The sequence below is a fragment of the Leopardus geoffroyi genome, chromosome B1 (genome assembly GCF_018350155.1).
Source record: "Leopardus geoffroyi isolate Oge1 chromosome B1, O.geoffroyi_Oge1_pat1.0, whole genome shotgun sequence".
NCBI lineage: Eukaryota > Metazoa > Chordata > Mammalia > Carnivora > Felidae > Leopardus > Leopardus geoffroyi.
In genome coordinates, this window is record NC_059327.1 from 151,192,225 (window position 1) to 151,336,403 (window position 144,179).

A 144,179-nucleotide genomic window follows, 5' to 3' on the forward strand; every position below is an offset into this window, starting at 1 on the left:
TCCCTTCCCACATCAACTTTATTAGGTTTTTCTCTGTGGCGGCTTGGTCATGATGTTTAAAGTTTTCTAGGGGATTCCCATGTAAACCAGGGTGGAGAACCACTGAAGTAGAGTTCTGTTAGAGAACATTATTTTTCTTAATCTTTAGTTATCCTCCCCAGAAGGATGATAGAACTAAAATTTAAATTCAAGCCCTTGAGAGAGAAGTACAATAAAGAGAAGGGTGATGGCATGCATGCTGGCACATATCTTCTACATTTGATAAAGCAGTCTGGTTGGTCTCGTTACGATACAAACCACTGGGGAAGAACACACCAGTGAGGACTCCTGAACCTTGGCTTCCTTGCTCTGTAAATCTGGGGTCTTGGAAAGACCAGAGTTAGTGCCATATAGAGAGGAGACTGAGAAGGAGCCAGAATGGAAACCAACACTGAGAGTGAGGGTATATTTTTGTTTGCTTGGTTTTCCTAATTCAGAAAGAATTAAACTTCAGGAAATAAAAAAAGAGTTTAAAGATATATGAGATTTTTTCTCTTTTTTCTTATCCTTGAAACTGACCCTGGGGCACCTGGGGGGCTCAGTTGGTTGAGTGTCTGACCTTGGTTCAGGTCATGATATCACAGTTGGTGGGTTTGAGCCTCACGATGGGCTTTGTGCTGACAGCGTGGAGCCTGCTTCGGATTCTCTGTCTTCTTCTCTCTCTGCCCCTCTCCCACTCATGCTCTTTCAAAAGTAAACATTACAAAATAAAAAATAAAAAAAAAAACTTACCCTGCAAGAGAAGCAAGCAATAGAAATTAATTATATCATTTATTAAGCATACATTCATGCATGTCATGAGTGAGATATAAATCAGATATACTTTTTCTTAGAGTATATAAAAAAATGCACATAAATAACTTTAATACTAGAAAGAAAATGCTGTTACAAAAGTATTATATTTTTCTATTTTCTCTCTAAATACTATTAATATTTTAATATTTCCCTAATGATCAGCAATTCTAGATCTGTCCTATCCATATTCTCCAACACTACTTTCAGACAAAAGTGAGGGCAGTAATAACTAATATTCTAAAAATAAATAACCAAAAAAAAAACTATCCCAATATTTTGATACCTAAGTCAAAAAAACAGAAGCATTTGGTTTCAAGTCCTTTGTGGAGTAACCACTACAAAAGTCTGAAAAAACATCAATAAGTAGGGATAGAGGGAACATATCTCAACATTGTAAAGGTCATATACAAAAAACCCACAGCTAATATCATCATCATCAATGGGGAAAAACTGAACTTTTCATCTACAGTCTGGAACAAAACAGGGATGTCAAGTCTTACCATTTTTATTTTTAAAAACTTGTTTTAATATTTATTTATTTTTGAGAGACAGAGAGTGTGAGTGGGGGAGGGACAGAGAGAGAGGGAGACACAGAATCCGAAGCAAACTCCAGGCTCTGAGTTGTCAGCACAGAGCCCCACGTGGGGCTCAAACTCATAAGCTGTGAGATCATGACCTGAGCTGAAGTCAGAAGCTTAACTGACTGAGCTACTCGGGAGCCCCAAGTCTCACCATTTGTATTTAACATAGTCCTGGAAATCCTAATCTCAGCAATCAGAAAACAAAAAGAAACAAAGGGCATCCAAATTGGCAAGGAAGAAATCAAACTTTCAGTAGTTGCCAATGACATGATAATATATGTAGATATGTACTTCTATACACCAACAATGAAGAAGGATAAAGAGAAATCAAGGGATCAGTCTTGTTTAGAATTGTACCGAAATCCATACGATACCTAGGAATAACCCTAACCAAAGTAAAAGATCTGTACTCTGAAAACTATAAAACAATTTCGAAAGAAATTGAAGATGACACAAAGAAATGGAAAAACATTCCATGCTCATGGATTGGAAAAGCAAATATTGTGAAAATGTCTATATTACCCAAAGCAATCTCCACATTTAATGCAATCACTATCAAAATACCAACATCGTTTTTACGTAACTAGAACAAAAAATCCCAGAATTTGTATGGAACCATAAAAGACCCCAAATAGCCAAAGCAATCTTGAAAAAGAAAAACAAAGCTGGACGCATCACAAACAGACTTCAAGTTATATTACAAATATAGATGAGTTTGTATTCTTAGAATCTTATGTGTATCAGTGTTCTCTCTCTCTCTCTCTCTCTCTCTCTCTCTCTCTCTCTCTCTCCCCGTAATCTGGCTTATTTTCAAGTAGAATAATGATTTTTAGATTTTTCCATATGGTTGCTTATTTATCCATTCACTGTTGATAGATATTTTGACTGCTCCCATTTATGGCTCTTACTAATAAACCTGCTATGACATTTGTGAAAGAAAAAACAACAAATAAGTAGTGATCAAGACAATAGGGCACTGGCACAAAAACAGACACATAGATCAATGGAACAGAAGAGAAAACCCAGAAATGGATCCACAACTATACGGTTAACTAATCTTTGACAAAAAAGGAAAGAATACACAATGGAAAAGTCTTTTTAACAAATGGTGTTGGAAAAACTGGACAGCATCCTGCAAAAGAATAAAACTGGACCAATTTCTTACATACAAAAGAAACTCAAAATGGATGAAAAACCTTAATGTGAGATAGGAAATCATCAAAATCCTGGAGGAGAACATAGGCAGTAACTTCCTTGACATCAGCCATAGCAACTTCTTATTAGAAATGTCTCCTTTAGTAAGGGAAACAAAAGAAAACATAAACTATTGGGGCTTCATCAAGATAAAAAGCTTCTGTAAAGGGAAGGAAATAATCAACAAAACTGAAAGGCAACTTATGGAATGGGAGAAAATACTTGCAAATGACATATCTGGTAAAAGGCTAGTATTCAAAATATATAAAGAACTTATAAAAGTCAACACCTCAAAAAACAAGCCATCCAATTAAAAAATGAACAGAAGACATGAATAAATAATTTTTCAAAAACATGAAGTTAGATGACAGACACATGAAAAGATGCTCAACATCACTATCAGGGAAATACAATTGAAGGCTACATTGCACTATCACTTCCCACCTGTCAGAATGGCTAAAACTAACAGCACAGGAAACAGGTGTTGGGGAGAATGCAGAGAAAGGGGAACCCTCTTACACTGTTGGTGGGAATGCAAACTGGTACAGCCACTCTGAAAAACAATATGAAAGTCCCTCAAAAAGTTAAAAATAGAACTACCCTGATTCAGCAATTGCACCTCTAGGTATTTACCCAAATGTTACAAAAATTCTGATTTGAAGGGTCACATGCACCCTGATGTTTATATCAGTGTTATTAATAATAGCCAAATCATGGAAAGAGCCCAAATGTCCACTGACTGATGAATGGATAAAGAAGATATGGTATTTATATAGAATGGAATATTACTCAACCATCAAAAAGAATTAAATCTTGCCATTTGCAATGACACGTGTGGGGCTAGAGAGTGTACAGCTAAGTGAAATAAATCTGTCAGAGAAAGGAAAATACCATATGATTTCACTCATGTAGAATTTAAGAAACAAAACAGACATAAGGGAAAAGTAAAAAGGTGGGGGGCAAACCAGATAACAGACACTGAACTACAGAGAGCACAGGGATTATTATCAGAGAGGAGGTGGGTGGGGGCATGGATTAAATGGGAGATGGGGATTAAGGAATTCACCTGTCATGATGAGCACAGGGTGATGTATGGAAGTGTTGAATTGCTATATTGCACACCTGAAATTAATATTACACTGTAGGTTAACAAACTGGAATTTACATAAAAACTTGAAGCTAAAAAGAAATTAAGATGTCCAATTTTAATATTCACTCAGCATTGTATATATAATATATACATAAAATAATATAAATATATATAACTATATATATAGGTCATATCAACAAAATTGTAATTTTCTAGAATTTTTAAACTCCAAAGAACTTAGAAATTATTTAGGAAATCTTTTTATTATTTATTTGTTTTATTCCACTCACATTGGAAAAGTATGACTTTTGTGATATTAATTTCTGGCGCTGAGTTAAAAACTCAGGGGTCTTAGCATTCAGTTTTGTCTTATTTTAATTATCTCATGATTGTTTTCTTTGAACTGTAAGAGAAAGATCAACTAGATTATTGTTTATTATCTCAACATAATTGTCAGAAACCTGTTTCAGACCTCAACATACAAATTGACGTATTCACAAAAGTAAACATAGTTAAGGGAAAATTCTAGAATATGAAAAATTTATCAAGTAAATATTTAAGAAAAGTTTACCCATTATAAACATTGAGATTCATGGATTTATTAGAAATTAGAGCTACATGAATACAAACGGTTTCAAATATTTTAACGAAAAGAACACAGCTGCATCAATAGATTAACAATACAGCATCACAGCTTATAAAAAATTTCATAGTAATAAATATAGCTAAAATAACTATTTTTCAAATAATTTAACATTTTCGTTACGTACTCTGGGAGGTTTTACAAGCAATTTTTAGAAAACAAGAAAAATAGTAGGTAGTATTGCCACATGGTACATTCAAGGAAATGATATCAGGAGACAAAATAGAAATCCCAAAAGATCATACACAGACCACATCAAACTCATGTAACAATATTGAGACTAAAACTATTTTGTTATGTAAAATTGATTAGTTTGAAATGTATATATTAAGTGTATTTTTATAGTTTGAAATTGCCTGGTTTCTGGAAGACAGAAGTTGGAAAATTTTTGGAAGGAGGTTCGAGAGAAAGCATGAGACGAAGCAAAATTATCATTGTTTTCCAAGTCTAGCAGATGATACATTAAAAATTATGTCCAAATTAACCTTTCCAGATTTATAGTAATTATAATATGCAGATTTTCATGTTTACCTGACTAAAATCTAGGGGAATTTGAGATTAACACAGACTCTAATATACATTATTTTTGTCAGCTGGGAAAGATATATGGACAAAGGGAAACTAATTCATAAAACAAAAAGACTTCTCTTTTTATATTTGTAAGTGAAATAAAGTAAATTTATGTTGTGTCAAGTCATTTTAGACAAAGTGAATTGGGAAAGAAGTGAAAGTAAACGATCACTTCACAGATGCCTGAAGTTCACATGAAGTACTAAGATTGTGTGAGAGCATACTGAAAATCACCCTGAGTTCTGTTAAATGTTTTTGCTAGCATATTAAAAATAAATAAAAACCTGTCAAGAATGTTTGTTAAGTGGAACTCTGATATTCATGATCTTCCCACTGAGTTTAAATATCACTCTCTATTTCTGAGGTGCTCAGTTATTATATAAGCAGCACATTAATAGAAAGACATTTCTTTAACCATTCAATTTTTGTGCCTGAAATCTTACATTTAAAAAAAAAAATCTTAAAGATAATGTTTTAGTAGTAAACACCACAGGTTTTTTCTAAATTAAGATAAATATATCTAATCTAAATAAACCATGGCCATGATGTTCTGTGTATAATAATAACATACAAAATAATGCCATGCAAATAGGTTTTTGAAAGCCCATGTTTCTTACTTCCCAGAAAAGAAAGATTAACATAATGTCATTTCTTAAAAAAAACTAAAAACAACAACCAACTAAACTGGAACTTAAAAAGAAATCCCGAATAAATCATAAATAATTACATCCATTGCTTACGGATTACCTTTATGAATTATCTTTTGTTCATCCAAATCTGAAAATGTTGAGTAACACTTGCCTAAGAATTTTATTTTTGTAAATGTTTATTTTTGAGAGCGAGAGAGAGACAGACAGACAGAGAGAGGAGCGCAGGCACAGAATCCAAAGCAGGCTCCAGGCTCCGAGCTATCAGCATAGAGACAGAAGTGGGGCTCAAACTCACGAACTGTGAGATCATAACCTGAGGCAGTCAGACACTTAACCGACTGAGTCACCCAGGGGCCCCTTTCCTGAGAATTTTAAAAGAAGTAGTTTCTTTAGTTTTTATTTTCGTTCTATTTAGTTAACTTACAGTGTTATGTTAGTTTCAGGTGTACAATATAGTGATCCAATGATTCCATACATTACTCAGTGTTCATCACAATAAGTGCTCTCCTTAATCCCTATTACGCTTTATCCCATCTGCCCACCTAACTTTCCTCTAGTAACCACCAAAGTGTTCTTTAGAGGTTACAACTCTGTTTTTGATTTGTTTCTTTCTCTCTCTTTTTTCCCTTTGCTCATTTGTTTTGTTTCTTAAATTCCACATATGAGTGAAAGCCCATGGTATTTGTCTTTCTCTAATTTATTTCGCTTAGCATTATACTCTCTAGGTCCATCCATGTCATTGCAAATGGCAAGGCTTCATTCTTTTATATGGCCAAATAATATTCTGTGTGTGTGTGTGTGTGTGTGTGTGTGTGTGTGTGTGTGTACCTAATTATACACACACACACACTCCTTCCTTATCCATTCATCAGCTGATGTATACTGGGGCTGCTTCCATATATTGGCTGTTGTATACAATCTGCTATAAATATAGGGGTGAATGTATCCCTTTGAATTAGTGTTTTTGCGTTCTTTAGGAAAATACCCAGTAGTGTGATTACTGGATCATAGGTAGTTCTATTTTTAACTTTTTGAGAAACCTCCATACTGTTTTCCAGAGTGGCTGCATCAATTTGTATTTCCACTAACAGTGCAAGAGGGTTTCCCTTTCTCTGCATCCTCGCCAATACTTGTCGATGCTTGTGTTGTTGATTTTACCCATTTTGACAGGTATGAGGTGATATCTCATTGTAGTTTTGATTTACATTTTCCTGATGGCTAGTGATGATGAACATCTTTTCATGTGTCTTTTGGTCATCTGTATATTTTCTTTGGAGAAATGTCTGTTCATATCCTCTGCCCATTTTTAATTGGATTATTTGGTTTTGGGGTGTTGAGTTGTATAAATTTTTTATATATTTTGGATACTAACTCTTTTTTGGATATGTCATTTGCAAATATCTTCTCCCATTCCATAGATTGCCCTTTAGTTTTGTTGGTTGTTTCCTTTGCCATGCAAAAGGTGTTTTTGTTTGTTTGTTTGTTTTCCTTTTTTTTCCTGATATAGTCCCAAGAGCTTATATTTGCTTTTGTTTCCCTGGCCTCAGGAGACATATCTACAAAAAAGTTACTTTGGCTGATGTCAAAGAAATTACTGCCTGTGTTCTCTTCTAAGATTTTATGGTTTATTTATTTATGGTTTCAGGTCTCACATTTAGGTCTTTCATCCATTTTGAGTGTACTTTTGCATATGGTATAAGAAAGTGTCCCAGTTTCTTTCTCTTTTTAGGCTGCTGTCCAGTTTTCCGATCACCATTTATTGAAGAGATTGTCTTTTTTCCGGTTAGATATTCTTTCCTGCTTTGCCAAAGTATAGTTGACCATATAGATTTGGGTTCATTTCTGAGTCTTCTCTTCTGTTCCATCGTTTTTGTGCAAGTTCCATACTCTCTTCATGACTATAGCTTTGTATTATAACTTGAAGTCTGGAATTGTGATGTCTCCAGCTTTGCTTTTCATTTTCAAGATTGCTTTGGCTATTCGGGGTCTTTTGTGGTCCCATACAAATTTTAGGATTCTTTGTTCTAGTTCTGTGAAAAAGGATGTTCATATTTTGTTAGGGATTGCAGTACATGTGTAGGTTGCTTTGGGTAGTATAAACGTTTTGACAATATTTGTTCTCCCAGTCCATGAGCATGGAATGTTTTTCTACTTTTTTGTGTCTTTAATTTCTTTCATCAATGTTTTCTAGTTTTCAGAGTATACCTCTTTCACCGCTTTGGTTAGGTTTATTCTGTGTATCTTATTTTTGGTACAATTGTAAATGGGATTTTTTCTTAATTTAACAGAACTAACTTTGAAGCTAGTCACAGGATTCTTTGTTTACAAAAATCTAATTTGACCTAAAAGCGTTTGTTCAGTCAATGATTTCAGCAATATTTTACTGGTTTATATTGCAGAAAAATTATTTTATGACAGTGTTTTTGAAATTTTTACATTAAACTTTAAAATCGCTTCAGTATTTCTAAGTATTAAATATTGAGTACTCTGAATTTCAAAGAATTCTTTTGTTATTTCTCTTGATTGTTCATCTGGAGTTTCTTACTCTTTCTTGTCATTCACGACATGGCTGTTTTTGAAGATACAAACCTTTCTTTAGATAGAAAAATGTAGTTTTCCTAAGAAAAATTATAGGTTTATCATATTTCAGACTCAATTTTAACATTATAAAATTTAAACTGGTTGGATCTTGATCTCATTCTTTTTTACTGAAATATTTGGTTTATAACATTAAGGTAAAACACAGTTGTGTTATTCTACACAATAAGTTTAAATTCGTAATATTGATTACACCCCAAATTTAAACTGCTAAATAATATTTACTATTTCTTTGTGCTTCTAATTTATTTCAAAGTCATTTAAAGTAATTTACTTCTGTATGTGGCTATCTCTCCACCTTGATATAAAGTTGAGTTTCTTTACTTTTTTCAATTTTTTTTTTGGTGAAGGGGGCTTTTGTAAATTAAAATTTTCTTTGTGAATATGTAAAATATTTATATATTTTCTAAACCAAAGCTACAGTAACAGGGTGTGTTTCGAAAAGGTACCCTTCCATCATTGCCTCTTCACCCTGTTCCTTTTCTTATCCATAGATAACAATTTTTATTAAATTACAAGTTCAGTGAAAGGTTTTTCTTTATCTCTTAGTTTCAATTTACTTATGTTTTTCTTGGGATTTTACAGAGGAATAAATTTAATATTAGCCTGAGTTGGTGAAGAAATTGTTAGGACTAAACAAGCCCCTTTTACTGAAGTTGAAAGTTTTCAGATGAAATGGTTTCCATATAGGCCAGTGTTTTTCTTTTTTTCTCCTCTCCCTGCTTGTCCATCAGGCCTTTCTAGATTAGATGAGTGGTTTTTTGCTTCTATTCTTCTTCATATATATTAGCTGTTGCTACTGGAAGGTGTTCACTTCATTTCTATTAGGGACAGAAATCCTTTCAACAGGAAACATGACTGAGAATAGCTGTGTGATTCCATTTACCATGTGAGTATAACCCCACAAGCTAGACTTCACCTTGCTATTCTCCTCACCATTGGTCATGATGGTACCTTGATCAACAAATTTCTCTTAGTTTGTGTATTAGAGTCCTCCAGAGAAATAAAGCCATAGTGGATTTATATAAAAAGATTGTAATAATTTAGCTCATGCTTTTATGGAGCCTGAGAAGTACCATGATCTGTTATCTTCAAGATGGAAACCCCACAAAGCCATTGGTGTAATCCCAGTCCTATTCTCAAGGCCTAAAAACCAGGGGAGCTGATGGTGCAAATCTCAGTTCAAGGGCAGGAGACTGATATCCTGGCTCAGGAAGGCATGAAGGAAGCAAAAAGGGGTGAAGTCCTCCTTCATAAACCTTTTTGTTCTATTGGAGCCCTCACAGATTGGATGATACTCACCCACATTAGGGAAGACTATCTATTTTAATGAGTCTACTCATTCAAATGGTAATCTTACTCAGAAATACTCAAAGTCACAACCAAGAATATTGTTTAATCTGGACATCCATTTCCCTTGTCAAAGTTTACACATAAAATTAACCATCACAATTTATCTGCTTCCTCACTCTAGACTCAGCTTTATAAATGCAGGGGCCATGTTTAATGTCTTCCTCATTCTGTTCCTTTTGTCATACAACAAGCTCTTTCACACTGAAATTCAAATACTTTCTTGGGAGTAAGCAGCTAATATTAAATATACAAACTCCTTATGAAGAAGTATGAAGATATAGGAGATGAACAATATAGCAAAAATATGATTTTTATGTTACTCTTATATGCATCATTTTACCTTAAGTATATATACCTGAGGCATACCCATATCCCTATACTTTTGGCAACAATCACACTTTCATAAAACTTATTTCTTTTCTAAAAATCTACTTCTTTCCCAGTTTTTGAAATTTTGCTTAATAGAATCATGAGTTTCTCAAGTTACAGAGTATCCCACATCCAGTTATTTACCAAGTGATACTGATTCTATTTTCAGATTATCTCTTCAATCATTTTTTTTCTTTATGTATGCCTGTTTCCCCTGACTTAGTTTGGATATCAATTCTCTTTCCAAATATTTTGTCCAATCTCCCTGTAGTGGCCTGTTTTGTTCTTCCATACACCATAATGAAGCTTGGATTTCTTTGTATAAAATATATCTTTCATATCACTCTTTGGTTAAAAAAAAGTATGCTTTTTAACACATAGGATTATGTCTAATATCTTTAAATTGGAAGTTAAATCTTTCAGATTTTGTCTCTATCTACTTGTTCAGTTATTTTCTATTTTGTAACCTATGTTCCAAGCTTTGTAAATCTCTATTAATTTCCTCTATATATGATGATCTTACCTGATTCTTTGCCTTTAAGTCTATACTTTCTTCTGTTTGAAAAACCCTATCTTGCTCTCTGCCTAAAAGATATCTACTTATTTTTCAAGAGCACAGATAAATTATTATATTCTACTTTGATGATGTCAGATCCTACAGAGAATTAGTTGCCTCATTTTCTCTAACAATGATATAAACAAGAATGATTAGACTTTTATGTGCCATTTTCTTTCCATCGTGTTTTTATCAAATTCTTAAAACCACTCTTTTTCAGGTGATAAAGCTGAGGTTCAGAACCATTACTTAATTCAGCCAAGAGAATATACTTACTCTTAATGAATACCTACTACTTAATGAACCTTTTAAAAAGCCCCTCAATGAGTGTATTTGTAAATAATTCTTCATATTTAGATACACATTAATTCTCACCATACTGTTCATTTAACTCTCTTGCTTCTCATCTATTTGCTTATCTCCCTGAGAAGACCTTCATCCTCATTACTTTTTTTTACTTTATTTCCACTCTAATTTCTCTGAGACAACCTGAAAAGGAACAGACCTTCTCCTTTTATCTATTTATTACTCTTAAGCATATCCAGCATGAGTTCTTTGTGTCCATAAGCAGTATATGTTTCCCAGTCTGTAGTTGTCATTAATTACCCTGTCCAATTCTTGGTCTTCTATTTTCCACCTACTCTTGGCTTCCAGGATCTGAGTTCTGATCTCTTGCTTAAGTTAGAGTTACATCCCTTCTGTCTCTCTTGATTTCTTATTTACTTTATATTAGTAAGTGTATAGGCTACCTACATATGGCTAAGGATGTAGTAAGAATGAGACCTAGACATCCTGGGTGACTCGGTTAAGCTTCTGACTTTGGCTCAGGTTATGATCTCGCAGTTCATGAGTTCAAGCCCTACTTTAGGCTCTCTGATGTTAGCACAGAGCCAAATGAACCCACTTTGGATCCTTTTCCCCCTCTCTCACTGTCCCTTCCCCGCTTGCATGCATGTGCGCTCTCTTTCTCTCTCTCTCAAAAATAAATAAACATTTTTAAAAATATCATTCAGTAACCAAGATCCTTTATAAATCTGCCCATACTCCAAGGTATTGTCCTGATCTGCACGGTCCAAGACAAAGTACTACCAGGTCTGTGTTCTAACATTTTTTTCCAGGGGAAATAGTGCAATACAATGATACATCAAAAGTTGCACATACCACCTCTGTTCATATGCCATTAGTGTGGACACAGTCATATGACCATATCAAACTGAAAGAGAGGTTGTAAAATACAGTCACCAGGTAGAGCGTCTGAAGGAGGAAAAGAGAATAGAAAGTTAAAATTGGTTACTAGTGTGCACTACATTTATCTATTATTTATTCTGAAACCGTGCTAATTTAACATATATATACGTTTATTTCATAGAAAATTCTACGCTTGAACTAGAAAGTCCTCAGTTTGAATCCTAGCACAACCATGAAACTCTTTGTACTTTGGAAATTACATTTTCTGCGCTATATTTTTTTATGACTGAAACTAGTTTGTAGAAATGTTATCCATGTACATTAAGTTAATCTTAATGTATTATCCACTGCATACTTCAGAAACATCATGCATGGTGACCAGAGAAACTACCCTTAACGTTATGTTCATTCATTTTCCCAACAACTCATTTTTATTAAAGAGACTATCCTTTATCGTTAAAAGGGAAAATGATTGAAAATAATAATGAGAAATATTTTCTTACTAAAAAGAAGAAAGAGAGAATGGATATTGCAATAATGTTTAAAGAAAAAAATCCAAAATTACCGCTATTCGCATGACTGTATAATCACTTCCATAGACTTGTTCTGTGATCTTGAGCTTTTTTGTCTGTCTCTCTTGGCCTCAGTTTTCTTACTTACGAAAACTTGATGATCTCCAAGTTTCTTTCATTTACTAATGTTGATGATTCTCTTTAGTTAAAAATATGTATTTATTAAACATTTTATTTATATGTGTAAGAGACTATATGGCATTTTTATTGCAAGGCAGTTTGATTATGATGATGAACTGTTGAATAAAACAGACCTATATTCCTCTGCTGAGAAGCTTACATTCTAATAAGATTGGTAATAAAAATTAAGGGAAAATAATGATGGGGTAATTAATATCAGAAGACATGAAAGCCAGGCTTAGAAGAAAGAAAATGGATATATTTTTACAAATCTATGGTTTTCAATAACATAAACTGTTATATACATAGTTTCTCATATAGTTATATATAGTTATGTATATAGTTTATTAGGTATATATTACCTTGGGATAATGTATAATTAAAACACAGCTTACATGTATCCCTAATGAATTTACTCAGCCTACTTTATCCCACTTCTACTCCTTCACCTACCTAAAAAACACATTACATAATTTACGTGGAGTAGTATAGAACTCAAACATAATCTCCTGCATCTTCTTTCTCTAGATGACATTCTATAAAAGTGCGCAATGACACCCAGACAGATATTACATTTAAGTTTATTTTTTTAATTTTTTTTCTTTTTTTTTACATTTAAGTTTATTAATGATGGTATTAAGCAGTCTTTTGATACTGAATGATACTAGAAATAAAATAATTATTCTCTATTGAGGCTACATTCTGCCTATAAAAATATTTCATCTATGAAAACACTTTGCCTCTATAGCATCATTGGAGGATATTAGTCATGTGTGCCAGTAAAAAGGTCATAGCACAATAAATTTTAAATACACATGTTAAGTATAATTTCACACGGTTCAATATCTTAAAATATGCATTTTGTTATATCTTTATTCCAAGGCACATCTCCAGCTTTGAATTACTAACTGAATAAGTGAAAAATTATTAACTACCATGTAGTCCTTTTCAATTAATCCACTTAACTTTCTAACCTTAACGTCCATTGAGAGGTACCCAGGTATACGTTTTCTGTTTGTCACTTAATCTTAGTATCTCATCTCTAAATTTGCTTATCATAATCACAAAAACTAATCTTTATGGAACTCCATGTGTGCGTGCTAGCTACAGTGATAAATTATTTTTTAATCCTCATCTAACTCGATGAGCTAGGTTGTTGTATTATAGTCACTTAATTATGACCAGAAAGTTAACCCAAATTAATGGTTATCATTATACAGAATAACTATTTCTAAGTCTATTTGACAATGCTAAAATGCAAGGTTTCTCTAAGAAGCATAGTGCTAACATTATTCTGGTTTTTTTTCTAAGTATAGAGGACCTTCTGTTAATTCAACAAGGCTGTTATATATTACCTTTCCCCCAATTCTGTTATATTCATGTATATATGAATATACACATAAAAGCATTCATTTAAAGTCAGTATACTACATCTATTACTTACATATAGAATATTTTCTAGTGATAAGTCCTAAGAAATTCTTAAGCACCCAAATAGCTTAGAGTTAAGACCACCAGCTTTTAGCAATAAAACACCAGTTGAGTGAATTCTGTCCAGTTTTATTTTTGGTTACTTTCTTCTTTTAAATGTTGACTTGTGTTATCTGTGTAGATATTCATTGTAGATTATTGGGAAAGTACAGAAAACTATTAGTTAAGACGTGGTCAATGCTCTTTGAGAACTGATAGTGGTGTCTTAAACAATGTAATAATCATACTCATCTTTTCTAAAAATTCTGAAATGCCAGATGAGTTGTAGGGAAAGAGGTATCTTCTATACTGTTAGGCTACCATCCCCTAGGTTGTTGCTGTCACCATGTCTCATCTAAATAAGACTGAATGTCAGAAAACATACTTGAATGGGTAGCATTTTATTTTCAGGAATTATTAGACAGTGACATTCACCATCTGCTGCTATCTTACTGGACAAAACATGGCAATTTTGAACTTACCAGAGTCTTGCTAATGTGGTCTTTAAGTAGATGGTCATGCATCCAGCTAAAATTATCAATGTTCTAGTATTAAAAAAAAGGAGAGTGGGTATTGGGATCAGTAACCACCAAAGAAAAGTATCTCTCTGAGATTTTTAATGTTAATTTTGGATTAGTGTGATTAATGATGAAATAAATGTATAGAACATTAATTATTCCACAGTGTGGAGATTTTAAGCTAGATCCCCAAAAATGCAAATTCTGCGTCAAAATATGGCAAACAAACCAAAAAAGTTAAAATCATGCCTAAATATGTCTCATAAAGATAGTACTAGTTTATGCTTAAACATAATTTATGCTTGAAAACTATGATATATTCCAGGATTTATTTATAACTTTGCAAATGTGATAGACAAAATACTTTAAAACTGCACATTAGTTTCACTTTTAAGCATGATATATTTCTAAGTGAGTCGGCCAATTTTGTTTGCTCTACGCATTGTCTCCTTATGCATCTTCTTATTTTATGTAGAATCTAATGTTTCTTACTTATGGAAACTTCATATATATCGCGGATAGTAACACTTCACTAATAATGTTATTTTTAAATATTTTCCTAGTTTGATCTTTACTTCTTGTTTATTAACTTACTGCTTTTCTATGTTTTAGAACTTTAAAAGCTATATGTTTTCAGTACTCAAATCCATCAATAGTATTTTTCAAGTGTCTTATCCTCAGTTATATTGAGATGTTAATTGACATATCACCACATAAGTAAAGTATACAGCATGATGATTTCACTTACCATTTCACATACCATGAAATGATTACTACAGTAAGTTAACTCTGATCACCTCATATAGATACAGGGAAAAAAAAAAGAAAATACATTTATTTTTCCTGGTGATGAGAACGTTGAGGATTTACTCTCAACAACTTTTATATATGCCGAACAACTTTTACATATGCCAAACAGCAGTGTTAACTATAGTCATCATGTTGTACATTACATCCCTAGTACTTGTAACTGAAAATTTGACCACCTTCCTCCATTTCCCCCTTCCCCACCCCTATTTCTGGTAATCACAGACCTGATGTTTTCTATGAATTTGTGTTATCTGTTTATCTATTTATTTATTTTTAAATTTCTAACACAGAAGTGAGAGCATACAGTATTGGTCCCATCCTCTCTCTCTCTCTCTCTTTCTTTTCTAGAAGTTTGTACCTCCTAGTCCCCTTCACATATTTTGCTCACCTTCAGCATCTCCCAGCTGTGGTAACCAACCAACACTTTGTTCTCTATAAGTTTGCTTTATTGTGTTTGTTTGTCTTGTTTAGATTCCGCATATAAGTATTTGTCTTTTTCAGATTTATTTCACTTAGCATAATACTCTGTAAGTCCATCCATGATGTCACAAATGGCAACATTTCTTTCTTCTTTAATGCTGAGTAATATTCTGAAGCACAGGAATCCCTTGAAGATGCTACAAGTTCAGTTCCAGACCACAGCAATAAAGTGATCTTTACAACAAATAATTTTTCTGGTTCCCAATACATATATGAAAGTTCTGTTTCTACTGTAGACTAGTAAGTGTGCAATATCATTATGTCAAAAAAAATGTACATACCTTAATGAAAAAATACTTTATTGCTAAAAAATGCTAACCATCATCTGAACTTTCAGCAAATCATAATCATTGATCTTAGATCACCATTACAAATATAATAACAATGAAAAAGTTTGAAATATTACAAGAATTATCAAAATATGACAGACATGGAGTGAGCAAATGCTGAGAGCAAAGTGGGACTGATAGACTTGCTCGAGAGTTGCCATAAATCTTCAATTCGTAGAGAAGGCAGTATCTACAAAGTGCAATAAAGTGAGTACAATAAAATGAAGTATGTCCAGTGAAGGAATGCATATATACATACATAAATACATACATACGTACATCATCTTTATTCACTTATCAATGGACACTTAGGTTACTTTTATGTCTTAGCTATTGTAAATAATGCTGCAATATATCTATCTATATCTATCTATCTATCTATCTATCTATCTATCTATCTATATATCTTTGAATTGATATTTTTGTTTTCTTCAGATAAATACCCAAAAGTAGAATTGCTTGAACAGATGATAGTTGGCTCAGGTCATTTCATGGCTTGTAAGTTCGAGCCCCACATTGGGCTCTGTGCTGAGAGCTCACAGCCAGGAGCCTCTTTCAGATTCTGTGTCTCCCTCACTCTCTGCCCCTCCCCCACTCACTCTCTTGTCTCTCTTTGTCTCTCTCTCAAATTTACTTTATTAATAAAATTTAAAAATTTGATTCACTAAAACAGCAGACCTTTGGAAATCTCTATTTACAAGTCATAGAGAGAAGAATCGAAATCCAATACAGTGTGTTAGCACAGGCTGCTATAACAAAATGCCATGGGCTAGGTGTCCTAAATAGCAGACATTTATTTCTTACAGTTCTGGATGTAAGTCTGACCTGAGATCAGAATGCCAACATCATTAAATTATGGTGAAGTCATCTGTCTTGCAGATGACTGCTTTCTTGGTGTATCCTCAAATGGTGCGGAAATAGAAGAGAGAAGAAAGAAAGTAGATTATCTGGTCTATTCTTATTAGGGCACTAATCTCATCCTGAGGACTGTATCCTCATGACCTCATCTAAACCTTATTACCTTCCAAAGGTCCCACCTCCAAATACTATCACATTGGGAGTTAAGACTTCACCATGTGAATTTTCGGGCAACACACTCAGTCATTAACTACCAGAAAATGTACTCAAAATATAATTCGTCCAAAGATTACATATCAGTTACTATGGCTAAAAATGTTAATGGCCTCAAGCCCAGGACCTGGACATGTTAGATTGCCAGGGTTTGAGCCCAGGCTGAGGGTGGCGGATACCTCAGGCCTGGGTAGTTCTGGATCAGTGCCTGCGGGGCTGGCTATAAATACACCCACCCGAGGGGGTCACCAAGACCCAGGAGGTTCAGGGAGCATTAGTGATCTATGTGTGTTTTTCCAAGGCACCTAATAAAAAACTTCTTCACAAAATGGTTAATATGATTAAGTGAAACAGAAAATGGCAAGCACGTGTCTCCTTGGCAACATTCTTATCATCCCTCAAGCCACCCTTGGTGGGAGAACAAAAGGCAGAAACATGCAGTATCACTCTAACTCTGGAAAAGCAGAAGGGTTAAAACTGTATCCGCAATTTGTGACTCTGTGTGAAAAGGAATTAGCTGCTAACAGCAAGACAGCTGAAGCCATGGTTGTGGCGGGAACAGGATACTTACCCGAACAAACGAGAGTTATAAAGCTGGATACCAGTGGACCATATACACACCTAGTTTAGTTTTGAAAAATTAAGTTAGCTTCTGCAATTGTTTTGTGGTATAAAATGATCTCAACTCTAATTATTTTCTTCGCCTTCTTTTTTTTTTAATGTTTATTTTTGAGAGAGTGAGAGAGAGTGTGAGAAGAGGAGGGGCAGAGAGCGAGGGAGACACAGAATCCGAAGCAGGCTCCAGGCTCTGAGCTGTCAGCACAGAGCCGGATGCAGAGCTTGAACTCACAAACCGCGAGATCATGACCTGAGCTGAAATCAGACGTTTAACCCACTAAGTGACCCAAGTGCCCTATTCTTCCTCTTCTTCTTGACTATGCTAACCTGCAGCAATTTTAGGTAAGAAAATCCTGGGGCCCATCCATAACTCTGTAACCTGCTAATTGGATGACCTTGTCAAGTTGCAAAACACTGTGTTAGTTAGACATGAGCAAGGAAGGATAAAGCAGGTGCTGGCCACACATTTGGAGCCACCCTGAAAGTTAACAGTCACACTTTCAAAGCTACCTCTAAGAGCTAACAGAACAGGAAAGGCCTTGCCACAGAGCTGGCTCAAAAGCCACAAGGGGACTTATAAGAGATGAGCATGTGCTCAAAATGTGCACCTTGCCCTTAAGTACTTTTAAGGTCACAACAAAAGCTCATAAGACACTCATAAATACACAATACATAAATAAATGCAAATAGAATGCATCATGGGTAGGTGCATGCTGAGAAGCCATAATGTCATATAACCACCAGGTGTCAATCAAAAATATCAATAAAGCCAAATTCACATGTACACAAAACAGGCTTAAAAGGTTGTAGGTAGAGCTTCTTGGAGCCATTGCCATCCTTCTTCTTCTGGCAGTGGTCTGCTTTTACTCTTACAAGTGTATTCTACTTACCTACTTGATAAACTCTATCTCCCCATTCTGATCTGGGGTCTCCAATTCTTTGGTACATCTGGGACAAGAACTGAGTGACCCAATGACAGCTGGATCTCAGTCACCTTTCGTCCTGCTTTCTCTACACTTTCATTTGATAATTTGAACACTGCTTTCTATTCACTTTACAGTCATTGTGGGAATATTCTTAGGTGTATTTAAGTATTTTGCAGTGAATAATTTTGTTCAGTCAAGAAAAAATATATTTCTTAGACCCTCAAGTGTGTGTAGTATATAATAAAAATAACTATTTGCCTTAAAATTAGGTAAAATCCTGCACAAACTGAAAAAAAAAATTCAACGGCCTTTGTTCTCACAAAATGCACAGACAATACTTTAGGTCTTGTGTAATACTGTAGAAGCATCTTTATTACTGCCTAAGTGATTTACAGTCTTGTGATATAACCACCACTGCTTCAGTAAACAAAAGAAAGCCATTTCAAATTCAATTATTAAAATGCTAACATTAGTTTGGGATGGAACCAAACAGAAAATCATTTGTGTCCATGGCTTAAAAGTAACATTATCCACAGTATGAAGTAACTTGAAACCAATATGGAGCCAAATGTAATGAAATTGAATAACTTTATTTTTCTTGATGGGTTCCAAGAGTTATATTTTACCGAATTCAAAACTGAACTAGTCCCACCTGAGACTTTTCTAGGAAGTCTCCCCTTATAAGCTCTTATTTTGGATAGAAATAGAAGGATGAACTATTCATTTCTACAGTTAATGAGTAAATGTTGTTGAGCGCCCCCTATGTACTATTCCAAACACATGTGTAGCTTGTCTTATACACAGTTCTTTCTCTTCCATCTTTTCCTCCTCTTCCTTTTATACAGTGAATTCAGTGTGCTTTAGTCTTTCATTTCTTAATTTCTTTCTCCCCATTACTGCACTCTTGGTATCCCTTTGAACACCAAGTTCAAAGACAACAAAAATTTCCACCAGTGTGTACTGCCTATATAGAAAAGAAAAAGTAGAGTAAAATAATTTTCCATTAAAAGTGATTAATAACTCATTTTCCATTAAAGAGGACCCAAGCAGGTCTAAAGTCTGAGGTCTACTTGTCATCTGTTTTTCTATCTACAGTTGATTTGTAGGGAAATGTTTTCTAGCCCAAGACTTGTCTACACATTGAGAACTCCTCAATTAAGTCATTAGTCTACATTTTTCCCCTGACATTTACATTTAAATATCTAACTACCTACCTAGTGTATCTATATGGATTCTAACAGATACCTCAAGTCTGCATGTCTGAAAGTTCAGTTTTTGGTATTCATACCTCTCCCCACAATAGAAACAAACAGTGTGCCCCTCCCATGGTGATTCCTATCCCCTTCATGGAATTCTGACTTCATCATTCTAAGTGAACAGGTAAAAGTCTTAGAGTCATTCTTGACTTTTCTTTATCTCTCACATAATCCATGAGCAGATCGTGTTAGCTCTCCCTTCAAAATGAATCCAGACCCCTGCTTCTGACAATGACTGAGATAAGGTGGTCTAGTCCTATACCAGTATGTAAAGCGTTGGAAAAGTGAACAAAATATGACATAACTATTTTCAGATATCAGAAAATAGGAATTATAGGAATGTATCCCTTATTGAAAAAGAAAAATGTATGAGACTTATGTTTGCTCAGGATGTTGGCCTAGAAGGGATTTCTATACAATATGGCAACAGAAAATACAAGCAGAACATATGAGTCTTACTGAGATGTGAAAACAAAGATAGGCTATTGGGGAGGCTGAGGAAGCTGAAATTATCAGTAAGATGTACTGGATAAGAGAAAGCTATTTAGGAAAAATTCTCCATACATCTGCGGAAGAGTACCTGGAGTCTTTGGCTGTATATGTATATAATATACAAGTACAGAAAAACATCAAGTACTGGGGAAATGTAATCTCAAAAACCTACAGAACTCAAACAGAACAGGGAGATGTTAGACTTCCATGAGCCAGAGTGGGGAGACCTCACTGAATATTCAGGGCAGTCAGTTGAGACCTAGAAAATTCCTGCTTTATATAGACAGCTAAATCTAGATACTCCGCAATATATCATTCACAATAGCTAGCATTCAGTAAAAATTGCTAGCGATATAAAAAGCAGAATACTATGGACAAAATATGTAAAATAGCTAAAGGTTAATGAAGTGAGGAAAACTTGATTGAACATGCTGGCTGCATGAAGTTGATGAAAACTGAAAATACCTGAATGCTACAAAAGTTAGAGTGCTATTTATATAGGTTTCTCTACCTTAATGTGGGAGGTAGGGTGGGGAGCAAAGGGTTAACTTTTTTTCTTCTTTTTAGTTAAATAAGTTGAGGGAAAAATCACCACTTAACAATCTCCCAAAACTTAAGAGATAGAAGCATTAAAAATCAAAGCCTACTAATATTACAAAGAAGGAAGACAACAATGTTTCCTATAGTCTGGCCAAAGGGACCTAACCTGAGTCCGAACCAGTCTATGGATCGAACTTCAAATTTTCAGGAAATACAGGGACAAAGGAACATAATAAACTTTACCATAAGTGTGCAATTAGCGAAGATCAGACTGTGGGAAATTTTACAGGGCAAGATCCCTTAACCCACAAGCTGTAAGTAAACAAAAGGGATGGAGGAGGAATCTAGAGATTATAGGAAACTTGAAAGATAAATTTTAAAATGTCTTAATATAAGACTAGAGTTGTGATATAATAAAAGAATATTCATTTGGTCTTTGCCCTGTTTCCTGGCACAGAGCTTTTAAGACCCTTGAAATCTCCTGAGTGCTGGAAGGGTCTTTAGTATGTTACTGAGATGATTCTTAGCTGAGAGGTCTATAGACAACTTTAGGATGGGGGCTGGTCGCCAGAGGAACCAGCCATGTAATCACCAGTGGATTGGAACTTTTGGCTCCACACCCCACCCCAACACACATTAACACACTCCACGGAAGACCAAAAAATGCTAGCAACTGATTTAATCACTAATGGCCAATGATTTAGGCAATCGTGCTTAAACCCTAAATTCTGCGGTTTGGAGAGCTTCTAGGTTGGTGAACATATACACATATGAGGAAACTGACATATCCCAAACTCCAAGGGGATGGAAGCTGCTATGCTTGAGAGACTCCCAGACCTTACACACTTTATGTCTTCATCTGGCTCTTTATCTTTATCATTCATATAAACAAGTAATAGTAAATTTAAAAACACCCATAGGACTCAAATATTTTTTAGATCTTAAGTTTATAGGTATTTTGTTTGCAAAATAGACTTTAGTTTTTCTCATAATTACCTTCAATGTTAGTATCCTCCAAATTGTTTTCACAATAAATAAGACCGTCAGACTTATTCACAAAAAATAAGACTATTAACAGCTTTTAGTTCAAAGACTTCCAGGCATACTTTGTCAAAACATTTTTAAGATGGAGCAGGAACATGGCTGTAAGCTAACACATGCCATCAGGAATATCCACACTACTTAAAAATGCCATGAGGCACCAACGTAGTTGTGTTGAATGGATACTGAGTAATTGATTGAATGGCGCAGTGTAAGCTTAGCAGAAGAACTGTGCAAAAGCCATAGAATCAACTCTTGTTCCTATACATACTTTCTGACCAAATTGGAATCAATTATATGTGGAATTGGCTGCCACCCATAGTCTTTCCTTCCCTGTGCTCTTTTCTCATAGTTATATTCTCCTCTCATGCACTTGAATTTATCACTACATAAATCTAATTTTGGTTTATGTGTGTATTCAACACGTACTTATGAATGCTTAATAGATAAGAACCATCGCATAGTTGCCTCTGTGCTCCTGGAGACTCGCACGTGAAATGAACTCATAAAAACTTCATGGAATGAACAAATCATAGGACTTCACAAGTAACTTGGCACTGTGTAAAAAGGGCCTTCCTTCCCTGATCTACTGGTTGATGGTAGAATTTCGATGTGCTCTTTAAGCTTTTATTCTAAAACCTAGACATCTGTTGAAATATAAAGACATTCAGATATGTTAATCTGAAGGTAGGACAAACAAAGCTAGAAACAGAATATATTAAATAAAATTTTGTATGGAGATTGTAGAGTCCCGTGCAGTTCTAAGAAAGAATATAGAAAGATCCCAAGTACAGTTTACCTCGTCTCCCCCGATGGTAACCTCTTCTAAAACCGTAACATGGTTTTTCTGTTGGTGTTTCACTGAAATAGTGCAGGTATTGACAGAAAGATGTTTCTGCTGTTAGGCTCTCTTGATCTGGTCTTTTGCTAGAGAAAACAGGCTTTTCTTGGAGCTTTATTGATCTGTGTGTGTCCAGTTTGGCAGTTCCTGCAGTCCTCATCTGGGGTATATGGAGTAAGAAGGAGACCCAGGGGACTCACTGCTACATGTGCCTCATGCCCTGTCTCTAGGCAGTCTGCCCACTTCTTTCCACCTTTTACAATTTACCTGTGCTTGTTTGTTCTGTTATGTCCGGGGTAATTATGACTGGAAGGAATGGAGTTATTGCATATTGGTGAACCAGAATATGCTTTTATTTTATTTCATTATTTAATGTCCTATTTATTTTTGAGAGAGAGAGAGCATGAGCAGGGGAGGGGCATGGAGAGGGGGACAGAGGATCCAAAGTGGGCTCTGTGCTGACAGCAGCGAGCCCAATGCAGGGCTCAAACTCACGAACTGCAAGACCATGACCTGAGCTGAAGTCAGGCGTTCAACCAAGAAAACCACCCAGGGGCCCCTTTATTTCATGTTTTTATTTATGAAAATGAGAGAGCGCAAGCAGGGGAGGGGCAGAGAGAGAGGGAGACAGAGAATCCAAAGCAGGCTCTGTGCTGTCAGCAGAGAGCTCAACGTGGGGCTCGAACTCATGAAACATGAGATGATGACCTCAGCTGAAGTCTGATGCCTAATTGACTGAGCCACCCAGATGCCCTAGACATATTTTTAATATGTGTCAGTAAAGTGGGTTTTGTAACCTATGGGAATGAAAAAGCTACAGATGGGATTAACCTGGGTTTGAGGAAAGAGAACATGTAGGCTATGCACCTATGAGTGTAGAAGAGAGATTACTTATGGGAAGCATACAGTATGAGGAATAAAGAAAAACAAAAGACAAATTTGGATCACCATGCACCTTTTCCCTGAGGGATAGGCACAAGATGCTAATATTTCTGAACACTCAGAGGTTCTTGGGAGCACTGAATATACAGACAGTAATTAAGAGACCTACTATAGGGACATAATTTAATCCAAATGAACTGAAGAAACATCATCTCTTTCTTCAAAATAGAAGTGAGATTATAATTTGGGTATCTATAAAAAACACTTAGCATTAAATGTATTTGTAGAATATAATGTGGAAAAGGAAGGGAGAAAAAGAAAGAAACATTTGTTAGAAATTTCTAAGTATTGAGTCCTGATATAAATAGGTTCTTGTCATTTTGAGAATACTGCATCGATATTTACTAAAAGCTTTTCTTAATCCTTTTTTTTGTTTGTTTTTTTTTGTAAAAAGTTACACTCAGGGGCCTTTTATTTAGGCATGCTGAGGCAATGTATCTCATTGCCTTGCCTACCAAAATATGCCTTCAATGACCTGAAAAATGATATCAATATTAACTGACACATCTTAAAAACTTGAAAGAGACATTGCCATTCATAACACACAGCGCTGTAATACTTTATTTATTTATTTCTAGAGAAAGAGAGAGAGCGTGCGAGGCAGGGAGGAGCAGGAGAGGGAGAAAGAGAGAATCTTAAGCAGGTTCCACACCCAGTGGGAGCCTGATCTCAGGACCCTGGGATCATGACCTGAGCAGAAATCAAGAGTCTGATGTTTAACTAACTGAGCCATCCAGGCACCTCACAGAGCAATACTTTTAAAGTGTATTTCTTATCCATTTTTCTGTTCCAAGCTGCACTGGTGACATTGTGGCATTGTTTCCTGTCCCTTCTCTATAACCCTGCAGTCAGGCTCAGTCTCTGCCAGATCTCACCTTTCTTCTCCAATTAGCTCATTACTCTCTCCATTTTTAAATCAATCAAGCCCATTCTTAGATGCTTTCAAATCCCAAACCCCCAACCCAAACCCATTATGTATTATCAGATAACTAACCTGAAATTTAGCTAAAGGAGGAGATTTATTTCTGGTTGTCAGACTGAGGGTCAACAATATGAAATAAATTTTGGGTTGTGTCTTTTCTTACCAAATTGGAAAATATATGCTGCTTTTCTTTTAGATTTTGTAAGAATTGGAAGATTGTTAGTCATGATGAGGTGTGAATGTGTAAATCAAATAGAAAAATGCATATTTGTTATTTGAGGCAATTAAACTGGCATGACTGCGGATATAATCAGATTGGCAAATCCACGTTAAGGAAGATCACTCATCTATCACAATCAGAGACTTAATTACTATTTTTTAAAAGTGCTAGGGCATCTCTGATGTTTTGAGGCTGCTTAGTGAACCGATGATCCTGACAATTTTTTCCCATTTTTAGAAAAAAAAATGTTTAAGCCTCTCTGCAATGCCTTTCCAGTCTCATCATCGGAGAAGTGTAAGACCTGACTTCTCCAGTGAGGACAGGGATGATTCAGTGTTTATGGGAGTTCAATCAAGTTGCTTTATATAGCAGTGGTAGAAAACTTGGATGAATTATGAACTGTGGCTGTCTAATCTGATTATTCCACACTCTAAAATTTTGTAATTGATGGGATGTTATGATTTTGTTTATAGGCAAGATTTTGATCTTTGATTCACAAAAGCTCTTGTGCTGTCATTTATAAAGGAAGTATTCATAAAAATAATAGCAGAACCAAACTTTAGTATTCTCAAAGGCATAGTATTTTAGTGAATAAACCATATTGAAAAAGGGAAGGAAAATAAATCAGTTTATATGTGATTTGGAATGGCTATTTTATTGAGATAAGTATAGATGGAAAAATAGTTTATTATAGCTATGTGGAAAAATTATCTTCTTCAAAATAGAATTTTTAAATATGAAAATAGTGATATAGCAAATGTTTATTGTGACTTTTCCAAGTAGTGGACAAATCTTGAAATTTGACATCAAAACAATATTTGTTTGAGGGTTGTCTTGCTTAATACTTCTTTCAGATTCAACATTTCGTATGTAAGATAAATATACTTAATTCACCCATTATTGTGGGAAATGAGATAATGGATGAAAAATTCCTGAAATAAAATACTTTTAATATATTTTTTGGGGCGCCTGGGTGGCGCAGTCGGTTAAGCGTCCGACTTCAGCCAGGTCACGATCTCGCGGTCCGTGAGATCCCCGAGGTTCGGGGCCTGGAGCCTGTTTCCGATTCTGTGTCTCCCTCTCTCTCTGCCCCTCCCCCGTTCATGCTCTGTCTCTCTCTGTCCCAAAAATAAAAATAAACGTTGAAAAGAAAAAAAAATTAAAAAAAAATATATATTTTAATAAGCTTTCCCCAGCATAAACTGTTCATGCACTAAATTTTCAATCCTTATTATGCCACCTGAAATTTTTTACCCTTAGTTTCTAAATCTCATGAGAAACTGAGATTCACAGATGAATAGTGATATTGCTAAGATCACAAATGGATGACAGAGGTGGGATTTGAAGTCCTGTCGTATGAGTTCTTGTCAAGAACTGATACCATTACTGGGGCGCCTGGGTGGCGCAGTCGGTTAAGTGTCCGACTTCAGCCAGGTCACGATCTCGCGGTCCGTGAGTTCGAGCCCCGCGTCGGGCTCTGGGCTGATGGCTCAGAGCCTGGAGCCTGTTTCCGATTCTGTGTCTCCCTCTCTCGCTGCCCCTCTCCCGTTCATGCTCTGTCTCTCTCTGTCCCAAAAAATAAAATAAACATTGAAAAAAAGAACTGATACCATTACTCAAAATCTGCTTCTAGTAAATTCAGGTCACGTCATCATCCTTGATGATGTTTCTCCTAAATACGGCTGCCACATGCTTTATCAATGGATCTTACCTCATAGCTTCTTTTACTTTTTAGCTTATCATTGTGCATCTTCTTAAACCTCTGAGTTTCCATGTTGAATCTGAAGTATAAAGCAAGATAACACTCAAATACTGTTTTTGTGCCACATTTCAAGATTTGTCTGCTATTTGTCTGTCTTTGAGTTTCTATCGGGATTGCTTTCTCTACCTCAGTATCGAGGCTGCAGCAGGCTGTACAGCCATACTTTGCACAATAGAAACTTACGCTGAATATTTACTAAATTGGACTGGATTTGATTTTTCAGGAAGCAATACGTACATTAGCTAAGAACCCAGGCTCTGTAGTCACATTTCCAGCTTTCAGGGCTTATCTCACTTTATCATATCTCTTGTATTACTAAAGATAAGTCACTTAACACCTTGGTGCCTCAGTTTCCCATCTGTGTTGTGATGATAATAATTATACAATAATATACCTAACTTGTAGACTTAATGGAGGATTTAAATGAGAGAATAGATGAAAAGAGCTTAGAACAATACCTGCCACATAAAAAGTGTTCCTTAATCTCTCTATTATTACAATTGTTTTTACTGCTTATCAACAGAAACCAAATGTTGTTAAGCATGCATGCCAACTTGTATAAGGAGTAGGAATAATATTTTCTCCTTTAGATGGAATTATAAGAGTGAAAGGAAAAACGTATACTTAGGAACTTAGGCACATGTCTAATGAATCAAATCGAAACAAATGCCCACTGCGTGTAGATGTTAAAGAGGGCATTGTGTTCCTCCTGAGACATTTAGCTCGTGCTCTGATGATGTCTCTGTTCTACTAACTACCCAAGAGTAGCATGGTTAAATAGCACAGTTGTCTTCATGAAATAAAGGGGTGGACACATACTTTTAAAAGTGACAAAGAAATCACTTGCAAATCACAGCTAAAACTCCAGAAGATTTGGAAAATACGAATTGTAGCTTAAAATTATCATAATGACTAAAACCAGCTTTTGTTGTATCCACAAAGTATTTCTTCCTCAAAGTTTTGCCACCTATATTTTTGAAATTCATGGACATTTGTTTCTAGAAAGAAAAAAAGAAAAAAAAAAAAAACATCACACAGTGTTCCCAACTGTAAAACTTTTGAAAATTGCAGTTATTTAAAAATTAGACTAATGACAACATAAAAATCAGATCTGAGTAGGAACATCTAAGTTTACCCTTTAAGATGATAATATAGTGTGAGAGAAAATAGATCTTATTTATTGAATATATTATGTAGTAAACAATAAGATCACTGAAGAATACATACAAAAAAGTTCAAAAATGAAGTATAAGCTTAATGGTATTCTCCTACAAACATTAAAATAAATTGTAGTAGTATACATTTAAGGGTTTTTTTTGTTTTCCTCTTTCTTGGTAGTAATTGAATATGTACTGTAGGTCGGTAATGTTTCCAAATGGATCATGACTATTTCCTGTTGGCCTTTTGGCTGAGATCAAGTGTTATATGTTGTCTCTAGGGACTCTAGCCTGCACAACCCAAGAAATAGACTGTTATTTAATAAGCATTTAGCATCTTTTAACTAAAATGATGGTAACCAATATTACACTAAGTGCTCGATTATTTATGAGGAATCTGCTCAGTAAAGATGCTCAAGGCATTAGCTTCGATGAATCTTCATCATTTCCAACTATGTCAGATAGTAATCACACTCTATTTCTTTTCATCCTTTTACCTCTTGATCATTTTGCTCCTTGACACCTGATTTGATAACAAAACCCAGCTAAATATAGCTTAAAGCCTAAGTCCTACTGGTTTGGAAATACTTCACTCTTTTTTCCTTTATGCTATCAAGATATTAATGGAACACCTATTGTATTCACTATAACACTTTTTACAGACTGCTTGGGAGAGAGGTAACTCTATAGTGCATAGTAAATGGATACATCAGCCATGTGTGTGTGTGTGTGGTGGTGGGGGGGCCCTACAGAGTGCCAGAGAAAACTGAGAGGATAATGAACTTTTAGGTTCCCATATTTCAGCAAATGATTTTCTTGCCCTCCTCCAACTATCAACACTCAGGTATATTCATTTAAGATCTACTCTTCTATGTGATGCAGAGACTGATAACTCCTTACCCATTGTTTATTATCCTTTCATTGCTAAGAGAAATCATATTGTTGGAAAGAGGAAATTGGCCCACAAAATGGAATATATCTGCTATCCTCCTATGTAGTTAAGATTACTATTTGACACTGTCTTCACCAAAGTGTTGTATATACCAAGCTGTTTCCTGGGGCTTCTGGGGAAGCACTTTAAAAGAGAATATAGCTGACCAACGCTGGCTATTGGCCACTCATAGTTCTGCTTCCTTCTGTTGGGAAGACAGCTGCCACACTCCTAGCTGTCAGAGTGTGATTGCTAGGATTTTCTCTGAGGATGGAAGAGCAGAAAAACAAAAGGAGTTTGGGTGTTTCTGGAATCATGGAGACCCCACTGGCCCAGGGTTATCTGTCTCCAGATTTACCATTACATGGCATATTCATCATCAATTTTGTTTAAGTCACTCCTTCAACCAAGAAATATCATTCTTTTTTTTTTTTTTTTTTTTTTTCAACGTTTATTTTTGGGACAGAGAGAGACAGAGCATGAACGGGGGAGGGGCAGAGAGAGGGAGACACAGAATCGGAAACAGGCTCCAGGCTCCGAGCCATCAGCCCAGAGCCTGACGCGGGGCTCGAACTCACGGACCGTGAGATCGTGACCTGGCTGAAGTCGGACGCTTAACCGACTGCGCCACCCAGGCGCCCCGAAATATCATTCTTAATATACACCTTCCTAAGAGATTTATATTTTAGAAAGCACTTTGGAAGAACATAACACATTAGTATCTAAAGAACTTGGTTAACCTAAACTTTAGATTTCAGGTTATGATATATGAAACTTAACGTATCTTGCAGTTCCACTAGTTGCCTTTATTAAACATATTTAAATACATGGAAAACCTTATCCTTGAAACATTGACTATTACTGTTTGAGGATTAATCAATTCCTGGATTACTAACCCTGACAAACTATATGATTCCATGAGAGTAGAATCCATTTCTATCTTGTCCAAAATATCCCTAGGGCCTATCAAACAAGTTAACACATAGAAGATTCTGAATAAATATTTTTTTTTAATTTTTTTTTCAACGTTTATTTATTATTTTTGGGACAGAGAGAGACAGAGCATGAATGGGGAGGGGCAGAGAGAGAGGGAGACACAGAATCGGAAACAGGCTCCAGGCTCTGAGCCATCAGCCCAGAGCCTGACGCGGGGCTCGAACTCACGGACCGCGAGATCGTGACCTGGCTGAAGTCGGACGCTTAACCGACTGCGCCACCCAGGCGCCCCTGAATAAATATTTTTAAATGGATGAATAAATTATTGAAAAAGTGAACAAATTCATATTGTTCCCAAACATGAACAACACTTATCAAACTTAAGTCATTCTTCTTTGATGTTAAATTTCGTGCATGATTTTCTGCTCTTTAACTAGTAAAGCCCTGCAGCAGTCATCCTCCAGATACAGACTTTTTGTTTTCTCAGGTGTCTTCCTCCCTTCTTGTCTCTCTTTTCTCACTTCTTTTTCTCCCTCTTACCACGTCTTCAATTTTTGTCTCTCTCCAGTTTATTTTGTTGATGTCCCTCACCAGCCCATTCGCTTAATGCTCCCAGCCTCTATCTTTTCAGCGAGCTCTGTAATCAAGATTCTGATTTTTTGAACCATGAAGATAGAGTGAATGTCGACGTGTATTGACTCTTTTCGTCAGAAAAATAAATCCACTGAATTGTTTCCCATGAAAAGTTGCCTACCTCCCCCCCATCTGAACGCTAGTTTTCTTTCCCACAAAAGCAGAATTAGTTTGCTGATTAGTTGGTGTAATCTAGCCCTCATATGAGCTTAGAGGCATAATCAAAGCATCTTTTCATACTAGAATATTGCATTTTAAACCCACTTAACACATAACAACATGCAAAGATATAAAAAATGATCTTACCATAGCCCCTTAAATATTAGATTGCACATCTCACTGAAATTGATTTTCAATACCTTTTAAGTTCATGAAAAGTGGATAAACTACTGTGGCCTGTTTAAAAAAAAAAGTCAGAAAAACTGACTAAATTCACTGATCCTAGGTAGATTAATTTGGACTATTCCTCTTTATATTTTTAGCTTGATCTTGAGTTTGATATATATGTATGTATGTGTATATATATATATATATATATATATATATATATACACCCCCTCCTTACTCTGGCCCTGGTCAACTAAATAAAGTACTGAATTAAAATTTTTATATAATTTTCTACTGCATTTATTAGGGTCTCTTAGATGGAAGTACTGTCCAGATAGGGAAATAAAAGACTTTCTGTTCTTTGGATTCACTGGAAATCTTTGCTCATATAAACATTTCTGAGATGCAGGTTATCACCTGACCTTAGTTAATCCTTGAGACATACCAACATCCTAACTGCAGAGTTTATGCAGAGAAGGGAGACCACCTGATTTTTTAAAAATGCGTTTCAAGTGTCAGCTTTTGGCTTAACAATATCTTTGAGTGACTCCCAGGTTAAAGGGACATTTCTGTATTTAGATTATGTATGGCATATGGGTTTGAGGAGATTGTTTAAAATTATATCCATCACATAACTCTCAGAAATTAACAAAGTGAAAAAAATTATAATGCGTTGGATGGCACCAACTGTGACCTTATCAACTATAACAACAAGGTAACCTTCTCTGAGAGGCCAAGTCCTAGAGAAACTGCCAGAGCCCAGGCCTAAGGATAAAGTGAGTACAAAGTATATTAATTGTGGAGGCATTTGATGTTTCCCCAAGCTTCTATAGGTGTTTAACAAAATGTGAATACCACCCTTCTGTTTTGATGTTTAAAATCTTCTTTCAAGTATCTAAATGCATAGTTTTATCTTTCTCATGAAGTAAATTAAAATTTGAATATTAACTATAAAATTCATTTTGGTGTTTTTATACATATAAACTACATAAAATGGAGGAATAAAAAATATTACAGAAAGTAAATTCAAGTGGAAAGAGTCTGATAGTAGTCAAGAAAGTTCCAGTGTTATGTGCTTTTTTGCACATTTTATTATATTGAGATCTATACATCTCTTTAAATTCAGTTTGAAAATAAAATATGATTATAATACAATTATGTCTCAGAACTAGAAGGGAGTTTAGAGATAATTTTTAGCATATCTGTGACAGAAAATTCCCATTTTTGATAGATAGCACTAGAGTTAAAACTAGAATTCAAACCATTATAGTAATAATTCTCTGCTTTAAAAATTTAAAAATTTCACATTCAGCCAATTACTATAAATCAAACTCTAGTTTACCACCATAAATAAAAAAGAAAACATTGTTGAAGAAAGATTTACTTTTAAAAGTCTTTAGGGGTCACATGATGGCTCAGTTGGCTAAGCAACCAACTCTTAATTTTGGCTCAGGTCATGATCTCAAAGTTTGTGGGATTGAGCCCTGCTTCCGGTTCTGTGCTGACAGCTTGAGATTCTCCCTCTCCCTGTCTCTCTGTCCTTCCCCTGCTCACACACACAAGCTCTCTTTCTCTCTCAAAATAAATAAACATTATAAAAAGGGATTTTAGTAAGTAAAAAACACAGCAACATGAGGATGGCTTAAATCTTTTATTATTTTGCTTTATTAATGGCAAATAGAAATAAAATGACTGTATTCTAACATTGCTCAAATTGTTTTCTCTTTATGATCTTTTTATCATTAAAATAGAGCTTTACATTTATATACCACTTTGCAGTTTATTAAAATAAGAATTTGCAAATCTTTTTCACATTGTTATTGTTTGTTAAATGAGATTATATATCTGACAAATACTAGTACAGTAAAACCTTGAACTGCAAGTAACTTGTTCATTTTGTGTTCCACAAGACAAGCAAACATTTCTAAAAAAATTTAATTTGATAAATGAGCAATGTCTTGTAACACGAGTAGTATGTGATACCCAATGTCATATGATCACAACTGAACCAATGGTTCTCTCTCTTTCTCTCTCTCTCTCTCTCTCTCTCTCTCACACACACACACACACACACACACACACACACACACACTGAAGAATTGTGGGTGATTGTTTCCCATGCTCGGATGCTCAGTCTCAGGCCTCAGTGTTTGGCAGAAATCAGTGATTTTTCAGAATTTTGGAAGGTGCCCACAACTGGAACTGGTGTATTTGTTGTCACTTGGAAGCACCTATGGACAGTCCTTTGCTTTTCCATACAAGGGGAAGCTTAGGAATGCTCTGCTTCATTCTAGGTCAGGCTGTCTGCAGATAGAGACCCTTTCCTCTGCTGTCTTATTGTCAGTTAGGTTAAATACGATATATGGCAAGAATTTATTAATACTGTACTGTAGTCAACATTTGTGTGAGCTCATACAATGGCCCCAATGGAGAAAAATATTCCATTGAGCCAATAGATAACAATGATTCCATTAGTGATAGTGAAAATCGTCCTACACAATAACCCTCCTCTCTCTTGTCTCTCTCACACCAGACATGAAGGTTTTCAAAGGTAAGTGTTGATTAATTTATTTTTCTTTATATTTTGTATTTTATTTGTTATTTTGTATTATATTACACTATTATAATCATATTTATATGAATATATTTTTCGGTGGTGGAATGAATCATCTGAGTTTCCATTATTACTTACGGGGAAATTTGCTTTGATATGCAAGTGCTTTGCATTACAAGCATGTTTCCACAATAAATTATGCTGACAAACCAAGGTTTTACTGTACTTACAATTATAGTTGAAATAGGGGTGCCTGGGTGGCTCAGTCGGTTGAGCGTCCGACTTTGGCTCAGGTCATGATCTCACACTCTGTGAGTTTGAGCCCTGCGTCAGGCTCTGTGCTGACATCTCAGAGCCTGGAGCCTGCTTCCAATTCTGTTTCTCCCTCTCTCTCACTGCCCCTCCCCACTCATGCTCTGTCTCTCTCTCTCTCTCTCTGTCAAAAATAAATAAACATTTAAAAAAATTATAGTTGAAATAGATAGAAATATGCATAGCAGATACTATGTATATGTGTGTGTATTTTTTTAATTTTTATATTGACTTTAGCTGTTAAAAAGAGAATCCAGGAAAATTTAACTGACAGGAGCAAATACTTGGGGCTTACAATTTATACATCTCCTAGAAATAATTTTCTCTAACTGTCCATAGAAAGATACAGGTGACCTTCTGCTGGCTGAGAAATACACGTCTAGTACCAGTAAATTTAAGAAACTTTTAGACTTTCAGAAATAAATTAGACTAAATAGAGGAGGAAAGAGATGCATAACTCAACCAACAAGTCAAGTAACAGCAGGAAATTAACAGAAAAGGGAATCTCTTTATGGAAACAGAAAAAAATATCTATATTTCTGACAAGAGAAGCTTCTGGTCCCATATTTATGACTACCCTGATTCTACACTATGCCTTTGGCTAATTATAGTAGAAAACACACACATACATATAAGGGAAATAGACACTGGAATTAAAATAAAAAACTTAACAAAGCTAAAAAAAAAAGATATAAGATTACTTAGGAGACTCACTCTCCCCAAAACAAGCATGTGAATTTTAAAAATCATTACATTTTTTAAAAAATGCTTTTTTGGAGGGAAAAAAAACAAAATGAAGAACTTTATTTTCTAGATTTATCCACTTCAAAAATATAAGCCACTTCAGAAAGAAATGTAATTATTTTTTTAAATTTTTTAAATGTTTATTTCTTTTTGAGAGACAGAGAGAGAGAGAGAGAGAGAGACAGAGTGTGAATGGGGGAGGAGCAGAGAGAGAGGGAGACACAGAATCTGAAGCAGGCTCCACGCTCTGAGCTGTCAGCACAGAGTCCAATGCAGGGCTTGAACCCACGAATTGTGAGATCATGACCTGAGCTGAAGTTGGATGCTTAACCGTCTGAGCCACCCAGGCATCCCAGAAATATAATTCTTATTAGGAGAAAGGGGTGGGGGCGGAAATCTTCAGAAATGTAGCTAACATGCAAGTCAGCTGGAAAGCTTAAAAAAAAAAAAGTTATTTTTACTTAACTATAGAAACACATCTTTGTTGCAAAATAATTATAATGTTAACTAATTTCTGAACTAAGCAAGGAGAAAACTGCAGGCAGAGCACCTGTTGGCAGATTTTACCGGGTGATTGACTCCTTTCTGCAATTTCAGAGCAATAAAACCTTTGCTACTAGATTTATTTCCAGAGTAGACTGGTTATTTCCTTAGTGGTACAATAATCAGTCCAGAGGAGCTCTGCTTTTAAGTTTTCAAGCAGGGAGTGTTGTGGAGAGCTGAGATTTTGCTGTGGGGTCTGTGTGTGCGGTACGTGTGCATGAGCTGGTACGTGTGTGTACTGTCGGTGAGGTGAGACTGGAGCTCTTTCACTATGAGAGTGATAGCTTTGTTATCATGGAAATCTCCATTGTGGTCATTTTTTTTTTCCTTAGCATATTTGAATATACAAATACTTTATACAGTTCCTTTTCTTTCCTTTTCTTTATACAGTCTCTTTTCACTTTTTTAATTTTTCTATTTATTTTTAATTTTTTTAACGTTTATTTATTTTTGAGAGAAAAAAAGGCAGAGTGCAAGCAAGGGAGGGGCAGAGAGAGAGAGAGAGAGAGAGAGAGAGGAAGACATAGAATTCGAAGCAGGCTCCAGGCTCTGGGTTGTCAGCACAGAGCCCAACCCAGGGCTGGAGCACATAAACTGTGAGATCCTGACCTGAGCTGAGGTCGGTCGCTTAACCAACTGAGCCACCCACGCATGGCTTTAATTTTTTGTTAAGCTATGGCAATGTTAAGAGACAAATATATATTTCTAAATATATATATTTAGACAAATTTTCATCTGATCCATAATCAATGAACCATAGACATAATTAGGAGCAATGTCAGCCCTGGGGCTAAAAGTATAAGTTTTTAAAAAGTATTCCCTGCAGTTTATGTCACTTTCAATCTGCAAATATCTAAAATTTCAAAAACTTCATATGTGTCTGAACTTTGCTTTTAACTCTTGTGTCATGCCTGAAAATATCTTTTTTTTATTTAATTTTTTTTAACATTTATTTATTTTTGAGACAGAGAGAGACAGAGCATGAGCAGGGGGGGGTCAGAGAGAGAGGGAGACACAGAATCCAAAACAGCCTCCAGGCTCTGAACTGTCAGCCCAGAGCCCGATGCAGGGCTTGAACTCACGGACCGCAAGATCATGACCCCAGCCAAAGTCCGATGCCCAACTGACTGAGCCACCCAGGTGCCCCTGAAAATATCTTTTATTAAAACATTCCTAAAACTTGAAGTAAAGATCTAGTTGCAAATACAATTTTCCCCCGTCACTCATTACATTCTCTAAGATTAATAAAATAGAATTCATATTTTGTCACATATTCTCCCAAAATTGATGCAAGTGGAATGCTCCACTTATATAAGTTATATGCTTTATAAATAATACATTTAATATTAGTTTTATATAGTTCTTATTTTAATATATGTATTATCTCATATTGTGTGGGTAGATTTAATAATTTTAAGGTAAATAATATTTATGAAAGTTTAAGTTACGGAAATCAAGTGTTTAGCATATTTTTTCTACATTATAAATGATTATATTAAGTTTACATGCCTTATAATTACTTTTAAATTCCAATTTTCTTTGGCTGATTTGCTCTGAAAATTTACTACTATAAATGGATAATAAAATTGTGCATTATTGATTATTTGCATTTAAAAGAAATGAAATTATCTTCTGTGCAATTTTTCTCCTTAAAACAATATGTTGAATAGCATAGCCAAATGAATAAACTCAATATTTCTTGCAATTTCTAGAAAATTAGCAAGGCTTAAAAATCTATGTGTGGATTGGTATTACCAATCATATATAAAAATAAGACAGTATATAATGACCAAAGCTTTGCAGGAATCATATATAAATGATTTTGTAATCTTCCTTCCTGTCACCTAAGCCCTAATGCTCTACTGCATATTTGTAATATAACAAGTTGTTGTCCTTGGAATAAAGTTCTCATATATGATACAGGTATTGGAGTAAATTGTAGTTTGTAGGAAACATATTACTTTCCATATATACTAAGTGTGTCAGCTTAATCAAACGCCTCTATTAGATACAGTTCGTTGGCCTCAGAGAGGTAGACCCTCACAATGTCAGCAAAGACCTAAGTGGCAAAACTAAGCAAGATCAGAGAAGTGCCACCACTGATACAAAAGCCTTTTTGCAGCTCCCTAGGTTGTGCTTACTGTTGCCTGCCTTTGCTATTCCAGCAGGTGGAAACGTTCCAATGCTCACCATTGCTCGCTTTTACTTTTAACCTTTAGTGATAATGCTGATGTTTATTTCATTTTAGGCTTTCATAGTACTGACCCATGAAATTTTGATACAGAGCATCATGGGTGAAAGTTACTAAATATTTCTCATTTCTAAGATGGTATTTCTGCAACAACGTAATATTTGTTACAGAGTAGTTAAATGGCATTCAATACATACATATCCCCTGCCAGATGACCTTAAAGGAACTGTATCATCTGGTCCCAATATACTTTTCTACAAAAACCCTCACAGGGGCACCTGGGTGGCTCAGTCAGTTAAATGTCTGACTTTGTCATGATCTTAGGTCGTAATCTCAGGGTTTGTGAGTTTGAGCCCCTCTCAGGCTCTCTGCTGTCAGCGCAGAACCCACTTCAGATCCTCTGTGCACCTGTCTCTCTATCTACCCTGCCCCTGTTTGTGCTTTCTCTGTCTCAAAAATAAACAAACATTAAAAAAAAAAAACAACCCTCACAAATTCCCTTCAAGAAACAAATGACAAATAAGGACAGTTGTCATTCTGCAATCACCATTAGCATCTATGATCTTTCCTTTTCTCTGTTATTCATTATCTCAACTTTAAAGCTCAAATGTCACATTCTTCATGATTCTTTACCTGATATCCACATCAGAGTTAACATTACTCCAGTTGGTTTTCCCGTAAACTTACACTGTATCATTACATGGTTCATGATGCCTCGAATTACACCTCCTTGTCAGTCTTTCATGCTGATTAGACATTTATGTTCTGCCCCATTCCCATCCCCTCATTCTGGTACATAGCCCAGTGGCTTAGAAATTGTAGTTGCTCCCCAAAGAGAGGTCGATTGAATCACTGGAACCTTCTCATAAGTAAGGACGTTGACCAGATTCAATAGTACCTTTGATTTCATATTCAGTTTGTTAGCTCTATAAGAGCATACCTTAAATGTTATGGAAAAAAAGTTTTAAAAATCATTACATAAACACTTTTAGTTTCATCAATGCCATTCTGGCTGCTCTGAAACAAAGTGCCAGAGAGACCTCAGTATTAAGATAAGGAGAGATAAAATTTCAGCATAAACTATCAGGGTAATATAGTGGAAGACCAAGCCCAGGGGCAGAAAATTTAGTTTGTAATTATAGCTCCAACATGATTGATCTTGGTGAATCTCTCCAAGTTGCTTATACTGCCTCAGTTTGTGTGTCTTTGGTAAAATTAAGATGATGTATGAAATCATTTGTCAAAGTCTTGCCCCATCTTGGTTTGACAATTTTAGTTATGAATAAAGGCAAAGAAAAGCACTTGAATTTTAAACTCTTAATATGTAAACAAAACTAGAGCAACAAAAACTCTTGCAACTAATTCTGGGGAAATTTATTGAATTAAATAATCATCTATCCTGGCTTTTTACAGATAGTCCTCATTTATGACTCTGTCCTCGTGTCCCATCTAGGTTAGCATTTTGTTTGAGTTTGTTTTAATATAATGAAGTACTGTTAATAATAATTATAGAAGTCAGAATGGGTGTGGTAGATTGTCATTACAGCTCCTACCAAGATCTTCTCTAGTAGTGTGTATGATGTCTATGCTCTGGACAGAATTTTTGCTTTTACCACGTGAATAAATATTAAAGAAGACCAAAAATAGCCTGTCACTTCCCAAGAGTCCAAGAGGTAAGGTAATCGAAACCTCTCCTTTAAGATCAGCGTACAGGTGGTCACCTGAAAAATAAGTGCGTTCTGATTCATGTGACCAGTCTTGGCTAGTAATAAGACAGGACAGCCCCCGTCAACCATTTGAAGCACAAGCCAGCTGCGCTATGTGCCAAGACCAGCAAGACACACGGCCATATCAGACTAGTTTTTGACAGAGTCACTGGAAACCTAAACAAGTATATTAGGCATGAGTAAAATACGTGGGAAAAATATAAGTTAAGTAGTCTTGCTTTGAATGTATGGCCTGAATGCTTTTGCCAGTTTTTGCAAGGTGAAAATCTCAATGTTGTTCATTTCCTTGTTTGGTGACCCCAGAGTGTTTTTTATTTTGTTTTATTTTACTTTTTAAAATAAACATTTGTTCTAGGGTGGATTTAGGCTTACAGAAAAGTTGTAAAGGTGGTACAGAAAATTTGCAGATACCCCACACCCAGCTTCCCCTACCAGCAGCATCTTATATTAGTATGAGACATTTGTCACAAGTAATCAACTGATATTGACACATTATTTTTTAACTAACAGCCATACTTTCAGATTTCCTTGGTTGTTAAATAATGCCCTTTGTCCATTCCAGGATTCCATTTGTGATACCATTATCCACTTACTCATCATGTCTCCTTAGTCTTCTCCTGGTTGCGAAAGTTTCTCAGACTCATTCTCTTGGGATGTCTTTGGCAATTTTTCAGGAGTACTGAGATTGGGTAGAATGTTTCTTACTTAGGATTTGCCTGATGTCTTTTTTTTTTCTCATGAGTAGATTGGATGTATAGGTTTGTGACAGGAAGACCATATAATGCCATTTTAATAATATCCTATCAAAAGTACCTACTATCAACATGACTTCTCTCTAAATTTTTTTATCGAAGTGTAGTTGACATACAATGTTGTATTATTTTCAGATGTACAACACAGTTATTCAACAATTATACACATTACCTGTACTCATCATGATAAGTATAGTTACCATCTGTCACTAGACAAAGTTATTATAGTATTATTGACTTCTGTCTATTAATGTTAATCATGATTATGAGATAGCTTATGTTAGGCTTTTCCACTATAAAGTTTCTCTTCTTTATCTCTTTCCACATTGATTTCTTTGGAAGGAGGTCACTTAAGGAGTGAAATGTTATGTTTTATCACCTTAAGGACAGAGTGTCTTCTGCATGCGATACTTGTCTGTTCTCCTATATTTGTGCATTTAAGCACTTATTTATATCAACATGGACTCCTGCATATTTGCTTTATATGTTGGATTGTAATCCAACACTATTTACTTAGTTACTCAAATTTTTCTATCTTTGGCTATTGGCAGCTCCTTTTTCTTTATGGCACACCACCATTACTGTTTTTCACTGTTTCCTTACTTTGTGCCACTACAGATCCTCATGGCTCAGCCTTTATATTTCCTAGCTCAATATTAGAATCAGACATTTCTCCAAAGAGCTTTGATTCCTTATGTTGGAAAATGTAATTAAAAACCAAGATCTAGGTGTTAGGTGTGTTTATTGCTTCTGCAGCATCATTGCTTCTAGCAAGTCTCAGAGGACAGAGCAAGAACATATATGTGTATACTAACTTATATTTACATATATGTATAAAATATTTATAATATTTATAAATCATGTATGTGTATATGTGTATCCATCTGTATCTACATTAAGCTAAACATGAGTTCATACTGCTGTCTTCAATTCTATTGCATAACCATATAAATCATTATTCTTGATTTTAACTTTCTACTTCAGCAGTACAAAATCTGGCTCCCACCATTCACCTCTATTTACTTAAATTCCAATATACAAATACAGTAGTTTTGAAGTATTAGCTCACACTTCCATGGGAAATACTTTTTCAACCACAGTACATTTCTTATGTTCAACTCCTTTTGCTTTTAGTTTTACAGGCTCCATGCATTTCCAAAGTTACTTGGCTCGGCACCTTTGCTCCTTATCCCTTCGGTAAGGATCTTTCATACATTTGTGATACAGGTTCTTTCATCACAATCTATATTCAATCATTGGATACTCTGACCTTCTAAAAGACTTTTTAAATTTATATGCATTAGGTTAATTTTTCTGTTGTAAAGTGCTATGGGTTTTAACACATGTCATGTATCCACCATTAAAACATCACAGAATAGTTTCATTTTCCTAAAGTATCCCCTGTGCTTTACCAGCTCAACCCATTCCCCACTCCCCACCATCTGGCAACCACTCATCTGTTTATTGTCTCTATGGTTTTGCCTTTGTTAGCATGCAGCCTTTCCAAATTGGCTTCTTTCACTTAGCATGCATTTAAGATGCATCCACATCTTTGTATGGCTTGATAGCTCAATTCCTTTTTATCACTGAATAGTCTTCCATTGCAGGAACAACAGTGTATTTTTCCATTCATCTATTGAAGAAAATCTTGGTTGTTTTCACTTTTTGGAGATTATGAATAAAGCTGCTATAAGCATTCACATGTATTTGTCGTATAGACATAAATTTTAAAACCAATTGGATAAATAAGTGGGCACGTGATTGCTAGATCATATGGTAAGACAATGTTTTACTTCGTAAGAAACTGCCAAACTGTCTTCCAAGTGTATAACTTTTGCAGTCCCATCAGCAATGAATGAGGATTTTCTATTGCCCTGCATCCTAACAATTGAAATTGTCAAGTTTCTGAATGTTAGTCATTCTAATAGGTGTATTGTGGTATCTCATTGTTTTAATTTGCATTTCCTTAAAGATAAATGCTATTGAGCAGGTTTTTATATGCTTATTTGCCATCTGTGTATCTTTGTGTTGATGTGTCTATTCAGATTATTAGCTCATTTTTAATTGGATTGGTTTTTTATTGTTGAATTTGAAGAGTTCTTTGCATATTTTGAATATAATTCTTTTATTAGATATGTGTTTTGCAAATATATTCTCCCAATCTATGGCTTGTCTTTTCATACTCTCACAGTATCTTAGGCTGAACAGAATATTTAATTTTGATAAAGTCCAACGTATTGATTCTTCTTTTTCATGGATCATGTTTTTGGTGTCATATCTAAAAAGTCATCACCAAACCCAAGATCACTTTGATTTTCTTCTTACATTTTCTTCTCAAAGTTTTATGGTTTTGTAGTTTGCCTTTATATCCATGATCTATTTTTAGTTAATTTTTGTAAAAGGTATAAAATCTCTGGGTTCATTTTTGTTGTTGTTTTATAGACCTACAATTATTCCATCATCATTGGGTGAAAAGATTATCTTTATTCCATTGAATTGTTTTTGCCCCTTTGTCAAAATAAGTGGGCTGTGTTTGTGTGTCTCCCTTTTGGCTTTATTCTGTTCCATTGGTATATGTTAGTTCTTTTGCTAATACCATGCAGTCTCAATTACTTTAACTTAATAGTCTTGAAATCAGGTGGTATGAACTTTATTCTTATTTAATATGGTGTTAGCTATTTTAGATGTTTTTCCTTCCATATAAATTTTAGAATCAGTTTGTTGATATAAAATAGCTTGTAGGGGTTTTGATCAAATCTGTTGATCAAGTTGGGAAGAACTGACATCTTAACAATATCAAGTTTTCCAATCCATAAACAAGAATATCTCCACTTTTATCTGACTTTTTGATTTTTTGTGTTTTATAATTTTCTAAAGATTCTATAGATACTTTGTCAGATTTATGTCCAAGTACTTCAGTTTTTTTGGTGCTCATATATGTTAGTTTTTTTTAAATTTCCAATTCTTGTTGTTTATTGCTGGTATATAGTAAATCAAATGGCTTTTCTATATTTTTTGACTTTTCTCTATTAACTTTCCATCCTACAAACATGTTACACATCCTTATTAGTTTAACAAGTTCTTTTGTAGATTTGTAAGTGTGACATAGATAATCATGTTATTTACAAATAAAGGCAGTATTATTTTTTCATTTCTAATTTGCGGAAAATTTATTTTCTTATCTTGCTGCAGTAAGAAAGGACTTCTGATATGATGTTGAACAAGAGTGGTGAAAGAGGACATCATCGCCTTGTTCCCAGTCTTGGAGAAAAAAAAATGTGAGTCTCTTAATGCATATAATATTAGCTGTAGTTTTTTGCAAGTGTCCTTTAGCAAGTTGAAAAAGTATCCTTTAATTTCTAATGTGGTGAATTTTTATAATAAATGTTAGGTCTTATTAAATGTTTTTTATCTATCAGTTGATCTGATCACATTTTTATTTGTTTATTCTTTGCCCTGCTGGCAAAATTGTTTTGCATTGATTGGTTTCTGAATATTGAACCAGACTCACATACCTGGATTAAATCCCAGTTGGTACTTGGTATGGTAAAAAATTCCTTTTACACATTGTTGGGTTGCTTTGCTAATACTGTGTTTAGTATTTTTGTGTCTATATTTATGAGGAATATTGGTCTATAGTTATCCCTTTCTGTAATATATTTATCTGATTTTGGTCTTAGGATAATACTAACCTCATAGAAGAGTTAGGAAGTGTTTCCTCTGCTTCTATTTCTAGAAAAGACTATGGAGAATGGTATCATTTCTTCTTAAGTTTAGTAGAAATCACCAGTGAAACCATTTGGGCTTGATGCTTTATTTTTTTTTCTTAAGTTACCAATTATTGATTCAATTTTTAAAAATAGATATAGCCTTCTTGAATAGCTATGTAGCTATTTAAATAGCTTAATATTTAAGCTTAAATACCTCCTCCTCAGGGAGCATCTCCGTCTTGCAAAATCTTTCAGCTGTAATGTGTTGCTGTTATAATGGGATCTTATTGGTTTGTGGTAAAGTATAGATAGACAAGAGATAACATTCTATATTCGTATGATTAAAATCAGTTTTAGTGGGCTTGTGTTTCTGGGACATGACCATCAGAAATGTTTCCTTTGGTGATACAAAAAGGCAAGGGGAATACATTTCCAGAACTTTTATTTTGAGTTCTTAAATTGAATGGAGAAAAAAATCAAACAAGTACTGATAATGACTAAATTTCTATTTCAGGCGTCTGATGAACTGATGTAAAACTGGTATCATTTAAAACTTTGTGAAGTTTCTTATCTCCAAATGGGGTCAATAATTAACAGTTATTACTTCACTTGGCATAAGTATATGTGAAATTAAGAAGTCATCTTACAATATAAACAAAGTCTTTCTCTACCCAGTGATATAAAAACACACTTTTTGCAGAAGAACAGTTAAATAGTTTTTACAAAACCAAAATGTAATGAACTAAAAAGATCTATGCTTTGGCAGCACCTAAATTATAATACACTTAATGCTTCATCCAAATAAAGATAATGTTTTGGAGACTTCTGTCAGTAAAATTATTATTTAAAACAATTTTTTAACGTTTATTTATTTTTAACAGGGAGAGACAGAATGTGAGCAGGGGAGGGGCAGAGACAGGGAGACACAGAACCCGAAGCAGGCTCCCGGCTCTGAGCTGTCAGCACAGAGCCCAACATGGGCCTCAAACTCACCAACCGAAAGATCATGACCTGAGCCGAAGTCGGACGCTCAACTGACTGAGCCACCCAGGGCACTCAGGTGCCCCTCTCAGTAAAATTACTTATCAAAGGAATAGAGATCGAATACAATACTTGCACAAATATTTTAGATAGAATATTTAAATATTTTTCTTTGAAATAAATTAGACTTTAGGAAAGTTCTCCATTTAGGTTAAATTGCTATGAGCTTATCAGACATCTTAGCTCCTAGCTAAACAATATATTTTTTTTCAATTAACAATGTTGTGATCTACAGAGAAGTGCTAATTGAAGATGTACACTTGTCATTACCCATTAAATGCAACTTTGAAGAAGATAGTAGACACGATTTGGTGGGAGGAGGGGAAAGACATAAAAATCCATTTATCCAAAAAAAAAAAGGTGCATTTTTCAGAAACTTTTTTCTAAAACTGACACAGTATTGGGGAAACAGCTCTGACAGAGAAATTGATTAAAGTATGTGAATATACTAGATTATTTTTGGTCTAGATTATCTTTTGAAGTGTTTATTTAAATTCTAGTTAGTTTACAGTGTAATATTAGTTTCAGGTGTACAATATAGTGATTCAACACTTCCATAGAATACCAGATGCTCATCACAAGTGTCTCCTTAATCCCCATCACCTCCAGTAACCATCAGCTTGTTCTCTATAACTAAGAGTCTGTTGAGGCTCCTGGGTGGCTTAGTTGGTTGAGCGTCCGACTTCAGCTCAGGTTCACGACCTCGTGGTTCACAGGTTCAAGCCCCTCTGTGCTGACGGCTTAGAGCCTGGAGCCTGCTTTGGATTCTGTGTCTCCCTTTCCCTCTCTACCCCTCCCCCACTCATGCTCTATTTCTCTCTCTCTCAAAAATAAATATAAACATTAAAAAAAAAGAGTCTGTTTTCTGGGGGCACCTGGCTGACTCCGTTGGAAGAGCATGCAACTCTTGATCTCGGGGTCATGAGCCCCACACTAGGTGTAGAGATTACTAAAATAAATAAATAAACTTTTAAAAAGGTCTGTTTTCTAATTTGCCTCTCTCTCTTTTTTCCCTTTGCTCTCTTGTTTTGTTTCTTAAATCCCACAAATGGGTGGAATCATGTGGTATTTGTCTTTCTCTGATTAGCTTCTTTCATTTAGCATACTACTCTCTAACTCAATCCACGTCATTGCAAATGGTGGTCTAAATTATTTTTCATGTTCTAACAATTATTTCAAGGCTCAATTTTTTTCCTTTAATGTACATGAATGTTAGAAGAAATTTTAGTTTTGAAATTAGATTTTGAATAGAACTATTTCATAGATCACCAACAGAATCATTCAACCAAGTGAAAAAATATGTAGAAAAAATGCAATTTTTACTATTTTGGCACTCCCCACTATATAAAGAGTTTGTAGAATAAATTATTCAATTACCCTATTTATTGAGGACATATACAATGAAATCTAAAAATGTAGTTGCAAATAATTTTTTCGTTGAGACCTAATATTTAGTCTTATGAAACTATTAGGAAGTACAGATTACATGGTAATCTCTGTCAATTACAGTTATATCTCCCAATAGTTAATGCCCATCCTCTCAGGATTAAGACACTTTTGTTTATAAGCATTCTAGGTTATCAAATACAGAAATTACTGCTTTCCTTTCTTTGAATTTATCTGTGGCAACTGGGACTGCAGCAGTGAACACAGATTCACGTCTTTGTGGCAAAAATAAAAATAGAACACAACGCACTCTATGTTTAGCATAATTAATGCTTATTTCACAATCTGAACTCTATTCCAGGTACAAAATACGATCATGTTGTGAGAATAACTTGCACTTCAGCTCTTTGAAGGTTGTAGTATATAAATGAACAAAGTAGTTAACTAGACTTGGAACCTCCTTTCACCTGAAAGATTAACACTTTGTATCTTTGTATAAATACTATCTCCCACACTAAGAAGATTAACATCAGTACGTACAGGGGTGGTCCTTCACCACCAAAGGACAGAGAATTTCTAGCACATGTCTGCACTCATCCACCAAAAGAGGAAGAAGAGACGTGAAGTTAGGATATTTTCTTCTGTTGCACCATGCTTCCTTGTGAAGCAGATATGCAGACATCCAAACTTTTGGGTGCCTCTTAAGTATTAAAGTAGAAGAATTATTGGCAGAGAGACCAAAGGCATCGGGGATGTAAGAAACTGAAGTGCACCATCCATTTGAAATGCCGTGAGTAATGTGCAGCCTGCTGATGGTGATGGATGATGATAGCCCCTTAGTCTGCACTAGCCACTTGGCTGAAAGGCAAATCGGGAATGCAAGGCAAACTCGGAGCTAGGCAGGCCATCAAAATAAATAAGTAAAAAGAAAGGACACTAAAAGGCAGTGGGTGGTTAGGATGAAGGGTTGTAATAAATGATGATGTCAGTGATAAATTGAGGTTGCTTATGCCATGGTTAGAATTTCAGGGAGGGAAACAGATTGGAAAACTCAGCACTACAGTATTAGAAACCAGTTTTCAGAGTGCGAAGGTTCAGAAGCGAAACTTCTATGAGAAATGCAAAGCTAAAATTTTGGTAAAATCAGAAGATATAGATTAGTATCTGTTTTCAGTTATTTTCGGATACCAGAGAAGGTTGATTGTCAAAAGAAAGGTCTGTATCAGAAAATCAGGATAAACTGTAGTCAAAGTTCATTAGTCAGAGTGTGATTTCACAAGCCTTCCCTGGAGAAGTTTAATGGCTTATATACTGCTGGCACTAAAATTCTGTGACCCCTACTCACTCTGATCTCAGTGTTTCATATATGTTGTTAAGATGCCCTGGAAGGTATTTGGTTCTATTCATTCGTCATATCAAGTTGGTCATATACTTGCTAAACTCTGCCTCTGTGTTCCTACCTATGTGTTGGTCTTTGTATCCATTGCTAGGGAAAAAACATTCTCTGCCTTTAAAAAGCTTTCCATCCTGGGTAGTGACTTAAAAAAGTTTTTATGGTAATTTCAACAATTGATTTTAGAATGCTTGAGAGAGAATGAAATCAATGTGTATCTTTAAAAATTATGACCTTTCGGGGCGCCTGGGTGGCGCAGTCGGTTGATCGTCCGACTTCGGCCAGGTCACGATCTCGCGGTCCGTGAGTTCGAGCCCCGCGTCAGGCTCTGGGCTGATGGCTCAGAGCCTGGAGCCTGTTTCCGATTCTGTGTCTCCCTCTCTCTCTGCCCCTCCCCCGTTCATGCTCTGTCTCTCTCTGTCCCCAAAATAAATAAACGTTGAAAAAAAAAAATTAAAAAAAAAAAAAGAAGACAGTTTAAAAAAAAAAAAAAATTATGACCTTTCTAATACAGTAGTTTTTGTGTTGAAACGGCCCTCCTGGATAAGTGGGTACCTGGAGGCCAGTGATCTGGATAGAGATGCAGGGAACTGAAGCCAATGGGTCTGGCGTCGGGGCAGGATTTCACAAGTCTTCAGTTTTCATGCCATTGAGAAAAACCCAAAGATGATGTCATACAAATCAAGAGCCTAGCAAATAGTCTAAGGAAAATCACATCTGAGGAGAAAAAAATGGAAATAAAGCAGTAAGGGAGAAATTAGAGACACTAAAACAGAAAAAAAATTGAATTTTGGGCAGAGGGTAGGAGGCAGAGCTAGGACGCATCATTAGAGAGTTGTCACGTACCTGTGACCTCACCAATAGATGCAGAGAGAACGTTGAGTGGCACCAAATGGGTTCAGTTGACAATGTATCTTTTTTTAAGTGTATTTATTTATTTTGAGAGGGAGCAAGCACATGAGCATGTATACATGCAGGGGAGGGGCAGAGAGAAAGGGAGTGACAGAATCCCCGACAGAACCCAACATGGGGTTCGGTCTCAAACCTTGAATTCATGACCTGCGCCAAAATCAAAAGTCGGATGCTTAACTGACTGAGCCACCCAGTCCCCCCCAGGTGAGGATGTACCTTATGTATATAATAGAGGAGTCCTTGAGGCAAGATTTAAATGTCTATGTATAAGTTTCTTAAATAAAATAAGCAAAGCCTAAATAAAAAAAAAAAAAAAAAAAAAAAAAAACTTTAACATTGGTAAAATGTTTTTCTCCTTCAGTAAATTTAACAGAAGTAAAATATAACAAATACGTTAATTTCTGCTTATATTGTTTTATCTTGATTTAATTTTATTGTACTTTTATCTTAATTTTTCGATGCACCCCAAATCATATGAAAGTAGTTATACTTGGTGTTTCTCCAGCATATCCTTTGTACAGCTTTGCTCCTCCTTTCATCTGTTTGCATCATTTAAAAAAAATTTTTTAAAGTTTATTTAGAGAGAGAAAGTGGGCATGTACTTGCAGGCACAGGGGAAGGGCAGAAAGAGGGAGAGATAGAATCCCACACAGGCTCTGTGCTGTCAGCTCAGAGCCCAACACAGGGCTCGATCCCACAAACTGCGAGATTGTGACCTGAGCCAAAAACCAAGAGTTGGTTGCTTAACTGACTGAGCCACCCAGGTGCCCCTGTATGCTCAATTTGGACCAATACAGAAACCACCCTGTTGCAGATTATAAGCCCCCTCTCCCCCCATCTTTTGAATATACGCAGCTTGGAGTTTTCCTACTGCTGAAGGGTCTAGTGTCCCTGAGGCAAGCCCTGGTGGTATGTATGCCTTATGCTTTAGGCTTCTTCTAGTCCCCACTATGTTCATTAAATGTTTTTCTCTTTAAAACTACCCTTACTGGAACTGAAACTGTGACTTCAATCTTAGATTATGTGACTGGCTTCACAGAGGTGATTCTGATGTGAAGGTTGGGAGAACAGCTTTGATCCCCACCAAAAACCCAATCAACTGTGCCCCTCCCCAAATTACTTCACATAATCTTTCCAGTACAAAAAATCTTGACTAAAAAGTCTTCTAATGCCCCCATCAAACCAAATGCTTACACCTTGCCTAATTCATTCCAGCTGCTCAGTAGAAATTGAATATTATTTCATATCCTGAAAATATAATAATTTTGCGTGTAACTTTGTTTCTTGATATCTGCTTTTGGTATGCTGCCCTGTCGCGCCCAATAATTTCTCTGAGCCCTCTTGCTCCTAAGACTATTTCCCTTACAACCTTAGAGTTCACTGATGGTTGTTATAACTGAGGGAGGACATTCTACAGCTTAGTGCTCTCCCCAAATCCTGTTCTCTGTCTTCTTTTCTATCTCCATTGGCGTTAATGGCCTTTTTAACCCCCTTAGGGCTCAGGACTGAGCTTCTCCCATTCTGCTACCATCTACCTAAAAAATGTGAAGCATAATCTCAATAAAGGGATTTTATGAGGTATTTTGTTATGTTTCTCCAATACATTATTCATGTATACGTGCTTTTATATTTTGAATTATGTTCATTAAAAAAAATTTCTAAATTGAGAGTCGGCCAAAGAAAATGAATGCTTCTGTCAGACACAGGTTAGGTAAGAACTTTACTCTTTCGAAAATTATTTTTTAAACGACTTTATAAGTATAATGTTTTATAGAGATGCAAAACAACAAGAACAACAATATAGCAAATAAAACTATGAAAGCAGAAAGCATCTTCTTTCAAAGCGTTTGTTCTTGACCTAGAAATCCTTCAGTGTATGTTTGTCTCTAAGGACACGTTCTGTGCAACAGAATTTTTTTCAGTGCAACCTTGAACATGTCTCAGCACCAGTCCTTTAAACCTCAGAAAATGCTGTGATAAGATACAGTATGTGAGTATGAGGGTGCACGAGCACGTATGTGTCTGTTAACTCTGTGCCACTGCTTTTGCCACCTCCTATTCTAGCTTACTGAGCTACTTGAAAAGAAACACTTTGAAACACAAAGGGCTTTTTCATTTCTCACCAGTGATTACCCACCCTGATTCATTCACACCTGAGAAAACACAGAAAGTCATAGACTGACTCTCTTGGTATTACTGTTTAGATGACGGTTATTGGCTACCCTGTAAAATTTAATAAAAGAATACCAGAATCTCATTCTGTTACCCATCTCCCAGTTCATGGCTGAACATTAGAAATGTAACTATGTTTTTAGCTTAGAAATGAAAATTAGACAACAGAGCAGCAAAACATAGATATATGGGGACATGAGAGAAAAATCAATGGAGCAATGGGAACTAATAGTCTCTGATGTATCCAATATGCCTGCCAGTTTGTAATCTACATCACTTGATCCTCAAAATAGTCCCAAAAGGAAGTATTATTTAGCTCACTTACAGAGAAGAGAAATAAAGGGTCTGGAAATGTTAACTAATTTTGCTCCAATGACTTAAGTGGGTAAGAGGCAAAGCTTGAACCCCAGTACAGCATGTTCCCAAAGATACCTCTCCACTAGGTACTTACCCCTGAGAATGCTGTGCTCAGTCATGCCCTAGGTATACACCTCATTTTCTGCAGACCTCCCTCCTTCTCTAAGCATGCTAATAATTCTTTAAATACAGTCTAAAACTTGTTTCTTCAGCAAACTTCACAGATTCCTCTGTATTTTATCCTACAGAAGTCACCGATAACACTTATTTCTTTCCTCCTTTTAACCCTAAGTGTTCATCATGTGCATACCACGTGTACAATCACATAGCATCCTACATTGTTATAACTTTTCACGTGGGCTCCTTTTCTCTTCAGTGGGGTTGTAAATTCCAACTGTCTAAAGCTGAGTTATCAGTCAATCGGCAGATAAGCCCTGAGACCTTTCTGTGATGGAAACATTGTGTAAAGTGAAATGGTGGATAAAACAATTTGAGCAGTAAATAAAAAGTCTGAAAAGCCTGTACCTGACTCGGTACACAAATGCCACAATAATCCTAAATTACACACCGCAACAACACTGAGGGTTTATAAAAGATAAGCCTCTATTCTCACACTTACTGGTATGTGAATTGACTGTCCTTCAGCTGCAGGCTGTGGTTTGGTCCAGATTGGCTCCAGGTAGGCTGGGTCAGTTCTATAGGTGCCTCGCTCTAGGGCCCAGGCTAAAGGAGCTCTATGTGGGGGATGGCTTTCTTTAGAAACTTAGCTACCATGTTTGACATCCGAAAAGGATTCTCTATAAATTGCAAAATAATTTTTAGTAATAACCACAAGATAAGCATGTGTTAATCAGTAATAATCAATATTCTATTGTGTAAATTAAACTGGATAATACTCAAATTCGATAAACTTATATTAAAACTAAAATTTGCATTCACAAAGCAAAAACATTTACCCGTTAAAATTTACTCTTTTCGTGTTCTTTGTTTAACACAAATACAAACTTCACATGGCTACTCACAACGGCAGACATAGAGTAGAAGTTCTGTTTCTACATCTTAAAAAATTTTTTTTAATGTTTATTTATTTTAGAGACAGAGCATGAGCGAGAGAGGGGCAGAGAGACAGGAAGGCACAGAATCTGAAGCAGGCTCCAGTCTCCAAGCTGTCAGCAGAGAGCCTGACACAGGGCTCTAACCCACAAACCATGAGATCATGACCTGAGCCAAAGTCGGACACTTAACCAACTGAGCTATCCAGCAGCCCCTGTTTCTACATCTTTATAATCACTGTAAAACTGTCATTTAAAAAAGATCTTCCGGTTAGAAGCAGGAGTATGCAATACCAGAGTGGTTGCAGATGCAAACTGCTCCGGAAGTAAGGTTGTGAGTGATCTTGAGAGATTATGAATTTACTCAAAATGAATTTGCATAGCTTAGCCTGCTGTGCTGGTGACTGACTCAGGCAGTCATTATCTGGAAACTTGGCTCAACAAAAGTTTCTTGAGGTTTTTGTTTGTTTGTTTGTTTGTTTTCTTTGAGGGGGTGGGGTGGGTAGGGGCTGTACTCCATTCCTTGTAACTCTCTCTCTGCTTCTGTGGTACACAGACAGAATTTCTAGAGTTCATATGTCAAGCTTTACCACATGATCTCAATTCCAGCCTCTCTTCATATCATGCCCAATAACATCCTATTGATTGTACCAGGACATATGGCCACGCCCAAAGTCAAGGGGTAGGGAAGTATACCTTTCCAATGATGAATACATGACCTGGTATGAGGAATAAAAATTGAGATCAGTATTTCTTTTTCTTTTAAGTTTATGTATTCTGAGAGAGAAAAGAGAGAGAGAGAGAGAGAGGGAGAGAGGTGGGGGAGGGGGAGTGTGTGTGCAGGGGAAGGGCAAAGAGAGAGAGACAGGGAATCCCAAGCAGGCTCTGTACTGTCAACAGTCTTATGTGGAGCTCAATCTCACAAACTATGAGATCCTGACCTGAGTCACAATCAAAAGTCTGACACTCAACCTGAGCAGAAATCAAGAGTCTGACACTCAACCAACTGGCCACGCAGGTACCCTAGAGATCAGTATTTCAATCCACTTCAGCAAATAATAAAAATAAATGATGTATTTTATGAGTGAAGGATGTTCAACTTACAGAGAAAAAATTATGGTTATGAAAGGAATTCTCAGGAAAATGTTTAGAATTATGTGTAACTGGCATCTTTGAATAAATTCTAAGCATACATCCATGAGAGTGGTTTGTATGCACTGTAAGATTTACAAAATCACATATTGAGTATATAAAATGAATTCTACTTCTTTCTGTGGATCTCTTTTCTTCAGCCATATCCCTAGGAGTAGACCTTGGCATAGTAAAGGCATAAAAGAGTAAATATCTAGTAAGCTACTAACTAGCTAAAGTGTATATAGCAATGCTAATTAATTCCTATTAAAATTCCATTGATAAAGGCCCTTTTCATTAACTATTTTATGATGGCTAACTTCTATGCATGTTTTGAATAACAAAGTAATTAGAAACTAAATGCAAAGGGTTTATGGTTTCTTTAACAAATAGAAAAATAAAACACAAGTTAGTATTCATTTGGAAATGAAAAAAGGTCAGTTCCTTTTAGAGTTGTTGAAGTCTTTAAAAGTATTATTTGTAGAAAATTATAAAACAAAGAATTTGTAGGGGGGCCTGAGTTGTTCACTCGGTTAAGTGTCTAACTCTTGATTTCTGTTCAGGTCCTGATCTTCCGGTTTGTGGGTTCAAGTCCCAGGTCTGCTCTTTGCTGACAGCATGGAGCCTTCTTGGGATTTTCTGACTTCCCCTCTCTCTGCACCTCCCCCACTCGGGCTCTGTCTCTCTAAAAATAAACATTAAAACAAATAAAGAATTTGTATTATTAACAGATGTGCTTGTAAAAATACATGTATTTATCAACTCTCATTTTTAATTGTGATGGTAGCCATGGCATAAATAATTGAAATATACAAACATTCCTTAAATCGAATTCCTTATTATCATGCCCATAGCCATTTCCATTCTTTTTCAGTGAGTACCCAAAATTGCTATATCACGATCACTTCCTTGTCTTTGGGCTTTTACATCAAGTTTGGGGAATGTTCAGTCAATTTACAACCGATTGAGGTTCACATTGCAAATTCTCCCTTCATCAGTGGTATTTCCAAAAAGTGTTTGTTTTGTTTTGTTTTGTTTTCCAGTGATGCTTCTCCAGAATGACCACAGTCTTTATATGACACTAACTTCTCTCTGCTGCTCAATTTTTGTCATTTCTTGGTCTCTTTCTGACTTGGGTTATGGTTGCTGAATGGCTCTTCTGTCTCTGAATTTTTGGATGGTAGTGGGGTTTGGCAATCATTGTCCATTTTGAGTCAAAACTGAAAAAGATAATCTTCATTGAACTCACGAAGTCTAAGAAACATCCCCCAGATCAGGCCCCACATAGCTGAATTAGCTCTTGGTTTTTACACCTGTTTTATAGATTTCTCCAACTGCAGTTCCTAAACCAGCAGCCCTTACTGAACTTAACATTAGTAATTTTGTATTCAGAGTTCCTCTTTCCCTTGATGTTTTCTCAAAGATTTTCAAAAATTCTTTAGAATGTCAGTGGGATTTTCTAGGAAAAGATATGATGTATGCATTATAGCTTTAAATATAATCCTAGTTATATTAAACTAAGTAGTGTATTGCTACTTAAGCATGTAGCTTTAGTATTTTATTATATATTGCAAATGTGGCAAATATTGCAACCTAAGACAATTCCTCTGTGCTTATCACACAATGACAATTCCAGACAAGTGTTGCTGTAGCTTTGTTTGGCTTTGTTTTTCTCTCTCACTCATAATTGTGTATCACTGCTAGAGCAGCAAAGAAAAAGTGAATACTGTTTACTCTTCAGAATATGGTAAGTGCCTGAGGAGTGTCCTGTGTACTCTGGGACCTATAATTGTAATGGAGAAAATTGGTTTAGTTAGATTCATTGTAACACTGTGAATCAAGCTAATTGCTATTTTCAATGTAGGCTCCACAATGCTAATAAGACAAGCAAAATAACTATTTGTTCATTCAACATGTGTTCGCTGACCAGTGACAATTTTGGAGCCAAAGAAAGGATCAGAGGACAAGGAGAGAATTTAACAAAGTAGATTTTTGTTAAATGATAGAATTTCAAGAAAACCCAAATTCAGAATGATCATTATAGCAAAGGTCCTTTGTGTAAACTGGTAAGAGAAATCCAATGTGTAGATATCTAAAGAATTTGAACTATTAGGAGCACTGACCCCCACACAGTTGAAAATCCCCTTATAATTTGGACTCTCCTAAAATGTAACTACTCATATAGCCTACTATTGACTGGAACCCTTCTGATAATCTATTATCTCACATTGTGTGTGTTGCATGTACTACATACTATATTCTTACAATAGAGTGAGCTAGAGAAAAGAAAGTTTTATTCAGAAAATCATAAGGAAAATATATTGATAATATTATACTGTATTTATCAAAAAGCTGCTGTAAGTGGACCTACATAGTTCAAACCCATGTACTTCCGTACAATTTTTTTGTATGTAAAATGGTCCTCTAAACATTTTACATATATTCAACATTCAATCCACACAATAATCCTCTGAGATAGATAATATCATTATTCCTTTTTTTTTTTTTTCACATTAAAAAACTGAGAGGTAGAGAGGTAAAGTAATTTGCCCACGATTATCCAACGAATTCTTGCTCAGTCTGGGATTTGAATCCAGTTTGGTTCCAGAGTCTGCTGTTAATCAATAAGATGCAAATAAATTTCTTTGCTATTTCATATGAAGAGAAATGAATCCTGGCAGGGGTACAACTAAAAGTCTTTCAAGTAATTTATATTATCAGATTTTATCTCATGTGAGTAACCGGGCCTGCAGAAAAATGGTCACTAGAACAATTAAATATCTTGAGAACAATGTGCCTTTTCATGGGAATGGAAGACAAGATACACAATAGTGAGAAACCTAATAGGTTGTCTCTCTACTTCCATATTTACAATACTTCTGAGATGATTCATTGATAACCCTGAAGAATGTGACAGTCACTTAAAGCTGTATATAGTTATGTAACTGATTCATTTGTCACTGCTAAAAGTACAATAATATAGTGGAAAGCGCAATGGGTTTGAAATAAAAAGACATTCAGTTTTTAAGTTATACAATCTACTGTTTCTGAATCTCTAAATATAAAATATAGTATGACACTTGAATTGGGATGTGGGGTTGGTAAGATGCCAATTGATTAGCCTTCTCTCTCTCCCTCTCTTTTTAATGTTTATTTTTGAGAGAAAGAGCATGCGAGTGAGCTGGGGAGGGGCAGAGAAAGAGGGAGACGGAAGATAAGAAGTGGGCTCAGTGCTGACAGCAGGGAGACTAATGAGGGGCTCCAACTCATGAACCACCAGATTATGAACTGAGCCAAAGTTGAACACTCAACCTACTCAGCCACCCAGGCACCCCTTTCAGCTCTTCAAGAGATGGTTGTTTTCTCTCCCCATCCTTCAAAAACACTGGGCCTGAACTTGGAATATGATACCCACTTGCTTTCCAATGCTGCATTTTGATTAATCTCCGTTCCTTCACTATAAAAGCATTGACTGAATATCATGTCATCAAACTCTACTACCTATCACCTCTCCTTGCTGCAGACATCTCTTAACACTTGGAGAACTCTCCCTCATTACGTGACGATTTTAGCATCTGGATTACTGTCACTGACTCTAATACTGCCCATGACCCAGTTTTTTTCATTTTCAATATTTATATGGCTGATTTAGCTAGCAGCCTATCCTCTCAATTTGGTGACCAGGTCCTCTCCTACAAAGATTTGTCCGTGTCCTTTCTCAACTGCTCACAAAAAAGGAAAAAAATATTATCTCACGGACTCCAATGTATGTTTTATGAAGTTGAATACTGTCTTGCTCACAGTTGAGTCATGAATGCCCTGGCAGAGCTGGCAAAAAGGAGCCACTCAGTGCTCATATACTGAATGAATAAGTAGTTAAAAGACATCAGCAAATATTCATCAACTAAGTCAATGCTGTCAATCTCACCAGGATGCCAATCAGTCTGAAATAGTTTTCCAGAGTCTACAACCTATACACTTAACCTGAATTGGGAGAAATCTCTGAATAAGAGTTTAGGATGATACCCCATGTACCATATTGAAGTGGAAGCAGTGAAAGGTGCATCCTCTCATCATACTGCCTTCTCAGAAAGGGCAGGGATGGGTCTTCCAGAAAGAGTAAAACTGAATAAACACATAAGTAGATAATTATTCTGGTGTTGCAGGCATAGTGCTTTCTGGAGGCTTTCTTCCTTTAGTATCCATCTTACTTGTAATATTTGTGTGTGTGTTCATTTTCTTCCTAAATGATGATAGAAACATGAGTTTCTGATAACAACCACCTTCAATTAGAGCAGGTACCCCTCAAATGAAATGTATTCATTCACATTTCCCTTTGCCCCGCCCTTTGCCAATTATTTATGAATTTTCCAGTTTTCAGTAAAATCTTCTGGTATTTTAGCACTGCACCACAAAGACAGGGACTGTATCTTTTTGCGCTAAAATTCTCCATCTAGGGACGCCTGGGTGTCTCAGTCAAACATCTGACTTCGGCTCAGGTCATGATCTCACAGCTTGTGGGTTCGTGCCCCACATGGGACTCTGTGCTGACAGCTCAGAGCCTGGAGCCTGCTTCCAATTCTGTGTCTCCCTCTCTCTCTCTGCCCCTCCCCTGCTCATACTCTGTCTGTCTGTCTCTCTCTCAAAAAATAAATAAACATTAAAATAAAAAAAAAAATTAAAACTCTCCATCCAGTGGAAGGATGATTTGCTATTTTTGGTCCTAAATTTATCTCAGTTGGAGATTCATTGCTAGCAGTTTTCTGACTGGTGAAGCTGCTTTGATGCCTACAAACCCTGGTATCTCCACAGCACCTCCACAGTACGGGCCTCCCCACCACCCCATTCTTCCCTTTCCAGAAATCTGAATGTCCCAACCCTTGAGGTACTTGTATTTCTTTAATGGCAGCAGAATTTTTTTTTTTTTTTTGCTCTGTTTTTCTTTAGTGGGTTGTTTCTTGTTTTTTCTTTTTCTTTTTCTTTTTTTTGCCGTTACTCTTTTCAGACAAGTTTAGGCAAGTTTAAAAAAAAAAAGTAAGCTGCTTTGGGTGGGTGTTAACTCCTTTCCTGTCATGGTGTTGTCCTGGGCTACCACTATTCGAAATTTCAGAGAGCTAACATTTTTTCCCATTCTCTTTGCTTTTTGGACAAGATATTTTACTTTCCACCATCTGGTTCCGATACTGTCTTATAGGGTGCCTTATAGGGAGTGCTATAGAGCCAATTTCTTTTTTGCCTGCAGACAAGCAATTGTCATTCTAGCTCACCCAGTGTTGGGTACAGTCACCTAGAATGTAACGTTTGATGAGCCCAATACTTCCATTTCCTCAAACTTCAGCTGTATATGGTTTTCCCATCTAGAACTTTGCAATGAGTCTCACTGAGAATTCCCTTGTAATATAGTTTCACAGTATTGCATGGCACAGATATCTTTACTTCGTAGACAATTACCTATAACTATTTCATGGTTGTGCTAATGCTTGAGTTAACCTATGCTCCCCTAAGCAGTCTTCCTCACCCCATTATCTTCAAACTGAACTATGCATTGATGAAATATAGCTATCCTAGGCTTTAGACAGTGGTTCCAAAATATGTCCTACTGACTGCCTGACTGTAATTTTAAGATGAAGGCTCATACTTTTTTCTGTATGGATTTTTTCCCTCGAAATTCCTTTTGCTTTGTTTCTGAGACCTCTGTTTTTTGCTCCTCTTAGATGTAGTTTAGCTCTAGTTCTACTGCCTGAGCCAGAAACAACTAAAATATTTTCCCATTCCCTGGTCCCATTTAGAAGATCAGTGGGCCCATTTATCTGTCTCCATTTATCTTTCACGTCTACTAGGCCAGGCCTCATGGTCCTTCAGCATCATCAGCATGCAATTCTGTTATCCTTTTCCTTTTCCATTCTCATTTTTTGACCATAGCCATTTCTGTGTGAACTTATCCTTGATTATTTACACAAACCAATTCCTAGAACAGAGTACTATAGGCAGGAGCCTCATTAATTCCTTTGTTAGCCTCTGGATTCATAATAACTTCACTGAGTACTCAATTTAAACAACATAATTGGTCCTATACATAATGAAACCTTAGTCCTCTTTACCTATTTATAGATAAAATCAACCACAGTTTGGGAGGTAAGCTACAATTTGGATGGTTGAATTGATAACCTTTATTAAAATGTATAATAAATTCAAGATGCATTGAAATAGAGATCTATTGATGAATAAATTTATGTATACAGGCTTCTTTAAATTCTAAGATTACTAAAGACAAGCTTTCCTCAGCCCAATATTCATGAAAGACTCATTCTGAGTTTAGTTGGTTTAGTCAGTCTTGAGGTTTAGTCAGTCTTGAGGTTTCTAATTTCATTCACCTATTCAGTAGAGGGAAAACACTGATCATACTGTATATATCTTTTCTTATTATTAAATACAATTTTACCCATTCAAAGAAATTTAGGCTGGGAAAGGCACTTTGTGAAAGTCTGTTAATAATAGGAGTTAATAAATTTTTAAATTCTGCTTAAATACTATTACCATGAATGATAATTTCAACTTTTGCTTATTGTGGAAAAATATATTATATTTGTACATATTTAAGTAAAAATGCACAGAAATAATGCTGAATGTGTATATCATATAATTCTATTATATATATATATATATATATATATATAAGACTAAGCTGATAGCCAGAAGAACATGTTAAAATATGTAAAATACTGTAAAGTTCATGGTCACTTAATTATTACCATTTATAGCCACCTACTTCTGCACCAAATAGTACACTTTGGAGAAAATGAAGTCTGTCAAGTATATTATTCTCTCTCTATATATTTTTCCTCATTTTGCAGGTGAGACAGTTGAATTTCCAATAGGTGAAATTGCGTTCTTAGTAAGAGGCAGAAGTTGAATTTGAATCCGACTCTGATTGCACAGCACATGCTCTGTGAGGTAATTTTGGATTCATTGCAGAAGGTGACAATGTATTCAATGCCCTAAAGTCTAAGGTTTATTGAATATAAAAAACATACTCCCTTATTAAATGATCATTATTTTTTAAGAAATTAGCCTAAATTGTACCTTTAACTTGTGTGTGTGTGTGTGTGTGTGTGTGTGTGTGTGTGTGATCTGCATGTAAATGGATCTTTGCAGGTTTGAAGCTTTTTCTTACCCATAATTTTGAACATATCTGTGAGTAAGAATAGTCTTCTTTTGTGGACATTTCCTCTGTAAATCTATTTCAACTTTAAGAAGAATCGAATTGATTCCATCCACATTCTTTACTTTAAATTTTAATACACCATTTTTTTTTCTGATTCTGGTAATGGATTTTTTTTCCTTTCTTAATGTATTTTTTTTTGTGTGCAACACACTTTTTTTCTACCATATTCCTGTGTTCGATTTTTTTGTCGTTTTTATTATAAGACTTTGTAATTTCATTAGAAAGGCTGACCAGAATAAATATTTTTACCCTCCCTATCCCAATATCTCCAAGGAAAAATGTGTATTTATTACCATGTCTTTGTAGATAGGAGGGTAGTGCTCCAGAAGGGTGAGCTCCCCTTAATTGTAGTGAATGAGCTCTTATATAATTTTTTCTTCAGAAAAGAGAACCAGTGAAAAGGTCTAGGTATGAATTATCAGAAGACAACAATCACAGTCCACTAAGGGAGATTCAAAATATAATTTTTAAGTTGTATTTTTAATTTTTTTTTATTTTTTTTAACGTTTATTTATTTTTGAGACTGAGAGAGACAGAGTATGAATGGGGGGAGGGTCAGAAAGAGAGGGAGACAGAATCTGAAGCAGGCTCCAGGTTCTGAGCTGTGAGCACAGAGCCCGACGCGGGGCTCGAACTCACGGACCGGGAGATCACGACCTGAGCTGAAGTCGGACGCTTAACCAACTGAGCCACCCAGGCGCCCCTAATTTTTAACTTTAAAAAAAAAATACTCGAATCATTAACCTTTGCTCTTTCCAAATGATGAAGACTCATCAGACAGTGGTTGGGACTCTCGGTAGAAGTGATGCCCTTATCGATATCTAACTTATTTCAAAAACTCTAGTTTTGGTGAAAATCATTTTTACAGCAATATCATTTTTTTCCCCATGAAGTTCTGTCCACGGCAATATAAATATGATGTGTTAGAACTGTTAATGAGTGTGCTCGATAAACATTTAAAAGCTAACTTTAATTTGATGATCTCAGACTAAGAGGTACTTTATTTATTAAACAGCTATAGATGAGGTGATATCCTTAGGACAGATTAGTGGGAGATTGGTCCTATCACTTTAACGTTGCCCAGAAGCTGGGACACAGAGGTTTACTGTAAGGATAAGAGCAGAATGTCATTAGAGAAGCCACAGTAACGTCACCGAATACATGAGTTGTCTGGCTTGTCTTTTAGGGAGCACTGCTGTGCGCTGGGTTCCAGGCTCTCAACTGTTCTATTTTTCAGCAGATGCTCTCCTGAATCATGTTTGTGCCAAGTTTTGCATAATGTCTTGTATTCTTTATCAGTACAACAGTATGAAATATTTAATAGGAAGTTATCACTGTGGCCAATATGAAAGATTAAACAGACTTGTCAGTCTCTTTTGTCAAGAAGAAAACCTATTCAGACAGAATAAAAAGAATAGTATTAGACTTCCAGGTTTGGATTCAGATCAAAACATTATATTCTTTGTTTTCTATATCCTGAGTTTTTGTCTATAGAATGAAACTATAAGAAATTCCATGAATTTTTACGATGATAAAACGTTGTTTTGAAAAGTGTAAAACCATATGACAAAATTTACCAAAATGATTGTTTGAAATTAGGACTTCCTGATGAAGTGGTGATTTTTAGAAACGGTATTTTGGAAACTTAGAACTTAAAAGATAACATTTAAATATTAAAGGAAAAAGCTGTGGGATTGAGTAAAGTAAAAAGAAATCTTCTGAAAATATGTTGAATTTATAGGTCTGTAAAAATTATATTAACAGATGTTAAATATTTCATCAGAGAAAAATGGAAGTTACAGGTCTAAGCTACACACACACACACATATATATACACACATATACATATATCTATATATATATCTATATATATATATATTCTCTCTTGGCATACAATGTCTGCACAGAGCAATGACAAACTGCATCAGAAAGCAATTAGTCATTGGGACAATGACTTGTCAGGACACATGGAGTTATTTGTTCCTCTCTAACTTGAAATAAATAAGTACGATCTCCTACTCTAGTTAGGCAAACCGTCTAATTCTTTGAGACTGTTACTATAGTCAGCATTGCAGTGGTTATCCTGTCCTACCTCACTCTGGTCTAGTGCGAGAGAAGGTGCAAGAGGTAGCCTGAATTACATTAGCTGAATTATTTTCGTTATAACTTCACCACATCCCACCCAGCACCTGCTAGCCTCTGTTGCTCTTACAAAACAGCACCTCAAGCTGCAAGTGCTACTGCCAAAACCATCAAAAACTTGATCATCATGTTCTGCTTTTCTTTCAAGCTCAACTCTACTCCATCCCTCTCGTTTCTTATGTTAAGGGTTATTTGATTTCGAAGTATTTTAAGCCTTAGTTGCTCTCATCGTCCTTTGTGAGAATGGAGCAAAACCTTTGTGTGTACCTCCAGGTTTTTTGTATAAATTATCCTCATCCAGAACATGTATCTCATGGAAAATCACTCCAAGGGGCACCTGGGTGACTCAGTCAGTTAGGAGTCCGACTTCAGATCAGGTCACGATCTCATGGTTCATGGGTTTGAACTCCCTGTTGGGTTCTGTGCTGACAGCTCAGAGCCTGTAGCCTGCTTTGGATTCTGTGTCTCCTTCTCACTCTGCCCTCCCCCACCCAAGGGTAACTAAACAAAAAATAATTAAAAAAAATTTAACTCCAAGTGGAGCCTAGTTGATTCATGAATCTTGCATTTTACCTTACTAAAAATGATAATGCCAGAGAGGTAATTGTTTGAAAATAGACATAATACATGTTGGATCAAGGATTGAAGGGAGTTAAATAAAAAGAAAATAATACTGTATTGAAAAGTTACCTCAGAAGATTGCATGATGGAATTAGAGTTCTGGACTTAGAAAATAGAGAAGTGACATATTTTTAGGAAGGGGTGATCTTCACATGTTTGCAAAGATGTTCTCTCTTCTTTTTTTGCTATGGGTAGACCAAGGCCATTTGTCCACCAAAGAACAAATGGTGTAAAGACTTCTTAATGGTTAGAGCTCTCCCCCAAAATAAGATGGTTTCATCTTAGATAGACAGAAAGATACAGATCTTATTGGTTTTATTCAACCAGGGATTAGATGATGATATACTACAGAAGGAAAAACTACATTGGGCAGGATGTCTTTGATTCTGATTCAGAAGTGCCTATCCTGTAAGTTCCTCAGGGACAAGGTCACATCTGTTTTACATTTGAAACTATTTCTAGCTTCAGATTATAAATAAATCTTTAGAGAAGTAGATTTTAAACTATCTACTACTTTTTGTTTGCCCACAGTGACTATTGCAATGTTCTGAATATATTAGAGACTCAATAAATATTTTATGGACTAATTGGCACATGAAATTTCGAAACACATGTTCTAAAAAATGTAGCCAATAGGACTTCACAGCATACTCAACCTTGTCTCAGCAGATGTTTGGACTTGAAGCGATATGATCTGTCTAATCTGGCACCTTGGCATAGAGAAGCGTTTTCTACTCCAGGTGGCAATGCCTTGAAATAATCACAAATGACTGTTTTCGGGCAACCAAGAGGCGAGCCTCCTCTTGCACAGTAATTTCCTAAGTTCTTCCTAACAACAGTTAAAATAAAGGCAATCAGTGGAGATGGACCCTAATTGTTGAGCTTATCATTTCTACTCCTTACCCCTCCTGATAGTGTATTATTAGTTAAGAACCTATGGAAGGAAATGTATTTCAATGTAAACGTTGTCAAACAAAGATATAACATAAAAATATATCTTATGGTAATTGTGAATAATAGCAGAATCTCCTTTCCAAGTAGATAAAGGAAAAATAGATCCAATATCAGATTCATATATTAAGATATGCACATTACTATCTACCACAAAAGTTTTTTTTTTTTTATTTTTATGACTGGAAAATAAATAAATTGGTTTTCTCTTATATTTCAGCCTGTAAAATTTCAATATTTTTTTTAAAGTTTATTTGAGAGAAAGAGAGGGACGGAATGGGGGGAGGGGCAAAGAAAGTGGGAGGGAGGGAGAATCCCAACTAGGCTCATGCTACCAGAGCCTGACACAGGGCTAGATCTCATGAACCCTGAGATCATGACCTGAGCTGATATCAAGAGTCAGATGCTTAACTGACTGAGCCACCAGGCGCCCCTAAAATTTCCATATTTACAAAAGTATACATTTAAAGATACAATACATTTAAAGATACATTTAAAGATACATTTAAAGATACATTTAAAGATACAATAGATTCCTACTCTAACAGGTTTTTTGCTCCATGTAGTCAAGTTATAGAATTCCTGTCTATAAGCCAGTAAAACTGATCACTTTATGATTTTTCATATGGAGGCATCACTCGGGATAGAAAAGGGTTCACCTAACTACATAGCTAAATGGCAACATGAGAAGGAGAGACAAGGACTCAGTGAGAGTGTAGTGGTCAAAGAGTACAAATTCTGGAGACAGACTGAGTGTATAACTCAGGTACTACCACTGATGACATGTATTTGGCGCAAATTATTTAACAATTCTGTAGTTTCATTTCCTTGTCTGTAAATGATGATGGTGAATTGGTTGGTGATAACCTCTACATTCTAATGTTTCTATTAAAGAAATAATATGTATAAGTTGCTTAGAATGGGGAGTTGGTAAAACACGTTTTAGGTTAGCCTTTGCATTTCAACCTACATACACAATTTACGTTTGCATACTTATTGACAAACTTCTAGTTGCTTCGAGCAAAAGGTACAGTCCGAAGAAATATGCAAGATTTCTGTCATCTGAGTTGCAGACACAGCCACCATTTCTTCTCTATGTCCCATTTAATAGTTACTAAATGATTGTTATTAAAAATATATGTGTGGCTATTATTTATGCAATCTATTTTACCTTGTGAATGAATAATAATAGTAACAATAATAATGGAATCTATCACACTCAGCTGAGAACACATAAATGCACTAAGTGTGGCTCATTGCCAGTATGGAGTATTAAGCTAAATTTTTTGCACCTTCTTTTTTTTTTTTTTTTAATTTTTTTTCAACGTTTATTTATTTTTGGGACAGAGAGAGACAGAGCATGAACGGGGGAGGGTCAGAGAGAGAGGAAGACACAGAATCGGAAACAGGCTCCAGGCTCTGAGCCATCAGCCCAGAGCCTGACGCGGGGCTCGAACTCACGGACCGCGAGATCGTGACCTGGCTGAAGTCGGACGCTCAACCGACTGCGCCACCCAGGCGCCCCAATTTTTTGCACCTTCTTAAAGATAGTTTTCTAGAAAATAACTTTTCAAAAACAGCATAATGAAAACAGGATGCATAGCTTCAGAAACAGAGGCAGCAAATATTCTGCTTTTGATTTGTGCAACTAATGGTGGATCAGTGAAGGTGAAAATAAAAAAAAAGTTTATAACCTGAGGGAATAATTGTTCTCTACATTTGTATGGAAAGATATTGGTGCTGAAGTCCATCAGCCCAATCTACTCCCCTCTGATGCTTCCCATCACACAGCTCTGGGATTAGACCAGGACTGTAAAACACGAGTGAGTTTCCTTCTTCCAGTTACTGTGGTAAATCTACTGAAAACTTCTGAAATTAACACCCCGTACTAGACAATGCACGTTTTTTTCTGTCTGCTGAGAAAGAAAGACCAAACTGGGCAAAGAGCAAAAACACTGTGAGAGCTGTGTAGATTAAATAGAGGTTTTGAACATTAAAGGACATTTTACAAAAAAATGTAACTGGAATTTTTGCATTGTTGAACAATCTTTGTCACTTATTCTGTGTAGTTTTATATACCTTTGGAGTAATCTAGCAGTAACAGATAAAGAGTTTGAAAAGGTGTGCAAGCATGAGTCATTTAGATGTCAGTTAGAAATTAAGCTGGTCAAGCTGATGACTTTCAGTTTTACTATTCTTGTATGTTTCATACATCAAAAACAGCCATTTCCCCTAAAGGATTGACTGCATATTTCTCTTCTCTAGTAATCAGGTTAAATATATTTAGAGTATGCTGTTCATTCCTCTCATGGTGTTACACCAGATTTTTTGTGACCGATGAAAGGACAAAAAAGTGAAAATGCTAATTTTCAAGTTATTTTATAATGGAGGAAAAAGGAGGAAGGGGAGAATAATAAAAACTTCAAACTAAAGAAATCTCCGTATACTCTGATGTGGGGAAGTTAGAATTGTACCTTGTGAAAAAGATTGATTTTATTTCTAAGTGTTGAGAGTACATACTGAATATAAAGGTGAAATAAATTTAACAGAGATTAATTGATCCTGCCATACATACATTACATATTGGAAGTTACTGGACTTCCAATAGATGCTGTATGTTATAGAAAATATCAGTTGTATAACACATATTCTCCAATCTTGAAACATTGACGTCAAAGACAAACACAGTAAAACGAAATAACAAGGGATACATGCTATTGCAGGTTTTTCAAAATATGTAATCTTGGGCATGTAACAGAAACAGGAAGAATAATTTTACCTGGAGTTGGAGGAACCAGAGAGCATTTCATTGAGGAGATAAAATTTGAAATAGATCTTATAAGTTTGGTAGAATTTAGTAGATGCTAATGGTGAAGAGTAATATTCCATATAGAGAAATGTGTGATTAATAATAAAAAGACAAGAAAGTTTGGCTTGTGTTTGTGAATCTCTGTAAAGTCTGTAAAAATAAGATACATAGAGAACAGAGGATTAGAAGAGAAACCTTATTTTAAAAAAGTTGAGGTCAAAATTATGAAAGACTCTTGATTTTGATGAGAAATAAGTATTTTACTCTTTCTAGGCATGGGGGCCATAAAGATTTTGAAAGACAGTGATATGAAAAGAGGTATGTCTAGGGAGAATAGGTCTGTAGTTATTACAGTGGTTATACCATGAGGTAATATTTTATTATCAATCAAGTCTATAAATTTTCTTACATCAAATGATTACTTCTTTAAGCCAGAAAGATATATTTGAAAGTTTTACTTAACATCTAAACCTATGTGGGGCGCCTGGGTGGCGCAGTCGGTTAAGCGTCCGACTTCAGCCAGGTCACGATCTCGCGGTCCGTGAGTTCGAGCCCCGCGTCGGGCTCTGGGCTGATGGCTCAGAGCCTGGAGCTTGTTTCCGATTCTGTGTCTCCCTCTCTCGCTGCCCCTCCCCCATTCATGCTCTGTCTCTCTCTGTCCCAAAAATAAATAAACTTTGAAAAAAAATTAAAAAAAAAAAAATCTAAACATATGTAGTTTTACTAGCTTTTTTATTTTATTTATTGCTATCAACCAGCCAAACACCCCAATATACACCACATGAACTTAATCATAGAATATTAACATTCCTCTATCAAAGGTGAGTCTATGTTCAATCTTCAGTCTGAGGAGTCTTTGTACCTTCTTTGATGATCAGTAGTATGTGGCAGAAATAATGCTGAGGCTAAGTCATAAAAGACATCACAGCTTCTGCCTCTCTCTCTCTCTCTCTCTCTCTTTCTCTTTCCCTTTCTTTCTGTCTCATAGTTGTAGGGGGTGTGTGTTTGTGTGTGTAACATTTGTTACTGAGAATGTACATCATAGGAATTCCTACATCTTCTTATGAAGTAAGCCATTATCATTAGGGAACTACATTCTTTATCTCTTGTAATGTTTTATAACATTTTTTTTTCTGAAATTAGTGTAACGATTCCAGCATTCTTTCAATTATAATTTACTTTAAATTTTCCCATTCTTTCACTTTCACTGCTGTTTCTTTGCATTTCCATTTCATTTCTCATACACAGCATCAAGCTAGATTTGATATTTCATCCGGTGTAACATTTTCTTTGGAGCATACACATCATTTCTACTTATCAGTACTACTGGTATACTTGGATTAATTTTTTTTAAAGAGAGTTTTATTTATTTATTTTTTCAATGTTTATTTATTTTTGGGACAGAGAGAGACAGAGCATGAACGGGGTAGGGGCAGAGAGAGAGGGAGACACAGAATCGGAAACAGGCTCCAGGCTCTGAGCCATCAGCCCAGAGCCTGACGCGGGGCTCGAACTCCCGGACCGCGAGATCGTGACCTGGCTGAAGTCGGACGCTTAACCGACTGCGCCACCCAGGCGCCCCACTTGGATTAATTTTAAGGCTTTGTTTGGTTACGTTTATCCTACTCTTTGCTCTCTCTTTTATTCTTTTTTTTAATAGATTTTTTTTTCCATTTTATTCCTTCCCCTCCACTAACTATTTTCTCATATGTGCTGCTTTCATCATTTCCTCTTCAGTACCACTGAACTTCCATCTGGGATAGTTTTTCTTCCATCCTAGCATTTTCTTAGGATTTATTAGTTATAAATTCTGCTTTGTTTTTCTGAAAGATTTCTTATATTACTCTGATTCTTGACATAGTTTCTCAGTGTATCTAATTTATAGGACACACTATATTTTTGTCACTACTTTGAGGATGTTTCCCCCCATCTTCAGGTTTCTGTTGTTGCTATTGAGAAGTTACCGAGAAGTGAGGTGTTGAATAATGGATGGTCTTTTCAAAATAATATACTTTTTATCTTTGGCTAATTCAAAATATCTTGCTGTCTTTGGTATATGTGACTTTACTCTTTAAGTCTTAAGGTCGAGACTTAATTTTACTTTTATTTGGCAAAATTGTTATTCTAACAGAAATGTAACTGCTTTAGGAACACAATTCTATGGTGGACCATTAATTTTTAATTAATTAATGTTGCTGACACTCTGTGATGGTTGACCCAATCTCTCTTCCTAATACTTTCCTTTAACTGCTTCTAGACAAAAGTGACCCAAGATCCTTTGCCACAAGTGTGCATGGAGTGCATATGTGACACTATTCTTAATTTAAAATAACATTTCAAAATTCATGGGTATATGTTCCTTTCTCATAAAAATGCAAAGATTCATTAAAAAGGATGTCCTTTTACCTCTTTGCCTTTTTATATTTGTCCTTTTTTCTTCCTCTTTGTGCCTAGACCTGCAGCATTAGATTTTAATGTGTTTGCAAGAGTGAGATTGAAAGCCTACGGTAGAACAGAAAGATATTCTGTTGGACCATTGTAACAACTCTGGACTACCTACACTCATTTTTATGAGATAAATAAAATTGCATAATTTAAATATACTCTAGTAGAAATTTTGTAATTTGGGGTCAAAAACTTCTAATTCTGCATATGTATAAAATTTTAGAATTCATGTGAGTTATTTTGTGTGATAGATCAAGGTGAATGACTTTAGGTTTCTCTTAAGATCTTTCCCAAAATCATGGGAAATCTTTTGTATTTTTTTTTTGTATTTAGGATATTTTATGTTTTGAGTTATTTAGGATATTGAATGTTTTGAGGTTAGAGCCTAACATTTTACAAAAAAGATTTTTTTTATTTTTTTTTCAACGTTTACAAAAAAGATTTTTTACCTCTTTGTGGCAAAAGTATTATATATTTCCATTAATAAGATATATTTTACAGAGTCCAGTTCCCAGAAATATTAATTGTCATGATTATAGATTTTTTAAAAATGCATGAATTTCAACAACCCTCACAAAGAGTTCTGATAAAATACATAGTAACTGCTACTTGCATAGTGCCAAAGAAATTCTTTTGTGTAAGTTATATTATTTGATCCCCCTAGCAAAACTGTGATGTGTCTATTATTCTTGCCATCACTGTTTTTATAAACACAACATTAGTAAGATTTGAATGGTTTCTTTAACTTTATAAAACTAGTACATAATAGATACACACGTTGTAACTTCAAAACTGATGCCATTACCTGAACACTTTGACACCATCTTGCTAAAAATTGTGATAGTAGCAAATTTGTCCTTGCATTTGATAGTTGTGATTACTTTGGGAACCCAAAGAGTATCCTGAAATACTCTTATTTGAGACTACATTTATAACGAAGCCACAATTGCATGGATGGACTTTGTTAAAATTGGAGTAATAAGTGTCAAATGGTATGTCATATTGGAGGGCTTAATGGCTTAATATTTTGCAAACATCTTTCCAAATGCAGAAGTCCGTAATTTAACCATGTGTTATGTCTTCAGTGAAAAGAAACTATAAAAAATACTAACATATGTAAAATATTTTTTAAAGCAGTCACTACCTCCTCATTCAGACATACCTATTCATCTCATAACTAACAAATATTTATTGAGTATATGTTTTATGCTAAAACTGGAAATGCCGCAACACCAGATAACCAGCATGCAGTCATTTTGTGGGTTAGAAGGACATAAAATTAATGAAGTAAATACAATATCAAATAGAAATAAGGATATTAATGGATAATGTTTCTGTCTAAAGTTGTATTTAAATAAACATTTTTGGCATCTTGCATTAATCCTCACCATTCCACAGGGAGGTGGGGTGTATCCCTGATTCTTACTTTTTTTTTAGGAAGTAACCTACCACATGGTATATGTGTTTTACATGTAATATCTCAGTATTACTTGTGATTGGGTGAGTGTTAGGAATTGAATTGTATCCCCTCAAAAAAGAGATACAGAAATCTTTACCTCAGTACCTCAGAAGGTGACCCTATTTGGAAATGGGGTCTTTACAGAGATAATCAATTTAAAATGAGGTCATTCGGGTGGGCCCTAATGTCAGTCATGACTGACATCCTTATGAAAGGAAAATTGGGTTACAGAGGCAGACACACATGGGGGAAGACCGTGTGAAGGCACACAGGAAGAATACTAAGAGAAGGTAAAAGAATGGACCCCTCTACAAGCTAGAAAGCACCTGGGCTACAGCAGCTAGGAGAGAAGCATGAAATAGATCATTCCCTAGAGATTTCAGAGGGACCCTGGCCCTGCTGACACAGGGATTTCATACATCTGGCCTCCAGAATTGTGGGGCAACAAATTTCTGTTGTTCTTAGCCACCCAGTGTGGTACTTTGTTATGCTAGCCCTAGAGTAAATAAAGTGACAGATTGTGGAATTCAAAAACAAGTGCATTTACTTTCAAATAAAAGGCACATCTTACAATATACTGGAAAGGGAAAAAAAAGCCCCACAAATAGTGTATGATGATCTTTAATCAAATGGGGAAAATATTCCACCAAGGGATTGTGGCTTTCTTTTATGTATGTTTGGTGCAGACTGATGGGAAATCTATCGGGACTGGAAAACTACAGAGTGCCCCTGAAGTCAATTTATTTATTTTACTGACTAGACCTATTTCAGAGTCATCAAGATATTGCAACAACTAACAAACAGTAAAGTGTGAGGAGGATAAATTCCAGGCTTTGTGTGTGTGTGTGTGTGTGTGTGTGTGTGTGTGTGTGTGTGTAACTTTATAGATAAGATTTAGAAGATGTTGGTTGGAACTTATTTCTTTTGGACTTTAACATTTTTTTTTCTAGGAAACTCATAGTAGTAGGGAGTTTTTATACAAATTTGGGGATACTATGTGTGCATTTTATGGTTAAATTATCTTTATGATTGTGTTTAAAATTCGGTTAAAACTCTGAGACAAATGATGCCAATCTAAAAATAAGTAACAACATTCAGTTTTAATGAGAATAATCAATGTTCCTGGCATATATTTTTAAATATATATATATATATATATATATATATATATATATATATATATTTTACTAAAATTAAAGCAAAAGTAAAGATTTTGATGTTCCCTGAATGGTTTCCCTTAAACAGTAGATTAAAAAAAAATTCTATATAGAGCTATTGTGAGGTGATAGTCTTCATTGATCTGATTTAATAATGCAAATTTCAAAATTTAATGACAAACTTTATGAGATCTAAGCTAAGCCTATCAGTCTTTGAGTCTTATGAAATCCTGTAATGATTAATAACACTGTAATATCCACTAGATCAGAATATCCAATGGAAAGTAAATTATTTTGGTAATATGACTCATCCTCCCTCCACTATTGATTCTTCTTCCTCAATAAGATACTTTTAGATGAAAGACAATAAAATAAGATAAAGAAAACACTAGAAAGACAAAATAAGTACTGGGATTTTATGTAGTGGTAAAATGATACTGTATTATAAAAAGCTTAGTGATTCTGAACTATGAAAGTAACAATAATGCATGTCTAATAAAAAAGAGTTTCCTTTTCTTGAATACTTATTATATACTAGAGCTATGCCAGGAACATTGCATAGATTATTCCATTTGATTAAAAAGAAACTTACATTAGTATCTCTTTCACAACTTTCCTTCTGTAAAATGCAGAAAGAAAAGTTACCAAAATATTATTAAATATAAATATTAATATCTATATGTATAATGATAATTTTAAAGCAAAGATTTGAACCCTTTTTATTCTGTTTCTAAAGCTTGCGTTCTTAACATCGGGTTATTCTGCCTCTTTTTTATATAAAATCTCAGTAATTTTTATAGCTGATTATTCTAGTTTGGAATATTTCATGAGCTTTCTTTCTCTCTAGTATAAACTATTCATTTCATAGTTCGTTAGCACCTTATCCTGAAATGTAGAAAGGGAACTAGAACACTATGCAATAGGTGAATTTGAAATTTGTAGACGATTTGGTATGAATGAACATGAAAACTAATTGCTAACCTAAGATCTCTGGCTTTTATGGAATGTTTTATTTGAATTTTTAAGTTATAGGTGCAGATCAGTTTTCTATCCTTTTTTCTTTCCCTGACAACCATAGAACAGAACTGAATTTTGGGGGTTAGGTATTTTGCACACTTATCAGTTATTTGGCTATCACACACACACACACACACACACACACACACACACACACACACCAAGTAGCAAACATTATTTTTCCTTTCACATGCTAGTTTGTAATTTGCTATATATTATTCATAAATGTCAAAAAGTAGTATTTTTATTTAAATTCTTGCAATTAAGTTTTGAATTTATAAATGAATAAGATGAAAGGTTGTTTCTATTTTTAATATCAAACATACAACTTGTTTTTTTAGAACTTTCTAGGACCTTCTTTCTTCTTTTTATATACCCAACATTCTGTAGCATGTAATACTTCCAATATCACTGCTCTAGTTTACATAAATTTATATTACATACTTGTATTCATATAAGTAAACACAATAATCATTTCTCTTCTACCTTAAAGATTACGAGTTTTAAATTCATGATTCTCTCAGCATAAGAACGATCAAGACTTTATTTTACTTTACTTTCTATGCATGGGGTAAATTAAGCATGTTCATGTTGTGACTAATACATCATTTTCAGTTACAAATAGAAATAGGCAAACATTTGAACAAAGTAAGAAATTTTGATTATGCTTTGAGCACTATTGCTTTAAATTATTCGCAACTTCAATTTGCTTCACTGGTTTTTCGTTGTTGTTGTTGATCTCTTCTAAAAGAGTTCGATAATTGCAAACATGCAGAGAAAGTTTAAAATTCAATTTTGTATTGTTAGATCTATCATTATGATAATAGCAGTTCTCAAAGTTGAACTGCATCTTAAGACACCCATACTAAGATTTCAACAATAACCAAATGCCATTTCTTTCCTAAAATTACTTGAAATCTACTTTTTCACAAACACCAATATTCTGCATTGAGGATGTTCATAACAATGAAAGTGTCTTCACAATGTTGTACCAAATTAGAAACAATCCTACAAGGGCAGACCTAATATAATATGGCATCTGTTTGCATACCATTGTTAAATCTGACTTACTGCCTCAATACATACACATTCATGGTAGATGGTCATTGAAACTATTAACAATATTTAGTATTCTGAAAAAAAAAAAAAAAACTCCCTGAACTTTTGTAAATATTTTTCCTGCACCAGTAAAAAACTATCGATCTTGACAAGATATATTAGCTTTGAATTCATTAGGACAAAGAAGATAATGAAAGATAATGAGATCTTCTTAGGGAGAAAGTCACCAGAGTAAATGAGAAAGTTGAGGCTTTGGGAAGTAAGAGAATAAAGAGGAAACTAGATTGATGAGAGAGGAATGAAGAGAACCATAAGAGTACAGGGTCTTTTGTGTGTGTGTGTGTGTGTGTGTGTGTGTGTGTGTGTGTGTGTGTATCTTATTTTATTTATTTATTTATTTATTTATTTATTTATTTATTTATTTTAATATGAAATTTATTGTCACATTGGTTTCCATACAACACCCAGTGCTCCCCCCAACAGGTGCCCTCCTCAATGCCCATCACACACCCTCTCCTCCCTCCTACTCCCCATCAACCCTCAGTTTATTCTCAGTTTTTAAGAGTCTCTTTTGGTTTGGTTCTCTCCCTCTCTTTTTTTCCCCTTCCCCTCCCCCATGGTCTTTAGTAAACCAAAGGGAGAGAAATATTTTCCATCTATTGCGTTAACATAAATACGCTGCTAAATATTTTCATATGACTGTCAATACTTTTACTTTGAAGGTAAACTGAACATGTCCAAAAATGCTGGGGATATTAGTATTATATGGGCTGAGGTAATACTTGATGATTTTCAGTTAAGTTCAGAATAATGGATTTTATTAGAATTAAGACTTTTTTTTTCTCTTTCACACAGCCTTATTTGTCATTATGTTTGATATAAAATCCTCAGCCAAAAAAAAAAAAAAAAACTCTAGCTTATTTTAAGTACATTTTCAAGTAAAAATATTAACATAATTGTAATCAGTGAAATGTACTTAGCAAGTGTTTCTGAGATTAAAATACTGATCAAGATCATAACTAGTGAGTAGAAAAATTCTCACACTCAGGTGAGCCTAATGCAATTACCTATAGGCATATAAAATTGTAGATTAAATATTGCTTACATTTTTAAAGTTATTTTATATTCACTAATATTTCAAGTAGAATACAAGTGAATCTTTGTGTATTCATAAACTATTTTTACAAAAACTTAGTAGCTGCCAACTACTATAAAGATAACTTGAAGAAAAGTGTGCAACTTGAAATATGATGGCAATTATTCTATGGATGCAACATTAATATATAGACTTGTATTTCCTGTTGGAGATTTTGGTCTACAGATATACCATTACTTTGGAGAAAATTGGGTTAATGTAAAGCTTTCTTATAATGATGACTTTCAAAAAGAAATACTTTTGTAATAACCCTGATAGATAAAAGAAACCTGAATCCCACAATTTTAATGACTATGTCAATCAAATTGAATTCATTTCAGTAAATAGGTCATGAGGCTAAATAAAATTATATTTCACGTAAACTAGTATTTGCCATAAGCATACAGTCTGGATAATGTGAAAAATCCTTACTCTACTGGTTACATCGATAATCAACTTCTAACAAGGAGTCTTTTTAATATTGGTAATTTTCCTTGTGGAAACATCAGTTAACTGTCTCTGATAAATTTACTCAGAAGTGGTGAGACACTAAATCTCAAACTTCTTAAAGAGTTTGAGAATGGCCATTAATTATTATCAGCTAACAGATGTATTAAAATTTCTCATTCTTCTATAGCTCTTCTGTCAATTTGGACCGAGTCCAGGGTGGGCCCTTTTCACATAGTGTGGAACAAAACAGGCATACACAGAGACTCATTTCAATTTAGTCTTTCTCACTGCAGTGACTTGAAAAATGTATTCAATAAGTTGTATTCACAGATTTATGACCACTGGATATTTCCATTTTTGTCTAGAACTGAAACCAGATATTTTGTCAACCATTTTTTTCTGTGACGCTTTCAGTCCTATATCTAAAACAATATTTGAGACATGCATTCACAGGAAAAAAAAAAAAAAGATTGCCTACTATGTTTGTGCCCCTTCATATACTTTTGTTCAAAATGTCCTGACTGCCATCTGCATTACAGATAACATCAGGAAATGTGACTAAAAGGTGAAATGAATGAAGAACTCTGTTTAAAAGAGATAAAAGTAACTCAAGAGTTGTATTTTCAATGCTTCTTTATTTTATAGTCATATAATTGATAGTGTCTCATTCTCTGTGATCTCCAGATCCAGATTTTACTTTTATCAATTTCTCTGGAAAAGAAAAAAATATTATCTTATTTTCGTGCATAAAGAGTTTTACGGCATGTATCAAAATATTTATGTTTCCCTTTACCCAACACAAACCATAGCTAAAGCTTTGCTTGCATTTTAATGACTTTGCACTTTGCACTTCCTCAGACACAGTATTTGAGAGCTATATTCTAATATCATTGAAATCTTTTAGCATCAAAATAGTAGGTAGAAATTTATGTAACACCTAGGAAAATTATTTTTTATTCTTTCAGAGATTTTTTGAAATGTATATTTACACATAAAAACAATGTATAGTCTTTCTCCCATTTTTAATTCAAATGATAGCATGTTCTATTCTTTATCACATTTATTTAAAATATACACTTTGGAAAATTTTCCATATAGTTACATAAAGTGCTATTTCATTGTTTGTTTTCTTGTGGTAAAAAGCACATAACCTAAAATTTACCATCTTAACCATTTTTAAGCATACACTAGAGTTAACTATATGTGTCTTGTGCGACATCTCTAGAACGTTTTCACCTTTAACAGATAGTGTAATATGGGCTTCAGGAGTAGAATTTAGTGATTCATCATTTACGTATAATTCTCAGTGCTCATAACAAGTGCCTCCTTAATACCCATCACCCATTTAACCCATCCTCCACCCACCACCCTTCCAGCAACCCTGTTTGTTTCCTCTGTACTTAAGTCTCTTAATGGTTTGCCTCCCGCTCTGATTTTCCCCCTTCCTCTACGTTCATCTGTTTTGTTTCTTAAATTCCACATATGAGTGAAATCATATGGTACTTGTCTTTCTCTAACTTCTTTCACTTAGCATAATACACTCTAGCTCCATCCACATTGTTGCAAATGGAAAGATTTCAATCTTCTTGATGACTGGGTATGTATATATACATATAGCACTTCTTTATCCATTAATCAGTTGATGGACATTTGGGCTCTTTCTATAATTTGGCTATTATTGATAGCAGTGCTATAAATATTGGGGTGCATGTGCCCCTTTAAATCAGTATTTTTGTATCCATTGGGTAAATACCTAGTAGTCCAATTGCTGGATCCTATGGTAGTTCTAATTTTAACTCTTTGAGGAAGCTCCATACTGTTTTCCAAAGCGGCTGCACAGGTTTGCATTCCCACCAACAGTGTAAGAGGTTTCCTCTTTCTCCACATCTTTGCCAACACCTGTTGTTTCCTGTCTTGTTAATTTTAGCCATTCTGACAGGTGCGAGGTGATATCTCCGTGTAATTTTGATTTGTATTTCTCTGATGATGAGTCATGTTGAGCATTTTTCATGTGTCTTTTGGCCATCTGGTTGTCTTCTTTGGAAAAATGTCTATTCATGTCTTTCCATTTTTTAACTGGATTGTTTTTGGGTGTTGAGTTTGATAAATTCTTTATAGATTTTGGATACTAGTTCTTTATCTGATAACATCATTTGCAGATATCTTCTCTCACTCTGCAGGTTGCCTTTTGGTTTTGTTGATCATTTCCTTTGCTGTGCAGAAACTTTTTATCTTGATGAAGTCCCAATAGTTCATTTTTGCTTTTGTTTCCCTTGCCTCCAGAGACATGTCTAGTAAGAAATTGTTATAGCTGACATCAAGGAGTTTACTGCCTGTGTTCTCCTCTGGGATTTTGATGGTTTCGTGTCTCACATTTAGGTCTTTCATCCTTTTGAATTTATTTTTGTGGATGGTGTAAGAAAGTAATCCCATTTCATTCTTCTGCATGTTGCTGTCCAGTTTTTCCATCACCATTTGTAGAAGAGACTGCCTTTTTTTCCATTGGATATTCTTTCCTATGTTGTCAAAGATTGGTTGACCACATAGAACTTTTTCATTTTGCCAAAGTGAAACTCGACACCCATTATATAACGACTCCTCTTTCCCCTGTCTCCCCACATCATAGCAACTATCCTTCCACTTTCTTGTTCTAAGAGTTGGACTACTTTACATACCTCAGATAAGTGAAGTCATGCAGTATTTGACTTTTTGTGATTGGCTCAGGTCACTTAACATTACATAGTGAAGGTTCACCCCTGTTGTATCATGTGACAGGATTTCCTTCTTTAAAGGCTAAATATTGTATGTTTATATCACATTTCCTTTTTCCATTTGTGACCAATAGACATTTAAGTTACTTCCTTTCTTGGCTATTGTGAACAATGCTGCAATGAATCTGGGAGTACAAATGTCTCCTCAAGATCCTGATTTCAATTCCTTTAAATATATTCTTAGAAGTTGGTTTGGTGGATCTTATGGTTATTTTAATTTTTTGAGGAACATCCATACTATTTTCCTTGGTGACTGTACCATTTTACATGCCCAGTGACAGTAAATAAAGGTTCAAATGCCTCCACAAAGATGGAAATACTTGTATTTTTTTTTTTTTTTTTTGTGATAGTGGCCATCCTAACAGGTATAAGGAAATATCTCTTTGTGGTTTTGACTTGCATTTCCCAGATGTTTAGTCATGTTGAATATCTTTGATATGCTTTTTGGCCATTTATGTATCTTACTTAGAGAAATGTCTATCCAAGTCCTTTGCTTTTTTAAAGTGAGATACTTTATTGTTTTATTTTTTACTTTTTGTTGTTGAGTTATAGAACTTTCTTATGTATTCTGATCAAATGTGTTTTGCAAACACTTTCTCCCATTCAGTAGGTTGCCTGTTCACTTTCTTGATTGTTTCATTTGCTTCACAGAAGTTTTTGAGATTGATATAGTCCCACCAGTGTATTATTGCTTTTCTTGCCTGTGCTTTTGGTATAATATTCGAGAAATCTTCATCAAATCCATTATAGAGAGGTTTCCACCTGTGTTTTTTCTATGGGTTTTACAGTTTCAAACTTTACATTTAGGTCTTTAATTTATTTCAGTTATTTTTTGTATATGGTATAAAATAGGGTCCAACTTTATTGTGTGTGCATATCCAGTTTTCTGACACCATTTACTCTAGAAAATACCCATTACCCATTACTGGCAACCTTGTCAAAGATCATTTGACCATATAAGTGAAGGCTTATTTCTGTCCTTTCTATTCTGTTGCATTGGTTTATACAGGTACCATAACATTTTAACATTTAACATTGTACATAACACTGTATACAACTTGTATAACTTGTACATTATACAAGTACCATAACATCTTAACATTTAATATTGTACATTTGCAATGTGTTTTGAAATCAGGATGAGTGATGCCTGAATCCTTTGAGGTTTTTGTTTTGTTTTGATTTGTTTTTTTTTCCAAGATTGTTTCTGTTGTTTGGAATCCTTGAGATTCCATATGAATTTTAGAATTTTACTTATATTTCTGCAAAAAAAATGCCATTGAGATTTTTATTGGGATTTTCACTGACTATTTAGATTGCTTTAGGTAGTATGGACATTTAAAAAATATTAAATTTTTCAACCTGTGAACACCGGATGTTTTTCCATTTACCCGTGTCTTTAATTTCCTTCATCCACATTTTGTTGTTTTGGGTATATAAATCTTTTGCCTTGTAATTTTTTGTGAAGGTAATATTTGTTTAGTAGATCCTTGGAATTTTGGATGGTGGGTCATGTTTCAAAGAAAGACCACAAAGGAAAGTGAACTAGAGAAGTTTATTACTCACAAGTCCTATATGTCTTGAGGGGATGGTCAAGGCAATGTGTAGGCAAAGAACAAGAAGCAGGACCTAGGGCACATGCTTTTATTAGGTTCTATAAGAGGAGTGCTTTGGGGTTCCTGGGCTAGGCTGGATTGGTAAACTCAAACCAAAAGAACAGATTTTAGTAAGTTCCATGAGGATCTTACCTAAGGGGTGTTCAAGGGGAAAGAGCTACAAAGCAGAAGAGATTGTTTATTCCAAGGGATGTTGAGGGCATCATATCAGGAACTTACATTTACTTGTGACTATGGTCTGTTATCCAGGGCATACATTCAAGGGAGGGGCTAGTGTCAGTCCAAGGCCGCTTAGCCACACAAAGTAGATGTGAAGGCAGCAATATTATGGAAGAGTTTAGCTAAGTTTTCAACATGCCTCTTCATTAAGTTTTATTCCTAATTATTTTTCCCATGCCATTATAAATGGGATTGTTGTCTTCTGTTTCAGAATGTTCATTGTTAGTGTATAGAAACATGATTTACTTTGTGTATTAACTTTCTAGCCTGCTACTTTGCTAAATTTGCTTATTTTAATTTTTTTTTTGTATAATTTTCAGGATTTTCTACACGTACAACCATATCACCTGCAAACAGAGATAATTTTACTTCTTCCCTTCCACTTTGGGTGACTTTTATATGTTTTTCTTGCCTAACTGCTCTGAGTAGTACTTCTGCTACTGTATTGAATGGATGTGTGAGACAAGTCAATCTTCCTAGTCTTAGAAAGAAAGCTTTTCAGCAATGAGTGCCATGTTAGCTGTGGACTTTTTATACATGGCTTGTATTATATTGAGGTAATTTTCTTTTATTCTTGTTTGCAGAGTTGGGGGGTTGGATTTTTTTGTTTGTTTGTTTACCATGAAAAAGTGTTAAGTTTTGTCAAGGACCGTTTCTGCATCATGAGATAATCATATGTTTTATCATTCTTCGTTCTGTTAACATGGTGCATCACATCGTTTGATTTTGGTATGTTGTATCATATTTGTACTCCAGACATAAATCCCACTTAGTAATGGTGCATAGTCATTTAAATGTGTTGTTGAATTCATTTTGCTAATATTTTTTGAAGATGTAGGCATCAATATTCATGGAGATTGTTGGTCTGCAGTCTTCTTGCAGTGTCTTTATCTGACTTTGGTATCAGGGTAATGTTGGTCTTATGAATTGGTTTAAAATTGTTCACTCCTATTCAATTTTGGGGAATAGTTTGAGAAGGATAGGTATAAATTATTTTTTAAATATTTGGTAGAATTCACCAATGAGGCAATATAGCCCTGCATCTTACTTTGTTGATAGATTATAATTACCCATCCAGTCCCCTTATTCGTCATTGCTCTGTTCAAATTTCTATTTATTCATGATTCAGCCCTGATAGGTTGCATGTTCCATTTCTTCTGGGTTATCCAATATGCTGACATACAATTGTTCAGGGTAATCTAATGAGCATTTATATTCCTGTTGTATTGATGATAATGTCTCCTCTTTTATTTAAATTTCATTTATTTTAGTCTTTTTCTTTCTTGGTAAGAGTACCTAAAAGCTTGTATACTTTTTATCTTAAAAACAAAACAAACAAAAAAAAAACACCTCTTAGTTCCACTGATCTTTTATCTTGTCTTTTTACTTTTTAGTTAATTTTCACTCTAATATTTGTTATTTTCTTCTTCTACTAACTTTGTATTTCATTTATTTTCCTTTTTCTAGTTCCTTGAGGTGTAAATTCAGGTTGTCCCTTCTCTTTATGTAGGCATTTATTGTTATAAGATTCCCTCTTAAAACTGCTTCTCCTAAGGCCTGAAAGTCTTGGTGTGTTATGTTTCCATTCTTTCTAGGATAGATATAGATATAGATATAGATATAGATATAGATAGGTTTTTTTTTTTCATTTCCCTTCTGATTTCTTTTTTGAGCCATTGGTTGTTCAGGAGTGTGTTGTTCAATTTCCACATATTTGTGAATTTTCCAGGTTTTTTCTTCCTGCTGTCGATTTATAGTTCCATACCATTGTATGCAGAAAAGGTACTTGACATGATTTCAGTCTTAAATTTATTAAGATTTGTTTGTGGTCCTAACACACGATCTGTCTTGGAAAATGTTCATTAGGCACTTGAGAAGAATATGCATGTTGCTGCTGTTTGTAGAATATTCTACATATGTCTGCTAGCCCATTTGGTGTAAAGTGTAGTTCAGGTGCAATATTTCCTTATTGATTTTCTGTATGGATGATTATCTATTATTGAAAGTGAGGTACCCTTAGTTAATTGCTGTCTATTTCTCCCTTATCTGTTAACATATGCCTTATATATTTAGGTGCCCCAATGTTGGGCACATATTTATTTACTATTGACATTTCCTCTTGATGAATTGACACCTTAATCATTATATAATGACTTTATTTTTCTCTCATTACAATTTTTGATTTAATATCTGTTTTGTCTGATATAAATATGCTACTTCTGCTCTCTTTTGGTTTCCATTTGCATGGAATAGCTTTTTCTATCCCTTCATTTTCAGCCAATGTGTATCTTCAAAAGTGCAGTATATTCTTTGTTGCCAGCATATAGTTGGGTATTTTTTCAGCCATTCTATATCTTGTGATTGGAGAATTTACTCCATTTATATTTAAAAAAATATTTATAGGTAAGGACATACTACTGACATTTTGTTCATTTTATTCTGAATATTTTGTAGATTCTTTGTTCCTTTTTTCTTTTGCTACCTTCCTATGCGAAATGATGATTTTCTATAGTAGTATGTTTTGACTTTTTTCTCGTTATCTTTTGTGTACCTACTATATGTTTTTGCTTTGTGAATAGCATGAGGCTTACACAAAACATCTTACCATTGTGACAGTCTATTTTAAGCTGATAACAACTTAAGTTTGTTCAGATACAAAAGCTCAATATTTTTATTACCACCCTGTCACATTTTATGTTTTTGATGCCACAATTTACATCTTTTTATATTGTGTATCCATAAGCAAGTTATTGTAGCTATAGTTATTTTTAATTCTTTTGTTTTCACCTTCATACTAGAGTTATAAGTGATTTGTATACTACCATTATTGGAATATCTGAATTTGACTATATATTTACCTTTATAAATGCATTTCATACTGGGGCTGTATGAGGCATACTGGGGCTTTTTGTGGCCCTGAGACTCGTGGTGTGGAGCACTAATTGCTGGGGTTATGTGAATGACTCCAGGTTTGCAGGGGCACTGTGTCTTAGCTCAGGCATGTGGATTCTAGCACATTGACAATCTTGTGGCTCTTGGTGGCAAGAGCCAAGGGGGTCCACGGTGGCTGCTAGAGTTGTTGTAATTCTCAGCAGTGCCTCCAGTTCCAGGGGCAAGGGCCAAGGCAAGTGGTGGTCGTCGCTGGAGCCAGTGGTTTGCATATGCTGGTAGCATGGACTTTTACAGGCACACACATAATGGTGAAGGCCAAAGCCAGAACTAATGATGGCACATTAACAGTTGCAGGGCCCGGGCTGTTGACATGCAGTCATGCAGCTGCAGGGACTAGCTGCAGACACCAAGATGGTGGTGACTGCTGCTGATGGGAACCAAGCTGGCAGGGTAGAAGCGAAGGCTAGCTGCCATTGCTTGCAGCAGTGCAGGTTAGTGACAGGAATTAAAGTTCTCTCTGAGTACCCGAGAATCTGCAAGGGCTGGGCTGTTGGTATTCATTTTTGCAGCCTTAGGAGCTCATAGTGAGAGTGCATATGGCCATGGGGGTCAGCTTTGGGAGATAGGGCAGACATAATTCACATGCTGCCACGGAGACTAAAGCTGGTTTGAGGTGCAGAGGCCACACTGGATTCTGGGGCCTATGATGTCCTCAGTGGCACTGGCTCTGGCAGTTCCAGTGAGATGAGGGGAGGGAAGGACTCAGGCAGCTGGAGTCTGAAAGCAAAAATTTGTAGGACTCTCAATGGTGAAGGCTACAGGGGGTCAATTGCGATGGTGCTGGCTATGACATCCTAGAGCAGCTATGGTTATCTATGGAGCAATCTGCCAATATCCATGGCGGGGTCCTCTATGATGATGTTCTACAGTGTCCAGAAGGATTGCTGAGGTCCTCAGTATGGCTGCTAGAATCCTCTGCATTTCAGGCCTTTGGGAATTTTGCTGCTGCATGACTGATTATGGTAGCCCCTGCCCTTCTTCCTTATTCCTAGCCATCTCCAGATATCTCAGCTATACCAAGCTCTAGGTGAAGTGAAACTGAAGTGTAACGTACATGCAGTGCCCTGAATCTAGTCACTCACCTGGCTGGCTTCTTTCCAGTGAGGGCAACACTCTTGGGCTAGGGAATTCCTTCTTGGCACTAAGATGAAATGGGCTAGAGAATTCTCTCTTGGCCTGGGGATGAAATTATATAAATAAAATGAATCAGTTCCTCCTACCCTTTATGTGCAGTTTTCTCAGGGTTTTTGCTCCACTGCATTGCTGAAGCTCCTTAAGTGAATTCTTGAACTCTTCCCAGGCTATTTTCATTCGTGGTTAGATGTCTAGTTGTTGTTCTTTGTGGGGAAAGGTGGCTGGCATAGGGAGGCTCCTACTCTGCCTTTTGGTGATTTAACTCTCCTGTAGCAATTTACTTTCAAATGGTAACTATCTTCAATTACATATAAGAAAATCTACTCTTATATCTCCCCTCACCTTTATACTATCATTGTCACAAATTATGTTTTTTAATAGTTTGTATCCATTAATGTAATTCCACAGTTATATTTATTTTTATGATTTTATTTTTTTTAAGTTAATGCTATATTGAAAGTGATTTATGTATCATTATTGCAACATTACAGGATTTTGTATTTATTTATTTATTTACCTTTATCAGAGAGCTTTATGCTTTCATATGCTTCTTTTTGTTGTCTAGCATCCTTTGACTCAACTGGCAGGAATCCCTTTAATAATTCTTGTAAAGCAGGCTCAGTGTGACAAACTCCCCTTGCTTTTGTTTATCTGGGAAGGCATTTATCTCTCTTTCACTTTGAAGGATTGATTTTGCCAGATATGATATTTTTGTTTGATGATTTTTTTTTTGTCTGTCATCATTTTGAATATATCATTCCATTCCATTCCTGCTGAGAAATCCACTGGTAATATTTTGGGAGCTCACTTGTATGTGGTAAGTTGTTTTTCCTCTGGCTGGTTTCAAGACTCTCCCTTTGTCTTTAATTTCTGATAGTTTGCTTATAATATATTTCAGTATGGGCCTCTTTGGATTTACTTAGTTGGGATCTTTTGAATTCACTGAATTTGGAGGTCCATTTCCTTCCTTATATTTGAGATATTTGGGGGCCATTATTTCTTCAGATAAACTCCCTGCCCTTTTTTCTCTCCTCTGGTACTCCCAAAATGTGACTATTGATCTACCTCATGGTATACCATAAGTCCCATAAGCTTTCTTCCCTTTTATTTCTTTTCATTTCTCTGATAGGATAACATCAAATTACCTATCTTCAGGTAACTAATTCTTTCTTTTGATTGATCAAGTCTGCTATTCATCTCCTCTAGTGTATTTTTCAATATGTGTGTTATATTCTTCAGCTCTAGAATTTATTTTTTTTCTTCTTTGCAGTTTCGGTCTCTGTTGTTGTCATCTTGTTCATGCATTATTTTCCTCATTTAGTTGTCTGTGTTCTTTTGTAGTACATGGAGCTTCTTTAAGACTATTATTTTGGGGCGCCTGGGTGGCTCAGTCGGTTGAGCGACCTACTTCGGCTCAGGTCACGATCTCACAGCTCGTGAATTCGAGCCCTGCGTCAGGCTCTGTGCTGACAGCTCAGAGCCTGGAGCCTGCTTCGGATTCTGTGTCTCTCTCTCTCTGCCCCTAACCCACTCACATTCTATCTGTCTCTCTCAAAAATAAATAAACATTAATTTTTTTAAAAAGACTATTATTTTCAATTCTTTGTCAAGTAATTCATAGATCTCCATTTATGTAGGGTCAGTTTCTGGAGATTTATTTTGATTCTTTGGGCCATATTCCCCTGTTTCTTTGTATACCCTGTTATTTTTTTGCCGTGATTTATGCATTTGAAAAACAGCCACTTCTCTCAGTCCTCACAAACTGACTTTGTATAGGAGACCTTCACTAATCAGCCCAGCTAAAGATTCATAAGGATTCTCACATCTTTACCGGGGATGTGTCTTTGAGTTTGGACATGTAATTTTAATTAGGTCTGCTCGTGTGTTTTTTAAGAGTTTGTAATCTCTTTCTCCTTTCAATATTTGTCTACAGTACTTCAGGTTCTCTGGCACTGAATAATCTGCTGAGCTCTTTTGTTTTCAGTGGCCCCCAGACATCAAAAGTATGGCAGTTCCCCATCAGTACTCCAAATCGAGAGGCACAGAAACCACTTCCTTCAGATGTCCCCCGAAAAGCTGAAACATTGGATGTACATTTTATTCTTATTGTTCCTTCCCAAGGAGAAGCTCTGATGTGGGCTTTTCCTTTCATTTGCACCAATCTGTGCTGTCTTGGGGAAAGGTTTATCATAGTTGTTATGAAATGACTTTTCTATCTGTGTCAGTGCACCTGTTCTTGGCTTTGAGCTTGCCTGGAGTCCAGCACCTTCTTAACTGATTTCTAGAGTTCTCATAAAGGCTTTTTGGGGACTGTTTATTGTTGTTAAGTTGGTATCTTTGTGTAAGAATGGGGGCTATAGCTTCCCATTCTGCCATCTTGCTAATGTCACCAATTTTTGTTGTTGTTGTTGTTGTTGTTGTTGTTGTTGTTACTAAACAAGTGAATTGAAATTCTTGCTCTTTGGTAGTATTTGTTACATTTATAGCAGTTTGGGGCTAGTCAGAAAACAGTGTATTGTAGGATTAAATTTATTGTTTTTTCTTTGGGATTCATGCCATACAACTGAACCTTCCATAAGACAAAAGAGACAAATATTTACCAGTATTGGTAATGGAACTTTACATGGTTCCCACAGAAAATTTTGTAAAACACCAAAAATTCATGATGATCAACAATCATGGATGCTATACAGGATACTGTTCCGTCTGAGTAAATGTGTATAAATTAATTTTTAATAATAAAAGCAGTAGTTTGAAGCTCATTTAACATTCAGAGGAACGATGACATCTTTTTGTCACGAATACTGTCAAATATGTGGAAAATAAGTTTTAGTTTAGCTTCATTTAATTTGATTTTTACATGAGTTGGAATATTTCTTTCTACATTGGGATGGAATTTTCCCTTTAAGAAAGTGATTGGATACTCAACAATTAAGATTCCAGATTTGTTTAATTCTAATGATGATTTTCTGAAAATTAGTGTAATTTTCCTGATAGCTAGTTATATATATATATATATATATATATATATATATATATACACACATATATATGTATATATATGATATATATATACTAAAGATATATCTTTATATATATTAAATATATATTTATATATATATGCATATATATATGTATATATATATATGTATGTGTGTGTGTGTGTTCACTTCCCTTTCTTTTCTTCGGCTAGAATGTGTACTATACCATCAATGTTGTTCAGTGGTTACAGATTTGTTCATTTAGAAAGCAAATTTTTTTTTTTTAATATATTTTTTTTCAACGTTTATTTATTTTTGGGACAGAGAGAGACAGAGCATGAACGGGGGAGGGGCAGAGAGAGAAGGAGACACAGAATCGGAAACAGGCTCCAGGCTCTGAGCCGTCAGCCCAGAGCCTGATGCGGGGCTCGAACTCACGGACCGCGAGATCGTGACCTGGCTGAAGTCGGACGCTTAACCGACTGCGCCACCCAGGCGCCCCTAGAAAGCAAATTCTTAATGTAAGTGCATAGTTACATTAGTTTTTCTGTTTTGGGTGGGCCCTATATCCCATGTCCAAATTTCATCTAGTCTTTTGGGTATTCATCTGATCTTCACGGACTGTATGTACCGCAGAGGTTATGATGGTTATTCTGCTGTAATTTTGAGGTGCAGGAAAAGTTGTATTTATTTTATTCTTTATAAACATATATAAATTCTCCTGAGTCTCCTCTTCACATGTGGATGGGAATTTGAATTTCAATATGTAATGAGCCATTTATTTTTTTATCCAAGTCTACAGAGTTTTCCAAAAAGGGAGGTATAAAAAAATACCTCCAGTACTTCTGTGTTCCTGTGTCAAGGTAGCAATCCAGCGTCTCCCCAGATGAGTCTTTCCCTACCTATATAAACCACACAATTTATCTCATGAGTTTCTATCATCTACCCTAGGTTCTTTAGTAGACTAGACAATTATTTCCCTTGTTCCAGGAACTTGCAGATATCACCTCTTCTTTCAGTCCTGGAGTAATTTCTCACATCCAGTAGTTTGAAACCACGTGACTGTAAAGTTTCAGAGCACTAACAATTTCTCTTAGACGTAAATTGTCCTCCTCTTGTTGGAAAGCAAACCTGTAATTTCTACCCTGGGAGCAATAGGAACCCCAATTCTCTAGGACCCAAACCCCTGCTTAACTCAGAATTCAACTTTCACAGGAGTGGAAGGAAAAAAAAAAGGAAAGAAATTGCCTCATTCTTTCTAATTCTATTATAAGGAGATATATATATATATATATATATATATATATATATATATATATTTTTTTTTTTTTTTTAATCACAATAAACCAAAATTGATTAACTTGCCATATCAGTAGATTAATATTACGGAGGTCAGTGCGATTTTTCTGAGGTTGTCCATTTTTCATCTTATGTGTAATCTGATGCACATTTTCTATCTATGCCTGACTTCTTTTCTCTTATTTCTCAGTGTCTTTCCATACGTTATGAAATAATGCCTTTGTCACCTTTAATCTCAGATAGTAACATGTAATAGGATTAAACTGAAATATGGAAAGTGCTTTTATGGCCGTTCTAAGGACAAAAATTCTTGCCTTTGTTTACCCTGTCTTCCTGAGGATCACTTGGCTGCTGGGTTGAAATTAGACTGTAGTGGTAGAAAATAGAAGTGAGAAAACCTTTAGAAAGCAGAAATCTTAACCTGCATGAGGGATAATAGTAGGTCAGGCAGGGTTGTGGCAATAAATTTGATGAGAAATGGTTAGATCCTATGTTGAAAATTGATCCAACAGAGTGTACTGATGAATTAGATGTAGTATGTTGGATAATAAAAGGAATCAGGCATGGATGAAGAGGTTATAGACTTCACAATGAGAAGAATACAGATGCCATCAAATTGAGATGAAGTAAACTCTCAGAGGGGCAAGTTTAAGGGCAATACTAATGGTTCACATTTGGAATATGGAAATTATAATGCTCACTAGATGAAACTGGATATATAAAAGTAAGAATTTGGGAAAGAAGTCTGTTGGAGAAATAAAGTTAGGAGCACCGTCGTCTTAATGATATTTAAAAAGATGGTAATAGATGAGATCACCATCAGATCACTATAACTGAGTTGAGGGACGTTTCAATATTAAAATACCCAAGAGAAAGTAGGAAGCATGTGAGGGTAATGATTAGAAGCAGTCAATGGTATATAAAGGGAAAAAAAAAAAAAAAAAAAAAAAAAAAAAAAAACAACAGGAGAAAGTTGTCCTGGAAGCCAATGGAAGAAAGTACATCTGTGAGGAGGGCACGATCAGCAGTCTTAAATGATGCAGAAAGGTCAATTAAAATGAAGACTGAGAACTAAATTAAATGGGCTATTAAAAGTATAACAGATTATGTAAGATACATTTAATACATATTTCTCACTTTAATTTCATGCTTTTCTTTAAAATACATGTTTAAAGGGCGCATGGGTGGCTCAGTTGGTTAAGTGTCCAACTTCAGCTTAGGTCATGATCTCATGGTTCGTGAGTTCGAGCCCCGTGTCGGACTCTGGGCTGACAGTTCAGAGTCTGGAGCCTGCATCAAATTCTGTGTCTCCCTCTCTCTTTTCCCCTCCCCAGCTTACACACTGTCTCTCTCTCTCTCTCTCTCAAAAAATAAATAGACATTAAAAAATTAAAAAAAAATAAAACACATGTTTAAGTAAATCTTTGTATGTGTGACATTAAAAGTCACACAAATGTCAGTATCTTTATCAGTCTGTCAATCAAGATTGAAACATAAATCAATAAATAAATCCTAAGTGAAGACCTTTTTTTCCATATTAGTTTCTAATATGGACTTGATGCAATTGATATGCCTTCTCTTCTTTTTTTTTTTTTTTTAAATTTTTTTTTTTTCAACGTTTATTTATTTTTGGGACAGAGAGAGACAGAGCATGAACGGGGGAGGGGCAGAGAGAGAGGGAGACACAGAATCAGAAACAGGCTCCAGGCTCTGAGCCATCAGCCCAGAGCCCGACGCGGGGCTCGAACTCACAGACTGCGAGATCGTGACCTGGCTGAAGTCGGACGCTTAACCGACTGCGCCACCCAGGCGCCCCTGCCTTCTCTTCTTTAATTGCCTATGCATCTGTACATGGGATAGGAGCAAAAGGTAATGATACAGATATTTTTATAGTCATTTCTGATCTTCTGCCTGTAAGTTACAGGGTTTTATTTTGCTTCCTTCCACTTTAGAATAATCATGATGGGTGACATTTTCTTTGGGCTACTAGAGTCACCTTTTCTTGATGGTGGCTGACACTTGTTTTGTGAAGATAGAACTGCTTTAAAACAAACAAAAACAAAACAAAACAAAAAAACTGATGTAATTTTAGTGTTTTCCAATTAATACACTGGTAAGCCCAATTGGGTAACATTTTGAATTATACAACTTAATATTGGAGAGTTAGATTAAAATGTTTGCTCTCCAAAAGTGATGACTTTATAAAAAATCCTTAATAAATTAGAGATTGCCCTGTATGATTTGTTATTGGTTGACTTTAGTAAACGCGTATTGAAAGACCTACCCTAAACGAAACACTTTGCTGAGTGCAATTCTGAAATCAAATTAAGAGTTACTGCATATATTTGCCTTAATAAAATAATAGTACCAATTTTGAAAGATCATATTCTTTTGAACATATACAAACTGATATAATTGGAAATTATATATTTGATTGGAAACTACTTACAGTTAACTTTTTAGTGTTTCACTGTCTCCAAATATAGTTTTAGTCTTTGTAGTAAGTCATTTCTGGTGTCTGTTATTAAATGTATCAATTGTTACAAATAGTTTCATTATTTTATTTTTTTATTTAAAACTTGAGTTAAATACAGATTAATCACCTGGATTTTGTTACATAATTCCTTCCTGTATTTTACACAAAATGACATTTTTTTAAACGTTTATTTATTTTTGAGACAGAGAGAGACAGAGTATGAATAGGGGAGGGGCAGAGAGAGAGGGAGACACAGAATCCCAGCCCATCAGCCCAGAGTCCCACGCCATCAGCCCAGAGCCATCAGCCCAGAGTCCCACACGGGGCTCGAACTCACGGACCATTAGATCGTGACCTGAGCTGAAGTTGGACGCTTAACAGACTGAGCCACCCAGGTGCCCCTAAAATGACATTTTAAATAAGGGTAACAAAAATCTATGTTTCAGTCTAGCACTGATCATTTATGAGCTCTACAACTTTGAGTCAATTTCTCTCAGTTCCTTTATGTGTAATATTTTTTTTTTTTTTGTGGGGGGGAGGCGTATGAAAAAAACCTGTAACATGCTAAGTAACAATATAATTGTTCCTTTGTAAGCCATGTTACAAGTGCAAATATTGAGAGAATATGGTCTATTTAGGGACCAGAAGATTGAAGGCTACTTCTTCTGCCCCTTATTTGGTAACATTGGAAGAGCTACTTTGTGGCTGGATTGTCATCTGGCATTGTTTGCCCGCCTAGATCAGGGTTGTTAGAGAACACACAGCAGGGGAACGTAGATCACAAGGTATGGATTTATTCTATTAACGTTGCTATTTCTATTATATTCAACATTGTTTTGTTTGTTTGTTTGTTTTTAATATACGAGATGTTAGGGGTGAGAGTGAGTCTGCCTTTTGTGAATGGAGGTCTGGGTCCTTGGATTCCCCAGAAGATTTAGGTGAGGATCCGGAGCCAATAAAGACAGCCGGAAGGAAAGAAACAAGCACAAAGCAGTTGTTAAAGTGAAAGTACACTGTCAAGGAATGAGAACCTTGACAGGTTCTGCAAGGTGGAAGGGGTTGTTTTGGGATTGGGTATTGTTGGGTCTTTCTGGTCTTGGAGGAGCTGTGACACTTAGCGGGGTGGTCTCTAATCGAGGCTGCTTTCAATCATTTGGGAAACTCCTCCCACAGGCTGGGACGGAGAGTTTTTGACCCTACAAGGTTAATGCCATAACCCTCTGGATTGTTTCTCGGGTCAGGTGGGCCTTTCCTGCAATGCAAATGAAGTATGAGACTAGGGGTTGCCATAGGGCAGAACTGGAAGAGGAGAGCTCTTCTGCACCTGTGGCTCTAGATATGTCAGCTCTGGGTTTTGCAAGCCACAAGGTCAGGATGTTGTGCCAACCCGCTGATGTGTAACCTATCATTTGTCAATCTCTTGCCTCCTCCAGCTTACATCTCTATCATTCCCCTTCAAGGACTTGGGGCTCTGCCTCAGGGCACTCCTTCAATTGCTTTTGTCTAGCTTCTATCTAACAAAACTACTCAAGTTTTAGCACGAAACTGATTTGTGTTTATCACAAAATGCAGCTTAGAGAATCAGATGTATTTTCACGCATATAATAGGGCCTCCATTGTAATGTAAATCGTAGGTAGTACCAACTCAAGTAAAACTGACTCAATCAGATGTTTGTCTTGAACATGAACATTTTGTTATAATTGACTGAATGTTTCCAGATGTTTGGCTTTGAGCTGACATAGCCACTGTCATAATTACACCCTTCCAAGATATACATAGAATTAGCTACTTCTATTCGTTAATGCTTTCAACATATTATTATCAATCACTTTTTCAATTACTTCTGCAGGATCCAAATTTATTAAACTCTTCATTTAAGCCCATTAAGATACACAATAACCATGTGTACTTCAAGAAAGTGTTTTGGTGGTCCCCAGTGATATTTAAAGAGCACTTTCCACATCACAGACAACTCTTTTTAAGGGATAAGTTTCTCCCAGTTGGCACTACTATACTCTGAAAATTCCAGTAAACTTTACACATACAGGAACTAATATGTCCTTCCTAACTAATAAACCATTCATTCCATTCTCTTCTTAAATTCATTTTTCATTTAGTCATTACCTGTGTGAGCTGAGTGTAAGTACGGTCCTCATACACTGGGTTAGCTCACTCCTCCTTCAAAAAGAACTGAATCATAGTCATTCCTAGGGTCAACATTCACTTTAAGTAGGAATATGTAAAATGTAATAACCCAAAGTTTAACTCAATATCAAGTCACCTTTATGTCTCATCTGACTTCTGACCATGTACTTCAGCTATAATAAGCTACAGAGTGAGATTCCCCGAAGCAACTGCCACTAGTTAGGTCTTCCTACTGATTTGTCTCCTATTTCAACCATAGTTGAGAATCCCAGGAACCTGCTGTCTACTTTATAACATTCCAGTTAACTAAGTCATATTTTATCGCTTCCTTAGTACATGCTAGGGTTTTTCTATGACAGCGTTTTTCACAATGTGTTCATGAAGCATTAGTTTCCCTGGAGGTTCAAATATGTTGCTAAGTTATTTCATATTCAAAATAAGTTAGCAAATCTCTTGGCTAAACAAACCTAAACAGTTTCTTTTCTGAATGACTTCTTTGTCAACTGATTTAATATGCAGAATTCTTCACATTTACTTGGCTGTCAAACACCTTTTTATGTGGAACATGCATGGGATTTTACTATTCTCTAAGGCATCCTAAATATTCAGGAATGCAAAATTAAAAATCAATTTAATAAGTCCGCAATATTAAAAACGGAGTTGTTTTTGTAGCTTTAGTCAATCTTGAAAGTATTGTTCCAACTCTAAATTTCTCGGACAAATCTATTTATTTCATTTATTTTAACTAACGCAGGAATAGCACTTACTGTGTGTCAAACATTGCTCCGTTTACTTTTCAAATGTTATTTCAGTTTAGTTGCCTAACAACCCTACAACTGGGTGAATTATTATCCATACTTTACAGTGAGAAATTGGATGCCACAAAGGTGATTTTCCCCACAGCCATTCAATTAGAAGTGGATAGAACTGGAATTCAAATCCAGACTGCTTTCAGAGTCCAGGCTCTTAGCCAATAAACTGAATGGCTTTCCTGACCCAAAGTCACATTCATATGATACACAATTTTTTTTTTATTTTTTTTAACGTTTATTTATTTTTGAGACAGAGAGAGACTGAGCATGAATGGGGGAGGGTCAGAGAGAGGGAGACACAGAATCTGAAACAGGCTCCAGGCTCTGAGCGGTCAGCACAGAGCCCGACGCAGGACTTGAACTCACAGACCGCGAGATCATGACCTGAGCCGAAGTCGGCCGCCCAACCGACTGAGCCACCCAGGTGCCCCTACACAATTTTTATAAATACATTAAGTGTGCTTACCTGCGACACATTTGCTCTGGACAAAGGGAACTTCTAATCAACTAATATTCAAAGAATTTGTCCTACTTGACCTCTAATTTCCAGTATGTAAAATAAGAATGTAAACTAAAATAACAGCAGCAATAATAACAAAGGAAAAGGAGAGAGACAACTTAACAAGCATTCATTATCCCAGTGTCTTAGCATGGGTTGCCATTGGAAAATACCCCCAAATGGATGAGTTGAACAACAGAAATTTATTTCTCACAGTTCTGGGGGCTGAGAAGTCCAAGATCAAGGTGCCACCAAGGCAGTTATTATTCTGAGGCCTCTCTTCTTGGCTGGTAAGCATCTGCCATCTCACTATGTGTGGTACATGACCATTTTGTGAGTGTGTAGGAAGAGAAAGATTGAGAGAATGAACTTTTTAGTGTATCTTCTTATAAAGGCACTAGCCCTATCAGAGCAGAGCCCTACCCTTATGACCTCATCCAACCTAAATTACCTCCTTATGGGTCCTATCTCCAAATACAGTCACATTGGGGGTTAGGGCTTTGTGTGAATTTTGGTGGGACACAATTCAGCCCATAGCATCCCCTGTACTTTATAGGTGCCCTTGCAATTAGGTTGGAATCATCTGACTGGTTCTTGTCAATAAATTGAGAGCAAACGTGATGAGTGGGCCAAGAGAATTAAGAGCCTTTGATTCTCTGTCCTCTCTCTCTTTACCTGCTGTGGTGGCCACGTAGTTTAAATAATGTAGTTCTAAGTTGGAGGAGGACTGTCTGATTTCCAACAGACTGTAGTTTCAGCAAAAATATGTTTTTTTGTGTGCATTAAGTCATGAAAGTTCTGGTCTTGTCCATTGTGACTTTAAGCATCCCTATTTTTTCCCTTTACAGTTGGTAAGTTATTTTATAAAGAAAATATATAGCTTGGAGTAGGAGAGTGGGTAAATGTCACGTATGGTACAGTGGATTTTAAGAGAATAACGCAACTAGCATTTATAATCCCAAATCAGCTGTTATTTCACTATAAAATCTCCTAGAAGCCATAATTTTTTTTATCTTTTTGAATCTACATAAAACTTAACTAAGTTTTCTCAGTTATTGCCTAAAACACATTTTATAAGGAAGGAAGTATTTAAGAAAGCAGAAAGGAACACTCACTGAATATAGTAGACTAGTTATAATCCCATTTTTGTCAAGACTTAACTCTGCCCTTTAATAAATCACTTAACTACCCTGAGCCTGGGTGTCCCCCTATAAAAATATTGGCCGGATTGAATGGACGTCTCAAAGAAGATTTCAAATCCATTACTATGACATAGTAATATAAAATTAGAGAAAACATACATTTATCTGGATGTAGTAAGATATTAAAAATACTCTAAGAATATTGTTTTAATCTGTTTTTATTCATTCTATTTTTACTTGCATGTTCTAGCTCATAATTAGCATCAAATTCATTAATAAAAACAGAGAACTGGATTTATTTCCCTATAATATGAAACTTTAAATTTGTTTTCATAGGATCTTAAAAAAAACCTTTAATAACAACAATGTCAAAATATGTGAAATATTGCAAGATCATTTTATTGTCTGTATTAGCTCAAGCCACCATACCAAAATTTCACAAACTGAGTGGCTTAAGCAGCAGAAATTTACTTTTTCACAGTCTGGCAGGTTGGAATTCTAAGATCAAGATGCTAGCAAGGTTGGTTTCCCGTGAGACCTCTCTTCCTGGCTTATAGATGGCTGCCTTCCTGCCGTGTCCTCACGTGGTCTTTCCTCACATGTCCTCACATGGTCTTATCCGACACTAGTCTCGTTGGATTAAGGCCTCATTCTTATGACCTTATTGACCCTTCATGACTTCTGGAAGTCCTTTGACTTTTCCGAATATTGTCACAATGGGGTTAGAGCTTTAACATGTAAATTTTTGAGAGAAACGATTTAATTTATAACACTGTCACGTATTACATTTATTTTCTTAACTAACTTCAATGTTATAAATTTGGTGGAATATGCTGAATTTATTAATCACAGATATAGACATCTGATCTTTGATATAGGATATAAATTTCTAATTTCAATATTATGTGTGTAACCCTAAATTATTGTCAGACAAATTAAAGTTATTTAATTTGATGACATCATTTTTCTTTCTTAAACATCTCTAAATCCCAGTTTTTCTTTTACAAAATGGAAATAAAATTCCTATATCATAGAGCATGATCTTATAAGACTTAAATTAGAAATAGCTCTTAAGAAATTAACATGCTAGACACATAATAAAAAATTGTTACTCTCTTTATTCTGCAGATTAAATTACATTAGTTTGAATTCAAATCATCTTGGTCAGCACTAGACCCAAGCAAGTAAGCGGTAGGATACGAGCTTAAACTTCTGAAAAAAAACAGCAAGTTTAAAAAGTTCGAGAGAAACATGGTTGGAAGAGGTGTTGTTTTATACTTACACTGTAAAATTTAAAACTGTAAATTTAAGATGACCAGAAACCAAATTGTTGTTCACATTTTTCTGTGTACTCTGAGGAAGATTTGCCTTTGCAGTTACCCGCTAACAGCCTTCGAGGGCATCTGTGGAAGCCAAAATTCATAGGAGGCATGATGGAGGAAGCAGGTCAAGAATAGCAATGCAATCAACAGGACATACATGACGTTAGTATAATTCGGAGGTAGGAAGGTCTATATTGTTTTATTACAGAGAGATTCCAAAGAGCCATGCCACTGTGAATAGCAGCATTGCTGCCTTTTTCTTATGATGAGAGAGGTAAAATTATCTAGGAATGGCACATTTAAAAATAAAGAGTACCAGGCCCTCAAAAAACTTTGCCCAGGAGCTTGTATGTTTTAATGATGGCCTGGGTGTTGGGCTTCCCACAGGATGAGAAGGAAACTGGAATTAGGGTATTTAGGTATTAAGATAAAGAATAATCCCCATGGTTTAAAAGAGTTGGCTACATCTGCTTTACAGTAATAACCTATTCTCATCCTTTTAACCTAAGCTTGTCTGCGTAGGTTTCTGTTCTTTGCAATCCATTAATACCTAGCAAATATATATACCACTGTCACTGAGTGAGTAAGTAAAAAAGATCATTCTCAAAACTCCAGTATTTTGATTCCTGGTTCTATGCTCCTTACATTAAAATAAGTGCTGTCTTGTTGGGAAATTTAGCTTTGTCAACAGCAACAAATAGTCTTACAAGTTCTACTTATTTTTTTTTTTTTTTTCTCTATCCTGAGCATAGATCATGTGGCCATAGGGTTATCTGGTTTATGCAATTCAACAAGATAGAGAGATACTTTAAAAAGGGTAATAAAGATAAACTCTTCACCCTGGCTCACATGCACTACACTTTTTAGGCTGTCTATAGGATTATTAGCTGTTTGACTTTGACAGACGTCAGTGAGATGCATGGATTTTTTACCTAGTACGCTGCTTTACAATTTAATAGTAGCTCTTCCTACATCAGCTTTGCATTAAATAAGGACCCAACAAGATTGGATAGCAGCCTTACTGGCTTCACAGTAATCACTAAAATACCAGACCCAGATGCATATGTCTAGATGTCTGGGATTTTTGAATGCTGATCCCAGATTCTCCATTTTTATAGAAAAACCCTTACTTAAAGGGTTTTTTAAAGCACCCATTAGTGGATTATTAACAAATGCATATAAAGTGCATAGGGGATATGCTGTATGCTCTGTGAGGTCCCAAAAGGTTTACTTTTTAGAAACAAATGCCAAATCAAGAGATCCCCTAAAGGTAATAGCCAGAAGGATCATTGAAAATGAAAGGTAATTTCTCTTGATAATCAACGATAATAGCTAAGCTTACAGATACAATGCATTTTATTTCTCCAAAAGATCAGAAATAGTAAATCTCATTAAGAGTATTAATGAACAGGGGCGCCTGGGTGGCGCAGTCGGTTAAGCGTCCGACTTCAGCCAGGTCACGATCTCGCGGTCCGTGAGTTCGAGCCCCGCGTCGGGCTCTGGGCTGATGGCTCAGAGCCTGGAGCCTGTTTCCGATTCTGTGTCTCCCTCTCTCTCTGCCCCTCCCCCATTCATGCTCTGTCTCTCTCTGTCCCAAAAATAAATAAACGTTGAAAAAAAAAAATTAAAAAAAAAAAAAAAAAAAAAAAGAAAAAAAGAGTATTAATGAACATACCATACTACTGAACCTGTACTTTCTGAACTTCCTTATAGCGCTAGTTTGAAGTACGTTATTCTTGGTATGCATACGGAATATAGTTTTTTTTAAAAAAGAATGTAGTTTTCAAATATAATGTTTTATTTTGAGGGTATAGGTTTAAAAAAACCTTTAGAGAGATGATTCGACAAAATAAGAAAAATAGAATTAGGAATATATAAAGGAAATATCAAATTGAAGTAGATAGTTACAAAAAAAAAAAAAACACCAAAAACCAAAAAACCTGGCAGGCTAAACAATGCCTATGGAGTCAGTCCAGTGATTATCATGGAGTTAAGTGTCAATTAAAAGCTGAAAGAAACAAACAAAAAAGAATAAATAAGTGATTGGACACACAGAGGAAGTAAACAAATAAAATGGGGATCTGGAGTATTTCAGTTTTTAAGACAAGTGAAAAAGTAAATGTTCTTGCATAAAATAATTCAAACTGCACGCAGTTTAGAATTGCTTCAATCCTTTTAAGTGTCTTAAGCTTTTACAATGAAATTTACGGACTTGCAATATGACACCAAATTTATCACTAGGTATTTTATATCTCTGACAACACACAACAAATGAAGTTTGCTATAAGATGTTTTTAGACTACCTAAAATTGTGTTTATATGTTTTAAAACATTTACTTAGGGCTCATGGTGGTAGACTTCCCAGCATCTACGTAATCTCAGATGATTATTGTAGCCAATCAAATGAATCTTTTTTTCTTGCTGGTGACTATGGTAGGAATGGACATGTATTCTAGTTTTGTCCAAGGAGTCATAAATTGAAATATGTTAGATCTTCCCAGAAAGATTTTTTATTACTAATAGAAAACACTCAAAGGGATGTCTTCTTGGTCATTAGAATATCAGTAGCTTTTATCTAACTGTTAAACCCAAAGTAATGGCAGATATTGGGCAACCATGAGGGAAAATAGTCTTAGAAAGAAAGAAGCTGATGATGAGAAAGCTAGAATAGGAAGATGGAAAGAATGTAGGTCTTTGATGGTATTAATGGGTTGCTAGTCAAATTATTTTCTGGTAGTCCATACTAAATTTGGGAATTTCAGTGAGAATATAAATTTTCTTGCTCTTTTAGCTCTTTGGAAGTGGGATTTTCTGCTTATTCTGATTTAAAGCGTTATAATGCATAAAAACAAATTTTACATGTAAAAGTCTGACAACTCATTCCTTTTAAAGACAATTGGGAGGAAATTACCTAAATTAAAAAATATATTTTATATAAAACTATATAAGTATATATTGTGTATACACACACATCGCTATGATTTACTCTGATTATTTAGTACATTCTTTTTTTAAAAAGTATTTTTATAGTCAAATAATAGCAAAGATAATCTTGTCTAAAGTTGCCTCTTCTCCTTGGGTGTCCTCTCCATCTGATCTGTCAAGATTTTTTTTTTTTTTTTGGACGGGGGAGGAAGTGGGCAAAGATTGTTTGCCTGTTTTTTAATCCTTTTATTGACAATGTCTGTATCCACACTTCTGTCTGTTTCCCATCCATTTCCATAGGTCTCTGCTCCTTCTACCCTAGTGCTGTCCTTGCAGATCAATAGCTTTGTGTAAAAGAACAAAAGATCTCAAATCCAGATAGATAATCACTAGCATATTGTCCATTTTACTATTTCTTTAATGTGAGAAGAATTTATAATAAACATATCGAACTGAATTTTTCTTGATTATATTTTAGTAGTCAAATATGATTACTCATCGTCATAAGAGAACATACCTCTTTAATTTAATCAATTTTAGGGAATTGATAACCTGTCTGTGTATAGGAAGAGTGATATCTATTACAAGGCACATTTTCCCAAGAGAACTCAGAATGATTCTGTGAAACTGAGCACATTATTCTCTTTATTTACCTTTTCAATTTCCTCTTGGAACATAATAAAGATGGTATTGTTTGGGGAGATGTAAAACATGAGAAAGTACTTTAAGAGATTTTTGTTGTTCTAAGATAATGGCCCTATTAACTTTAGTTACACTTGTTTTCTTCTCCAGGCAATTGGGAAATAGGGACTATTAGAGTCTTTGTTAATGTCATGCTATATTTTCATAACACTTTTTATTATAATCGATTGCCTTTAATCTATAGTAGTTAGAAAAACAAAGTAGTCTTTTCCCCTATCTAAAATGGGCTGCCCTTCTGGCATATATATACTTTAATATTAGGTTTGATAGTTACTTGAGATGGAAGTAAACCAAGAAACTGAATTCTCCTACATTGTCAAACCTAAAACTGTAATAAAATAAAACAGCAAAAGAAATACAATAAACAGCACAAGAATTTGGAGATAATATATTGTTTATACAATAAATTGAACCTAATTTCATCTCTGAGCTAAAAGAAATGATTATATATCCAGTCACAATTTGTGTGCCCCCAGAACATAATTGTTGTTTTTCTCCTAATAATCCCTAATATTTAGAAATTGGTTTTAATACAGATCTAGAACCCTTTATTCAAAACACATAGAATGAATATATACTTCAGAAGCCATTTTTACAAAAATAAGATGGTACATATATTTATCATGTAATACTCCCATGAAGAGCTGGGGGAGTACCCCATAATTATTCATATTGATGCAGTGGAAGATGTCACTGTTCACTATCAAACTAACAAAATGTTTGATAATGGGATTATAGATAAAGAGTTGAAAATCTATATTTACTTTAATGTATATCTCATGATTTATATTTTAATAAGTGTTTTCTAAATAGACCTGGGATGGTAGCTTATTAAGAATATACTTGGTATTATAGTAAGGAAAGCATAGGACAAGAAGTTGACAGATTTTTGTTCTAGTCTCGTGCTTGTTGCTAAAGTCCTCTGGATATTGATTGACAGTTCATATTTATTTGGTCTTTGAATTAATATAATTTTGACAGTGAGAGGGAAATGCCAGATATTTTGGCATACTTTTCTAGATGTCATATGTATAAATACTGTAGAATCTGCTTATTGTGAAAATGCATTGTGTTTCCACCAGAAGATATAACCTTGATAATCTTGACTCTATTAAACCATTACATTGACCAAGAAATCTTTAATGAAGTCTAAGGAGAAATAAAATGGATAATTTGCAAGGAATTTTTTTCTTCAGTTTTTTTTTTTTTTTTCCAATCCATTTAAATAGAATCTGTGTGCATACTGAATTTCCTTCAGGAGTTTTAAATTAGCTTTTTTCATTTATTTAGTCCTTCAACTAAAAAAAAAAAAAAGTTTTAGGCTAGGGAGTTTATTTCTTTGGCTTATAAAATATAGAAAGAGTAGTCACCTTGGTCAATATTGAATACTGATAAATGGAGGCATTTAAAAAAATACTTCTTCAGTATAAAGATAATTAAAATTGAAGTGAGGGGCACCTGGGTGGCTCAGTCAGATAAGCGTCCAACTTTGGCCCAGGTCATAATCTCTCAGTTCACGATTTCCAGTGGCACTTTGGGCTCTGTGCTGACAGCTTGGAGCCTGGAGCCTGCTTTGGATATGTCTTCCTCTCTCTCTGCCCCTCCCCCACTCATGCTCGCTCGCGCTCTCTCTCTCTCTCTCTCTCTAAGATAAATAAATATTAAAAAAATTAAAAACAAAGGAAAAAAGTGAAAAACTTTGAAGAGAACCTTGAATAAGGAAATTCGGTTTATTGTGATTTTATCTATTCTCAGGTTTTAGCTTAATGACCTTTCTTCAAAGTGTTATATTGTCTTCCCACTGTCACAAACAACTTAAATTTACCCTAAAAGGATATAAGAAAGTATCTTTTCTTTTATTGTGGTAAAATATGCATAACAAAATTTATCGTTTTAACCATTTTAGGGGTGCATATATTTGGGCCATTAGGTACATTCACCATTGTTCCACATCTATCACCACCACCTATTTTTAGAAAATTTTCACCTTGAAACTCTGTACCCATTAAACAATAAGTCCCTATTTCTTCTTCCTAGTCCCTAGGAGGAGATTCTACTTTCTGTCTCTATAATTTTGACTAGTCTAGGTACCACATAGAAGTGGAATCCTACAAGTTTTGCCCTTTTGTGTGTACCTTATTTTACCTAATGTTTATGTAATGTCTTTAAGATTTATCCATACTATACTATGCATGAGACTTTCATTTCTTTTTAAGATGAAATACTCCATTGTATGGAACTTTTTTTATGTAAATAACCTCTATGTTTTTAACACTTATGATGGTGCAGTAGACTTTGGTAATGCTGTGTTGTTAATGGAGGTGATTGTGTTCTCAAAGATAGAAATTTACTTTTTACCAAGTGAGATATATCTATCCAGTCTAAACTGATTCCAAAGCATAAAATCAGAAGGTGATTTTTTTCCAAAGCATAAATAAAATCACTAATAGGTAATATATAGCAATAGGTATATTAGGTATATTAGCAATAGGTAAAATATAAGTATTATTGTCAGGGTCAAAATATTTAGTTGGAAGTAGCAATTCAGTCTATTAACTAAACTATTTTGGAGATATTTGCCGTTTTTAAAAATAAGTTGAGTAAAATTTCCTGCCATTTTTATCATCAATCATCAGAACCTCTGGTATTTTGTTTTAATAGCAAATAACCAGATTTATAAATGTATATGTCTCTGCTTAGTTAGCATCCTAGATGAAAGTCACTAAATAATGCCCAAATATATATTGTCTGCCTATTAAGTTTTCACATTAACTTAATGGATTCTTACTAGTTTTCAGCCAAGTAAATAGTAGATCTCATATTCTTTTGAGTTATATTTTATTTCAAGTTTGCATGTTGTATGAATACAGAGGCTAAGAAATGTCAATACCAAGTAAATTGCACTGACAGCTTTTGATCAAACAAAGCTTTTTGTAGGACCTGCATTTTCAAATCTTCCTATATTTAGTACATAATCATGTTCAAAAGAACTTTAATCATATTTTATAGACATTTCACTTACATACTTGAATCAATAGTGAAAATACTTTAGAGGACAATATTTAAATTCCACAGCAAGTACAAACCTAAAGGGTTAAAAATTGTATGAGCTCAGAATTGAAGTAATTAATTTAGTAATTGTCAGGCATGAATAAGTAGAGCATGAGAAAGAATATTCATTATGTGCATAAGGAAAGGCTCTGGATTCCCAATTAACATTAAAGCAGCATCAGCATAAAATGAGCATTAATATTCCACAAGATAATTGGCAACCTTTGTGATGTGATTTTTTGTTTGTTTGTTATTTTTTCCCCCACTTTAGCTATTCTCAGAAAGGTGTCATTATTCCTGGCTGACTGAGAAGGATCACAATTTATGCTATGGTCTACTCTCATTCCTATTGATAGTCACGGGCTTTTATTGTGGATTTAATACACACCATGCTGAAAACCTTCTATAGGTTATCTTGTTTAATCTTCAGCATAGTCCTATGAAATAAATAACATTTATATAATTATTTTGCAAATAGGATATTTTATGGCTTTTCTAAGGCCATTGGACAAGTGGCTGTGACTCTGTGTTTAATTTCTATGTAATAAACTCTTATATAACTCACTTTCTATTACATGTGACCATTTTCCAAACACTTTTGTGTGTATTGTCTCAATATCAACAAAGCAACTCTATGATACAGCTATTATCTGGATTTTAAATGAGGGAATCAAGGCTCAGAAAAATTAATTAAGCTGTTAACAATGGCAAGCTTAGGAAATAATTCACTTCCCATCTAAGCCCACCCCTTTCTATTTAATGCCTCAAATATTAACCACTTTATTTAAAAATATACAAAGTAGAGCAAATTTTGTGTAGCCTAGTGGTTGGTTGTAGCTCCATGTGTTTTTCTAACTTTGAATTGGTTATACAAAGATAAAATCAAGGTTTAAAATAAAAAAGTCTGTAATTTAGAAAAAATTAAGAAATATGACCACACAGCAGCAGTTCAGATGGGACTGAACAGGGCTGCCTGTTCAGAGGGGTTGTGAGCTGTCTGATTCACAGCCCTTACCATTTCATTTGTTTTATATTGGGGCTGCTTCACCCATTAACTTGTCTGCCTCTGAATTTAGCCAAATCTTCTGTAGTTGAGTATTTGTATCAGAAGAAACTTTGTGCTAGGTTGCACATTATTTCCCCTATCCGGAATATGAATCTCTGTACCCGTCTACTTATGAAAGCTCTACTAATCTTTTAAGTCATAAGTCAATCCTTCTCCATGAAATATCTCTTCAGATAATTTTAGCACATTGTTATGCCTATTCTCTCCAAATTGTATATTAAAGCAAAATTACACTGGACAACATTTAATAGGGAAGGAAGGCTTTATTCAAGGCTACTGCAATAGAGGAGAGAGATTAGAACACAGTCTGAGCTCAACTCTGCTAAGCAAAATGCAGAGGTTGACCTACACAAAAGTACTAGAGGACAATAGGAGAGATATTGATCAATGGGAGATTTGGATTCCATTGAGGTTTTTGGGGGTTTGCAAATTTGTTTTCTCTGTGATTAGGCTATCTGTTTGGTAATTGGGACTGGCCCATTGAAGACCCCTGCCCTCCCATGGAGACTGAGAGATAGGACTTCGTTCTTTCTTTCTTTCTTTCTCTTTCCTTTTCTTTCTTTCTCTCTTTTTCTTTCTCTTTCTTTCTTTCTTTCTCTCTCTCTCTCTCTTGCTTTCTTGCTTCTTGCTTTCTTGCTTTCTAATGTTTATTTTTTTTTATTTTTTTCAACGTTTTTATTTATTTTTGGGACAGAGAGAGACAGAGCATGAACGGGGGAGGGGCAGAGAGAGAGGGAGACACAGAATCGGAAACAGGCTCCAGGCTCTGAGCCATCAGCCCAGAGCCTGACGCGGGGCTCGAACTCACGGACCGCGAGATCGTGACCTGGCTGAAGTTGGACGCTTAACCGACTGCGCCACCCAGGCGCCCCTCTAATGTTTATTTTTGAGAGAGAGAGAGACAGAGCATTAGCGGAGAAGGGAAACACAGAATCCAAAGCAGGCTTCAGGCTCTGAGCTATCAGCACAGAGCCTGATGCAGGGCTCAAAATCACAAACTGCGAGACCATGACCTGAGCTCAAGTCAGACACTTAACTGACTGAGCCACCCAGACACTCAGGGCTCTATTTTCCTCTGTGATTACAGTTCAAATGGATGGCTTCCAGGTCCTTGAGGAAAACATTTCTAGGTTATAAATCAAGAAAGGGGCTTTTTAAAGAGGTTTATACCTCAAAAGGACAGAAAAAAAATTCTAATTGCAAATTTTCAAAGGTAAATAAATGCTCTAAGAAAACAGAAATCAGATGCCTAGAGGTGGTAAGAAGGCTGTTTAAAAATTAGTCAAGTTGAGGGGCACCTGTATGGCTCAGTCAGTTGAGTGTTCGACCTCAGCTCAGATCACCATCTCACAGTTCATGAGTTTGAGTCCCATGTCAGGCTCTGTGCTGACAGCTCAGAGCCTGGAGCCTGCTTCAGATTCTGTGTCTCCCTCTCTCTCTGCCTCTCCCCTGCTCGTGCTCTGTCTCTCTCTCTCAAAAATAAATAAACATTAAAAAAAATTGAAAAAAAATGAGTCAAGCTGAAGTGTTTATTAAGGTAGTCTTGGTCATCCCATATAACTCCTTGTGGCTGATACTGCCACTTATTGGTCAATGTTTATTGCTCCCTATTTCCTTTAGTAATTAGAATTAAAAGTAGGATGCTGAGCACATGACAGAACTGATAAATGCAACATAGCCCAGCCTCTATTGCCAGTAAGTATGGCATTTGACTTCATTCTGAACAATGAGAAGTGAGTGGGTGTGAAATGTGCTACCTCCAGAAAACAGGCTTGGCCTCTCCTGCTTTGTCCATACCTACTGAATGGAATGTGGATGGCTGAGGAGTTGGAACAGACATCATAGATTATGACATGGAAACTGCATGTCATAGATGACAGAGTAAAATGATAGAGTGTCCTGAGTGCTGTTAAGGATAATATTTTTTTTTAATTTTTTTTTCAACGTTTTATTTATTTTTGGGACAGAGAGAGACAGAGCATGAACGGGGGAGGGGCAGAGAGAGAGGGAGACACAGAATCGGAAACAGGCTCCAGGCTCTGAGCCATCAGCCCAGAGCCTGACGCGGGGCTCGAACTCACAGACCGCGAGATCGTGACCTGGCTGAAGTCGGACGCCTAACCGACTGCGCCACCCAGGCGCCCCAAGGATAATATTTTTATAGATAAAATCATGACTCTCAGAGATATAAGAATTAACATGTATTAAAGATTTTATTTAAATCATTAAGGACGAAATTGGTTAAGTGTTAATTCGAAGGCAAATCTAAAGAACAGAGCATTTATGGTCTACAATATTATAGTGAATTGAATAGAGAAACCGGCAGGGGAGTAAAGGTTGTCTCTTGGCAGGGAATTCATTTGTATATGTATAGAGAAGAGTAGTTTTGCATTGACATCAACAGAGTTGTGATATAACTCCAACAGATTCAGAATCGGATGACTGTGAACAATGTGCTATAGACAAGGCATAGTTTTCCACAGAGTACATTTCCCCCCTTTTTTTCCTTAAAGTTCCTAACTTTGGGCAACAACCGCATCAATATTAGGATATTTATATTTAGACTGTCAAGTAAGAGAATGGTAAACATATAATTTTAAGCACTTCTGGTTTTTGTTTTGTTTTTTAAATCCTTATCCTTTGATACAATGGTCAAACTTTAAGGTAAATACTATTCATGGGTTACTAAACATATACTGTCTTGAAATATCTCATTGGAGTCATGTAACAAACACATGAGTGCAGGTGAAATGTCTTATATTTTCTTTACCTTCTCTCCAATTGTTCTGACTCATTCATAGAGATACCCTACAAATGTTTGTATACCAATTATTTAGAAACTAATTTGACATTTTCTAGGGAAAAAAAAACTGATGAAAAAGATTGAGATATTTAACTCCACCTTTGGTGAAAGAAACTTATAGAAGGGATCTAGGCCCTTGAATTATTTAAAAATGGAAGACATCAGCATAACTCCTCCACATCCAATGCTAATATTAATTGCACTGGGGCCTTGAGCCTTGGAAAATTTCTATAAAAGAAAGAGATTTTAGATATCTCTTTGTAGCAAAGCCATCTGGGAACAGAGTTGAAAGATGGTCTTAACAATAAACTGTCACTACATATTCTAAGTCTTAAACAGTAAAATTACAGTGCTAATGTTTTGCAGAAACCACATATATACAATGTATGGCAGTTATGTATGATAATTGAATATAACATAAATATAGGTAATTAAACTGTAACCCAAAGTATTATTTTTTACCATTAAATTCAACCTACTACTTCACCAAAACTTTTACTTGAGGAACTATCAAGAAGTCAAATTAATTCATCTGTATTTTTCCTCATTTAATCCATATCACCTAATCCTATAATTAGAGTAAATGCACAAGTAGAAATTTGGTCCAGAAAATATTGTCCATCTTCCAGAGGTAACTTAGAAATTAACATGTAATAATGCTTACAATAGCACTAATAATAGATAACTTACTATATGTCAGGTACTTTGCAAAATATTTGTGTAATATGTAACCCTCACCATACCTACTCATTTTTTTATTTAATTAAAAATAGTCCTTCATTTTCTGCATGCCCAGGCATTATTCCAGTCATCCCATAGAAATGAGCCATTCTGAGAGTTCCTGAGATGATAAAGCCAGGTTGGCTTCATGGGCATAGGACCTTTGCCCGTATTCAGAAGAACTTCTCTCTTGGCTTAATTCTTTACTTTTACTATCTTGAAATTTTTAATTTTACTTTTGAATTTGTGCTTTGTATGTGGAGGCTGCTGTGAGAATGGAGAAAAACATGAACAAAAGAGGTGCATATAATATATATGCTTCCCTCTGGCACTGTTCATGCATAGCATTATGATGCCCCGTGACCACAGAATTCTGGTGGACCAGTGATGCATGAAATTTAGTGAGACTCAAAAGTCTCACTTTTAGAAAACTTATGAGACCTGCTGACCACATAAGCAGGGAATGATGACAGAAGGAAAGAAGAAGAGTGTAACCCATAAATCCTTTCCCTTTCAGTCCTTCCTTGCTCACCAGGAAGGCCAAGGTAGAGAGTATTGGTAGAATGTGCATGTATGAAGAGGTCCAATAAAAAGCAATGATGTGGATGGAGCTAGAGAATATTATGCTAAGCAAAATAAGTCAGTCAGAGAAAAACACATACCATGTGATTTCAGTTCTATGTGGAATTTAAAAACCAAAACAGATGAACATCGAGCAAGGAAGAAACCATAAGAGACTCTTAACTATAGAGAACAAACTCGGGGTTGATGGAGGGAGGTGGGCAGGGTTGGACTAAATGGTTGGATCAAGTGGCTTGTGATCAGCACTGGGTGCTGTATGTAAGTGATGAATCATTAAATTCTATACCTGAAACTAATATTATGCTTTATGTTAACTAACTGGAATTTTAAATAAAAACTTGAAACGATAGATAGATAGATAGATAGATAGATAGATAGATAGATAATAGATTGGTTGATAGATAGATAGAATTGAATTATGGAACAGTGTTTCCATGCTTCTTGTGTGGACAATATGTGTGAATTGTATAATTCTTTGATTTTTGCATAAGTTAAATTCTCTCACATTTTAATTTAAACTGGCTTTGCATGATACAAAGATGAGTGGTACAATTCATTGATAATACTTTAAAATTAAAATATTTCTTTACTTAGAATTATATTAAGTAGCAAATAACCACATTGAGACAAGTTGAGAGACCTCATAGAAAAAAGAAGAAAGCTTTGTATTTAAAACTTATTTTTGAGTGAGCCTCAAATTTTCATTTTTCACTGGGGCCCATACATTTAGTAGCTTGCTCCACTCATTTGGAGGTTACATTCTCATGAGGAAACAACAGATAGTAAACAAACCATTAAAATGGTAGATCTGAAAGTGGACAGTCACTACTGAGGAACCCACATATAAAGGAGAGGGTTTGATGTCTTACAGAGGCAAGGAGGAAGAATGAAGGCAGGTTGGAACATGAGAGGGCAGTGTGGTCCTTTGCCATTAGTCTATCTCTTGGAACACAAAATGGTGCAAGGATTTTTCAACTGTCACTGCTCTCAAGGACAGCAAGGTTCAAGTTCAGTTCAGCTTTGTCATTCTGCACACAACTTTGGTCATACCTCTTCAAATTGTTGTTACTTCGATTGAGCTTGGTAAACTTCTGTGTTTAAAGTGTCTTTTTAGGGGTGCCCAGGGTGGCTCAGTTGGTTAAGACTCCAAGTCTTCATTTCTGCTTGGGTCACGATCTCAGGGTCGTGAGATGGAGCCCCACAATGGGTTCCATGCTGAGCACTGAGCCTGCTTAAGATTCTGTCTCTCCCTCTACCCCCCCTAATAAACAAATAAACAAACAAACAATAAATAAAATAAAGTGTGTTCCTAAACAATAACCTCTTATTTAACATTGAAACAGAAAGTTACTCTATACCCAGAAAGGGACAAAAATAGAACAATTTGTGAATAATAGTGAAGCAAATATTTTCCATTTGAAGATGACATAATTCCATATTTCTTTGGAATCTTCAACAAAGGCTTTTATGCTTTTTCTACTCACTGTGTGGTCCCAAAAAAAGCTAGGGGCTTGCTAAAAATGCCGTCTTAGGTTTCATTCCAGACCTATTAAATTAGAATCTAATTTTTAATAAGCTTCTCAGGTGATTTATATGCTTAAAATGTGAAAATCACTGCTTCGAGGCTGTATATTTCTTTATTCCTAAAACACATACAAAATAATTTCTATCATGGACAAAGCAATGATAATAAAGTCAGGATAAAGTACCTAATGCCTTATATATTGAAAGAAACCTCAAAGCAACAGTAGATTTATGGGGGTTATTAACATGTTATCCAGTACTGTTGCTGATATGTACCGTAGTATTTTAATTAGCCATTTTTTGTGTGTGATACATAATGATGTGATGCATCTTACAATTTCAATTCATTGAAATACGTTATTCCCAATTTGTAGGTGAGGAGACTGATTCACAGAAAGGTATTTGATGAATGTGGTCTCTTCTACTGCAAATTATGTGGTCATAATTAAATAAGAGAAAGAAGATGCTATTCCCCAAACAATGTTTGACAGTTTTAGAGAAGAAAAGTCAAAGATCTCTGTGTTGTCCACTTCTTAGATTTATTACTATATGAGAAATTTTTGTTTTGATCAAGAAAAGGTGTACAATAGACCTTTTTTATGGAAACAGTTATACCATTTGGAGAAAATATTCAGATTCAGAATACTGCACAAGACATAGACAGGAGATAAATCCAAAAGAACTATAACAGGACACAAATGAGAAAATCATTTATTTGATGGCTGGACAGAAGCAAATTTTCGTAACGTCCAAATGATAACTACTCTGTACATTAAGTGAAATTTAGACATGGGCATATGCTAATACCAGATGAATTTGCAAATAGTGATCCTGTAAAAAGGCAAACATCTTGGGATAGCCTAGCCTAGAAAGATAAACAGCACCATGGAATCTGTAACACAAGGTTTCCACCTGCTTCCATATCTACTTTAAAAACGGAGAGGTCTCTAATTTGGGGCTTCGTGAAGTTTTAATTGAAGGTGTTGAATGTGAATGAGCATATACTTTAACTAGAGCTTCATACTGTTTGCTATGCCTAATTGTATAAAGTGAACCCCAGGGTGCCAGGTAGCTCAGTTGGTTGAGTGTCTGTTGTTGTTTTTTTTCAATGTTTATTTATTTGAGAGAGAGAGAGAGAGAGAGAGAGAGAGAGAGAGAGAGAGAGAGAGAGAGAGAGGACGAGCATGAGCAGGGGAGAGGCAGAGAGACAGGAAGACACAGAATCCAAAGCAGGCTCCAGGCTCTGAGCTGTCAGCACACAGCCCAGTGCAGGGCTCGAACTCGCGAGCCATGAGATCATGACCTGATTAGAAGTTGGATACTTAACTGACTGGGCCGCCCAGGTGTTCCTTTGAGCGTCTGACTCTGATGTCAGCTCACGTCATGATCTCAGGGTTCATGGGATCAGGCCCCATGTCGAGCCCTGCCTTGAGCTCCACACTGACAGCATGGCGCCTGCTTGGCATTCTCTCTCTGCCCCTACTCCCCCACCTCAAAGTAAACAAACTTAAAAAAAATGAACCTCAAAAGATATGCAGGAATCCTTACATAGTTTTTACTTCCTCATTACTCAAACACTGGCAATAAATCTTAACCAGTAAGACTAAGGGAATCTTTCTAACTTCATATTCCTCCTTTCTCAGGGCGTTGCAATGGAGTTCTTTCATGTTCTTTGTTACTATGTTTCAACTGTACTAATGCTGGAAGAGTTAGTTGCCTATGTATCTACTTCTTGCAACAAAGTTCTTGAGATTTTGGCTTTGCTTGTTCTCACTCTCCAAAAATCAATCTTTTAAGAATTGGCTTATAAAAACCAAGTTCTATTGAAAAATTGCTTTCCTCAAATTTGTTCTACAAAATTGTGACTGCGTGATATACTTACCTGTTAAATGTTTTAATGGCATTCAACATTGTAAACAGGGAAGAATAAATTTTCCAAGGATAATGCTGTAATTTCAGATCCTTTTCATATTCAAAACCTATACACAGTATAATGAAAACCCTTGAGTGTATTTTTGTAACCAAAATTATTATTTTTTTAATTTTAAATATTTTTATTTATTTATATTTTGGAGAGAGCATGAGCAGGGGAGAGGGGCAAGGGATAGAGAGAGAGGGAGAGAAGGAGAAAGAGGGAGAGGGAGAGGGTGAGAGAGAGAGAGAGAGAGAGAGGGAGAGAGAAAATATTAAGCAGTCTCCACTCTCAGCTTGGAGTTCGATGCAGGACTCGACTAGGGGCTCACTCCCATGACCTTGGAATCATGACCTGAGACAAAATCAAGAGTTGGATGCTCAACCGACTGAGCCACCCAGACACCCCTCTATAACCAAAATTAAACTGGTTTAATTGAAAATCAGAATATAAATGCATTTTGTTTAAAATCCACACGTGCAAATGATACATTTAGACAGAGAGCACAGCTATTATGAGTTAGGGTAACAGCATTATGAGTTAATAAGATAATAATAGCTCATTTCTTCAGGGGGAAAACGGAATTTTACTTTGTTTTTGCTGCTTTTTTTTTGAATTTGTAACATTATTTTGCAAAGGAGAGAGAAAAAAAAATGTTCCAAATGTAAAATAGAGCTATAAACACTTATTTCTTCTCAATTGATTTCCTAAGCTTGTACCAGTAACCAGCTCCAGATTTGCTGCTTCTCTGAGCCCAGTGATAGTAAGAAGTAAATTTCCACACGCAAGCATGTAGTTAGTTCACATAATTGGTAAATAACAGCTTTGAAAACATCACAACCTGGTTCCAAATTGATTATTACTACACATAGAGAAGTTGAAAGCTCATCCAAAAAAATGCCAATTATGTGTTAGTAATTAATATGTTGCAAATATCTATATCTATCTAATCTATATCTATATCATCTTTCTATATTTATATCATCTATTTATCTATCTAATCAGTGAATCGTTTACATTTTAGAGTTGGTTTTTGTCCTAAAATTGTTTTCTGTTAGAGGAGTATATAGTGGCTGCAAGGAGAATGTTTTAAGCTTGCAGATGACTAATTCTTCTTAGACATCAGACAGGTTTTTTTTAAAATCACTTGCTAAATAAAGTAGTAATTAATCAGAAGTATGTTTCTTTCTAAAATGGGATTCGTTCTAAAATGTAGTTAGGGAAAAATATTCTTCTGAACTGAGCCACAGTAGTTTGAGGATTATCAAAAAAACACAGTTTAAAAAATTATTTTGAGAATTTGTTGGACAAAAATAGACATGTGAAGAGTGTCAGATTTGCACCGATACTTTACCTGCATTGTGTCATTTAGTCCATACAACACCCGCTCCCATTTTGTAACTAGAGAAACAGAAGCCCAGAAAAATAACTCCCTTCCTTAATGTAACCTAGATGATAAATAATGTAATAGTTTTTGAAATAATTGCTACCAGGTACCAAACTTGATTTTTCTACATATAAAAGATGGATAATCTTTATCATAAGAAAAACTGATTCTAGAGGTTAAATGAGGATTATATAAACCATCATATATGTGCATGTATAGAATATGTTTAACCTTTCCCTTTTCATTTTAATGATTTACCATGTATCTTGTAAGAGATTATTACTTATCTAAACTGGTAAAACGATAGCTACTGTCATGTAAGAAGTGTATAAAACAAGTGAAAGCAGGAGAGGGAAAGGGAATCTGGGAAAGGAAAGGAGCGTCTTATAGGTTGGTTGCACATTTTGGCTTCTGTTATTCAGTGTAATGATGAAGTATCTCTGTTTTTTAGTTTTGTTTTATATTGGTCTTTCTTGATTCCTTTCCCTGTTGCTTGCTTGTCAAACAAGCTGTGGACCACCTGACCTGTAGACTGGCAGGGTCAGTGTCAGCTGGGAGCTTGCTTAGAAATGCAAACTCTTAAACCCCACCCCAGACTCACCTGAAGTCAAATCTACCTTTTTAAGAGATCCTTACTTTAAAAGAACCTTGATGTTCAGCCTATCCTGGCTGAAATAGGAGATCACTTTGAAGCGGTCCGTGAACCAAGGTATGGACAAGGTGATAACTCAAATTGCTGCATAAGGGCAGGTCAGTCCATAGTGTATGTTTAGCATCATATCCAATTCGTGTGATCATTGGATAATTTTAAAAACAAAGCTTCCATCATTTTCCAGATAGATATCCTTTTCATGCTTGTTTTAATACACTGCCAGAGTCCCATTTACATCACTTCTGTAAAGATGCAGTCCAATCACTAATGATTCCTGCTGAAGTTACGCTACCAAAATCAATGACTTAAATCTCTCAAAACCAGAGTATATAATTTACCTTTCAAATCATTCATATGCCTTATGAATAATAGTGGTTTTAACACAATGTCACACTTTTAATTTAAATGCTTTCTGTCTCTCATATAAAAGAATTATGGACATTTTGGTTTAAGGGACATCATTTATATAAAGTAAAATTATCTGAAATTAAAAAAATAAATAAATATCCCTAACCATAAGCATGGATAGAAAATAGGTCCTATTTCATATTCCTGCAATGAATGCAAGTTGTAGCCAGAAAAATTCTAACCATTTGAATTGGTGTACATGATAATATTTACATAGATTTTCATTTATGAAGGAAAGATGCAAAGTTTGAAATATAGCTCCTAAACATATCTATTTCACTAATATTACGCTATGTCTTTATTCTAGTGGAAACTGGAATGGACTCTTCCAACTCAGAAAAGGAAAACAACAATTATCCTGACAAAGAGGCTGAGATGATTTCCTGTCTCACACTTAGGTCTTTCATCCATTTTGAACTTATTTTTGTGTCTGGTGCATGAGAGTGGTTCAGTTTCGTTCCTCTGCATGTCACTCCAGTTTTCCCAACACTATGCGCTGAAGAGACTGGCTTTTTTCCACTGGATAATCTTTCCTGCGTTGTCAAAGATTAGTTGGCCATGTGGTTATGGGTCCATTTTGGGGTGCTCTGTTCTGTTCCATTGATCTATGTGTCTGCTTTTGTGCCAGTTCCATACTGTCTTTGTGATTACAGCTTTGAAATATAGCTTGAAGCCTGAAATTGTGATGCCTCCTGCTTTGCTTTGCTTTTACAACATTACTTTGGCTATTCGGGGTCTTTTCTGATTCCACACAAATTTTAGAATTGTTTGTTCCAGTTCTGGGAAAAATGCTGGTGTTATTTTGATAGAGATTGCACTGAATGTGTAGATTGCTTTGGATAGTATCGACATTTTAACAATATTTGTTCTTCCTATCCAGGAGCATGGGGTGTTTTTCCATTTCTTTGTGTCTTCTTCAATTTCTTTCATAAGTGTTCTATATTTTTCAGAGTACAAATCTTTTACCTCTTTGGTTAGGTTTATTTCTTAGGTATCTTATGGTTTTTTGGTGCAGTTGTAAATAGGATTGATTCCTTGATTTCTCTTTCTGTTGCTTCTTCATTGATGTATAAAAAGGCAACAGATTTCTGTACATTGGTTTTATATCCTGCAAGTTTGCTGAATTCATATATAAGTTCTAGACACTTTTTTGGTGGCGTCTTTCAAGTTTGTTACAATGAATATCATTGTTGAATGATACTTAAATTCTTCCTTGTTGAATTGGGTGCCTTTTATTTCTTTTTGTTGTCTGATTGCTAAGGCTAGGACTTCCACTACTATTTAAATAACGGTGATGAGAATGAGCATCCTCTCTTGCTCCTGACCGTAGAGGGAAATGCTCTCAGTTTTTCCCCACTAAGGATGATATTAGCTGTGAGTCTTTCATACATGGCCACTATGCTGTTGAAGTATGTTCTCTCTATCCCTCTTTTGTTGAGCATTTGTATCAAGAATTAGTGCTATATTTTGTCACATGCTTTTTCTGCATCTGTTGAGAGGCTCATATGGTTCTTATCCTTTCTTTCAACTAGAATGTGAGATAGGATAGCATCAAAATCCTAGAGGAGAACACAGGCAGCAACTTCTTTGGCCTTGGACATAGCAACTTCTTACTAGCTATCAATGAGAAAATCTATAAAAATATAAGAAAAATAGTTTCAGTATCATTTTTATAGAAAGTGTCATATTTAAAATGTGTCTTCAAATTCTTCCTGACTTGTGGTATTGATTAAAAGACTATTTGCCTTCTGTAGAGCTGGGCTTCAAAAGGGCTACGGTGACTATAAATTTTACTATTTTTATCAGAATATTTTAGAGAGGGAAATGAAGTGCTAATAATAAACAGGACAAAGTCTACAACCCAGAACTGTTTTTGGACGGCTGGTATAGAAGATCACCCTAAGTGTGCACAGACACTGTCCAGTGATTCATTCTAGAAAGTCTTAACTGACTGGTCACCTGGAGAGCTACTAACTCTTCTATGATCAGGAAAGAAGGAAATTAGAAGACAGTATTAAACTGTGTGGTTCAAGAACGTAAACTACAATCTACAATTGTGAAGAAAAGTTTAGTAATTGAGGATCAGGAAACCTATTCTCTGTCTCAAATGTCTCTCAATACACACACAAGTGTGTTAAATTAACACAAAGCCTGACTACCATCCCTGATGAAACTTCCTCCCAACACTACCTGAACCCTACAATGTTACTGCTGAAAATTCCCAAACTCCACAACTTTAACTTACCAGCAGGAAATAGATCAAAGCAGCAGGAAGAAAGCTCTTATCTTTCTCAGGAATAGAATTGTTCTACATCCTAATTTGCACCTGGCACTTAGATCCAAAGACATCTGGAAAATGTAGTTTTTAACTTTTCAACTACATCAACAATAGGAGGCTGCCTCGAAGGAAATTGATATAAACACTGGTCAAGCCCATCCACTGCCAACCTCAACGTTCAAATCTCTGCCTTTCTCCTCACTCTGTCATGGTCAACATGCAAAACTCCAGCTCTGATTAAATCCAACTCGGATAGCACCTGTCCTGCTGAACAAGGATGAAACAAGCAGACAAACAAAAACTCACCCTTCTTTTGCTTAAAAGTCATGACCATTAACCTCAAATAGGAATGTGATGCTGCCCCAGTTCTCCCATATTTTTTCGCTCTATGCACTTCTTAAATATCCTAGACAAACATTTCATACGTCATTTTCTGTTTTCATTTCTCTCCCACTTCCTTCTCCCCTTTTACACTCGGTTTATTACCTTACTTTTTATTTTCCGGAGGGGTAAAAGAACCTAAAGAGAAGTTCTACAATATATACCACCACCTACTCACCAACATTCATACATGCCATACTTGTTGTCCCCTCCTATTACCATGGATGAACTTTTCATGCTTTCAAAGCTGACCCCTTCCCTTTTCTATTAATTGCATCTATTTTAACATACTTAGGCCTGGTGTGCCAACATTTGCACTATATCCTTCATAATTGCTTTTTAATTTTTCTATTGAATTGTTCCCATCAGCATATAAACAATGTCTAATTTCACATTACAGAAAAATCTTCACAGCACCATTTTCTTCTGTTACTTTTCACAGCAAAAATTATGCAAAGTTACTCTATACCTGTTGTCTTCAATTTTTTGAATTTGTCCCAATAACTTCATTGAAACTGCTTTTGTCAGTGCCTCTAATGATCTTATTTTTTAAGCTTATTTATTTATTTTGAGAGAGAGAGAGAGAACACAAGTGGAAAAGGGGCAGAGAGAGAGATGAAGAGAGAGAATCCTGAGCGGACTCTGTGCCATCAGTGCAGAGCCTGATGCAGGGCTCAGTTCCACAAATTGCAAGATCATGACCTGAGCTGAAATCAAGAGTCAGATGCTTAACTGACTGAGCCACGCAGGCACCCCCCTAGTTATCTCTTTACATTACTAAACTCAATGGAAAACTCTCATTCCCTACTCTTTCTTAAGGAATCATCCATGCTAGAAAAAGTTTATTACCTCTTCTTTTAACGCATTCTTAAGACACTTGGCTTCAAGGATGCAAGAATTTTACTTCTACAAGCTGTTCTTCCATTTCTTCTTGTTACCTCTCATCTCCGCCATTTCTCAACATTGGAATAATATGGAACCCTCTCTTCTCTAACTACATTTACCTGCTTAATAATTTATTCCATTTCCTACATTGAAATAACATATGTCACTGACGAATTCCTTTCTTATAATGTCAGCTCTGAAATTTTTTTTAATATACCCAAGCAAAATTTGTTATGTCTCTTAGAAATCCAGGAATCATTTCAAATTTAAGAAGTCTAACATAGAACCTGTTAGAGAATTTCCTTCCTGAAACCTGCTTCTCTTGAAATCTTCTCCATCTCAGAAAAATAGGGCACCCTATTATTCCTAGGTGCTTAAATGAAAAATATTGAAGTCATCCTTAACTCTGTGCCTTTTTGTTTCTGCATTCAATTTTTAGCAAATTCTCTTTGTTTTGCCTTCAAAAGTATATACAGAACTATTAGACTCATTGCCGCCTCCGCAACCACCATTCCCAATTATAAGACTTCATCATCACTGACCAGTTCTCTACTGTCTTTTCTCCCTTTGACATTCCATTCGATCCTACAATCTTTACTCCACACAAAAGCTAATTAAATCTTTCTTTAAAGATTAAATATGTTACTCCTTTCTCAATTTTCTTAGTCCCCCTGGTGCCCAGAATAGTGCTTTGTAAAAATAGGTACTTAGGTTTTTATTGTTGTTGTTAAATGACTGAATGTAGATGCCATATGCATCTTCAAGTTGCTTTATGGTCTAAACTAGCTACTATTTACTCCGATAATCACATTCATGTTCTAGGCTTGAAGAACAATGAGGAAAAAAGAATGGCATAAAGGCCTTTGCCCAATGACTGTCCTTATTTAAAGGAACTTTCCCAAAAATTTCACAGAAAAGCATCCATTTTCATATCATTGGTCACTTCTATCAATAAACAGCTTAGATGTATCCTCTCCTTGACTCAGGGCAGGCTTGTGATTACAGCAGAATTTATACTATATAAGTTACAAATGTAGCTCATAAAAAGCAACCCATTGTCTGTTTCTTTTGGCACATTTGCTCTTGTGACCCAGTTTTCATGCTGTGGAAAAGCCCAGGTTGCATTGAAAAGCTAAGTGTAGATGTTCTGACAATGGCCCTTGCCAATGTCTCAGTTGAAAGCCCGCATTAAACACTACATGTTTATTGATAGAACTACTCCAGACAATAACAGCTTCCAGCCATTGGGTCTTCCTAGATGACAACCTGGATCACATAGAAGAGAGACAAGGGCACCTCACTGTGCCTTGTTCAAATAGGCTCTCAGAATACATGAGCCTAATAAAATTATTGTTTTATGCCATTGAGTTTTGCAATGGTTTGATATGAGTCAATAGGCAATTGGAACATGTGTATTATATTAGTGTTTTGGCTTTCAAATATAATTAAGATTTTACTATTAATTGCTCAACTAACATTCCATGATAGTTTACCTTCTGTAGTACTTTATAAAACATGGATACCCTTTTAGCTTTTTAGTAATGGGTGTATGAAGGGTAAAAGTAATAAGACCTTCTATATTACAACTGTAATTATTTTATCCACATTCTTTTTAAGTGGGCATAGATTTGTTTCTTGTGAATAATTTCTTGGCAGTGATCTGGTGCTCTGCTCTATCATAACCATTAGTATTGCAGCTCAAGAGTCTGGTGCCACCTGATTCTGTATATTTTGATGAAACTTGGATTTTTTTTTCCTCTAAAATCTTCTGAAGATTTTCGAATCTTTTCTTTATACCCTCCATGCAACAAAATCTTATCATATTCTCTCTCAGCATGGGACTTATTAAAATTCATTAAACTGGTCATCCAGCAGACACTATTAATCTTGAAAACATACATATTATATGTATATATGTTATATAACATATATATATACATATATATAACATATACATATATAACATATATTATATATATTGGTTCTGTGGAAGGATGTTGTACTTTATTGGTAATTTCTTTTCCACAATTTTATTTGCTTTCTCTTTCAGGAACTCCTATTATTAAAATGTTGGGCTGGTTAGATTAATCCTTTGGTTTTCTTTACTTTTTTTTTCTCTTTTACATCCACTTTCTGAAATATGTTCTCAATTTTTATTTCCAAATGTTCTTTTTCCTCTGTGTTCTTGTACTCTTTCTCTTTGAAAAAAAAAAGTGTGTATTTTCTTTCGTTCTTTATGTGGTTCTTTCCTTTTATGATATGTTTCTTCTTTGAACAGGTAATAATTTTGGCAATGTCTTCACATGTAATGTATAATTAAAGTAAGAGCACCCACTACACTGTATAGATGGGCTTTCTAGGACAGATTTTTATTTTTCTAGAAGTTCGAATAGCCTTTGCTATATTTGTAATAAGGCAGGAAACTTATGCTTTCTTGGTAATTGTTCTAAATACTCCTCCCTCCTTAATTATGAAATCTTTTTCTAAAAATGTATTTTCTGAATTATTTCAAGCTTATGAGGAAAACATCACAGGTGCCAGTTTTTTTCCATGTATGGAAAGAAACGAAGACCAAGGAGCAAAAATGGAAATGTCCTCTTTTCAGCTGTCTCTCAACTATTCATGTGGCTCTTACTTTACTTCCCTTTACAGTGTTGTGATCCTTCAGGTTCTAGATCAGAACTTTCTCTAAAACTCCTCTCTGAAAAATGTCTTCTGCTTTTTTAAACGTCTCCTGCCTTCCCTTTTGTGTAGTCTTGTATTTTTTTTTTCTTTTCAGATTATCCATCCAAACAATTTCATCGATTTCTCCCTTCCCCAACTTTTCAAAGTGTATTATCTACAGACATCCTCATTTCATCACATCCTTGACACTCATATCACATCAGTGAGGTTCTGAGAAGAAACACTGGGCAATGCTTGTGCTCAATCCTCTCTTCTATACTAGGAGTTCCACTGTGTTGTTATATTTGTTTGTTTATTCTAATCTCAATAGGGAGTAGATTTCTATTCTAACAAAAGACTGAAAATTGATGACAAAAATTAAAGCACCTCTCCGAGTAGTTTCTTGATTGTTTAAATGGTTTGACACAGAAGGTGATTTTTCTTTCTTTTCTTTCTTTCTTTCTTTCTTTCTTTCTTTCTTTCTTTCTTTCTTTCTTTCTTTCTTTCTTTCTTTCTTTCTTTCTTTCTTTCCTTCCTTCCTTCCTTCCTTCCTTCCTTCCTTCCTTCCTTCCTTCTTTCTTTCTCTCTCTCTCTCTCTCTTCCATTCCTTCTTTCTAGGACATCATTTGAGACGCATCAGACTTTTCTGTTTAAACGTAATTGAAATTCACTGAAAGATAAACATGACAAAAAAAAGAGATGATTTACAAAAGTATCAAAAAATGGCAACCACACCAAGAGAAATTCACAGATAAAATGCCTTAGGATGTTAGCATTCAAAGCAATTAAGTCCATCTGAGGACAATATAAAAAGGCATTAATGTAATGGCAGCATTTACTAGGGAGAAACAAGATTTGGTATGTTCAGGAGGGAAATAAAATGCAGAGTTATTCTAGAAAACAAGAAAGAGAACCGTAGGGGTCCCTGGGTGGTGTCTGACTTCGGCTCAAGTCATGATCTCACTGTTTGTGAGTTCGAGCTCTGCATTGGGCTCTGTGGTGACAGCTCAGAGCCTGGAGCCTGCTTCAGATTCTATGTCTCCCTCTCTGTCTGCCCCTTCTCTCTCTCTCTCTCTCTCTCTCTCTCTCTCCCCTCTCAAAAATAAAATAAACATTAAAAAATTAAAAAAAAAGAATGATAACCATAAATTAGATAAATTGAGATGTAAAGAATATTCAACAGGATCAGTGGGTGAGGTTTAGAAAAAAAAGCTTATGTAAACAAATGACAAAAATATCATAGGCAATGGCCATAGCACAGAGTGTGTGCTTCAGTTTGAATCATATAGGCCATATATTGAGTATTAAAAATACATAAGTAACACAGTGACAAAAGAAGATTTTTGTTTCAGGGAGATTATTTGAGGAACTCTGAACAGAATTGGTGAGAGGTTTTTACACAGTGTAAGAGAGAATAGTCATTGTCAGAAAGATGGCACAATGTCAACAGGCATTGAGGAGATTAGGTCGGCAGAAGAAATCAATTCTCTGAATGTAACAGGTAAAGAGACGGACAAGTAATAATTTTAAACCAGGAGTTTGGTAAGGTGATTTACAGTTGTATATGAGAAGGAAAATGAATTCTGTTTTGATAGGTTACATTTAGCAATCTGGAAGGACATTGATATGGAGACAGCAAGCTATAGGTGAAAGGTATGAATACAATTAAGAAAATATGACTGGGCTATTGATACATATTGTTAAATATCCACACAGTATACATAGTCAATGCTTTCAGAAATAAGAATACTACCAAGGTAGTATAGAGATAAGAGGTTGGAACAAACTATAAAAGAAGAGAAAGAAATGCTTTGAGCTTACCTTTTTTTTGGGGAGCTGGAGAAGCTACAACACCAGGGAAGACAAAGAGAAGTTTCAAAAGAAGCAGTAGAAGGCCTAGGGGGTCATAATTGTCCTGGAAGTCAACAGACGAGAAAGTTCCAAGAATCAAAGCCAATGGGTAAAATAGCTGCAGTGGAAACCAAAGAAGAAGCAGTTTCAAGAGAAGCCCATTGGATTTTATAACCAAGAGTCAATTAACCGCTGGCATCACATGATAAGGAAGGACAGGGGCTGGACAGAATTGTTTTATTTGAATTTTTGAGTATCAATCCTGTAAAACAGAGACTACAATTATATTGTGTCAGGTATGTAAGAACAAGAAACAGTGCTAGAAGTTATTGACAAGCAGTTTTGTTAATTTATTATAATTACTATTTTTACATATTTACAAATTGACTGAAACCTGAACAGAATGCCTTGGGAGTGTATAGTCTCAAGAAAGGATGATGGTAAATTTTGCAGAGTGATTCAAGTGTGAGCTGGTACTCTAGTCGGATAAATTACCTGATTTTTATAATTGAGCACTAAAGTGGTGTGGCCGTTGAATATTGCCTTCTTCAGAGTGGTAATAAGGAAGGTCAGTGGAGGGTGTGGACCAGAATGTCCTACTTTCTGATGTCTGACCTCATCATTAGATGAGCCATCCTCACGCCAGAGGGTGTATTACCGCTGGCATCACTCTCTCCACTTGCGTTGTGCTATTTATGCAGCTGCTGACCTTTGTTCCGTTAAAATCATTGTTGTCCTAATCACAATCTATTCTGTTCAGCACTTTCATAATGTCTGTCACTTAGGAAATTAACACAGTCATAAAATTAGCATAGTCTGATGACTTGAAAGATATCATATAACTTTCTAAACTGCTAAAGCTTACAGACAACTCATTGAGTTCTTGCTGTTGTGCTAATGAGTTTATGAGAAATGGGGAAAGTCATAGCCTAATCATTTTTAATGCAAGTATATTATTTATTTGTAAGATTTTTATTAATATCTGCAGCTTAGGACTTTGAGATAGGACTGTCAAGTAGTGTGCAATCTGTTATTCAGGCTTGCTTAACCATAAGAAGAGAATAAGACGGGCTTAAGAAAAGAATATACATGTTTGTCTACAAAATGGGAATTAGAGACATTTGACAGGCTGTCCCTAAGTATTACTCCTTAACAAGAGCCTCAGACAATCACTGAACTATCATCAGTTTAAGTAAACTATAATATTTCCATAGCAAAAAGTTGTCTTCCAATCCTTTGTGAATCTCAGCTGTGTCATTTGTGAAATGAAGATAATGATATTGCCTGCCATTTATTTCACAAGACTATAAGGATAAAATAAGATAATTCTGGAGACCTGGAAAGATGGCGGCATATGAGGACGCTGGGCTCACTCCATCCTGCTGATCGCTTAGATTCTACCCACATCTGCCTAAATAACTGAGAAAACTTCCAGAAGACTAGCAGAATGGATTCTCTGGAGCTAAGCGTAGACAACAGGCCCACAAAAGAGGGTAGGAAGGGTGGAGAGGCAGTGCGTGCTACACGGGCTGGTGGGAGGGAGCTGGGGCAGTGGAGGGGCAGCCACCCAGCAAGGCAGAGCCCCTGAATCGGGCTTGCAAAAGCAGAGGGACCAGACTGTGTGAGTTCTGACAGCCAGCGGGACTTAACATCTGGAATGTTAAAAGTCAACAGCTCTGCTCTCGGAGAGCAGGGAGGGTGAGAGGACACTGGGAGGGAGAGTTGTTGAGCCCCAGGAGACAGAGCTCAGCTCAGAGGGGAAACAAAGGCACTGTCAAGTACAATCTCCCTCTCTCATCCCCCAGCCGAAATCCCAAAGGTAACCAGTTCCCATCACCGAATTTACTTGCACCGTGCAAATGCCCAATGCTGTGCTTCTGTGGATCCATCCCTCCCATGGGTCTGCCTCCCTCCTGGTGCCGCAGGGTCCCTCCTGCAGCAGACCACCAAAGGCAAAGCGAACTCAGCCTGCCCCTCACACCCCTGTGCAGCTTGCAGATGCACCCCATCTCAAAAGCCAGATCCCATTGAAGCAGCACCACAAGCCTGGCAGTGTGCAACTAGCCCAGACAGGGGCCACATCACTCCGCAGTGAGACCTGCCGTGGGGAGAGGGGAAGATAAGGTACACACCAGTCTGACTCTGGCCCCAGCAGTAGGTTAGGGGCAGACATTGGCTCCCAAGTGCCCTGCAGTTAGGAGCCACCAAAAGGATTACCCAAAGTGATGAAACAGAAGAATTCTCCTGAAAAGAAACTCCAGGAAGTAGCGACTACTAACAAATTGATCAAAACCGATTTAAGCAATATAATGGAACAAGAATTTAGAATAATAGCCATAAAATTAATCGCGGGCCTTGAAAAAAGGATAGAGGACAGCAGAAGAGGCAGAGGAGAGAATAGGTGAATTAGAAGATAACTAAGTGATGCAATCAAATGAAACAACATCCGTATCATAGGAATTCCAGAAGGAGAAGAGAGAGAAAAAGGGTCTGAAGGTATACTTGAACAAATCATAGCTGAGAATTTCCCTGATCTGGGGAAGAAAAAAGGCCTTGAAATCCAAGAGGCACAGAGAACTCCCTTCAGATGTAACTTGAATCAATCTACTGCAGGACATATCATAGTGAAACTGGCAAAATACAAGGATAGAGAAAAAAAATCTGAAAGTAGTTAGGGATAAACAGATTCCAACTCACAAAGATAGATACATAACAATAGTGGCAGACCTATCTACTGAAACTTGGCAGGCCAGAAAGGAATGGCAGGAAATCTTCAATGGGATGAACAGAAAAGATATGCAGCCGAGAATCCTTTACCAGCAAGTCTGTCATTCAGAATAGAAGTAGAGATAAAGGTTTTGCCAAAAACAAAAACTGAAGGAATTCATCACCTCTAAACGAGCCCTACAAGAGATCCTAAGGGGGACTCTGAGTGAAATGTTGCAAGGAACAAAGTATCAGAGACATCACTACAAGCATGAAACCTAAAGACATCACAATGACTCTAAACCCATATCTTTCAATAATAACAATGAATGTAAATGGACTCAATGCAACCAAAAGACATAGGGTATCAGAATGGATAAAAACACAAGACCTATCTATTTGCTGTCTACAAGAGACTCATTTTAGACCTGAGGACACCTTCAGATTGAAAGTGAGGGGATGGAGAACTATCTATCATGCTACTGGAAGTCAGAAGAAAGCTGGAGTAGCCATAATTATATGAGACAAACTAGACTTTAAATTAAAGGTTGTAACAAGAGATGAAAAAGGGCATTATATAATAATTACAGTGTCTATCCATCAGGAAGAGCTAACAATTATAAATGTCTATGTACCAAATATGGAAGCTCCCAAATATATAACACAATTACTCACAAACATAAGCAACCTTATTGATAAGAATGTGGTAATTTCTGGGGACTTTAATACCCCCACTTACAGCAATGGACAGATCATCTAGACACAGGATCAATAAAGAAACAAGGGCCCTGAATGGTACATTGGATCAGATGGACTTGACAGATATATTTAGAACTCTGCATCCCAAAACGACAGAATATACTTTATTCTCGAGTGCACATGGAACATTCTCCAAGATAGATCACATACTGGGTCACAAAACAACCCTTCATAAGTATAAAAGAATTGAGATCATACCATGCACACTTTCAGACCACAATGCTATGAACTTGAAATCAACCACAGGGAAAAGTCTGGAAAACCTCCAAAAGCATGGAGGTTAAAGAACACCCTACTAAAGAATGAATGGGTCAACCAGGAAATCAGAGAAGAAATTAAAAAATATATGGAAACAAATGAAAATGAAAATACAACAATCCAAACACTTTGGGATGCAGCAAAGGCAGTCCTGAGAGGAAAACACATTGCAATGCGGTCCTATCTCAAGAAACAAGAAAAATCCCAAATACAAAATCTAACAGCAAACCTAAAGGAAATAGAAGCAGAACAGCAAAGACACCCCAAACCCAGCAGAACAAGAGAAATAATAAGGATCAGAGCAGAAATAAGCAATGTAGAATCTAAAAAAAAAAAAAAAAAAAAAACTGTAGAGCAGATCAATGAAACCAAGAGTTGTTTTTTTGAAAAAATAAACAAAATTGATAAACCTCTAGCCAGGCTTCTCAAAAAGAAAAAGGAGATGACCAAAATAGATAAAATCATGAATGAAAATGGAATTATTACGGCCAATCCCTCAAAATTACAAGCAATTATCAGGGAATACATAAAAACATTATATGCCAACAAACTGGACAACCGGGAAAAATGGACAAATTCCTAAGCACCCACCCACTTTCCAATCTAAAACAGGAAGAAATAGAAAACTTCAACAGACCTATAACCAGCAAAATAAATGAATCAGTTATCAAAAATCTCCCAATAAATAAGAGTCCAGAACCAGATGGCTTCCCTGGAGAATTCTACCAGACATTTAAAGCAGAGATAATACCTATCCTTCTCAAGATGTTCCAAAAAATACAAAGGGAAGGAAAACTTTCAGACTTATTTTATGAAGCCAGCATTACTTTGATTCCCAATCCAGACACCCAGCAAAAAAAGAGAACTACAGGCCAATATCCCTGATGAATATGGATGCAAAAATTCTCAATAAGATACTAGCAAATCGAATTCAACAGCATATAAAAAGAATTATTCACCATGATCAAGTGGGATTCATTCCTGGGATGCAGGGCTGGTTCAACATCTTCAAATCAATCAATGTGATACATCACATTAATAAAAGAAAAGAAAATAACCATATGATCCTGTCAATTGATGCAGAAAAAGCATTTGACAAAATTCAGCATCCTTTCTTAATAAAAGCCCTCGAGAAAGTCGGGATAGAAGGAACATACTTAAACATCATAAAAGCCATTCATGAAAAGCCCACAGCTAATATGATCCTCAATGTAGAAAAACTGAGAGCTTTCCCCTAAGATCAGGAATATGACAGTGATGCCCACTCTCACTGCTGTTGTTTAACATAGTGTTGGAAGTTCTAGCATCAGCTATCAGACAACCAAAGGAAATGAAAGGCATCAAAATTGGCAAAGATGAAGTCAACCTTTTGCTTTTTGCAGATGACATGATATTATACATGGAAAACCTGATAGACTCCACCAAAAGTCTGCTAGAACTGATACATGAATTCATCAAAGTTGCAGGATACAAAATCAATGTACAGAAATCAGTTACATTTTTATACACTAATAATGAAGCAACAGAAAGACAAATAAACTGATCCGATTCACAATTGCACCAAGAATCATAAAATACCTAGGAATAAACCTAACCAAAGATGTAAAAGATCTGTGTGCTGAAAACTATAGAAAGCTTATGAAGGAAATTGAAGAAAATATAAAGAAATGGAAAAACATTCCATGTTCGTGGATTGGAAGAATAAATATTGTTAAAATGTCGATACTACCCAAAGCTATCTACATATTCAATGCAATCCCAATAAAAATTGCACCAGCATTCTTCTTGAAGCTAGAACAAGCAATCCTAAAATTTGTATGGAACCACAGAAGACCTCGAATAACCAAAGTAATTTTGAAGAAGAAGACCAAAGCAGGAGGCATCACAATCCCAGACTTTAGCCTCTACTACAAAGCTGTCATCATCAAGACAGTATGGTATTGGCACAAAAACAGACACATAGACCAATGGAATAGAATAGAGACTCCAGAATTGGACCCACAAAAGTATGGCCAACTAATCTTTGACAAAGCAGGAAAGAATATCCAATGGAAAAAAGGCAGTATCTTTAGAAAATGGTGCTGGGAGAACTGGATAGCAACATGCAGAAGGTTGAAACTAGACCACTTTCTCACACCATTCACAAAAATAAACTCAAAATGGATGAAGGACCTGAATGTGAGACAGGAAACCATGAAAACCCTAGGGGAGAAAACAGGGAAAGACTTCTCTGACCTCAGCAGCAGCAATTTCTTACTTGACATATCCCCAAAGGCAAGGGAAGTAAAACCAAAAATGAACATTGGGACCTCATGAAGATAAAAAGCTTCTGCACTATGAAGGAAACAATCAACAAAACTAATAGGCTACCGATGGAATGGGGAAAAATATTTTCAAATGACATATCAGACAAAGGGCTAGTATCCAAAATCTATAAAGAACTCACCAAAATCCACACCCAAAAAAACAAATAATCCAGTGAAGAAATAGGCAGAAAACATGAATAGACACTTCTCTAAAGAAGACATCCGGATGGCCAACAGGCACATGAAAAGATGCTCAACGTCACTCCTCGTCAGGGAAATACAAATCAAAACCAAAGTCAGATGCCTCCTCACACCAGTCAGAGTGGCTAAAATTAGAAGCCTATAGATGCTGGAGAGGATATGGAGAAATGGGAACCGTCTTGCACTGTTGGTAGGAATGCAAACAGGTACAGCCACTCTGGATAACAGTGTGGAGGTTCCTCAAAGGATTAAAAATAGATCTACCCTATGACCCAGAAATAGCACTGCTAGGCATTTACCCAAGGGATACAGGAGTGCTGATGCATAGGGGCACTTGTACCCCAATGTTTATAGCCGCGCTTTCAACAATAGCCGAGGTAATGAAAGAGCCTAAATGTGCATCAGCTGATGAATGGATAAAGAAATTGTGGTCTATATACACAATGGAATACTACTTGGCAGTGAGAAAGAATGAAATATGGCCTTTTGTAGCAACGTGAATGGAACTGGAGAGTGTTATGCTAAGTGAAATAAGTCATACAGAGAAAGACAGATACCATATGTTTTCACTCTTATGTGGATCCTGAGAAACTTAACAGAAGACCATGGGGGAGGGGAAGGAAAAAAAAAGTTATGGAGGGAGCCAAACCATAAGAAACTCTTAAAAACTGAAAATAAACTGAGGATTGATGGGGGGGTGGGAGGGAGGGGAAAGTGGGTGATGGGCATTTAGGAGGACACCTGTTGGGATGAGCACTGGGTGTTGTATGGAAACCAATTTGACGATAAATTCCATACTTTAAAAAATGAGATATTTCTTCTGAATGTGTTTTATAAATCTTAATGTATTATATAAATGTAACTTAATATGTAAAATTGGTGAATGTATATAGCCCTTGGAAATACATTTATCTATTAAGAGTTATCAGTATCATAATGTGAATCTGACACATGTTTGTGGAATATTAAGAAACCCTGACTTGAGGAGACTAGAGTTAATAAGGTGCAGGTACTTCTTAGGATGAGTGGTCTCAGGGCTCCAAAGAGAATCTAGGGAGCCAATGTCCCTGAGTGGAGCACACAATTCAAAAGGCATTAATAAAAAAGGATGTTAAATTGGTTTTCCCAGAAATGCATTGGTTTTTGTAAAAGATTAACTTTTTTAAAAAGGGTAATACAGTAAGTGTTTAACGAAGTTGTTTATTTAAAGTAAAATTTTTTTTTGTAGATTTTTTTTCCTACTTTTTGGGGAGAGGGGGACATTATCTAACCATTGTTTTCTAACATTCTTTTTTCCCCCTGTTTTATTGTGGTATAATTTAACCATTTTTATTGTACACTTTGATGAGTTTTTTATAATTTTATATAGTACTGTGTTCACTGTCATCACAATTATGGCACAGAATATTTTCATCCTCAAAATTGTTCCTTTGTACTTTTTTTGCACTCAGTCCCTTCCTACCACCCCCTGCTTCTAGCAACCACTGATCTATTTTCTATTGCTATAGGTTTGCCTTTCTGGACTGTCATATAAAAAGAATCATACAACATGAAGTTTTGTGTTCTTCCATTTAGTCTCATGCTCTTGAAATTCATCCATATTTTCACATCTGTTACTCGATTGTTCCTTTACATTGCTAAGCAGTGTTTTACTGTATGAAACAGTATTTCATTTCATTTATTCATTCACCAGTTGATAGACATTGGGTTGTTTTCAGGTCTGAGTTACAATGAGTAAAGTTGCTATGAAATTTCAACTACATATCTTTGAATAAGCACATGTTTTTATTTGTCATGAGTAAACATTTAGGGTTGGAATTGTTGGATTATATTGTAAGCGTATGTTAACTTTATCAGAAACTGCCAAACTGTTTTCCAGCATATTCACACTATTTTGCATTTCCATCAGCAATATTTCAGTGTTGTGTTGACTCTAGGATCTTGTCAACACTTGATATCATCAGTCATTAAAGTCATTCCAATGGGTATCAGCATTTCTTTGGAGTTTTAATTTGCATTTCCCTAATGACTAATGATCATTAGCATCTTTAAATGTGCTTCTCTAATGAAGGGTCTATTTAAGACCTTTGCCTGTTTAAATTGGGTTGTCTGTATTCTTATTTTTGAGTTATAAACTCTTCACATATTTTGAATGCAAATCCTTTATAAGATAGATGTTTCCCAAATATTTGCCACAAGCTTATGTCTTGTATTTTCATTTACTTGAGAGTATTTTTGAAGACAAAAAGCTTAACATTTTGATGGAGCCAAATTTTTTTCCTTTTTTAATTTATACTTTTGTAGCCTATGAACACTGTTCCTAACTCAAGTGTACACAGACTCTTTTATGATTTATTTTAGACATTTTATAATTTAATCACTTTTAGGTCTGTGATCAATCCCATGTTAATTTTTATATATGGTGTAAAGCTTTAGATTCCTTTAAAATATCAATAGTCAACATTTTAGGCGATTTGTTAAAATGATTATTAATACCTTATTGACACTGGGTATGTAGTGGCATTTCATTGGAATTTTAGTTTGCATTTCTTTAATGACTAATGATCATTAGCATCTTTAAATCTTCTTCTTTAATAAGTGGTCTATTTAAGTCTTTTGCCTATTTAAATTGGGTTGTCTGTATTCTTATTTTTGAGAGGTAAAGTGTTCATGTATTCTGAATGCAAATATTTGCTACAAGTTCATGTCTTGAATTTTTATTTTCCTGATGGTATTTTTGAAGAGAAAAACTTACAATTTTGAAGGAGTCAAAACTTGTTTATTATTATTTTTTGATCTTTTTTAGTTACATGCTTTTGTGGACTATGAACTCTGCCATAATCTTCTCTCCTTGTCTCCTTGTCCCTATTTTTAAACCATTTTAGCAAGGTCAGTAAACACTAAAGTATAATTAAATCAAATTTGGTAAGTGAATCCAGCAATATAGCACTATGACAAATCAATTCCAAAAACTTACAAAAATTATATTACATCATTACCAAGAAGGGTTCATTTCAGCAATTCAAGGTTGGCTTAACATTCAATAATTTATCAACATAATTCACCACTTAAAAAGACTAAAGCAGAAAAAATAAGGTCTTAGAATCATTTCACAGACGCAGGAAAAAAAGCATTTAGTGAAATTCAGTATATTCATTATAAAACATCTCACTAAAGTAAGTATAGAAGTAAACTTCCTCAGTCTAATGAAAGGAGTACATCCAATACCTAATATACTACTTCATGGTGAAGGACTAGATGCTTTCTTTCTCACATTACAAAAATATATGTATGCTTGCCTTAAAAATTACTATTAAATATTATGCAAGAGATCAACATCAGTGAAATAAGGAAAGCAAATAACATATACCCCAGAAAGCAAGGAACACTACTGACTATTTTTACAGTACATGATCACTTTTGTAAAGAATCTCAAGGAATCCACAAAAAGAGCTGTAGAACTAAAGTGTGAGAGGAATACGATCACAGAAAACAATACTGTTATATAAAAGTCAGTTGCATTTCTACATGCTAGCAGTAAACAATTAGAAATTTAAATTTTTAAATACATTTGTAATAGTATCAAAATTAAATAGTGATTTAATTTTTTTAATGTTTTTATTTTTGAGAGAGAGAGAGACAGAGCACAAGCAGGGGAAGGGCAGAGAGATAGGGAGACACAGAATCCAAAGCTGACTCTAGGCTCTGAGCTGTCATCAAAGAGCCCAACGCAGGGCTCAAACCCATGAACCGAGAGAACATGACCTTAGCTGAAGTCAAACACTTAACCGACTGAGCCACCCAGGTACTCCTAAATCGTGATTTTTTTGAACAAAGGATATATAAAATAGGTATGCTTCAAAACATGGAAAAGAGTGACAGAAGACTAAATCAAGAAAAGGAGGCTATGTTCGTGATCAGAAGATACCATATAGAAGAGATACAAATTTTTATTAGACTGATCTATAGAACCAATGCAATCTCAATCAAAATCCAGTAACATTGTCATAAAAATTGAAAGTTTTTTTTTTTAAATTTTTTTTTCAATGTTTATTTATTTTTGGGACAGAGAGAGACAGAGCATGAACGGGGTAGGGGCAGAGAGAGAGGGAGACACAGATTCGGAAACAGGCTCCAGGCTCTGAGCCATCAGCCCAGAGCCTGACGCGGGGCTCGAACTCCTGGACCGCGAGATCGTGACCTGGCTGAAGTCGGACGCTTAACCGACTGCGCCACCCAGGCGCCCCAAAAATTGAAAGTTTTAAAATGTATTTGGAAATGAAGTATTATATAAAATAGCCAATGGAATTTTGATAAAGAACAACAAATTTGGAGAAATTACATAACCCGATTCCAAAACAGGATACAGCTACAGTAATCAAGTTAGTATTGGCAGTAACATAAACATGTTGACTCATAGAAGAAAGTGTTTAGAAACAGGACTACACATATATGGTCAACTAAGATAAAAGCTAAAAAATAGTCAGAAATGAAAAATGCAATAACTGAGATTTGAAACAGCCTTGATTGAATGAACTGCAGGCTGGAAGAAGCAGAGGAATGAATTACTGACCTAGAACACACACACAAAAAAAATGGAAAACAGTAAAGCTGAACAAAAGAGAGAATTATGCAACACAAAATAATAGACCTTGGGAACTCAGTGATCCACCAAGCATAATAACATTCATATTATAGGAGTCCCAGAAGAGGGAGAGAAAAGAGGGCAGAAAATTTATTTCAAGAAGTAATAGAAAACTGGAAGGAAACGGATATCCAGATCCAGGAAGCACAGAGGATGTCCATCAAAATCAAGAAAAGCAGCAGGGGACCTGAGTGGCTGACTTCGGCTCAGATCATGCATGATCTTGCACTTTTCAGTCAAGCCCTGCATTGGGCACTCTGTTGTCAGTGCAAAGCCTGCTTTGGATCCTCTGTCCCCATCTATCTCTGCTGTTCCCCCACTTGCTCTCTTTCTCTCTTCCATAAATAAACATTAAAAAAACAAAAAAGCAGGTCAACACCAAAACATATTGTAATTAAGTCTGCAAAAATGTAGTGATAAAAATTTAAAAGCAGCAAGACAAAAGGAGTCCTTAATTTAAAAGGGAAAACCCATAAAACTAGCCAGAAAGTTCTCAATAGTAATTTGGCAAGTCAGAAGGCAGTGGTACCATATGTACAAAGTGCTGAAAGGGAAAAATCTGCAGCCAAGAATATTCTATCCAGCAGGGCCTTCATTTAGAGTAGAAGGAAAGATAGAGTTTCCCAGACATACAAAAACTGAAGGAGTTTGTGAGCACTAAACTAATCCTACAAGAAATATTAAAGGAGATCTCCTGAGTGCAAAGGGGAAATCAAAAGTGACAAAGGCAAAAAAGGATCAGAATCCCCAAAAGTAATGAAAAACAAGCAAGATCACATACTTGGTCACAAAACAGGTCTCAACAAGTACAAAAAGATTAGGATCATACTATGAATATTTTCTGATCATAATTCTATGTAACTTGAAGTCAACCACAAGAAAACATCTAGAAAGACTATAAATATGGAGTTTAAACAACATGCTACTAAACAATGAATGGGTAAACCAGGAAATCAAAGAAGAAATTTTTAAAAAATACATGGCAACAAATGAAAATGAAAAAAAAAAAAAACAGTTTATAACCTTTGAGATGCAGCAAAAGAGGTCCTAAGAGGGAAGTATATAGCCATACAGGGCTACCTCAAGAAGCAAGAAAAATCTCAAATAAACAACCTAAACTTACACCTAATGGAGCTAGAAAAAGAACAACAAAGCTTAAAGCCAGCAGAAGGAAGGAAATAGTAAAGATTAAAGCAGAAATAAATGATACAGAAACTTTAAAAAATCAACAGAATAGATCAATGAAACCAGGAGCGGGTTCTTTAAAAAATTCAATAAAATTGATAAATCCCTACCCAGATTTACCAAAAAGAAAGAGAAAGGACCCAAATAAATAAAATCACAAATGAGAGAGGAGAAATAACAACCAATTAGAGTATTATAAAACTAGAAATACAATTAGAATATTATAAAAAAAAAAAACTATGTGCCAACAAATTGGACAACCTAGAAGGAATCAACACATTCCTAGAAACATATAAACTACCAACACTGAAACAGGAAGAAATAGAAAACTTGAACAGACTGATAACCAGCAAAGAAATTGAATCAGTAAACAAAAATTTCACAATAAACGTAAGTCCAGGGCCAGATGGCTTCACAGGTGAATTCTACCAAACATTTAAAGAAGATTTAATGCCAACTCTTCTCAAACTATTCCAGAAAATAGAAAAGGAAAGAAAACTTCCAGATTCATTCTATGAGGCCAGCATTACCCTGAAACCAAAAGCAGATAAAAGACTCCACTAAAAGGACTATAGGTCAATCTCTCTGATGAACATGGATGCAGAAGTTCTCAATAAAATACCAGCAGACTGAATCCAAAAATACATTAAAAGAATCATTCACCATAATCACATAGGATTTATTCCTGTGATGCAAAGGTAGTTCAATATTTATAAATCAATCAATGTGATATACCACATTAATGAAAGAGGGATAACAATGAAGTGGTCATTTCAATAGATGCAGAAAAAGTATTTGACAAAGTACAACGTCCATTCATGATAAAAACCCTCAATAAGTAAGTTTAGAGGGGAACATAACTACAGCATATGAAAGCATATATGAAAAACCCATAGCTAATATCATCCTCAATGGGAAGAAATGAGGGTTTTTTTGCCTTATGGTCAGGAACAAGACTGTATCAGTTCTCACCACTGTTATTTAACATAGTATTGGAAGTCCTAACCATGACAGACAACATAAAGAAGTAAAATATATCCAAATTGGCAAGGAAGAAGTGAAACTTACACTATCTGCAGATGACATGATGTTCTATATAGAAAACCTGAAAGACTCCACCAAAAAAATGGCTAGAAGTGATACATGAATTCAGTAAAGTAGCAGGATACAAAATCAACAGATAGACATCTGTTGCAGTTCTATATACCAATAATGAAGCGGCAGAAAGAGAAATCAAGGAATCAGTCTCATTTACAATTACACACACACACACACACACACACACACGCAACAAAATCAAAAACATAAGATACTAGCAATAAATCTAACCAAACAAATTAAGGATCTGTACTCCAAAAACTATAAAACACCTTTGAAAGAAATTGAAGATGACGCAAAGGGATGGAAAAACATCCCATGCTCATGGTTTAGAAAAACAAATATTGTTAAAATGTGTATACTGCCCAAAGCAATCGACATATTTTTTTAAACCCCTTTCAAAATACCAACAGCATGTATTTTTTTTAAAGATTTTATTCTTAAGTAGTTTCTAAGTTCAATGTGGGGCCCGAACCAACAATACTGAGATGAAGTCTCATGTTCCACTGACTGAGCCAGCAAGTTTCCCTCAACAGCATTTCCACAGAGCTAGAATAAATAGTTTAAATTTTTTTAAGGAACCACAAAAAAAAAAAAAAAATAGCTAAAACAATCTTGAAAAAGAAAAGCAAAGCTGGAGGCATCACAATTCTGGACTTCCAGTTATATTACAAATTTGTAGTCATCAAGACAGTATGGTATTGGCACAAAAATAGACAGATAAATGGAACAGAATAGAAAATGTGGAAATGGATCCAGAACTATATGACCAATTAGTCTTTGACAAATCAGGAAAGAATATCCAATGGGAAAAAGACAGTCTTCTCAACAAATGGTGTTAGGAAAATTGGACAGCAACATACAAAAGAATGAAACTTGACCACTGTCTTACACCATACATAAAAATAGATTTGAAATGGATTAAAGAACTAAGTGTGTGACAGGAAACCATTAAAACCATAGAAGAGAACACAGGCAATGACCTCTTTGACATTAGCCATAAAAACTTACTAGACATGTCTTCTGATGCAAGAGAAACAAAAGCAAAAATAAACTATTGAAACTTAATCAAGACAAACAGCTTTTGCACAGTGAAGGAAACAATCAAAAAAACTAAAAGGCAACCTTCAGAATGGAACAAGATCTTTGCAAATGACATATCTTATAAAGGGTTAGTATCCAAAATATAAAATTAACTTACACAATTCAACACCCACAAAAATAATCCAGTTAAAAAATGCGCAGAAGACATGAATAAACATTTTTTCAAAGAAGACATCCAGATGACCAACAGACACATGAAAAGATGCTCAACATCACTCATCATGAGGGAAATAAAAATTAAAACTACAATGATCTTTCACTTCACACCTGTCAGAATTGCTAAATTAACAACATTGGAAATAACAGGTGTTGGTGAGGTTGTGCAGAAAGGGGAACCCTCTTGCGCTGTCGGTGGGAACGCAGACTGCTGCAACCACTCTGGGAAACAGCATGGAGGTTCCTCAAAAAGTTAAAAATGGAACTAACTTATGATCCAACAATTACACTACTAGGTATTTACCCAAAGGTTACAAAAATACTCAAAGGGAAACATGCACCCTGATGTTTACAGCCGCATTATCTACAATAGCCAAATTATGGAAAGAGCCCAAATGTTCATCAACTGACGAATGGATAAATAAATACAATGGAATATTACTTAGTCATAAAAAGAATGAAATCTTACCATTTGCAAAAATATAGATGGAGCTAGAGTGCATTATACCAAGAGAAGTAAGTCAGTGAGAAAAATAAAAATACCATATAATTTCACTCATATGTGGAATTTAAGAAGCAAACCAAACCAAATGATCATGGGAGAAAAGAGCAGCAAAACCAAGAAACAGTGTCTTAACTATAGAGAACAAACTGATGATTACCAGAGGGGAGGTGGGTGGGGTGATGGGTTAAATAGGTGGTGAAGATTAAAGAGTGCACTTGTAGTGATGAACACTGGGTGATGTATGGAATTGTTGAATAGGTATACGGTACACCTGAAACTAATACCACAATATATGTTAATTAACTGGAATTTACATAAAAACTCTTAAAATATATATAAAAAAGAAGAACAAGGCAGTCAGTGTTTCATAAGTGTCAGTCTATGTAATATGGATGCCTATTTTTAAGTAGGCATGTTTTCTGATTTTTCATCTGTACATTGTTGTTTAACATTCTATTTTTTCTTTGTTTTCCCATAAAATTCAGAATTTTAGGCATCAGTATTTTAGGGAATCTTATTATTCTTGGGTATGAGATATAAGACTTTACTGACAATATATTCATTCTCTGAAACACTTTTAACACTTTCTGTGGATAAAATCAGAACTTCTATATGTCTAATACTCTCTTTCCAAGTTTTTTTGTGACTAATTTTTTCAGCGAATCAATTTCTCTTTGTCCTCTTTCCCTCTCCAGCTCTCTATCCTCCCCTTACTCTTACCTATCTAACTATCAATCAATTGATCTGTCATCTATCTAAAAATGATGTATGTCCTGAAAATAACAGAATTAAAATTCATATACATGATTCCCTGATCTCCCAAACATAAATGAATATAAAGGGCATCCACGGATTATTGATCGAAAGACTGTGGAATGCAAAATACACCACATCTCATTTGTGCTCAAGAGTTAAACAGTGAATTAAGTGATTTGAGCCCTGAAATGGGGTCAATGCGTTGAAGAGGTATCTGTTGAATAAAAGCCAATGTTAGTCTTGTGAAAGAGTTCGCAATGTGTACTTTAAAGGAAACAGGCTGCAACATCCTCTTATAATGCTGCTTTTTAAAATGCACCTTATTTGCCTGAAGTTTTGATGTGAGAAATATATACATTCTATTAAGAGACCCTTGAAATTTATTTAATGAATGAAGTTAGATATTCATTTCCTAAATCCCATATAGGATAAGATCTAGATGAACTTTCCATTTTACATCAAGAAAACTTTGAGTTGATACTGAATAGCAACTTACTTTAACACAAACAACTGCAAGTTAACAGAAAATTCAAGAGGTTAAGAACTATGTTGAAATGTAGCTTTTTTTTTTTTTCAACGTTTATTTATTTTTGGGACAGAGAGAGACAGAGCATGAACGGGGGAGGGGCAGAGAGAGAGGGAGACACAGAATCGGAAACAGGCTCCAGGCTCTGAGCCATCAGCCCAGAGCCTGACGCGGGGCTCGAACTCACGGACCGCGAGATCGTGACCTGGCTGAAGTCGGACGCTCCACCGACTGCGCCACCCAGGCGCCCCGAAATGTAGCTTTTATGCTTTAATAAGCTCCTGATACAGGAAAATTCTAGAGTAGCAAAAACATTCAAGTGTTCTCTGGTGTTGCCAATTATATTATTGGATCCCTTAAAGCAGTCTCAATGCTGAGGTCTGCTGTCTTGTCTAATTTCTGGAAGAACTTTAGATTAACCAAGCTGTTCCCAGAAACCCTGAGCCTCCTAAACTTTTATGAAATCTGACAAAAGAACCTACTCATTCTGTCAATGAGTTCAGCATATCCACTTTATATGTCATGAAAATAAACAGGTACTAAAAACTATTCCTGAAATATGGAAATATTAAAGTTAAGACATGGTTTCTTAAAGTTCAGAGTCCATGACCATTAAAATACTTACATTTCTCCTACTGTTTGAAGGCAATCTTTTCTTTTTGTATTGCCTTTACAGAGCTATGTATGTATACATGTAACTGTAATCCAGATAAGATCCACTTTTGGGGAATCCAATCAGTTATTTTCCATTAGCTTGATTAACTTTTCTTGACATGTTCCAACATGTTCCTATATGCCACACTCTTCAAGGACAATGTTAAAAGTTATACTGACATAAACTAAGAAAAATAATACAGTCTGAATCTTGTGAATTGGAGATATGAAAAAAAAAAGTGATGAGGCACCTTGGGTGGCTCAGTCAGTTAAGTGTCCAAGTTTGGTTCAGGTAATGATCTTGTAGTCCCTGAGTTTGAGCTCCGCGTCCAACTCTGTGTTTACAGTTCAGAGCCTGGAGCCTGCTTCAGGTTCTGTCTGTCTGTCTGTCTGTCTGTCTCTCTCTCTCTCTCCCTCCCTCCCCTACTCATGCTCTGGCTCTCTCTCTCTCTCTCAAAAATAAATACAGATTAAAAAAAAAGTGAGATAATACTAATGAGTTTTTGTACTAATGCCATGCAATCATGCATTCATTGTTTTCTCATTTTAATTCAGTGCCATCAGAAGTGGCTTGGCCTAATAGCACATAAGAGAATGAAGTAGCTCTTAAATGCATGAAATTCATTCCTTGTTAATTTTCTACATTTTAACTTATTTTCATCTCCTTCATTGCCCTAGTCTAACACTTTTAGTGGCCATACGCATTTTCAAGCCTCGGAAGAATGTATATGAATCAATGGGCAGGTAGAATTGGAGAAAAAATACCAATGATCAAGTTGTATAGTAACTATCCTTCAATTAAGGAAAATTCCTTTCAAAGCTTCCTTCTGTTCAAGAACAGTGAAGGGAGAAAAAGATGTTAATGTGTTTGGATTACATTAAAGTTTTAAGATTAACTAAAAGAAAGGGAGGGAAAAAGTGCTAATGGCAAGAGCACACGGAAGAGGCATTATTATATTACTGCTAATGCACATAAAACATTGCCTATTAAAATAGGATGGCAGTTTTACATCCTATTAAATATATCAAAGCTGTGCTTCAATTACAAATCCTTTTATATGCATGTTTTAACAAATATGTCTTTGATAATGGAATGTAGCTGCAACTTCTTAAATGCTAAACACGAGCTATACTATATAATACAGTGCCAACGAAAAAAATTACCACTAGGAGGTAACCATATTTTGAGATCTCCCTGTTTTTTTTCTTTTTTTTTTAATGTATGTTATGAATTTTCAAGTGAGCAGCTGGGCAGCAACTCAATTTAAGAGGCTGAGCCTCTGGGCTTGTGATGGTTAACAGTGATGTGTTGTGCTATTATTTTCACATGGTTATTTGTGGAAATAAATTATGTCCTTGAGATGGTATATGAATAGAAAGCACTTGATCATGTTTGTCTATGATCTTATTTGTGAAATAGCTGCAACAACTCTATTAGAAATCTAGATTGTGAAATAAATTCTCATAGAAATTAACAAACTTCTCATCTTGAATGGCATGGGCATTAGTTTTATGGAAATTTCAAATATATCAGTGTTCAAATTCAGTCCACAATCTCTAAGCTGTATAATTATGATTTTCTCACCTGATTAAAAAAGGCTGGACAGGGACGCCTGGGTGGCTCAGTTGGTTAAGCTCTTGATTTCAGTTCAGGTTGTGATCTTACGGTTCTTGGTTTTGAGCCCCATGTCAGGCTTCATGCTGACAGCATGGGGCCTGCTTGAGATTCTCCATCTCCCTCTCTCTTTGCCTCTCCCCCTCTCAAGATAAATAAATAAACTTAAAAAAATGGGTGGACAAAAATACAGTCATTTTTTTTTTAATTGGCTACTAGTAGTGAAAGTGGCAAAGAGAATATGTTTAAAAAAATGTTGATGTTTAAGTGATTATGTGTCATGAATATGAAAAGTATATATATTGTCCACTAAATAAGACTGCTTCTTAGTAAAAAATCCAGTTTTCCTTTTATTCACAATTTAATGTATGAACAAGTTTTTTTTTAAGGAATCCTCATCTATGCATACAAATGTGTGTGTTTTTCCACTGGAAATTGAAAACAATCTATTAAATCTAATTGCTTCATTTTCTCTTTAGCGTCATAAAATCTGGCCAAATTAATTACTCAATAAGTTTATCTTTTGTGAACTGTTTTTCCCCCTCCTCTTACTTCTACTAGTCTTCAATTTCTGAATTTTCCAGGGTTGGAGTTTGAAGGATAGCAAGGCAACTAAAGGGCATAGAAGTGGCTTCTTGGCTTACACTTTCAAGAGCCGGTGTTGTACTTTCTGCTCTTGAATGCTGTTGAAATTTGACTCTTTCTCTGGAAGAACACTTTTGTAAATTCTTTTAAGGCAACTCCCTTACAACCATGACTTGACATAACTGATAACAGTCTTCTTTGTGGGTCCTTAAGACTTGTGTTTGGTCTCTGGTTCTTGGTGTCCAATTACAAAAACTCTCTCACTTTTATTTCTAGGTTCCATCAGTCAGCTGTCCTGTATATAAGGTCCACATTTTGCCAACGGAAAATTCTTCCTTCATTCTCTGCCCTAAAAATTCTGCATGTGCTAGATGATTCTACCTAGTAGCAAACATGGTACTTTTACTTTCCTTTACTTACTTTTTTGTTTTTTGTTTTTTCTTTTTTTGAATTGCTTGTCCTTTAGATTTACTAGAGAGGAATCATACATCAGTCCACTGAACCCCCATAATTTCAAGACACACTAATTAATCCCTATAAACTGTTACCTTTAACCTCTCGGTGCATTTAAGCTGAAGGAGGAAGAAATACCTCTCCTCCTGTCATGTAGAGGCCAGCAAAGATAAGCGTAAGAAGTTGTGATTATAAATCACTTTTGGAAATGAAATTTTTTTTTAAAAAAGTTATTTAAGAAATAGAACATCTTTTTCCCTCTCCCTATTAAAAGTATGGTTGGTATGGTAGGCAGAATAATGAAATACCCTCCCCTCCTACCATCACTCATGAAGATATTAGGTCCTAATCCCTAAGGGAAAAGAATATTTGCAGATATGATTAAGTGAAGGATTGTCAGAGGGAAAGATCATCTTGGGTAGCTTGGATGACCTATATGAAATTACAAATACCATTATGAGAGAGAGGCAGAGGGAGATTTGAGAAGGCAATGGAAGAGAAGGAGGAGATACTATGGAGGAGAAGGCAATGCAAAGATGGAACACATAGAGATTTGAAGTTCTTGGTCTTAAAGATTGGAATAATTTAGTCACAGACCAAAGTTATGGTGTGGTTCCAGGAAACTGGAGGAAATAAGGTACAGATTCTCCCCTAGAGTCTCCAGAGGGAGCATGGCCCTGCCAACACCTTGATTTTTCACCTGATTTTAGATTGTTGTCCTTTAGGACTGTGAGAGATTAAATCTCTGTGGTTTTAAGCCACTAAATTTGTTGTAATTTATTACAGTAGCTATAGGAAAATGACACTGCCTGAAAGAAAAGTTTCGTACACTTTCCTTTGCACACATGGTTTTGATGTTTGTTGCTTGGTTGCATCTTGCTTTGCTTTAATCAGTTGTCACTCAATACCTTTTTACTGTACGTTAGCTCTGAAAGAAATTTTAGTGGTTATAAAAATCATCGGTATTATTAGAATCAAGTCTGATTCATCACATTTTTAAAACATTTTTTAAGATACAGTTATAGACTATGACACTTTTCTATATCACATCAAAAGTTGTTAACTTTCAAGACAGTCTTAAAAGAGTTGTCTCGGGGACCCTGGGTGACTCAGTCAGTTGAGTGACCGACTTCGGCTCAGGTCATGATTTCACAGCTGGTGTTTGAGCCCCATGTCGGGCTCTGTGCTGACAGCTAGGAGCCTGGAGCCTGCTTCAGATTCTGTGTCTCCCGCTCTCTCTGCCCCTAACCCACTTGCATTCTGTCTCTGTCTCTCTCAAAAATAAATAAACATTAAAAAAAAAACTTTTAAAGAGTTGTCTCTACTGAAGATGACCAAAATCTTCTTTTTTACCTGAAAGAAAAAGAAAAAAAAATGTCTTTGGGAAACTTTGAAAGAAAAGAGTTTTGTTCATAGGCTGGCATACCTGACATATTTTTGATCATAAGACTGATGGAAATCTCTGTGATCAAGGTCCTGGAACGACCATTATGGAAGTTACTGGAATAAGCTTTCTTGGCTAAATTGCTGATACTGACAACAGAGAAGAGTCAGGAAGCTCTGCTGAAACAAGTGCTTGATAAGAGGGAGTTAGCATACAAAGGTCTTTAATATTTTAGAAAATAAAAAAAAATGTGCAAATATTCTTTCAATAGTATATCAATCTTTATGGCAGTGACACGACGCACTGCTTTTTTCTTAAGTGAATACTCTATAAAAATGTTGACTTCATCAAAGATAAACATCACTCTTAGAAAAAAAAATATTCAGTACAAGTGGAGATGAACTAAAAAACCTTGTAAAATACAGTATCTATTGAGAGAAGCCTGACTAAACCTGAAACTACAATAAACTAAGGACATTTGAATTCCATTTTAAACACCATATCATTGGGACATCTGGGTGGCTCCACTGGGTAAGCGTCTGACTCTTGGTGACTCATGTTGCAGCTTCGTGGGTTTGAGCCCTGCATTGGGCTCTCTGCTGGCAGCACAGACCCTCCTTGGGATTCTGTCTCTCTGCCCCTCCCCCACTTGTGCTGTCTCTGTCGCTCTCAAAATAAAGCAACTTTAAAAAAATAATAAAAAATAAAAACCATATCATTACATCAGGGTTTTCAACACTTACAACTACCAAAGCAATCAATCAATCAATCAAATCATTTATATGCCCTACCTAATATTTTCTCTTGTCAAAGATTACACATAAACTAATAATCATCTTCTTGAAAATAATCAAAAGCAGCCTCCCCAATTTTCTATAAAAAAGTGAAATTTAACCTGCCTTTCTACTTGGAATATCTTGTTCATGTTACTAGAATATAATTTTTAAATATCTTTCAACTGTATCACAAAATAGAAGGTTTACTTTGAAATTATGTGTTTTATGTTATTGAATTTAAAATATTTTTCTACAAAGGGGTGCATGGGCATCACTAGAATGCCAAAGGGGCCTGTGACAAAAACAGCAACAATAACAACATAAAGAGTACTTGCACTAGATCACGTGTTCAGAATAAAA